Source organism: Sabethes cyaneus, chromosome 3 (assembly GCF_943734655.1).
Source record: "Sabethes cyaneus chromosome 3, idSabCyanKW18_F2, whole genome shotgun sequence".
Lineage (NCBI taxonomy): Eukaryota > Metazoa > Arthropoda > Insecta > Diptera > Culicidae > Sabethes > Sabethes cyaneus.
This window is the reverse complement of record NC_071355.1, coordinates 57,894,269-58,038,447: the sequence shown is the minus strand read 5'-3', so window position 1 is coordinate 58,038,447 and position 144,179 is coordinate 57,894,269. Positions and strand designations below refer to the sequence as shown.

At 40.3% G+C, this 144,179-nt stretch overlaps 1 protein-coding gene across 1 annotated transcript; it reads right to left on the bottom strand.

The window, feature by feature from the left end:
- Positions 1 to 71,017: 71,017 nt before the first annotated feature.
- On the bottom strand, positions 71,018 to 129,803 carry LOC128739607 (homeobox protein PKNOX2-like). Its single transcript, XM_053835102.1, has 3 exons — positions 129,732 to 129,803; positions 72,221 to 72,270; positions 71,018 to 71,957 (listed from the first exon to the last, which is right to left on the bottom strand). The coding sequence occupies exons 1-3, from the start codon at positions 129,801 to 129,803 to the stop codon at positions 71,018 to 71,020; spliced, it is 1,062 nt and encodes a 353-aa protein (XP_053691077.1).
- Positions 129,804 to 144,179: the final 14,376 nt, after the last annotated feature.

The following is a 144,179-nucleotide window of genomic DNA, read 5'->3' as shown; positions in this document are numbered from 1 at the left end:
TTGATTTCACAGTCTCCATGGACCAACAGGAAAACAGTTTCAGTTTCAGTTTGATTTTCTTTGTTCAATCTGTCCTTTCATCTTTTAATTCATCTAACATCAAACGAATCACAAATTGCGATTACTTGCTTTTCCTGTACGGGCTGCAGAAGTTTATCTTCAGATAAATCTAGTTATGTTGGCTAGTTGATAAGGGTGCAGTCAGATAAAATCGACTTCCAAAAATTCATAATTATGGTATCAGATTCATTCAAAGCAATTATACTTTTAATCGATTTTCCCCCACCCGAATTTATTGGCGGTAGTGTAATTTGAGGAAACAGGCGGAACCATTTGGAACGGTATGTTTTACAAAGGCATGATTATATATTAACTCATCTGTGTTTTGAAACGCAAACGGAAGTAACATCGTAATGTATAATTAGTGAGAATATTTAGTTACATCTTAATTATCAATTCATGTAATTGTTATACCTCCAGGCACAAAGTGTCAAGCTTCCACAGAGCGTAATAATTTAATCCCCTAACGGGAAACTCACAGAAAAATGTTGAAATCAATAATTTCGTTCTAGATGTCCTTCTTCTTAAAAAGTAAAAAAAGAGAATAGGTATTCGCGCAATAATTTTTTTTCGGAATTTTTTTGAATTCTTGTTTTTGAATTATGATTACTCTTGATCGCATGGTCAGTATGTTGTTATATGTCAAGAAATCTGTTCTGAACGCATTTTTCATATTTTCAATTCAAAGTATGCACCTTTTATGCAATTTATCATTGTAAATATGCGCCTTTTATCATTGGCGTAACTAGGGGGGGGCTAGGGGAGGCTAAGCCCCCCCTAGGAGACATTTAGCCCCCCCTAGAAAAATTAAGCTGAATTTTTAAATTTAAGAAAAAACTATAGTTAGATAACTTTACATAATAAAAACTTGACAGTAATTTTTATATGCATCACAACTTAAAGTTCCCATGCATCAATGTACATTTAATTTTAATATGTCAAGGAAATAAAATGGTCGAAAAAATGCCGGGGGCTATAGCCCCCCCTAGAAATGGGCGCTAATTCCGCCAATGCCTTTTATGCAATTACACCATCTGTTGTACACGACCGTAAGTAGTGCAACAACGGCACACTCGAAAAAAATACAATTTGACTTTCATCCGTAATACTTCGATGCATATCCTTTAGCTCATTCGTTTTATAAGATCATTACCGGAGCGTAATGTTAACGGGAAATTAGCGGTCATGAACTTTTCGTCGGAGAGCACAATTTCGGAAGCAGTTTTTGGGCCCAAAAGCGGGGTTCAGTTTATGAAAATGTATTCACTGCATTCTTCTTGCCCATCTGAACACAGCGAATATATTTTCATGAACAGAATTTTTGTTTCAAACAAAAAAACTGCTCCCGAAATTGGCATTCCGGTGAGTTGCGAAGCCGAAACTCTTGACCCACAGAGCGTTGCCAACCGGTTTTTACGAAAATCTGGAAAACGAGAATAAAAATGTCTGGCACAAATCCGGCTGCCATTTGGTATAATGGAAGATAATGCTTGAATAACATCTTTTTTTGTCTGATTAGGCATCAAAACGTCTGGAAAATCCAGACAAATCTGGAAGGTTGGCAACGCGGCCACAGTGGGTGTCGTAAAATTATCGACATTCTTCTTCTTCTTCTTCAGCATAGAGCCGGGGTGGCTCGTGCTGTTTCAAGCACTCGTCTCCATTTAACTCGGTCTTAGGCCACTCGTCGCCAATTTCCTAGTCGTCTCAGAAGTCGCAAATCGCTATCGACCTGGTCGAGCTATCGTGCACGTTGGGCCATCCTATTCCTGGTGCTGGTGGGGTTGTTGAAGAGGACTATTTTCGTCTCACATTCGTCCGGCATCCTTACGACGTGTCCGGCCCACCGTAGCCTGCTAACTTTCGCTAGATGTACGATGGAAGTCTCCCCAACAGTGCCTGTAGCTCGTGATTCATACGCCTCCGCCACTCTCCGCTTTCAGTTTGTACTCCACCAAATATCGTCCGCAGTATTTTCCACTCGAACACGGCAAGGGCGCGTATGTCCTCCGTGAGCAGCGTCACGGCTTCAAGTTCATAAAGAACTACCGGTCTAATAAGGGTTTTGTACATCGTTAGCTTCGTGCGGCGGCGTACGGTATCTGATCGTAGCGTTTTACGAAGGGCAAAGTAGGCCCGATTTCCCGCTTGGATGCGCCGCTGGATCTCCTTACTAGTGTTGTTGTCCGCGGTCACCAGCGATTCCAAATACACGAACTCCTCTACCAATTCTAGTTCGTCGACGTCAACGGTTACCGTCCGTGAGAGCCGCGCGTTTGTTTCCTTTGAGCCTCTTCCTTTCATGTAATTGGTCTTCGACGCATTTATTTTTAACCCAATTCTCCTAGACTCCGCTTTCAGTCTAGCGTAGATTGCCTCCGCCGTCGCAAAGTTCCTGGCTATGGTATCGAAGTCATCTGCAAAGCCTAGAAGTTGGCTACCCTTGGTAAAAATCATGCCTCTCGTTTCGATGCCCGCTCGTCGTCACCCCCCCAAGAGCGATGTTGAACAGCATGCAGGATAAACCGTCACCTTGTCTCAACCCTCGCCGCGTCTCGAAGGGACTCGAAAGTGTCCCAGAGATGCGTACGAAACACATCACCCGATCCAATGTAGCTCTGATCAGTCGCGTCAGTTTGCCCGGAAAACCGTGCTCGTGCATTATCTGCTTTGAAATCAATCAAGATGTGATGCGTGGGAACGTTGTACTCCCCTGATGCGATGAAACCCGCCTGATAATTCCCTACGAAACCTTGTGCTATCGGTGATAACCGGCGTAACAGGATCTGGGAGACTACCTTGTAGGCGGCGTTTACCAGCGTAATACCGCGATAGTTGCAGCAGTCTAGCCGAACACCCTTTTTATAAATGGGACAAACCACTCCTTCCATCCATTCCTCCGGTAGCTTTTCCTCCTCCCAAATTCTCGGAATAACCCAGTGTAGAGGCTTTGCTGGTGTTTCTCCGCCATGTTTATAAAGCTCTGCTGGTAGGCGGTCCTTCCCAGCGGCTTTATTGATCTTCAACAGCCTGATTTCTCGTTTGACTTCTTGGAGATTAGGTGCTAGGACATTACTATTTTCCACGGGCGCTCCTAGGTTAATTTCCGTTCCGCCTCCTTCTGCGACTTCGCCATTGAGGTGTTCATCGAAGAACTGCTTCCACCTGTCGACCACCTCACGCTCGTTTGTGATTAGATTCCCTCCCTCGTTCCTACACATATCAGGTTTCGGTGTCTAGTCCTTCAGAGTTTAGTTCAGCTTCTCATAAAACTTGCGCGTGTCATTAGCTCGGAATAGTTGTTCTAATTCTTCACGGTCTCTGTCCTCCTTTTGGCGCTTTTTCCTTCTCAGCATCGTGGTCAACTGGTTCCTAGCTTGTCGGTATTTGGCCAGGTTCTCTTTAGTGGCAATACTTAGACAATTCTTTCAAGCAGTTTTTTCCCCTTCACGGCTTGTTGGCATTCTCCATCAAACCAATCATTTTGTGTACTCCGTGGCTCAATACCTAGTGCCACGGTAGCGGCCTCTCCGATGGCCTAGCGTATTATGCCCTAACCGTCTTCGAGGTTTGCAGTACCTAACTCCTCGGAAGAATGCAGTGCCTCATTCAGTATTCGTGCGTAGTTCTCGGCAGCTTACGGGTAATCTAGCTGCCTGCTGTTCAGCCGAGGAGGGCGGCTTTGACGTGTCCGGTATACGGTAGACACCTTTGAGCGCACATGTACTGCTACTAGGTAATGGTCAGAATCAATATCCGTACCCCGCTGGGAGCGCACGTTTGTGATGTTAGAGAAAAACCAGCCCTCTATGAGAACATGGTCAATTTGGTTCATTGTACGTGGGTCAGGGGCTGGCAAAGGGTGAACATGTGCATTCCATAACATCTGTTCATTAACTTCTATTCCTACCTCCACGAGGTGCCGGCTGGGGTACGCAACTTCGGTTGTCGTATGCTAACAGGAAAGGGGGCACAGTGGCTCCCGCCCACATTAAGATGGCAGCCCCATCAGCGGGATAAGGACCTTAGGTTAACAGCCTACTGTACCAGAACACACAAAAAGTTAATGAAAATGAAAGAAGAAATCTCTCCGGATTATTGGCAACGACCTTTAGCATGAAAACACGGACACGAATCGGAACATGGAATATACTGACCCTTGCTCAGCAGGGCAAGCTGGCTCAACTTGCAAGGGAAGCTAGCCGCCTGAAGCTTGAAATCCTGGGGCTGAGCGAGGTCCGCTGGCCGGGTACTGGCGAACACAGGATCATCCGGGCAAGTCTTGCTCTACTCTGGCATACGAGGTGAAAATGCTACTCGAGAAAGAGGAGTTGGATTCCTACTGAGCCCAGGGGCACGTGCGGCCCTGATGAAGTGGGAACCAATAAATGAGCGAATAATCGTTGCCAGATTTAGAACACGGGTTAGGAACCTTACGGCAATCCAGTGCTATGCGCCAACAGATGCTGCCGACCTGCAGGAGAAAGAGAGCTTTTACAGCCAGCTGAACAGCGTGGTTGAGAAAATCCCGAAGGGGGACATCCAAATTCACATGGGCGACTTCAACGCGAAGATTGGCTCAAACAACGCGGACCTTGAACGCGTCATGGGACGCCATGGCCTAGGAGAGATGAGCGAAAACGGGGAGCTGTTTACAGAATTCTGTGGTAATAACGACATGGTCATTGGTGGATCGCTCTTCCCCCATAGACCAGTACATAAAGTCACGTAGGTTTCCCGCGACGGCCGAACAGAAAACCAAATCGACCACATCTGCATCAGCCGGAAATGGAGAAGGAGCCTTCTTGATGTACGCAACAAACGCAGCGCTGACATTGCATCCGACCATCATCTTGTTATCGCTGAGATACGTCTGCGCGTCGCACGTGTCCAACGACGGGAGGAGAAAGTTGGGTGCCGCTACGACGTCCGCCGATTGGAGAATCCTGAGGTGAAAAGGGCCTTTGTTGAACAACTTGAATCTCGAGCCTCGGAGTTGCCATCTGGTGGAACCGTCGAAGAGCAATGGACCGGCATCAAGAACGCCTTCATCACGACCAGTGATGAAACCCTCGGCAAAGCGCGTAGTGGGCGGAGGGAGTGGATTTCGGATAAAACTTGGAGGAAGATCGACGAGCGGAGAGAGGCGAAAGCCGGCATTGAGCGAGCGCGGACCAGATCGGCTAAGACAGCTGCCCGTCAACGATACGCCGAACTGGAGAGGGCTGTTAAACGTGCTTGTAGGCGGGACAAGAGAGCCTGGACTAACTCCCTAGCCGAACAAGGAGAAACCGCCGCCGCCAATGGTGATATCCGTTTGTTGTACGATATTTCTCGCCGCCTTAGTGGTGCCAGGATGAATACAAAGATGCCGCTAAAGGACAGAGCTGGTCAGCTATTGACTGACCGTACAGAACAGCTTAAGCGATGGACTGAACATTTTGAACAACTCTTCCGAGTTTCAAATGTCAGAGACCAACAAAACCAGCAGCGTACGACGCCTACAGTTCGTCGAATAAATCGCGTGAACTCGGAGGCGCCATCGCTGGATGAAATTGTAGCAGCCATCAAGAGTATGAAATCCAATAGAGCGCCAGGGATAGATCGTATTTCAGCCGAAATGCTCAAAGCTGACCCATCTTTATCAGCCCAGATGATGCATCAGCTTTTCAGCAATATTTGGGAAACCGCAACTTTTCCGGTGGACTGGATGCAGGGCATATTGGTCAAAGTCCCTAAGAAAGGAGACCTAACGGAATGCGGTGACTGGCGTGGCATCACGTTGCTCTGTATTACTCTCAAAGTACTCTGTAAGGTAATCCTCAACCGGATCCAGGAGAAGATCGACGCTACTCTCCGGTGGCAGCAAGCTGGATTCCGTGCTGGCCGATCATGTGTAGACCATATCACAACGCTCCGCATTATATTGGAGCAGATCAACGAATTCCAGGACTCTCTTCTGCTGGTGTTCGTTGACTTCGAAAAGGCGTTCGACCGACTCAATCACGAAAACATCTGGGGCGCACTTAGGCGTAGAGGAGTTCCAGATAAGCTAGTCCATCTCATCGAGGCTCAGTACGAGGCGTTCTCGTGCAAGGTTTTGCACGACGGCGTCTTGTCCGATCCCATAAGGGTTACTGCTGGCGTGAGATAGGGCTGCATTTTATCACCGCTTCTGTTTCTCATCGTTATGGATGAGATATTAGTTGGAGCAATTGACAGTAGACCAAATCGAGGATTGCCTTGGAATCCTCTAACAATGGAGTAGCTAAATGACCTCGACCTAGCCGACGACATTGTCTTGCTCGCACAACACCGAAACGATATGCAGAGCAAGTTAGACGACCTCTCCGAGAGCTCCCAGGCAGCAGGTCTCACAGTCAATGTAGCGAAAACTAAGTCTATGGTAGTGAACACTGACAATTCCACCAACTTTACAGTAGCGGGACAACAAGTTGAGCAGGTAGCCGTCTTTCAATATCTTGGTAGCCAAACAACGCCCGATGGTGGTACCAAGACTGATATAGCCACACGGATCAGGAAGGCCAGGGGTGCCTTTGCAGGTCTGCGAAACATTTGGCGCTCAAACCAGATCACTCTACGTATGAAAACCCGAATCTTTAATTCAAACGTTAAATCCGTACTGCTGTATGCCTGCGAAACGTGGTGCGTCTCAGCGGAGACAACGCAAAAACTGCAGGTATTCATTAACCGGTGCCTGCGATATATTATTCGTGCCTGGTGGCCTGATAATTGGATATCCAATGAAGAACTCCATCGTCGGTGTCATCAACGGCCGATAACCACAGAAATTCGTGAGCGTAGGTGGAAGTGGATCAGACACACCTTGAGGGAAGGAGCGAACGAGGTTTGCAGAGCAGCACTCGACTGGAATCCACAAGGACAGCGTAGAAGAGGCAGACCCAGAGGCTCATGGAGACGGAGCTTAGCCAACGACATCCGGGCTGTAGACGAGAACCTGTCCTGACGACAGGTAAAAGCCATGGCGGGTAACCGTCAGCAATGGAGATCTCTGATTTCATCCCTTTGTTCTGCCGGACCGGCGGACATGGACACATAAGTAAGTAAGTAAGTACGTGGGTCAGGTGATCTCCAGGTGGCTTTGTGGATATCCTTGCGCGGGAAAAAGGTGCTTCGGATCACCAGGCCCCGGGAAGCTGCAAAGTTTATACATAGTTGGCCGTTATCGTACGTGTCGGTGTGCAGGCTATGGGGTCCTGCCACCGGTCTATACATTTCTTTCCTACCGACCTGGGCGTTCATATCCCCGATGACGATCTTGATGTCCCGTGACGAGCAGCTGTCGTACGTTGCCTCCAGCCTCGCGTAGAACGCTTCTTTCTCATCGTCGGGTCTACCTTCGTGCGGGCAGTGCACGTTAATGATGCTATAATTGAAGAAACGGCCCTTTATCCTCAATACACGCATTCTCTCGTTGATCGCCTTCTAATCTATCACGCGATCCTGCATTCCACCCAACACTACAAAGCCCGTTCCCAGCTCGTTGGTAGTGCCACCGCTCTGGTACCTTCTCTCTTTTGCGACAGATTTCCTGCAGAGCAACGATGCCGAGTTTGCGGGGTTCAAGCTATTGAATCAGCACCCGCTCGCAATCTGTGAAATTTAGCGATCTGCAGTTCCAAGTACCGAGGCTCCATTTGTCGTTCTTGTTCCGTCGCCTAGGTCGATGCCGAATATTCTGCTCTGAATTTGCTTGAATTTTGTAAGTGTGATTTAATTTAGGTGTGTAGCCGTACTGGGGCAACACTACCGAGTTTCGCGATGGGGCTGCCATCTTATAGTGCCGAGACTTACTATACCTCCTTCCCGGTTAGTATATGATCTTAGTTTCTACCGGGGTTGGTAACCCGATCTCTGCTAAGGTTGCCCTTATTCCGCCTGGTACCACGAGGAGGTCGGGATGGGAATTGCTGGATAGGAGGCTAACGTCCGCTGTAGGGTCCATATTCCGCATTATCCAACCATTTACCAAAATTATCGACATTCGATTATTTATTAACACTGTTAATTTGAACTATACTCAGGGATTTGCGTTGTTAAACAATAGTAAAGAATATCAATAGCTACAAGGGTTTTTCGGAAAGTTCCAAAGGCAAAAACTTATAAATCATGCCAAATATTTGTAGTTTATTGTGATTTTTTCAACGTCTTCGGTGCAAGTTAGCCCAAGATTGACCCAATCAGTCCCCCGAGACCACCGACTATGGTGCCAGCGGCGGAACCGGCGGTCGCTACCGTCGTACCGACGATCGTGGCCAATGTTCCGGTTACATTCTGTACCGCTCCATTGAGTGCGGTGGTCAAATTCTGTACGCTGGTCACGAAGGTACTGTTGGCAGCGGAACTATTGTTAGCGGCACAAGACAAAGTTGCATTTAGTTGCAGGATAAGCGCCTGTAGGTTTCCGACAGCAATCTGTAGTTGAGTTTGCAACGCTGCAGAAATGTTGGTCAGAGCGGTATTCGCTAGTTTATTCAACGTAGCCGAAGCTAAAATTAGCGCATTGTTGGCATTCTGCAGCGTGTTGTTAAGAACAGTTCCGGCATTTCTACTGAGATTAGCAATGATGCCAGCTAATGTACCGATTGTGCTGTTGACTTGCGTTTGTACATTACCGAGGAGAGTGGTGAAGGTTGAAATAAACGTGTTGATGACATTACCGAACAGCGAAAGAAGTCCTGGCAGTAGCTGAGGTTGTGGTGCTGCTAGTGACAGCTGTTGGAAAATTTGGCGTTAATTATCGCATATGGCATATCTACTCGTTAGAAAGTACTTACAGCCACGAAACCAAAACAAAGTCCAAAGAATAGTGCGAATTTCATTTTTACTTCAATGCTTTCCTGTTTCTCGCCTCGAACTGATAATTTTTGGTTCAATTGAACCGCCTTTATATATCATCGAAAATTGTTAAGCGGATCCCAAAATTTCGTAACAATAATCTGTTCTGTTTAATCTGCTCTGGATGTGAAACCAATGAGCAGTGTCCGTGTTGACTCAAGTGTTTTTTTCTTGGACGTAAATTCATAACATGCGTAAGCGAGTGCTTATGATATGTAAAGAATTATTGTCTGATCGCTGTCCGTACTGTTGTTTATAGGCAATATGAACAAAATTTCAGCTTTCACGTAATGTTATCCAGGTTTTGCCGAAAATTCGATACGTATTATGAGAGCACACAGTAAGTCTTTGTACATTTGGAGCAGGATGTGATTATACAGTAAAGTCATCGTTTCAATGGATTACACTTCTATCGAAATGTCCAAACGTTCAAAGAATTGAAACAACTAAGCAAACTCTAAGGATAGTGAAAAACGCTTGTAGCTTTAGTATCAGATTTCTTTTAGTCCTTTCATCTTTTAATTCATCTGACATCAAACGAATCGTAAATTGTGTTTACTTGCTTTTCCTGTACGGGCTGCAGAAGTATATCTACAGATAAATCTAGTTATGTTGGTTAGTTGATAAATTTTTCAATCTGATAAAATCGACTTGTAATGATTTATAATAGTGGTATCAGATCCTTTCAAGTAACATCGAATTATTCTTTTGTTCAATTAACGTCCACATACATATACATATTTGCGAAAGAGTAATTTGAGGAAACCGGTCTAACAATTTCCGCCGGTATCTTTTACAAATGCTTGATCAAATATTAATCTGGGGTTTGAAAGGCAAAAGGAAGTAGACTCGTGGTATATAATTAGTGAGAATATTTAATTACATCTTCATTAGCAATTCACTCTATCTTGATAAACATAGTAGGTACGTATGCCAAGCTTCCACAGCGTGTAATAATTTAATAGCGTGTCGCAATTGGGTAAACTCAGGGCCGGTTGAGTTTGCCTTATTATTTTCCGCTAAAGCATTAAAAAAGGAATTAGAATGCTAAAGCATATTGCTTTTGTATCAGATCTCTCATAGAGTTTACTATAACAGAATGGCTGTATCAATAAATTCCTCGAAAAAAGTATTACCGAGATTCAAAAGTGCTTCGATTTTGTTCAAAACTCATGTGCTTGTTCGTTTACTGAAAATTTCAGACTCATGAATTTTTATTTGATGATTAAGAAACACCGTTGTAAGCTAGGGTGGTTCTAAACATCACAATTTTCCTATTCTTTTTATAAAATTCATAACTTTTGAATCACTAAACCGATTTCAATGACTTTGATGTCAAATGGAATGTATTTTAATTAACTTTTCACGAAAAAAATTGGATTTCAGCTTAATCTTTTAGAAACTGGCAAAATATCAAAATAATATATTTTTTTTTAAAGTTTCACGGCTTGAGGACCACAGTTCTGGCTCCATTATACCTCAATATTCACTCTTTTTCCCGGAAAGTTAAGGTATTTTTACATAATATATCAAAAATTTAGAAATGCATCACTTTTTTCTTGATATGCAATAAAAAAACCAGATTTAATCCACCTAGTGGTGAAAGGAACCTTCGTTATACGGTCTTACTTGGTATTTGAGATAGAAATCGACACGTTTTCGGAACATAATTCATCTATTGGTTAACGTTGCGTAATGCGTTGGCTTACATAAAAATTTTGAAAATTGAATAAGTTTACAAATTTTGAACAAAATAGGAGCACTTTTAAATTTTGATAGATCCTTTTTTCATGAAATTGCTGAGTAAGGATAAATAAGTTGTTATTAATTTGAGTAAGTGCCAATAAAAGTAAGTTGTAAGAGGAAATCTTATTGTTTAACATATACATTGCCTAGTAAAGGTCTAGTTTATAGGTTTTTGAACTATGCATAATTTCCTGTAACGCCATTCTATTTGATTCACATCAATAGAGTTTTCTTGAATAATTTTCATCAATTTTTATTAACCTTCGGTTACTCACGCTGTTGTATTTTGTACAACACGTGTAGGTTTTTCAATGCCATATTGTTATAAGGTTACAAATCGTTGTTTAACTAACGAATATTCTTCAATAAACTTATTCTGAGCAAAATGTCATAATTATTCAATGCATTAATAAATTAAATTGTTGGGAAAATAGATCAGCATAAACCACCATCACAGAAACGAAACAATCAGCATGCGAGGTGTACCGCAATTGACCCCAAGTGGAATTTTCTCTCGTTTCTTCATATGGAAAAATGGTGTCTGTATGCAGCAAAACTAGCCAATGTAAAATGTTTAAAATGTATCCGTCTGCTGGTAGTCGAGTAATTCGTAGTCAAAATTAAGGTATTTTTTATAATCAAAGTTCTACAGTTCCTAAACAAGCAAACATAGAGGTATACTATAGTCAGCAAAGTTGTGTATTTTTATCATTTGTACAACTTTGTAATACAAGCAAAAGTCATACAACAATTACAAAAAGAGCAAAAATATAAAAACTGAGTTTACAAATTCATATACAATAAATAAGATTTTATTATCTTAGCTGCAGAGATGGAAGGTTACTGTCTCTAGCAAAATTTCTTGTAATGATATGCTCTATAACTTTGCAGAACACATCAATGTGTTATATTGACACTGAAGAAAAATATTTTTTTTTATTTCACTTTTAGGGGGATTAATCATAATTTAGATTCCACCAGACGATAGAGCTTTTAATTTCAAGAAACTATTCTAAAGTTTCGATAAACCTAAAACCAAGTTTTCCCAGTCAAACCTCTAGTGCGCACGTTTTGTTTGGTTTGGGGTTATAGTGCGTGCGAGTAACTGTGTTACAAAAGTTGGCGCGAGTGTTCGAGGGTTAATATCTTTTGACCGGTACAACCAATTCTTATGAAATTTTGCATATATATTCGTAGTGTCAAAACCTCTCGTTTGATATTAAAATAATTGAAATTAGGTAAATTATCTTGGTTAAAATCATTATAAATTATTGTTAATTTTGGTGTGGTGTATACGGTTGCTCATAACTTTCAAATTAAACGTCCAATCAAAAAACCATTCAATAGTGATTTATTAGCATATATTATCTTTCAAATGAGACTAATAGCGCATAAATCGGTTTGGCCATCTCTAAGAAACAGGCGATAATTATTACCTTGTCAAAACAGGTTTTTTAAGCATAACTTTTAAACTACTTGTTTGTTTTCAATTAAAAATTTCTGAATAATTTAGCTTTAATAAGGGCTTTCATTTGATACTAAGATCGTTGAAATCGGTCATGTAGTTCTAGAGAAACCCGTGTCACGTATTTTTCACATTTTTGCTTATAACTTTTAAACGAAACGTCGTGTCACGAAGCAACTCAATAGTGATCTACTAGACAATTTTACCTTTCAAACAAGAGTAATAGCGAACGATTCGGTTCAGCCATCTCTGAGAAACAGGCGATAGAAAAAATCATTACATACATACACACACACACAGACATTGCTCAAATCGTCGAACCCTATCGATTGGTATATGTGACTTGGCCCTCCGGGCCTCGGATCAATTTCGTGTTTTTCGACCAATTTTTAAACCTTTGTTATAGTATAACAAAGGTAAAAAGTATCAATGGTGTAATGGAGACGCGTGGTGTTATGTTTTCACCAATAAAATGGGTAGTTACGGTAAAAAGGAACTTTGGCCCTTTGCCAGAAATACCCATTTCATTGAAGGCATATATCGTATACATATATCATTGCTTATAGAGAACATTTCAAGTCGGTAAAGATCCTTGACTACGAGTTCGTAAAAATATGATTGGGAATTGCATTTGATGCTAATAAAGTTTCTTTTTTGAGCATCTTCAAAACTTTTTCCGATTTCAACATTTATTTTATCCTGACAGATACGCATTTCGCCTGCAACCTTCTTCTCTAGAAGCTTAGAGCTGCGTTGGATCGTGAAGGATTACCGGTTTGATAAGCGTTTTGTTATATCGTTAGCTCTATGTGGCGGCGAATACTTCTTGATCGAAACATTGCTGAGAAAAAAGTAGGCCCGACTTCCAGCTTGGATGCGTCGTTGAATTTTCTTATTCGTATTATTGTCGGCATGTTCCAAATATAGAAATCATCATACACTTCCAGTTCATTGCCGTCAATAATCTCTGCCCATGGGAGGCGAATGTTGCTTTCTTTGGAGCCCCTTCCTAACATATTTTTGGTTTTCATTGCATTCGTTTACAGCAAAATCCCCCTGCTCTCCATTTTTACTCTGACGTAGATGACCTCCGCGATCCCAAAGCAACTTTTAGTGGTGTTAAGGCCTTCTGTGAATGCTAGAAGTTGTGTACACATTTCGAAAAAATCCTGTATATTTACGGCTTTTGACATGTACATAAATCGAACATCGCAAATCATATAAAATTACGTGTTATTTAACAATATAAAATACCGTAGCGTGTGTTGCATACATTTAGGCTTATTTATTACAGACTAATCTCATATTTTTAGTCTTGACTTTGAAATGCAGTCATACATATAATTAATATTTTTTTGAACGCCCCCCCTCCTCACCTTTCCGCTCTTTCCCCTACCGTCCCCTCATCAATTGTAGAACCACCGTACAATTTGTGGTTCATACGCCTACGTCACTCTCCGCAATCCGTTAGTCTATCAGTCTTCAGTTGCCCGATTTCTCACTGGATCTCTTCGTGATTGGGAGCCGGGACGCTATTATCGTTTGTGGCACTCTCAGGTTAACTTTCGTTTCGCCTTATTGACGGTAAAGTGCGTTCTGTCTCGTCCGTCTTAGAGGACCAAAGCAACTAACTTCACAAAGGAAGGTAGAGACTTATCCAGCAAGCGCGCGTAATTTTCGGAAACTTGAAGGTTGTCTAATTGCCGAATGCTTAGCTGATGACTAGTTCTCTAGACAACTAACAATCCTTTGATTGGTACGGACTATTGTCAGGCTTAGGATCAAGTAAGAGCAGTCCACGTCTTTCGTAACACTCTACCTCATAAATGTCCGCCGCAAATAAAATCCGCTAATATGTGTTACTTTAGATGGCTCCCAAGATATTGTAGAAGAGATTATGTCAAGCTTTCGCATCCCACCTCCCATAAAGCAGTAGAGCCCACGTTTAAGCACAGAGAACAGACTAACAGGTTCAAAGAAAGTAATCGATTTTTTGTGTGTAAAGTGTGCCAGTCGCGCTCTCCAGAATACCTCTAGATAACCCGCAAGCTGCCGATAACTACACGCGAATACTGCATGAGGCACTGCATTTTTCCGAGGAGTTAGGTGCTGCAAACCTCGAAGACGATTGGGGCAGAACACCCTCGGCCATCGGAGAGGCCGCTAGGTATTGAACCTCGAAGTACACAAAATGATTGGTTTGATGGGGAACGCCAACAACCGGTGGAGGGGAAAAAACTGCTTGGAAAAATTATCTAAGTATTGCCACTAGAGAGAACCTCCAAATACCAACGAGCTAGGAACCAGTTGACCACGATCCTGAGGAGGAAAAAGCACCAAAAGGAGGATAGAGATCGTGAAGAATTAGAACTACTATTCAGAGCTAATGACACGCGCAAGTTTTATGAGAAAGTGAACTAAACTCGGAAGGGCTACACACCGAAACCTGACATGTGTAGGGACGAGGGAGGAAATCTAATCACAAACGAGCGTGAGGTGGTCGACAGATGGCAGCAGTTCTTCGATGAACACCTCAATAGCGAAGTCGCAGAAGAAGGCGGAACGGAAATTAACTTAGGAGCGCTCATGGAAGATAGTAATGTCCTTCCACCTGAATTCCAAGAAGTCAAACGAGAAATCGGGCTGCTGAAAACCAATAAAGCCGCTGGGAAGGACCACCTACCGGCAGAGCTTTATAAACATGGCGGAGAAACGCTAGCAAAGGCTCTACACTGGGTTATTTCGTAGATTTGGGAGGAGGAAAAGCTACCGGAGGAATGGATGGAAGAAGTGGTTTGTCCCATCTACAAAAAGGGTGATCGGCTAGACTGCTACAACTATCGCTGTATAACGCTGGTAAACGCCGCCTACAAGGCAATCTTTCAGATCCTGTTACGCCGGTTGTCACCGATGGCACAAGGTTTCATAGGGAATTATCAGTTGGGTTTCATTAGGGCTCGCGCAATTACGGACCAAATTTTTACTATTCGACAGATCTTGCAGAAATGTCGGGAGTATAACGTGCCCACGCATCACATCTTTATTGATTTCAAAGCAGCATACGATACAGTCGATCGAGACAAGCTATGGCAGATAATGCACGAACACGGTTTTCCGGACAAACTGACGCGACTAATCAGAGCTATATTGGATCGAGTGATGTGTTTCGCAAGCATTTCTGGGACGCTCTCGAGTCCCTTCGAGACGCGGCGAGGGTTGAGACAAGGTGACGGTCTATCCTGCATGCTGTTCAACATCGCTCTTGAGGGGGTGATCCGACGAGCGGGCATCGAAACGAGAGGCACGATTTTTACCAAGGGTAGCCAACTTCTAGGCTTTGCAGATGACTTCGATATCATAGCCAGCAATATTGCGACGGCGGAGGCAATCTACACCAGACTGAAAGCGGAGTCTAGGAGAATTGGGGTAAAAATAAATGCGTCGAAGACCAAATACATGAAAGGAAGAGGCTCAAAGGAAACAAACGTCTTCCACGGACGGTAACCGTTGACGGCGACGAACTAGAAGTGGTAGAGGAGTTCGTGTATTTGGGATCGCTGGTGACCACGAACAACAACACTAGTAAGGAGATCCAGCGGCGCACCCAAGCGGGAAATCGGGCCTACTTTGCCCTTCGTAAGACGCTACGATCAGGAAGCATATGCCGCCGCACGAAGCTAACAATGTACAAAACCCTTATTAGATCGGTAGTTCTTTATGGACTTGAAGCCGTGACGCTGCTCACGGAGGACATAAGGGCCCTCGCCGTGTTCGAGCGGAAACTGCTGCGGACGATATTTGGCGGAGCATAAACTGAAAGCGGAGAGTGGCGGACGCGTATGAATCACGAGTTACAGGCACAGCTTGGGGAGACTCCCATCGTACAGCTAGCGAAAGTTAGCAGGCTACGGTGGGCCGGACACGTCGTAAGGATGCCGGACGACAGTGCGACGAAAATAGTCCTCTTCAACAAGCCCACCGGCACCAGGAACAGGGGGGCCCAACGTGCACGATGGCTCGATCAGGTCGAAAGCGATTTGCGACTTCTGAGACGACAAGGAAATTGGCCACGAGTGGCCCAAGACCGAGTTGAATGGAGACGAGTGCTTGAAACAGCACGAGTCACCCCGGTTCTATGCTGAAGAAGAAGAAGAAGAAGGCACACGTTTGAAAATTTAACACACAAATCAACAAGATTTGATTCATAAATGAGTAAACCCTGAATCACTTACAAAAAGTGGAACAGACCAAAAATCTGATTAAACGGGCAGCAGTTTAAACCGTACCGTAAATATAGTTATATTTCATCATAATTTGCGCAAGTAGGGTACGGGAGGGTATTTTCAGCAGGTTTCTACATTCAGCCTGCCTTTTCTTTCGCTAATAAATATACTCTGCCGACATACAATTTTAATATCTTATAACTATTTTCTCAAGACTGAAAGTAACCTACTATTTTTTATTCAAAGAACGTCAAAACCATCTGTTCTTCCACTAGAATTAGGCCATAGGCCGAAAAAATAGATGCCATCGCTTAATGGGCTGGAAATACCCTCCCGTACCCTGCTACTCGATTTTGGATGCAATGGCACGCCCTTTCGAGCAAAATCTTAATCACTAAAGAGCTTCACCGTTGAACTCATAACAGCAGTAAGTATAACTTAAAATTGCGTATATTTTTTTGTTTAATTATAGTCAGCCCAAGCCGTTAATTGGGTCATTTGTGACTTCAGCGGAGTTAGGATTTGAATCAGGGTCCTCGGCGTGAGAAGCGTGAATGCTAACCACTACATCGGGATTTACCCCTAAATAGCGTTTAGAAAATGGCACATATTTTGAGTTGTTCCACTTTTTGTGAAAGCGAGATAAATTTTCTGAACATATAATTATGGATTTTTGAAATAAATGATGCTCTAGCAAATTTGAAAATTTTCCTTGGGTCTTTCTGGACTCGAATTTACAAGTCCACAAATCATGTGCCTGTATGATATTTACTGAAATTCTAAGACTTTTCCGCCTAAACTGGCATAATATGCCTGGCATATATTTTAGTTTAAAAGTACTTGACCTATAACTGGAGAACGGTTATTAAATGAAACTTTGGTCATCATGCGTAAATCTTTGTGTACCGTTTTAAACTTCAAACGGAAGGTGAGGTACGTAACCCAGTATACCCCTTCCTAGGTACGTTACTGGTGCCTATGCTATGGAGCGTTAAAATGCGGATCGAAGATAAATCAGAATTTTTCCATCTGCGCACAGACAGTTTTCCCGATATGTCCTTGCAGATTGAATTCCAAATCAAGCACTGCTGCTTGGGAGAGAAAGTGGATTTTCGAAAATGCTGATTGATAGTGATGAAATGGAATATGACGTTAGCTTCGTTTGCCGATGTGAATATGAAAATCAACAAATGACGTCAATCTAAACACGCCCAAACAGATGACAGGCTCGGGATTTTACTGTGTTTTTGGTTAGTTTACTCAACAAATAAAAAAATCTTGCTTTTTTATAATTGAAGTAGCCTTGTTTAAAAGTAATAATTGAGCATTTTTATTGTATTATAGTAATATGTTACGGCCTGAATAATACCCTTCATCAAAAACTTACAGGGCATATCATAAGATTAAAAAATTATGAGTCTACCAACCTTTTTCAACATATATTTAAATAGATGTGTCTAGGTCTTCAAGAAAAAGAAAATCACCTTCACTTCAAAATTTATGGACCAAAGTTCATTATAAGAGCAGTCATTTTATTTATGCTCTAAAAATAGTCCAAAATCATAAACTCGTGGACCGGAAACACCCGCTTCTTACCCCAATTTGTAACTACCGTACTGTCACCAATCAAGTCAACATCCCTAGTAACAACCCCCATGCTGAGTGGTCTAGGAGTGTGAAAAGTGGCTGAATCTTAGCCGAAGTGCAAACATATAAATTGATAAAGTTTATCGGTCTGGCCAAACCGGATTAACCACCGACAGTGAAGCTGCTCTTCGTGCTTGTTGGACTGTGAAAACCACTGTGAGGCACGCTTGACTGAGAGGTTGCGAAGCAGGGAGCCGGGTCAAAGTGACGGCACCACCGCCGCCGCCCGCTGTTGTTCGGTTGTTTATGTACCACACAGTTTTCAGTTTGGCGACGGCAGCGATAGGAAGCTCGACGAAAGTGGTTCAATTCACAAAAATGACAGAATGTAATTAGGAAACTTTTACTACCCCCTTTACCGCTGCGTGATTGAAATATAAGCCCCGAAATGTCATCACCCGGCAGCTCGATACTGCCGGTGATCACAGTTAACAACGAGCGACGGCAGAAAGCACCGTAAGATCAAAAACTTTTATTGGCAATCTTTTGCGCTATTGATTGGTGTTGGGGTGAAGCTCTATTGAGCGAGGGTACGTACTATTGAAGCACATAAAACCGTTGTGTCAATTTGTCTTTTTGCATTGTCATTATTGAAAAGTAGACCGCTTATGTATAAAAACAGTGTTTTCGAGAAATACGAAATCATGAAGTAGCATTATTACGAAACGCCTGTTGGTAAGACTCATCTCGCAATAAACTTTTTTCAGAAATTAAAAAAAATTCTGAGCTTTGGCGATAATTTTCATGTTTGTACTTATATATTAAATATCAAATGCATGATTTTTATGGAAAGGTCAAAATTTAGAAATACTTAGATATTTATTTATTTCCAGGTTGTATTTAAAATGGATTATAAAAGGTAGTTAGTTTTGGAGTGACAACAGCTCCTGGTGCTGGTCGATATGGACGATTTAGTGTCCACTAGCGCTAGAAGTAAGTTGTTGTCATTTCAAAACAGCTATCTTCATTGATCTATTCACTGTTGTAAAAGGAATTGCGAGTTTCAGTTGATATTCTATGGTTTCGGATTTAGTAAATCTGTGCTGATGAATTACTTTTATTTTGTTTGGTGAAATGCTTAAGTAACATGTATTCATTATTTTACGAAACAGTCAGTACATTACTTTTACCAAAATATGTCCCGGTATTTATCCACAATAAATGACCACGTTTGCATAAAGCTTCCACGGGCGGCTAACGACCAGTACCGTTGGAGTAGGTGCCCGGCTTCCAGCGCCACCAATTAGTAACTGAGCTTTGAAACTCTGGTGCGGTGCATCGGCCCACACTCGGATGTAGCTTACCCGAGTCGCTGGCTGAAATCATAAAGCAGAAAATTAACAGCGTCAAAGTTGTTGACCTCAGCCCTTTTCCAGTGGACAGTGAAAATTGCGCGTACATTATCCGGCGTGAACACAAACAGCCTTGTGACGGGAACCCAAAACCGTACCGATAGCGGAACCGTATTAACTGAGTCCACGAAGCAGAGAACGTCCCGGTTTGCTCGTTGACCCCAAACAAATTCACTCGAAATCTGCTGACCGCTAACGAGCGACAATTGTGCCGGCTGATCGAGCAGCTGCACCAGAATGCCGCACGCAAAAATAATAGTCAAACGATGCAGAATGACTTGGTTCATTGAAATATGCAGCCGCCGCTGGATGGCGAAACTTAGCAAATGATGCAAATGGTTGATGGTCGTTCCGGGTGCGACCGAAAGCTGCACAGCAGCTGGATAATGCCACACAGGGTAGTGGGTCCTATATTTGGCGCCGGGTGGTGGGTTCAGTAGTGTTTTACCGGGCTTTAGAAATTTATTCTGCTCACAGAATGTTGCCCTGTTTTGGAGAAGTTGAAAGACATTTAATTTATTTTATCATGCTTGTACAGTTTGTTTTTGTAAATTATGATAGTATTGTACTTGCACTAATTCCAAAAAGCCAACCACGAAATTTTCATTTCCGTATTATTTTTCTAGACTTTAAGTTTAAAAAATATTTTTTTCTTTTTTCCCTTAGCTTTTGCAATAGTTGGTACAATTATTTGACCAATAAATTTATTAGCGTTGAAAAAGCGTAGTTTGCATGAATCTTTTGCAACTCATTTTTGTACGGGACAGATAATTATTTAGTAAATCATTTATTTTTTTCAACTTTTTCTGTCGCTGAAAGTATTTACCTCCTTTAAGAGATTAATTAATTTGTTTTAACAAACAACTTTTGAGTACTGATACAAATACTTTTAATACTTCACTTGCAGCTCTGTTGATCATTATCAAGTCAATTAAGAGTCAACAAGTTAACTAAAAATATCTTCTCGTACTCTACGCTTGGGTAAAAGTTCACGTTAATGTAGGAGAAAGATGTCGGGCAAGAATGTGGTCGGTATTAAGTGAAAGCATGTGGATTGATGTAAATCCGTTTCACACACTTTTCGTGCATACACATATAATCTCCGAAGTATTTTAAAGTGATAAACCGATTCACAGCGGTTGATAATCCACTTTTTCAATTGTGCTTTGCCCTCAGAATGTTCCAAAATACAAATGCGTTACATAGCAAATTTATTTAGGGGCCCTTTATTGCGAAATTATTTGTTTATTTTTTTATTCAATACTTGCAGAGCAACATACAATCTTACAATTTACTGCAATTGGATTAGATTCAGCCTAAATTTAATTAAGGGACATGAACGACTGAAAATTTTGAAAAAATCATAATTTATACAAGGGTGTCCCACATCAAATTGCACCACGGAAGAAATGCTATAGAACATTAGCTAGTTTGCCGATCCTTTCCAAACTTTCAGACAATAAAATATGACCCATTAGCAAACTTTTGGCATATTAATTTCAGTTAACTTCAATACCATAACCGCATGCTCGTACCTTACGCTCAACTCCACTCATAAGGTTCTGTACATCATTTGGCTGCAGTTTCTTCTGCACGGAAATCCACTTTTTCTTCAAGTCTTCCTCAGATTTTAACTCCTTAGGATACTTCCGTAGTGCTTGGTTCATAATAGCTCAGTATTTTTCGATGGGCCTTAGTTCGGTGCGTTTGGGGGCTTCATGTCCTTAGCTACGAAATCCATGGAATGGCATCCATGGAATAGTGGAACGAAGCTAGTTCCGGCCAAAAGACCGTAGGATCCTCGTGTTGCTTCAACAGAAAAAGCAGACGCTTCTGTAGACACTCCTTGATGTAGCTCTGCCCGTTTGCCGTCCCGGTAGTCATGAAAGGCGCACTCCGTTTGCCACATGAGCAGATCACTGCCAAATCATGTATTTCTCGGCAGCTTGACGTAATCATCCATGATGAGACAATGAGGCTTCGTCAGCATCTCGATGTACAGTTTCCGGACCCATTACATCGTATTTGGCCGTTCGTCACAATTTGGAGCCTTATGCACTTTGTACGTATGCAGTCCCGGTCCCGGTCTTTGGCGCTCTGAACGAAAGACTTGGACAGATTCAACTTTTTGGGCAAATCCCTAACCGAAGCATTGGGATTCCGCCTAAACGCTTCCATGCAACGCTTGCGATCTTGATCACTAATAGAACATCCATTCTGACCGCATTTCGCCTTCCGTTCGATGCTTAGAGTTTCTCAGTAACGTTTAATCACACGACTCACCGTTGACTGCACGATTCCGAGTTGTTTCCCGATGACCCGATGAGAGAGTTAAGGATTTTCCAGGTGCTTGCGCAAAATAAATTCGTGACGTTGCTTTTCGGATGACGCCATTTTTTCCAATTTTCGAAAAATTGACCGCAATAAAAGTACAGTGTAAACAATATATTCTAAGCTTCTACCCAAATTTTCAAGAGAAAATACCCAATGGGTAATTTTCTACAGCGTTTCTTCGGTGGTGCAATTTGATGCGAGACACCCTTTATTTCAGGTTTCGATTCTATAGAATTTTCCGCGAATTTTGATACAAATTTTGCGATAATCACACCACGGAAAGTGGATGAAAAACGATCATACACATCAGCACCGCGGAACAAACTCGATGTAAGAAAATGGCGGTCCTGTAAAAATACGATTTTCAAATTTTATGTACCTTTTTCTAGCAAACTAATCAACGTATTGCAACAAACTCTTTTTGCTTCGTTTGCAGGAGTTTGAAAAAGATGCTGCTCTCCGTTAAGAATAATTTTCAATAAATCGTTATCGCGAAAGTATGTTCCCAGCAAGTTGGCAAAAAAGTGTGATGTTTCTGGTCTTCAAAAAGGCCAATAAGCGGAATATTGCAAACTGCCGAAGTATAACTTCTCAGTGCGCTACCTTGAAATATTAATAGTGAACGTTATGTTACACGAAGCAAAATTCTATACCTATATCCACCGATCAACATAGCTTGTTCCCAGATAGATCGAAAACTACTAATTTGGCTCAGTTTACCTCAAACCGTATGGAAAACGACGCTCAAGTAAATACCATCTTTACAGATATTGAGGCTGCATTTAACCAAAACGATTATTCCATTCTAGTGGCGAAGTTTGCTCATGCCTGTCTAAGCGTCCTCTCACTGTGAATATCGGAAATAATGAATCATATAACTTCGTCAGCACATCAGGTACTTCCTCAAGGAAGCAATCTCGGACCGCTGCTATTCTCTACATTTTTAAGCGATCATCCCGCTAGGATGCAGTCTACTATAGGCGGATGACCTCAAACTATTTGTTGTAATGCAATCCATAGCAGACTGTGTTGAACTCCAAAAATATCTCGATGATTGTGTGAATGGTACTCCTATAACCAGCTCTACCCCAGTATAGCTAAATGCTACGTAATCTTGCAAATAAACGTGAATTTTATGGGATAACACTATTTCTGGTCACTCACTTGCAGGAGTGTCAACTTTTACGGTTACGGTTGGACTCTTGGATGTCCTTCACCGATTACTTACTTATCCTGGTGCGACGTCCTTTAGGTTTTCACCAGCATGATAATGTTCCGCCAACAAATTCGGTCCGTGGCTGTCAGTCTCCAATTTCTTGAATATACTACACTTTCCAGGTCTTGCTCCACTTGATCTAATCAGTGACGTTACATTGCACACCTCTGCGTCTGGTACCATCCGGATTCGAGACGAACACCAGTTTTACGGGGTTGTTGTCCGCCATTCTCACAACATGTCTCGTCTATTGTCCCCTTTAGCTTTAGGAACTAGGTGCGTTGCCAATGTGTCCATGCCCAGCAGCTTACACCTATGTTTGTATAGAGGAAGTTTGACTGCATCCGTCCTGGGCAGATCCCGAACGCGTACCTGATGAACCTTTTTTGTTTTGATTTGATCCGTGCAGTCCAAAGGACAGTACAAGGGCTCCAAACAACAGTTGCCGTTTCCAGTGACAAGCATACAAGTGCATAATACAAAGCTCTCAGGCAGTATGGATGACGTAACTTTTTGCAATTCTCCTTCTGAATCTCAAATTCTTGTTTACTTTGAAAATGATGTTGCTGTAGTGGTCCTGGAATATAAGTTCGGTATCCAATAGAACACCAAGATCCTTGACGACCATTACGCGTTGAATATGGCTCTTTATGAAATAATTGTATTGGTTTGGAGCCTTCTTTCGGCTATAACTGATTGCGGAGCACTTGACAACGCTGATGCTGAGTCGGTTTCATACACACCAAACATCAAACATGTCGATCAGCTTTTGTAATTCGATAGAATCAGCAACTGAGCCATCTGCAAGGTAGCTTTTTATCAGCGTACACGATTCTGTATCTTAGAGGATGTATCATGCAAACATCGTTGTAACACAGCAAAAATAGCACGGGTCCGAAGTTGCTGCCCCGAGGAACGCCTGAGGTACTCCGGATTCAGTGTTCCCAAGGTTCACAGAAAGACAGTGGCTTCCAAGAAAGGATTTCAAGCAATGTGTAGTTAGCAGTATGAAGTAGTTAACGCGATCGAACGCAGCATTGATGTCGGATTACACCGTGTCGACTTGTGCTTCACCTTTCATATGTTGTAGACAAAATGAGCTGAACTCCACCAGATTTGTGCTAATCGATTGACCAGGAAAAAAATCATGCAGATCAGTTGAGATGGATTGCGCAACACCTCTGTACAACACGGCCACCGGTAAGGATCTCTAATAATTTCGAGCCAGCACCATCGTTTTGGTTTTCTTTTTTGGGCACAGGACAAATACAGGATCTTTCCCAGCATACGAAAAATGTTAATATAGATAGGTTAATAATAAACTGTAGAGGTTTGAAAAGAGTATATACGCAATTCTTCAGTATAAACTTCAACTTCATTTGGCGTGAAACTGCCTAGGTAACCGTGGGTGTTCTTCAATAAGCATCACTATTGCCTCGCTCGCATACACCTTTTCCCACCTATACATGTAATGTACACTCAGTCAACTTTTGTCTGGAGGGGTGCGCTGTTGCTTCTGTGGATTACCTACGAATGGCCGAAACACAAGGCCGAATCACGAACGGCCGAATCACAAACGGCCGTATTACGAATGGCCAAATCACAAAAGGCTGAAACACGAATAGCCGAACGTCATACTCGGCCGAAAATAATCACACAATGTTGGGTATATGCTGTCGTTACTCGCTGCGCTCGTTCGGACTTAACTGAGGGATAATTTCTACTAGTCAGTAAACCTAGGAAAATGCATGCACCTAAATAGTGTCTGCGGGGGGAGGGGGGCTGCGCTTTCGACGGCGGGTCACCGACGCACACTCGTGGCCTGCGGCCGTCTGGTCTTGCATCATCTAGGAAACATTTGCTACTGACACGATAAATAGGCCTCGCACCCTATAATAAACGTAAATCATTTTCGGTCGAATATGACGTTCGGCCATTTGTCTTTCAGCCTTTTGTGATTCAGCCATTCGTGATTCGGCCATTTGTGATTCGGCCGTTCTTGATTCGGCCATTAGATATATTATGCCATTTGTTGTTTCGGCCATTTGTGTTTCGGCCATTCGTAGGTAATCTGAAACAACTCTCAATCAACTATACTATATCTACCAAAATAAAAAATAAGACGCAGAGTATGTCTTGTTTTTCTGAAACTAAGGTACAGAATATTACGAAAAGCTTTTTTCCTTCACCTATTAATGACGCTGATCATCACCGAGCTGTGAGTGGAACAAAAGGCAATAGTGGGGAAAAATTTAATGGTTTATCAGGGTTCAAATTCGCGAAGAGAAATAGATGAAAAAAATTATTCAAAACGTGTACCGTCTCACAAAATTAGTAATAAAAAATTTGTTGATTTAGGCATTCCGGGAAAATTCGGCCTTTCGTGATTTGGCCATTCATGATTCGGCCTTTCGAGATTCGGCTTTTCGTGATTTGGCCTTCTGTGACTGTGGTTGGGATTCGGTCATTTATGTTAATTCGGTCATTCGGTACCAGCCCGCTTCTGTTAATTGTCATTTGCATAGGCGCGAGGAAGAGATGCCAGTTTTTTTGATGTTATGTTTTTGCTCTAACAAACTTTTGTTTGGTGATCGCACCCCGTATACCCCCCCCCCCTAAGAATAAAACCAACGAGCGGCATCGAGGAGTAAGGATATACCCAACATTTGTGCAGGCTGAAGGCCATGCTTATTTTCGGCCAAATATGACGTTCGGTCATTCGTGTTTCAGCCTTTTGTGATTCGGCCGTTAGATATATTATGCCATTTGTTATTTCGGCCATTCGTGATTCGGCCTTTCGCGATTCGGCCTTTCGTGATTTAGCCTTGTTGTTGTTGGACTGGATTTGTTGGATTTGTAACTGTTGTTTGGAATTCGGGCGTTTGGATTTCAGCCATTCGTGATTCGGCCATTACACAAATTCGGCTATTCGGTAGCAGCCCGAATAAATGGTTATATCTCTGTTATACTTCCCCAAATTAACGTTACAATTACGAGTATATGTTGGCATTTGAGCTGAAAACTAATTGCAATTGTTTATTTCATTTAGTATTGTGGAATAAATATGCGAGGAATCATTATTATTTAATAAAAGCACCTAAATGTTGTGTTTCTCGTTTGCGCGGGGCAAAATGCCCCACCTGCAGTATAATATGCCCAATGCGGTAATTTGAGTATTTCTACCAGTGATAGACCAACTCTATTTTGTAGAAAGTAAAACTATTTCCGTTGTTTTCAAACTATCGTATTATAATATAGAATAAACCTAGCTTCGGCCTTCTGGTGCACTTTTTTCCTGCGTGGGGCACATTATACTGCAGCTGTGGCATTTTGCACCGCGTAGTTGAATTACCTAAAATTTGGACGTTGGTAACAAATTATTACCCTAGAGTATACGAAATTAATGGTTTGATGAGGAATACCAATAAGCGATGGAAGAGAAAAAATGGCTATGAAAAATGATCGCAGCATTGTCACTAGGAAGAACTTGGCGGAATACCGACGAGCAGGGAACCATTTGGCCACGATCTTGAGGAGTAAAAAGCGCCAAAAGGAGGATAGAGATCGTGAAGAATTAAAATAGGTTTCACGAGAATGTTGAAGTAGGTCTTCGATGAACACCTCAAAGGCGAAGTTGCAGAAGGAGGTAGAACGGAAGTTAACTTAGGAGAGGAAGATAGTAATGTCCTAACACATGATCTCCAAGAACTCAAATGAGAAATCGGGTTGCTGAAGACCAAAAAGGCAGAGCTGTAAAACCATTCTATTAACCACTGGCAACGGTTCTACACTGGGTTATTTTCAAGATTTGGGAGGAGGAGAATCTACCGCAGGAATGGATGGAACGAGTGGTTTATCCAATCTACAAAAAGGCTGATTGGCTCGACTGCTGCAACTATCGCGACATGACTGGTAAACGCCGCCTACAAGGTACTCTCCCAGATCCTGTTATGCCGGCTGTCACCGATAGCACAGGCTGTCGTAAGAAATTACCAGGCGGGCTTCTTGGGGGCTCGCGAAATTACGGACCAGATTTTTACCACCCGTTAGATCTAGCAGAAATGTTAAGAGCACAACGTGCCCATGCATCACATCTTTATTGATTTCAAAGCAGCATACGATACAATCGAACGAGCCTAGCTGTAGGTTAGTCGGTAGGCTACGGTGGGCCGGACACGTCGTAAGGATGCCGGACGACAGTGCGATGAAAATAGTTCTCTTCAACAACCCCGTCGCTACCAAGAACAGAGGGGCCCAACGTGCGAGTTGGCTCGACCAGGTCGGAACGACTTGCGATTTCTAACAACAAATAATGATCACCTATTACGATAAACAATTATTGATGTTCGTTTTTTCGTTGGTAGGCATAGATAAGTGAGAAATATTTATTTAACTTCCACTAGAACAGCGCCGTCTCTTGGAAAGCGGCGGTTTGTTTGGTATCCTGTTCTTTTAAAATCGAAAGACAAAAATATTTTTTTTCAGATTATTGCTTGTTGTTTATTAGTACAAAGGTTAACAAACAAAAGAGAACATTGTTTTTGTGCATCCTAGTAGAATTCCCAATTCAATGAGGAAATCTGGTAAATCTAGTTTATACCAAATTTTCAAAATTCTCGCCAAGCTCGATAATTGTCAGTTAATTAGTTTTAATTTGACATTAAATAAAATTTAGCACAGCTGAAAAGGCTTCGAAAAAACATGTAAAGTAACCTCTATAGACTGGTTTTTTGAGCACTTACCTTATGTTTACGCGCTTATGTGGCACGCCAGGTTCAAATTTATGGCGCCAAGTTTGGCTTCTGTTTTTCCCGCTGCTGTGCGTTTTTTTATTCACCATAGCAGCAAGATTAATTTCGCCACATAACTCGTTCAATCTGCCGTGCAAATGAAAGCAATGAATTCCCGGGGTTACGCTCTCTTTGATTAATTTGATAACTTTTCCTAATGGAAATCGGATGCGACACCGCACCACAAGTGGTGGTGGGGTGGTGTGGGGCGGTGGTGGATCGGAAAGCTATTGCCACAACCCTAGCAGGGCTTGGCGCGGAAAAATAACGTCCTTATCAGGGGGTGTGTAAACAACAGACAGATTAGATCTATGCCTGCCAACAACGCAACGCAACGCAACGGTGTGAAATGTGACAAACAGTACTAATTGCCTTCTGTGTTTGAGAATCAGTGAACGACAAGCGAACAACCGCGAGTCGGTCGTTCTATTTGTCTATCAGCCAAACTTTCGCGGGATTATGGTAGAAATTAAAACAGCTAATTAAGCTGTTTTCCTGTTTCTACTTTTAACTCAATAGCGGTCCAAGTTTAAGATCAACCACTGCGAAAGACAGAGTCTTGCAAGTTAGAATCAGGAATGGTAGAATAATCAAAAGGGAGAACTCCGACATTTTGATAACCAAAGTTAGATTTTTCTGGAAACAGGACTAAAGGAAGCGATGTCGGTGTCCGCTCAATCTCTAGATGTCTTATCGGGGTTTTTCAAGTTTATTTTTTTGATAAGCTTATATCGAAAATATTTTTCTTTTTACCGGATATATTTTCAAATTGTTTCAAATTGTATGTGTCAGGCCAAATAAAACTTAATACAGTAGTTCAATACTGAAATCAACTTAAAATAATGTTTCTATACATAATCATTTCGAGTCAATGTTTACGATTTTTAAATTTTATGGCATTCAATCCGACACACGCTGCATGGGACGGAATAAGTTGAACGATATAGGAACAGTAAAATAAAAAATCATTTGCCATTATGTCACTGGCACAAAACCCCAATGGGGAAACGATACATCGAGAGTCCTGTCTTATCCCATGAGACAAAAGCCAGCGCTACAACAGCGATGGAAGCATCCGAGCTGTGTGACTGGCGACTGGTTGTCGCCCCTTCCTCCTCGAACTGTTGTGGCTAGTTTAAGTAGTCTTTGAAACTGCAGTTTAATGGGGCTTGCACTTGGATTGCATAATCAAAAACTTGACGAATTGTTGCCGATAAACGTGATTCCGATGGATAGTAGTGTCCCGTAGGATGACAACAACGAAATACGAATGAGTCACCCAATCGGAAACACATGCATCTCTGGTACAGCTCAGTTTGACAAACAGGCAAGCAAAGAAGCAGAAAACTTTCTCGCGTCAGCTTGGCTATTTCGGACAACATAGCCTTTCCCGGGAGACATCCCTTGGGTCATACTTATCCCAATCACATCCTTATATATGTTAAATATACGAGGGGCACGCTGTGACGAGAACCACCAGAGGGCCGGGGGAGGAAGTGACTTTTGTCCATAAAATTGAATGGAAGAATTGACTTCCATCAATATGACCGACTCCGACTGTTTGGTTCCGACGGGCAGCATCGCAACAACAGACCGGCTGATGTCACGGTCGACGGGGGACTCGGAACATGTTATCATAAGAGAGGCAAGGACTATATATATGTATAGTCAGATGACCGGAAATGCGATGATAGCGTATAAATAAAACACGGAATGATTCAACCGAAGGCTACATTCGTTAAGGGTGAACCGAACGGGAACGACCAGGTAAAGTGTGACATGAATTGTTTGGACATGGATGTTGCTGCTGACTTTGCGTGCCTTCCGGGTTGAACACAGTCGTGGAGATTTTCACCGGAGAGCAAAAAAAAAACAAAGAACAGAAACATTGCCACTGATGTGGGAATTCTGGCGAGTGTTTGTGTGCGATGTGGTAGTTGCTGTTTGCTGCCATTTTGTAGCGATAGCAATAAGCCAGCACTCGGAAAGCTATCCGATGGACATAAAATAAAATAGACCGTCGAGGATAACGGAAAAAGTCCTAGCCTTAGATCGGATGTATGCAGTGAACCTCAATTCCTGCAAACTTGTTACGGGCAATACAATCTTGTTGGGAATAGAAAAGTTGAACAAACAGAAAGAATACATTTCTCAATGTAGTTTTGTCGTTGACGCTTGAGACATTTAATTATATTTTGTGCTCCGGTAAGGTATTACATTAGAAAAATAATTTAAAATAAAACAAATAAAACTTTTAATATCTGAGTGAAAATGGAAAACTGTTGCATCAAGTTACAGAACTTTCTTTTATTAAGAATTACGCTGAGTTATAGCCATCAACAATTCTGTTAAATTTTGGGATCCAAGCATTTTTGAAAATGATGAATTATATGAATTATAAAAACATTTAGCTTTACACATATCGCTACCAGGCGATACATATCTCAACATTCCGATCTATTAAATGAAAACAGCCTATTTTTTCATTGCTTTTCCCTATCCTTCACATGAGGGTTAAATAAAGTATGAGAAAATGTCAACAGAATCGTGGAATCATCCAATAACAACATTCTGTGCACTCACAACAGCTGAACAATCCTGAGAGAAAAACAAAATAAATCACATGCGCTTTGTAAAACCAACTCTAGATACGCCTTGAAGCTTTGCAGGAAAAACTAAATGTTAACATAGAGTCCGTTAACCGACTCTCTACGTATTGAAACGATATAGACGAAACCGTTTGGGACCCAACCAGCTAAGATGCAAGCCAAGTGCATGGCATGCCAGTCTGCTCCATTGCCTCGACTGGGCAATCCTCTTGTGATTATTTCACGTTGAACGATAGCTGTCATCCGATACAATTGATGGCAGTCATCATTCTTAGCCCCTATCCCGGGGACCGGAGCTGAAACAGCATTCAAACTGCTGAAGGGAACGAGTTGAAAACAGGCGATCCGGTTCGGTGAGTTGGAAACACTTCCGTGAGACTTCCGTGCAAATATTTCGAGTAATTAAATCTTCTAAAGCTTCCAGCACTAGTTTTCTGTTAGTTTAGTGAGTAATTGAGACATTTGACTTACCGTAGCGCCGGATATATTTACACTCGTGGCATAATATATGACCGAAAAAAGTGGAACATCACGTTCCAAAAATTTATTTTTTACAATCATAAACACGTTTCTGACGTAAACGCATTCCAAAACACTCATTTAAATTTTTTTCACCCAGATAATCAATTCCGACCTGTAGTAAGAACGGTTACAGAAGCCAATCGGTCCGGTTCAGACAAATTCAAAACTTAGTAGTTTTGTCGTTTCGTTTCTTCTGTTTTCAACTTCCTTTCAACACAAAAGCCGACATTAAACAGTAAAAAGGCTTCGAAACTTAGAGCTGAGCGACCGACGAAACCCCAAGCCAAGCACGTTCCCAGTGCGTTAGAGAGACTTTCAACAACTTTGTCGGTGCTATTTTTCTGTGCATTATGCAGTGAACCGAAAAAGTTCCGGTGGTGTATGCAGCTGGAATTTTTCTTGCGGTGTCTTAACAACTAAGACATCGGGTTCAAGTTTGATGAAACATGGATTGCTGACTTGTACGTGTTTTGCTTAGGGCGTAGGGAAGTCAACAGTTAGCGGAGTGTTCTACAGGTCTGCTAATGTCATGTTTATTCACCAACGCAAAAAATTTTCGTTAGATTGCGCTTCCAAAACACTAAACGAAAAATCAATTTTTATTTGTTTCAGATTTCCATTTCGTGACATGGATTTTCACAAGAGTATAAAAAACCTTTTCTTAGTTTTAAGTACCTACTAATGATATGTTATTTTGAATTGTTAAACTGTGCTGTGCATTACAACGCCGAAAAGCTTAATGTTAACGGGTGACAACTAAAATTTTGGATTTTTTTCGAGGCCCCTATACTCAACAACAAACCAGCTCAGAGAGAAATGAGACTATGTATGTGTTAGCTCTCTCTCTCTGTTCTTTTTAATATTTTTTGAAACGGAAATTTTATATCATTGTGCTTGTGAGATATCAGAGAAATGCTCTATAAAGTAATTGAACAATAAATTTTAGGTATTAAAGGAAAAATTCGCCAAATTTCTTTAATTTCTATCAAATTTGCGCATGCTTTGAGTCTCTTCAATACGCAATTCATTCGATAAGCGTATTATCAGTCAAAATGCCTGTTTTGTAAGAAGAATAAGTACATGCTGGATCTGGATTAGGTTTTCCTGTGATAATTTCCGGAGGGTCACCCATCGAAGGGATTCAATAATGGATCGAGAGAGAAGCATGCGCAGGAAAACGAAGGAAAGTGTTTAAGATCTCCTCTCTCTCTCTCTCTCTCTCACACACACACACACACACAGACACACACACATACACACACATACACATACACACACACACACACACACACACACACACACACACACACACACACACACACACACACACACACACACACACACACACACACACACACACACACTCACTCACTCACTCACTCACTCACTCACTCACTCACTCACTCACTCACTCACTCACTCACTCACTCACTCACTCACTCACTCACTCACTCACTCACTCACTCACTCACTCACTCACTCACTCACTCACTCACTCACTCACTCACTCACTCACTCACTCACTCACTCACTCACTCACTCACTCACTCATTCACTCACTCACTCACTCACTCACTCACTCACTCACTCACTCTCTTTCTCCACACACCTCTCTTTCTCCACACACCTCTCTTTCTCCACACACCTCTCTTTCTCCACACACCTCTCTTTCTCCACACACCTCTCTTTCTCCACACACCTCTCTTTCTCCACACACCTCTCTTTCTCCACACACCTCTCTTTCTCCACACACCTCTCTTTCTCCACACACCTCTCTTTCTCAACACACCTCTCTTTCTCAACACACCTCTCTTTCTCACCTCTCTCTCTAATACACACCTATCTTTCTCACCTCTCTCCCTCTCAACTCTCTCTCTATCTTACCTCTCTATCATACCATTCTTCAACTTCAGTTGTAAAAGCAATATCAGAAAAGTTGTGCTACACTACTAGGTAGATACGAACATAATTCCATAAAAAATTACTTCATAGAACTAGTTTTCACTCATTACCGCTTGTTTACTCTAATAAAAATGATTAACAATACTTTTGACCAACATTTCGGGTCAAATACTCCTATGTGCGACGGTGATGATGCTTTATTCGGCCAAAACACGTATTACCGTGGACCCCCGTTCGTTTGACCGTTTTTAATCTGAACACTTTTTAATTTGAACCCCGTTGGTTTGCACGACGTGCAAATTAAAAATGGTTCAAACGTCATATTCAATATGACATCATTTGCTTATGCAGACAATGCACATAAACACGATTTATTTGTGCTGATCTAGCGTGTTTAATCTGTTTCACATTGCGTTTTCCCAACGATTATGGTAGAAATCTGATCGGAGAATGAATATTCGCTGCTTGCAACTGCCAACTGAATCAAACCACCAAAACAATAACAAAGAGCAGGGCAGCCAGTTCACACAAGTTCTAACATATTTAGGGTTACCAGTTGTTCAAATTAAAAACTAACCCCGTTAGTTTGCATGAGGAATCGTTCAAACGAACGGGGGTCCACTGTATCCATCTGCAGGATGTTATTGTAGAAACGGGATCAAAATTTTCTTCAAATATTCGTCTGGTGCACATCTTAATTGATAGCCAAACCAGAGGGCTTGTTGTTGAAGGTAAAGAGAGAGAACGATGTCCTTCTGCGTCCATAATTTTAGCTGGTCATCAAAGTTGTAGCTTGCGAAAAGTTGTTTTTGGGGTCTTAGGATATGGTAAACAGTCGGAGCCGCAACATATTCGCTTTTTAAATGTTATACTGTATAGTTTTTGACGAGATTTCAGTGGCAGTGCGGAGAAGTGTACAACGCGCTACCGAAATGCTTCTTGCTTCGACGCCATTTTGTGCAAAACTTGGCAATCATAAACAGAACAAAAAATATTGACAAAAAGAGGAGAGAGAGCTAACACACACATACTCTCATTTCTCTCTGAGCTGGTTTGTTATTGAGTATGGGGGCCTCGAAAAATTTCCAAAATATTAGTTGACACCCGTTATTGCAACAAACTTTTTTCTTTGTTGGTAGAAGCTTTGCAAAGACTTTTATAACTTTGGAGCTTTGTGAAGTGAACGAAACGTAGCCAGAGAAAAAAGAAAAGGAAGACGAACTTTTATTTTTTCAGCCATTATTTCTTCTTCTTTTTGGAATTGAAATTGCCTGATAATCGGAGTTGAATTTGTACTTAAAATTTTAATTAAACTAAACTTGAAATGGACTAATTACTACTACTACTACTACTACTACTACTACTACTACTACTACTACTACTACTACTACTACTACTACTACTACTACTACTACTACTACTACTACTACTACTACTACTACTACTACTACTACTACTACTACTACTACTACTACTACTACTACTACTACTACTACTACTACTACTACTACTACTACTACTACTACTACTACTACTACTACTACTACTACTACTACTACTACTACTACTACTACTACTACTACTACTACTACTACTACTACTACTACTACTACTACTACTACTACTACTACTACTACTACTACTACTACTACTACTACTACTACTACTACTACTACTACTACTACTACTACTACTACTACTACTACTACTACTACTACTACTACTACTACTACTACTACTACTACTACTACTACTACTACTACTACTACTACTACTACTACTACTACTACTACTACTACTACTACTACTACTACTACTACTACTACTACTACTACTACTACTACTACTACTACTACTACTACTACTACTACTACTACTACTACTACTACTACTACTACTACTACTACTACTACTACTACTACTACTACTACTACTACTACTACTACTACTACTACTACTACTACTACTACTACTACTACTACTACTACTACTACTACTACTACTACTACTACTACTACTACTACTACTACTACTACTACTACTACTACTACTACTACTACTACTACTACTACTACTACTACTACTACTACTACTACTACTACTACTACTACTACTACTACTACTACTACTACTGCGAAGGCTAGGATTTGGCTACTGTTGCTGAAGGAGCGAGACGATCCTTCGATGCCCGTCTGCCGGTTCACACCTTCAATGGCGATATTGAATATTACATACAGAACAGTTCATCCCGTTGCCGCAACTCTGCGCGATTTGCGCTCGACTGTATCACCTGCCGCCCTGAAATGGAAAGCAGAAGCACGTTGTACTCTCGACATTACTGGAGGATTTGTCGAAGAGCGACAATTTGGTTCGTAGTAGCACCCCAAGCAGCACAAGTGCTAAGCTTCTATTTGCATCAACTTTTTTATTCCGAAAATTAGTCATATATCAGTTGCCACAACACATTTTTAACAACTGTGTTAGTAGGGACGGGCCCGCATAAAACCCCCCTGGTACTTACCTTATGAATTCGCTTGCCACTGGGGATAGACGACGTAATAAAATCTGGGAGAACATCTTGTAGTCATCGTTGACCAGAGTAATCCAGCGGTAATCAAGATTAAAAATCTTCCCAAATCGTTGAAATTAATAAATCATTGAGTTTATTACAGGCATTATGATCGACTCCAGTTTGACGCATTTCTTTGAACGTGCATTTAAAAACCTCATCTTTTATTTAATAGATTTGTGCGTGCAGAATGATAGCACTATTATTATTGTGACATTTCAGAATTAAGTCCAAGCAAGAAAAGCAATTAATCAAAATTTAGCTCGTGCAGCAACCATCGCCAAAGTAATAAGACTCAAACGGCATTGCAGTTTTTATTACACTCTTAAGATGATTTTTGTGAAAATTTATAATGAATACGATTGTAAGAGTACAAAACAAACAAAAATTATTACTTGAGAAGTGTTCAAGGAGGGGTCAATCACAGTGTAGTGGTTAGCATTCACGACTCTCACGCCGAGGACCCGGGTTCAATTCCCAAAAAGTGTTCGAGGAACGCTTGTCGATAGAAATAAGCTTAGATTACAAGAAAATCGATAGCCGGACCGCTGCGACAACAAGAGTTGGCAACGTTTTTGAGCAGAACCTCCATATCTAACGCGTTTCTGTTGCATGATGATTGACGACTTAACCAACGTCAAAGCAGACTTCAAACAGCTTGCTCGGCAATCGAAAGAGAAAGTGTGGCAGACATTTTCAAGCATATGAAAATGTCGAAGTTAGCTATGAGATTTGAGTATATCGCTTTCCACGAAAAGGATACATTCCGATTTCGCGTAAAGCAAATCCGCCGAAATTTCAGAAATCATATAAAAAGTTGTGTAATTTCCTAAATTTGCGTGAAAAACCACGTAAATTCAGAAATTTACGTAGAAATAGTTCCGTCAAAAACTGTGTTAATAGCGAGTTCAGTGTATCTGGTTTGAAAGGCTTTACCTGTGGTTTGAAAAGCGACATTTTCACAACATAGCTGGGCCCAACCAGGCTGGGTATCTGGAAAAACGTCTGTTTGAAAAAACACCGGTCACTCTTCTTTTGGTGGTTGAAGCATCCTGAATTCGGTTGTCTTCTGACCTTTGCTTTCTAGTAGCCGTCAGATGTTTCCCAGAAAACTTTTGTCATAAACGTTATTGTAATTTTCAGCGATTTTCTTAAGTCGACGTGGAAAAATAATATTAATTTTGACTGAATAGAATAGAAATGACAAAAACAAAATAGACGCAACATTTCACAGCTACAGCTATTTTACAGCTACAAAATAAGATTTTTAAATTCACGGAAAAATAAAAACCATGTTAATTATTTAAATCAATTTTTAACTGTTGCATCCTTTAATGTGTTAGCTTATCACTTAAGTTCTTTCTTTTTTCTTCAATTTTTTGATTCTAGAACCATTTTTAGCCAGAAAGACTACATCATAAACGGAACACCTGGTAAATGTCAACAAGCGAACATCTACGAAATCCCAGCTGCCATAAAAAGCAGTTTTAAGTGCACAGGAATCAACTTTAGGGAATGTTGAATGCTGATAGTGTACGGAAACGTGACACGCGTAGTGGTGTGCTTCCAGTCGAGTCCAACTGAGTTTCGGTCCTGTGGAAGGCCACTGGCTACAGTGCGCCGCTGCTGGTAGCCAGAGTGAGTGTATCCGCCGAAATCCGAAATCATTGATCAACAATGAAACTTAGTGTCAGTGCCTATCGAGCCCATGCATCAGCACACAAGAAAATTCTCTCCAGCAGCACCTACCAGACGCAATTCAACTACGGAAGCACAGCGGCCGCTTGCAGCTCAACACCAACCTCCTCGGGCCTGTTTTCAGTGAGTACTTGCTGTTAAAATAATTCACAAAAAGTTGCTCTTTTTCCCGCGCGTGCTTTGAAAAATATTCGATTGTGCTTTAGCGTTTGTCCTGCTGTGGAAAGTGTCCGTTTTTTGCCCCACCGATCTCAGTGTGATTTTTTGTCTTCATTTGTCGGCGTTTTGTTCCCTTCCGTAGTGTTATTATGCTTCAGCAAAAAATGATGTCAGGTTTAGTAATGGCGTTGGTTTTTGTAATCTGCAAATTTGAAGAATTGTATTTATGATTTATTGCGACCATGGTTTAGTAAGAAAAATGTGCACCTGCACCTGCATCGGTAATTTGTGACCTGCTATTTTGCTCTTCAAATATTTACCGTAAGATAAGTCACCAACCGAGACATGAAACAATTTAATAGTTACCAAAACCCTTAAACTGCGTACAATAGTTTGTAGTTATAGTTCCGATTTACCTCTACCCAAAGTGTGCCCTATTCATTAGAATTCTGTTGTATTATCATTCTAGTTGTTCACTTTCCTTACCAGTGTTGTTTTATTAATTGATTTCAAATGAGTCACAGCTTCAAATACATATCAACAACAAAACCTGTTTTCTATCTTTTGGCATGAAACCAATACAACCAATAGACGAAACGCTTGGTACAAATTTTCTAGCCTGTGACATTCTAATGTTCGCGTCTTCACTAGAGTGGAAATGTGAAATGATCGTTTTTGTTGACGATGGAATGAAACTCCAGTGTTTCGTCTGTTCGTCTGTGGCAATAGTACTTTACAACTTTTTCGTCATTGTGTAACGACGTAACAAATATATAGCTGCACTGATTAAATTACTTAAAACCATCAGGTTTTTCCTTAAAATGATCTTATCTTCTTATTTGAAAGCAGATAAAATATCAAGCGAGTAACTTTTACCATTGCTTGGCAATTGATTCCATTATTTTTATAACTTCAGGCGATTCTGCATCCCGATATGATTCCCAGTGATATTTGAAGGATTCTACCTTCATTTGAAACGTAATCCAATTTTTTAAATCCGTACGCTGGCGGGGATTTGTTTGAAACAACCGATATCTTTGCAAAACGAATTCAAGGGGTTACATTGCAAATCTATCGAATCAGAATTAAATTGCTTCTGGCGGACACTCTGGATGCTGCAAAAACACTGCAGAACGTGACAGCACTCCATTCCGGTCAGTGTGCTGCAATGAACGAGCTTCAATTGCTGTGAAACTCACCAACCAATCACCTACTTGGTTTCAACGGATCGGTAGCAAGTGGCCAGACGGTACCAACTGGCCGGTTGGCGCTGCTGTTGACTGTAAAATGTCTAGCTTCCACTTGGTCGGATCATTTCACATGCTTTGGAGTGCAGCAAAACAACAACTGCGGCAACTGCAACAGCAGCAGCAGCAACAAACAAAATAAAGTGAAAAGCAATTTTCCTCTTCATTGAGCTTCCGGAAAAAAGGCTAGATGCAGTTGCACGAACGAACGGTAGCACAGAGCTGTTGGTTGCAAACATAGCTGGAGCAACGGAGTTTCCTTGCCGTGGAACCTTTGAACGAAAAAGCCAAATAGAAATTAAGTGACATTTGTATTTTGAACGGTGAGTTTTACCAACCTGCACGAAAACATCTCAAGCTATTAAAGACTGTCTCAGTACATATGGATCCATTCAAAATGTTGTTGTTTGCTCTCTCTTATCCTGTACTGATTAAAAGCGGCATGCCAGTGATTTTCCGCTGGCACAGGTTGTGCACGATAAAATTCAGACACAAAAATAAATAGATACGTATTCCATCAGCAAATTTCTATAGATTCCCAAGGTATGTTTCGGATTACAATCCAGTATATCTACAACTTGTACCTTTAAAATTCTCATTTCTCAATTTCTGCGCTCTTCTTTGCTGTTTGGGTATAAAATTGCAAATCTCTTGCCATTATCGTTGTGTGTTTTGGGCTCCATTTGAAAAAAGTGAAATGTGAAAATTGTTATTTTTATTTATTTTAACTACATATCCACGTAACACAAGTAACCTTATAATGGTTTTCAAAGTTTGCGTGCAATGTGATTTCTGCTAATAATCAATCAGTTCTAATAATAATCAGTTTTCTGCTGAGAGGAATGTTTTACAACGTATTTTGAAGGCCCCGTAGCTTCTAGCACTTTTGCACACGCTCGGCAGACGGTTGTAGCGACAGATACTACGGGGACGAAAGGCTTTCCTGCCAACATCAGTTACACAACTGGTTAGAAAAAGATTGTTTGTTCTATTTGATTGGGAGAATGAGAAAAAGTTTGAAAAATAAGTTGGCCCATCAAACAATATTTTGTATGTTTGAGTGCATATTCGGAAGTTGAGAAAATTTTCAAATGTATACCCAACCAATGAGTTTTGAAAGCTTGAAATATGATCAAAACGGCGAATGTTATGGACGTAACGAGTGACGGAATTTAAAGCCAGCTTGTGTTTTTCGAAATTCTCGTTAGATACATTTGCAAACAGGAAATTTTAGTTTGTACACGTTAAGGGCATTTTGAGTAGTTTTAACCAAGTTTTAGGGTAGGTAGTCGTGGCGTTGATCCACAATTGATCCAATTTCTGATTGATTGAAACTAACCTGCAATCGTTTGTTTGAAAACATGACACGGCATTTCTTTCAGTGTTGCCGAAAATCATGTCTGGAAATGCAAATTACTGAGAATGCATTACTGGAACTGCAACGTATTTTATTAGAATGTTGAATTCCATACAAAAAATAAATGACAGCATCTTTCGTGTATCTGGATTTATTCGTGTTTACCCGTTGTTTTATATAATGGATATTGAATCGAATCAATTTATGGACAGATACACTTTACGGTGGGATATTTTGTTGTTTTCTGGTTTTATTTCTGGAGCTAGGTACTTCCTGTGATAAAGTTGTAGGTTATAAAATTTAATGAAATGATTATATTCAAATCAAAAACCTGTGTTTAGTTTATTTTCAGGCATCTATACATAGAAGACTGGCCTAATATTTATTATTATTAACATTGTCTTTCTTAATCGGATCTTATGTCTAAATAAAGATTAAAAACGCGAGAGGCCGGTTTAGGTTGACATTTTATCCGATTCTGAATTCGGCATAAAAACCATTTTCGTTTCAATGAACAGAAAGTAACATTTAAGCACAACTTAAACAAAAAAATGGAATCTATGTTGCCAAGACTAACATTTACGTCGAAGTTCTGGAGCATCGATCGCCCATTTCAAGAATTGGGTTACGAAGACGGTTCAGGCAGTATACTTTTCTCCTTTTGCCAAAAGTTACGACGTTTAGCAGTTCACAACGGTCGTCATTGGCCCCATTGGGTAATAGATTTTGATAGTCCGACCACAGGAGATGTCTTAACGCGTGTGATAAATCTCTTTTGCTCGTCTTCGATTCCTGTTGGCCATATATTTGTGGACGGAATTCACACCTCAAAGGCTGTCTCATAAATAGTGCGTACTAGTGAACTCTTTACTGTTCACTCACAGACAATAGGAGTTACGGAAATCTTTCTATACGCTTTTGAAATAATCTTTGAGTAATGATTGTTGTAGGTCAATTTAGTACCCAATTCGACTCCTACATTTTTAAAAACTCCAATCCATTCAAGATTCGTCGATTTCATGGTTATACCCGAAAGGTATATTGCTTCGTCTGGAAGTGATGATTGAACACTAAGGGTTAGACTGTTTGCACCATTTTATAATTGGGTAATAAGGTTTTGCAATAGCTTACAGTCCTCAAGAGGCTGTTCAAAGATCTGTTGCAGCCCGGTGGGATCATTTAACAAATAACAGTAAAATATATATTGAATAGTAATGGTCAAAGGGTACTTCCTTGTGAAACTCATATGGATCATTAAAAAAGTTCAAAAATCTCCCAGATGGCTCCAGTATAGATATGTTCTATCAAACATACTCGACTAACGTCTGTGAACGACTGTCAGACAGCATTTCAATCCGATTGGCCCACCCAAAAAGGCCGGTTTAGAGTAACCGTCAGCAACCTTCAACAACAACGAAACGGAAAGAAATTATGATGTGTAATCTGTATCATCCTTAAAGTTTACTCTAAATATGGCACGTGGCCCTTTAGTGTCCATCTAACGGTAAGCATGAGTATAAGCTACCTAAATTGATCCATTGAATTGCAAAACCTGTATGACTCAATAGAGCTTTATTTAACAGTGAGTTGTCGATTTATTAGATAAGTCTGAAGGTAACAAAGGAAACAAAAACGATATAATTAATTATCGAGGAATTACTTCCCTCTCCGCCGGATCGAAACTATTTGAAATTTTAGTTGGAAATGTCCTACTACGTGAGTCCAAGCCTTATATCTCCACGGATCAGCATGGTTTTTACCCTGGTAGATCAAACGACAAACTTACTTCAGTTTACACTCAAGTACTTTTTTTACACGGTTTGTTTTTTCGATTATCAAGAACGGGACAACTTAGGGACCATTCAATTATTTCTTAATATATTTGGGAGCGGCCCGACATTCGTTACGTAGTTTGTGAATGGTCCCTAAGTTGCACCGTTCTTGAGTAATCGAGAAAAACAAACCGTGTAAAAAAAGACTTGAGTGTACGTCAAACTGCATTCGAAATATGAGAAAAGGCGTGCAAGTGGACTATCTATACCGATCTAAAACCTGCGTTTGACCGCGTCGATCATTCTATCCTGTTAGCATCGAACGTCTCGGAGTCACAATACATTTTACTGAATGGCTTAAATCATACCTAGTTGGTCGTGCACTTTGTGTTAAATTAGGGAACATTAAGTCTAACAGCTTCCTTAGCTTGTCAGGTGTTTCTCAAGGAAGCAACCTGGGACTGCTACTATTTTCCGTATTTTTCAATGACGTCTGCTTCATTATCCCGCCAAACTGTAAACTCATCTATGCTGACGATCTGAAATTATTCTTCGTCATACGAACTGTAATGGACTACATTAAGCTGCAACGGCTCTTGGACTGTTTTTGTAACTGGTGCTTGTACAATACACTGACTCTTAGTATATCAAAATGTTCTGTAATTACTTTCACACGTAAGAAAAACCCATTATTATGGAACTACACAGCATCTGAAGAAATACTGGAAAGAGTAAAAGGAATTAAAGACTTGGGCGTATTACTAGACTCATAACTCTCCTTTAGGCATCACTATTCACACTATTCATATCATAGCAATCGCTAACAGAAACCTTGGCTTCATAATGAGGATTGCTAGAAAGTTCACTGATCCGTTTTGCTTACGGTCGTTGTACTTTTCACTAGTCCGTTCCGCTTTGGAGACATCAGCTGTAATTTGGAGTCCGTATACTGAAATTTGGACCAACCGCATTGAAACAGTACAAGCTAGGTTTCTACGTTACGCTCTAAGGTTTCTTCCGCGGCGTGATCCTAACCATCTGCCAACCAATGTTGACCGTTGTCGACTATTGGGAATTAACACACTTGAAAAAAGGCGAAATATCGCCAAAGCTGTTTTCGTAGGAAAACTTTTAGTTGGTGAAATAGATGCTCCACATATACTTTCACAAATCAATATGAATGTGCCTTCCAGAACACTAAAATTACGAAATTTTCTGCGCCTTGCGTTTCACCGAACCGGTTATGGCCAAAACGAACCCGTTAGGGCGATATGTAACGTCTTTAACAACGCGTTTGAACTATTTGACTTTAATTTATCCAGTGTTACTTTTAAGAATCGACTTAAGCGAACGTTGTAATGTGTTTTTGAGTTAAATATGTATTAATGGTAAACAGATTTTTTATATAAGCTACTATAAATGTATATAGCTTGTAAGACAGTTTTGTAATTGTAAAACTATTGTAACGGTGTCAAAAGATGGTGGGGTTTTTACGCGCACCTGACCTCAGGTGGGCTTTTCCCCACCCCCCAAATTTCATTGAGGCCTGTGAAGGCCAGATGAAATAACAATGAAGTAAATAAATAAAGTAAATAAATAAAGTAAAGGTAGCAGATAAAGGCAACAGAAAGTCTTAAACGGTTTAGTTTCTGAAGCAGAAGATGGTGGTAAATCGCGGCTTTAAGGTCTGTGTATATCATGTCTATTTGAGCTGCGTCTTCTATCTGCATTTTGCGATGGTAAAATGAACAGATCTGCAATAGGTTCATGTTAATTGACAGTTTGGGAAAAAGCCAATGGTAATCCTTCCAATAGACGGAGGAAATTGTCATCGTCCTCCGCAGCAGCAAAGAGCCGGGGTGACTCTTGCTATGTCAAGCAGTCGTCTCCAATCAACTCGATCTTGAGCCACTCGTCGTCAATTTTCCAGACTGTTCTTAGCAATGAGTACTAAAGCTCACTACTCAGCACTTTACTTTCGAGCCGACGGGGAGTGACGGTAGAGAGACTTAAGCTCTGCGGGACATAATTAACTGCCCATGAAATTCTCACACACGTTACCCAGGATTCTACTTGCGCTGGTAGCTTTCTTGACAATATTCTGTACGTTTATGGCTCTCGTTAATCGTAAACAGGCGACGTGCAAGCACGCATTAAGCACGGCGGATCAGAAAATTGCCTAGAAGCAAACTTGCTGTAGCTGGGAAAGTTACACTGAAATAGCAAGAAGTAGTCGTAGTGCGAACTTTAGGTTAATGTCAACCTCCAATTTTATGCAACGTAATAGGGGCATGGTACGGCTAGTGGTGCCGCACTAGTCGAGCCATCTTGCATGTTGAGTCCCTCTATTCCTGGCGCTGCACCGGTTGCATTGTTGAAGAGGACCGTTTTCGTCGCTCTAACGTCCGGAACCCTACCGACTTTCGCCGAATGTACGATGGGAATCTACCGTTTGTGAATGGCAAATAGGCCCGATTTACCGTTTAAGTGCGTCACTGGAGCTCCTTAGTAGCGTTGTAGTCCTCAGTCATCAGCGATCTCAAATACACGAACGCATCTGTCACTTTTAGTTTGTTGTCATCAACGAATAAAGTGCTTGGGAGGCGCGCGTTTGTCTCCTTTGAGTATCTTGAGCAAAGCAAAGCAAAGCCTAGGTGCTACATTCCGTTATCGAAACTTGACCTTCTGTTTTTATACGACAGACTTCGCAGCCAGCTGTTAGAGTGCAGGACAATTGCAGGACCAGTTACTACGATCCTATTGACTCTAACAGCCTCTCCCAGCCGAGATTCGAACATACGACGACTGGGAGGCAATATCTGTATCTTACTGTACTTTGAGTATCTTACTTTCATATATTTGGTTTTCGAGAGATTTATTTTTAGCCCAATCCTCTTTCAGTCTGGCATAGAATGCCTCCGCCGCCGCCGTTCCTGGCTATGATATCAAAGTCATATGCGAAATCTAAGAGTTGACCTCTCGTTTCGATGCTCGATCATTGAGTCACCTTCCTAAGAGCGATGCCGATGCTGATGCGGGTCTCGAAAGGACACGAAATTGTACTCGAGATGCGTACGAAACACATCACTCGTTCCAATGTAGTTCTGATCAGTCGCGTCAGTTTAGCTGGAAAACCGGGCTCGTGCCATAGCTGGTCTCGATCGACTGTATCGTATGCTGCTTTGAAGTCAGTAATTATGTAATGCGTGAGCACGTTGTACAGGGATACCTCGATATAAGACAATTTATAATTTTAAAAAGTTGTCTTATATTCAAATTGTCTTATATCGAAACACGATTTTTTCAAAAAAATTTACATTAACAGTCGCCTATTTTGCTCCGTGTTGGATGTTTACGTTTTATGAACTATTTATTATTGTTTGAATTATTAGTTTTTTTTTAATTTTTAGCATTATTTTGAAATAATGAACATCTTCATGACGCCGCTTTTGGAATGGAATCAAAGGAATTTGTCTTAAATCGAGGTAAAAAGTATCTTATCGAACTGTCTTATATCGAAGTTGCTTTCTAACGGGGTTGTCTTATATTGAGGTACTTCTGTACTACTGACTTTTCTACTTTCTGTCGGAAAAAATTGGTCCGCATTTGCCCAAGCCCTCATGAAACCCGCCTAATAGTTCTCTACGAAACCTATTTTGGGCCTACCCTGTGTTCTCCCCATCCTAGGGGGAAAATCATGACTAATTCCTATCAATATAGTACTATGCTTGCACATTCGTTTCGTGGAGATAAATTAGTTCTTCAGGATTCAGGTACAATAATTAGAAGCATGCCGAAAATATACTCCAATGCCCTATATTAATTTCTTCTCAAAAATCTGTTGCCATGAATCTTACGAAATTTGTTTTTTTAAACAATCTGCAATGAGCTTGCTGACAGGCTAGCGAGACAAGGTTTTGCTAAGCATTTCGTTGGTTCCGAACCATTTCTGGACACTTCCATTTCCGCTATCCGCTATCAAATGCGAATTATTGTTGTTGCAGTTGAAAACCGTAATAATCGATGTGCGACATTCGGTTTTATTCTTGTTCTGTGTGTCGCAACTACGTCGCACGTGGTGCGCTGTGTTCGCACATTGATGCGTTATACAGCGCACCACCTGCTACGTAGTTGCGACACACAGAACAAGAATAAAACCGAATGTCGCACGTCGATTATTTCGGGTTTCAACTGCAACAAGAATACTGACCTGGGAAAACCTAGAAATAGCATTCAGTTGGAATCAAGCGCAGGGCTGTACTGCCCATGGATGCATAGTCGACGTAACGACCAGCACCATGGTTGTTGAGAAAACGCATTTTTATCGTGAAAAACGTTTAAAGCCATATAATCTTTGCTAAAAACTTCCCAGCTAGCATTTTCATATGTATAAAAAAGGTAAAAATCAGCATTACGTACAGATATACATGCTAAATAAATCGTATTTCATGCGCAAAATTGGCATATCCGTACTATTTTGGAGGCGATATACGTGATTACGAATAATTTTGAGCGTTACGACTATATAAGCATTTTTATACGATAATATCCGATTAAGCGCGAGTCGCTCCGTACTATTCTATGATTTTGAGCTGAAAATCGTATGTATGTCAGTCATTATCATTATATACGACAGAAAATCAACTTGATCCCACTTTATCCAACTTTAGTTACGATTTCGAGTTTATTAGGAGATATTTACGATAGTTTTCGTACATTGATATACGAGTTGGTGCTAGCTGGGTTTTTCAATCGAACAATCTGTCAATTTAGTAGAGTTTATTATTCAAAACAGGACTGATGGGGTTTTATGATTCATTTATCATTTATTGTGTTTAAAAAAATGCGAACGCCAGTTTATGCGAATAAACAGACTGTTTTTTTGAACGATTATTCACATAACTTGGCGTAAAGCTACAAAAACAAATAGGTTGCTATGCTGATTGATTATGCAGGGAATTACGTCAACCATTCGCATTACGTGAAACCAATAGCAGAGTAGCTCAATTTTCCTAAATTTCTCGAATATTTTCGAACAAACATATGTTGTTTGAGTATTGGGCATATGAACAACATAGTTAAGAGTGCGTAGGACCGAAAAAGTACATTTTGGTCATTTTGGTTTTTACGTCAACTATGCATCCATGGGCAGTGTAGACAAACTAAACAGTTTATCTTCCAACACCCTGCAGTAGGTAAAAAACTACTTACCTTAACGCGTAGTGAACTGCGATTAATCACGGAACTCCTCACCGGACATTGCCGCTTTTTCAATTTTCCAGAAAGGTTTGCGCACTTGCTCTGCTCCTGTGGAGCTCTTGCGTCTTCCAGGTTCAGCTTCTTCGGAAGCTACCTATTAATTCCGTACTCTGTTTGGAAACTCCATCCCAAGAAGGTTATTGGTTTTATTAACCATGTAGTACATAATTGGGGCATAGTCTTAAAACCTAGCTCAACTTCTTCAATGGGTACGAGCGATTCGTAAATTGTGTACAGCAATCAGGGCCAGCTAGAAAAGATAGTCTTCGTGACTGTCTTAGTGGCATTTTTAAACCCAGTACCCTTCTGGCCTCCCAGTTGGCCTCGAGTAAGACGCTGGTCTAATAAGCCAGTCGTCGTATGTTCGAATCTCGCCTGGAAGAGGCTGTTAGAGTCAATAGGATCGCACCACTAACCCCGCACTGTCCTGTATTCTAACAGCTGGTTGCGAGGTCTGTCGTATAAAAACAGAAGGTCAAATTTGGATAACGGAATTAGCACCCAGGCTTTTACCCTTCTAGCATACAAAAAAAACAATCTGCAAGAAATTGGTACGAAACGTAGTATATGCAAATAGGGCTATCTTACTCTTTGGCTCCAATTATACTTTTGACTGTACTCCCCAAGCCAATATGTCATAGCCAAAATATGAAAAAGTTATGTATGGGACATTTGTAGAGCTAATTGTTATCTACAATATAGCTGAACTGAATTTTCCTCTATTTCTCTTTCTCTCTCTCTTTCTCTCTCTCTCGTAATATCCGTTTTTCACTTGTTTTGCAGTTTTGCACAAAAAACGAGTGGTGGTGCAGCAACATGCTTTAAGCGGAACTGTAGAAGGAGCAAACAGCTCTACAAAAGTCCCATACATTTTCAAACTTTGTTTGACTGAGGCGGTTCGGTTAAATAAGAAAAAATCTGCAAAACCGGACCACAACAAGTAGCGCAGCATACTTAACAGCTGCCTTTAATTCTGGCGATTACGAAATACATAGTATTGAAAAGTAAGAAGAAAAGTGGGATTTCTTCCGCTTTTATAAGAGAGAAGCGGTCTTACCTTACCGGTCATAGTTTATTCGTCATGATCGGTCTACGGTTTACGGTCCACAGTAACAAGTGGAAATGCTTCGTAATACAGTGAAGCTTCTTTAAGGAAGCAATTTAGGCATTTTGCCTTTCGCAATCTTGTTAAATAAGCTCTCTGTACTGCTACCATCCAGAGGTTTGAACAAGAATTTATTATTAAAATTGCTGTTAGGTTATGGTCCTCACTGTCATCGTTCGCTTGACTGGATTAGAGCAACCCGCTGGGTTCATCTTCATATGACGTCAATTGTTGGTACTCGAAACGCTCAGCAATAGACGTGAGAAACGAATAAAACATTCATCTATCACGAATTTCCAACGTGAAACGTCGTTTATTTTAGTTGTAAGGATCAAAAAATTTATCACTGGATATTATTCAGTTCTTGAAAAATATTCAAATAAACAGTTGAAAAGAGAAAAAATTAAATACATATACGTTATGATATTCGCGATAGATTGAAAAGCAGAAAAAAACAAAAGTTGATAAGATAATTGAAGATTTAGGCAGTCTTCGGATTTCATGTTTCAACTTTTATTGCTCATATCGTCAAAAGTATAGTAGTAGGTACCTCTTTCCTTTTAATAGGATGTTTGGATACATATACAAATAGATGAATAATACAGGAATCGAAAGTGCACTTCACGAAACTTTTCGTCATCACAGAGCAAATTCATCTAGTCAAACATGACCTTTTCTTGTAATTGCCTCCAGCGGATGAGTTGTTTACTATGATTTCGCATAGACACGGGATCACGACGGCTGGATGGTGGATGGGAAGGTTGTAGGTAAACAATTTATTCCCTATCTTTTCCATCAGCCGAATTTCGATTGACGTTTTTTTCTCCAACAGACAGCGATGCGACGAGTGACGAATTTGCTGTTACAGCTGCCGCCCACGAATCACGACGACCGACGACGTACGGCTAGAGACTAGAATCAATCAACTGTTGCGAAACGTTCGCAAAAATGTTGAAGGACCTTCCACTTCAGTCGCTTTCACGTGTCACCGAAAAGCGGAGCGAAAGCATTGCGAGAACAAATGTTGAAAACTTGATCGAACCAGACAGTGGGGGCGTCGCGTCTCAGCTGTTGTTTTTCACGTCCAATACATCAGATTCCGATTGCGATTTCATTCATGGCCGGTCACCGGAATCGCTGGATGCTGTGTGGAGTGTGATAGTTGCTAGACCGGTCCACGGTTGGCTGGGTGCCATGATTGATAAGGCAGTTACTTTCAAAGTGAATCTACCTGATTAATAATTCCCTATTCATGAATCTTTAAACAGCAATGTTCTAAGTAGACCGGCCGGCCGGTCGGCCGGATGATGGAGAGAAACTTCGTTACAGTGTCTCTTTTTTTCGTTTGGCCTACGACATTGCTCTTTTTGATGTGTCACCCTTGTGTGTGTACGCCGTATGGCTGTCATGAAGTAGCCATCTTCGTCAAATTAGCAGAAGCCGGTGTATTGTTGAGAAGACTCGCTTGGTTATTATGTGCCATATCACTCTCGGATGATGGTGGCATGTTTGATGTGACTTTTGGCCCGAGGAATTTGATGTTGAGCACGTTTTGACTTTTTTCTCTGTACCACCGCCGTTCCGTTATGTTGCGAGTTGAACAAATCGAAATCGTTCGCAAGAGTGGAATTGTTGGGAGTAGATTTCCAGTTGTGATTGGCTTTAACCCATTTAACTTTTCCCAACAGTCAAGAAGGAAAGTTGAAACATTTGGGTTTTTTCTTTGACATAGGACTACGTTTTACTTTAGTGTAGGTGTCTAGTTAAGGAATCGACTAAGTACACTCTAAAAAATGTACACGTTCCTTTCACGTGAAAAAGCTAGTAAACTTCTGTACAACAATTACCATGGAAAAGTTAATAACATTTACGCGGATCGCATGTAAATCAGTGTAAGTGGTAAGTGTAAGTTACCAATTCACGTAAGTAAGTGACGTTAATTTGGCTTGTCGACTTTTTTGAGTGTAGTAAATCATAAACGAGAGTCAGCTTTCAACTTATCTTTTCATATTTGTCCTGGAAGAGATGAAGAGGGAGTTTCATTCAACTCTTAATTTTTAAATAAACCAAGCTCATAACATTCTCAATAGTTGTGAAAAGACACTTTTTGCATTGATATTTGCAATGTTTGTATGGTGAAATGGTTGAATTTACCCTATTTAACCAATTTTCATTTTTTAGGAACAAGTAATCTTCGTCTATTTCAAGCTATGATATCAGCTAGGAGTGCAAACATCTTCTGTCCTTTAGCTAAACCTTATGAATTGGTCCAAAAATAAAAGCTTTCCTTTCAAAAATATCTGCCCACTTTAGTGTCTAAGGGAACAACATATTACCGCAGTGTTGCATTTGCCAGGCGGTAATACCTAAGTCGACATTCATGTAGTTTTGGTAAATGTATATTTCTAGCAACATACAGGTGGGTTTCCAAGGTGTTGCCGGTGTCTTTGTTAGTTGTAAAATAATTCAATATTCAACCATTTATTCAGTAATATTTTTCATCCTCTTATTTTGTTGGGCAAACAAATTAGAGGGAGCGCAAAGGTAGAAAAATTGCTTGAAGGAGAAAAAAACTGTATCTAAATGAACTACCGTACTAGGGAAAGGTAATCCCGAAGACAATTTTCTGGTATGAACTAAAATGATTAGCAGGTTATATAACGATGTTCGTTTTGATTCGTCCTTTTTCAAAGGCCCTCGGTCCTCGATTTCTTTGATTAGGGATTTTTCTCTATATCCCATGAGGCGAGTGGGCTTCCGTTTGCCATATTCTTTTATTCGGATCAAAATATTAATAGAACCGTATGTAAAGCGTGCGACCAGCTAGGTTATTTGCATCAAGTTGAACTTTGTTGGTGTGCCCTATGCTCACGGGTTATCTGTGCAGAGGGAGTATCGAGTTCAAATGAAGAAGAAAATAATTGAAACTGATTTGATTCGGAGTGATCGAATTTCCAAAATCTTATTTCTTGTACGAACAGATAAACGGTATTTACATCTGATAAAACGTTTGTTTATTATCTCTGAACTAATCCTCTGAATTAATTGAATACAGTACTGTTAGCATACGATAAAAAAAAAATTCCAATTTCATTGGCAACATCCTGGTAAGCAATTTTCTATGTTTTTTACCCACGAGCAGGCTCATTATTCGTAGCTTTCCCCGAAGGTTGCGTGTTTGCCGTGGGTTTCGCAAAGAACAGCTTCTTGTCCGCTTTAATGACTCTTTGCTGGTCTAAAAATAGTCCTTTCGCTCATTTGTTATCATGTTTCATGTCATCCAATGGAGGGCAAACCGAACACGTCCTTCCTCCGAGCGGTGCGGTTGGGTCTAGGGAACTGGGTCGGGTAGGTATGTGCAATCAAGATCTATTGGCGAAATCGCTACCGTATAACCTGTACAGCTTCATACAAATTAGGTTCATCAAGCAGTTTCCCGGTGCGCTTCGATGTTGGGTCCGTTGTCGACAATGACGCATAGATTCGATGGATGACGGTACACCGTTGCGGAAAATCATGATAGATAGATAGACGATGGTCTCTTAGTCACTGCTGCCATAATAATGGCCGGTCGTGAGGAAACGGTCTGAACTGAGCATTATTGCTGAAACTCGCCAGCGAGCAACAGAAGAAAATGCGCCCGCAGGAATCGTCAGCACCTCTCAGCTTGGGTTTCCTCACTGCGATTCTGTTTGCGGCAGGGTGGAATGTCACCACATGATGGAGTGTTATTCATGATGAGACAATATCACTTTGTTTTCGTTATCCAGTCAGCAGTGTGTGCCGGCGAACGTTTAAATGCTCCCCGAACGGTTGGTTGGTTCCGCAAGGGTGCCGTTTGGGTGGAGACACGCATGTGTTGTTGTTGTTGATGTTTCCTTGTGCTCCCAAGCAAAGCAAAGCGAAGGAAAAATAATGAAGGATCCCTGAGACTGCCTCGCCTACGTACGACTGCGAGTGGTTGTTAAACAAGCGCTCGTTTGTTGTTGGACGGATGGTTGGTTGGAACCATTTATGCATGTATGGTATCGTATATTTATTTAACGTTGACTTAAAGAGTCCTCGTGGGAAATTCGCAATGCTGTGCCTTGTCGTATTCAGCTGTGAACAGCTGTGCCGTCCGGATTGGCTTTAAGGATTATCGGTGTGAAAGATTGAATCAAATTATGTAGTCGGAAATATCGCCATTGCGGAAGCTGTGCTTCGTTAGGTTATGTCTAATTGCAAACAAGATGATTTTCATTTTGTGTCACACTCGCTACTGTGGGCAACCGTGGTGCTCGGGAGCAAAAAGGCCGGTTGTATTCCTTTTGCATCATTAATTTTTTGTTGATCGGAGTGTGTAAGGAACTGTAAGGCCGATATAGGATTACTCGATAAGATCCATTTGCTTGTATGTGGGAGTGTGAACAGACGAAGGCAATTATACTAATCATCGAGTTAATTATACTAGGTGTTCATGAATAAATACAGTCTATTGATGTGGGAGGAACCAAATAAAAAATTAATATTTTGTTCGCAGAATTATTTATCATTTCTTATTTACATTTTCATAACGCAGATAGATCGTCAGTTCAAGATCAATAGGGTGATTTATATATTTTGGACAGGCGTAACGCGTACTCTATTTTGGACTTTTACAGCAAAATCAAATGGAAAATGTCCAAAATAGAGTTGGCGTAACGTTTGTCCAAAATAGATAACTCGCTCTAATATGTTGTCACAACAAATTGAAATTATTTCTTAGGAACATCAGAGTGAGTCAAAAGCTGTCTCCAATAAAGTTTTCTCGTTTATAAAACAGTATCAAAGACTCGCTTGGTTGAAATTATTCAAACACTCAAATTAATGTGATTGCTCCTTGAGTAGATTGGTTGTACCTACCTACGGAAACAAATTACGTGCTTTTCAATTCCTCCTACCGGTTTTTGATTCAAAACTTTTCGGAACCTGAGAACATTTTGGGAATATTCGCAGTAGTTTCCAATTCACCTAACTTATATTTGCAAAAAATTGTTTTCGGTATTTTCATATTTTCATGTTAAAAGACCCTCCCCAGCTAGCATTTTCATAAGTATAAAAAAGGTAAAAATCAGCATTACGTACAGCTATACATGCTAAATAAATCGTATTTCATGCGCAAAATTGGCATATCCGTACTGTTTTGGAGGCAATATACGTGATTACGAATAATTTTGAGCGTTACGACTATATAAGCATTTATATACGATAATATCCGATTAAGCGCGAGTCGCTCCGTACTACGATTTTGTGTTGAAAATCGTATGTATGTCAGTCATTATCATTATATACGACAGAAAATCAACTTGATCCCACTTTATCCAGCTTTAGTTACGATTTCGAGTTTGTTAGGAGATATTTACGATAGTTTTCGTACATTGATATACGAGTTGGTGCTAGCTGGGATCTATTTACCTTTGTTATACTATAACAAAGGTTTAAAAATTGGTCGAAAAATACGAAATGGATCCGAAGTCACATATACCAATTGATAGGGTTCGACGATTTGAGCAATGTCTCTGTGTGTGTGTGTGTGTGTGTGTGTGTGTGTGTGTGTATGTGTGTATGTATGTATGTAATGATTTTTCTATCGCCTGTTTCTCAGAGATGGCTGAACCGAATCGTTCGCTATTACTTTTGTTTGAAAGGTATTATTGTCTAGTAGATCACTATTGAGTTGTTTCGTGACACGACGTTTCGTTTAAAAGTTATAGACAAAAATGTGAAAAATACGTGACACGGGTTTCTCCAGAACTACACGACCGATTACAACGATCTTAGCATCAAATGAAAGCCCTTATTAAAGCTAAATTATTCAGGATTTTTTAATTGAAAACAAACAAGTAGTTTAAAAGTTATGCTTAAAAAACCTGTTTTGACAAGGTAATAATTATCGCCTGTTTCTCAGAGATGGCCAAACCGATTTATGCGCTATTAGTCTCATTTGAAAGATAATATATCCTAATAGATCACTATTGAATGATTTTTTGATTGGACGTTTAATTTGAAAGTTATGAGCAACCGTATACATCACACCAAAATTAACAATAATTTATAATGATTTTAACCAAGATAATTTACCTAATTTCAATTATTTTAATATCAAACGAGAGGTTTTGACACTACGAATATATATGCAAAATTTCCATAAGAATTGGTTGTACCGGTCAAAAGATATTAACCCTCGAACACTCGCGCCAACTTTTGTAACACAGTTACTCGCGCGCACAATAGCCTCAAACCAAAGAAAACGTGCGTACTAGAGTTTTGACCGGGAAAACTTGGTTTTAGGTTTATCCAACCTTTAGAAGAGTTTCTTGAAATTAAAAGCTCTATCGTCTGGTGGAATCTAAATTTTGATTAATCCCCCTAAAAGTGAAATCAATAAATTTATTTTTCTTCACTGTCAATATAACACATTGATGTGTTCTGCAAAGTTAAAGAGCATATTATTACAAGAAATTTTACTAAAGACTGTAACCTTCTATCTCTGCAGCGAAGATAGAAAAATCTTATTTATTGTATATGAATATGTAAAATCAGTTTTTATATTTTTGCTCTTTTTGTAATTGTTGTATGACATTTTCATGTATTAAAAAGTTGTACAAATGATAAAAATAAAGAACTTTGCTGAATATTGTATACCTCTATGTTTGCTTGTTTAGGAACTGTAGATCTTTGATTATAAAAAATACCTTAATTTTGACTACGAATTACTCGACTACCAGCAGACGGATACATTTTAAACATTTTACATTGACTAGTTTTGCTGTATACAGACACCATTTTTCCGTATGAAGAAACGAGAGAAAATTCCAGTTGGGGTCAATTGCGGTACACCTTGCATGCTGATTCTGCTTCGATTCTGTGATGTCGGTTTATGCTGATCTATTTTCCCAACAATTTAAATTATTAATGCATTGAATAATTATGATATTTTGCTCAGAATAAGTTTATTGAACAATATACGTTAGTTAAACAACGATTTGTAATCTTATAGCAATATGCGTTGGAAAACCTACATGTGTTGTACAATTCCAGTTGGGGTCAATTGCGGTACACCTTGCATGCTGATTCTGCTTCGATTCTGTGATGTCGGTTTATGCTGATCTATTTTCCCAACAATTTAAATTATTAATGCATTGAATAATTATGATATTTTGCTCAGAATAAGTTTATTGAACAATATACGTTAGTTAAACAACGATTTGTAATCTTATAGCAATATGGCGTTGGAAAACCTACATGTGTTGTACAAAATGAAGAAACGAGAGAAAATTCCAGTTGGGGTCAATTGCGGTACACCTTGCATGCTGATTCTGCTTCGATTCTGTGATGTGTAACCAGCGTGAGTAACAGAAGGTTAATAAAAATTGACGAAAATTATTCAAGAAAACTCTATTGATGTGAATCAAATAGAATGGCATTACAGGAAATTATTTATAGTTCAAAAACCTATACACTAGACCTTTACAAGGCAATGTATATGTTAAAGAATAAGATTTCCTCTTACAACTTACTTTTATTTTCACTTCTCAGATTAATAACAACTTACTTATCCTTACTCAGCAATTTCATGAAAAAAGGATCTATCAAAATTTAAAAGTGTTCCTATTTTGTTCAAATTTTGGAAACGTATTCAATTTTCAAAAATTTTATGTAAACCAACGCATTACGCAACGTTAACCAATAGATGAATTATGTTCCGAAAACGTGTCGATTTCCATCTCAAATAGCAAGTAAGACCGTATAACAAAGGTTCCTTTCACCACTAGGTGGATTAAATCGGGTTTTTATTTATATTTTCTGGAAAGCTGAGATTTTTTACATAAACATAACAAATTTCAGAAATCAGTAGAGTGACTGATCCATATTTCGCCATATTAATCTCAAGCAACAATGTGAGTTTTATTGTACTCGTATGGAGGTCTACAAGACCAATTTTGGTCTTAAATGCCAGAATAAGAGTGTGATAAAACCCAAATTGTTACTTAGGATTTCACCTCAAAGTCAAAGTGATATGTACAATGAATTCTCCATGTTTTTATAAATCTAGTCGTTAAAAAGATTTTGCTTCATTTTAAAGTGATTTTTATCAAACGTTTCTGAAAACCAATAAAAATAATCACTCAATCACTTATGATGCGTAAACCACACCAACACTAAGGAAATATTTTTACAGTTTGATACTGGCTTTGTTTGTAGAAGGCTATATCGGGTGCGCGACGTTAGGCATACGGATGTAAGGCATAAGAGCGATAGGCATAAAGACGATAGGCATAATGGACGTTGGGTATAATTTACAAAATGTCCTACGAATACACACTTGTGTCAATTATCGCTGCGTCACAATACAATGAGAACCAAAGCTGGCCAATTAAACATATTCTTGGCATAACTGGTATAACACCAGTACATACCCAAAATTTGAGCTGGTCAAAGGCAACTAATATTTTTTATGACATTCGGTCATGTGTAATTTGTACAACACCATTTGTCATTTCGCCCAGTTGAGTTTCGGCCGTTCGTGATACGGCCATTTGTGTTTCGGCCATTCGTATGTAATCTGACTCATCCTATATGCAAATCATTTTTAAAGTGAGTCGATTATATCGCTTACAAGATAACGGCAGATTGCGTAACGTTCGTTATGGCTACCATACATTATGTCTTCCGCACGTAAATTCCCTATCGTCCATTATGCCTAACGGCTAACATGTATTATGCCAATTATCCATTATGCCTCACGGCCGTATGTCTAATGGGGTACATCGGCTATATCAATTAAGATTCACCCATACAGTAAGCTAATATTTTTAGTTCATTTTTTTGGTGAATAACGGGTGACAATTAATATTTTGGAATTTTCTTCTGAAGCTGTCAAAAAAGACAAAGATACATGAAGAAGATCTGATTTACCGCAATTAAAGATACATTATCCATTGTTGAAAAAAATTAGTGTACATTTGAAAACGGTCCGTAATCGGCTGTTCGGCGAAGCTTCCGTTTGATGTCCGAACAGGAGCGTTGTACGGCCATCATGTCAACTTTACGAATGCATCTCTTGATTCTACCAATCAACTGTTAGCAATTTGTGGCTCTCCATTTATTTTTGTACACCAAGGAACTTAAAATCCCGAAGTAATCTTCGATTGGGCGCACTGAGACAGATTTTTCGGGTCGTGGTTTTTGGGTAAAAATGGGATCGAATGGGTATTCGGGAACGAATGTGTTTTTTTGGCGTCATGCGATGATGCTCTATCCGGCCAAAACAAGTGTAGTCCATCTGCATGATGTTTTTGTAGAAACGGGATTCAAAATATTGACGAAAAGAGGAGAGAGAGCTAACACATACATACCTCATTTCTCTCTGAGCTCGTATAGGGGCCTCAAAAAAATTCCAAAATTTTAGTTGTCACTCGTTATTTACGAAGGAATGAAATGGGCAGAGTTACTTGAACGAAGCGTCATATATAGCGTCAAATATAGCTCAAATAAGCCCCTACCTAGCGCCACCTCGACGATGTCCACTGCAGCTACATGTCAGAACCGAGAAAGGCATGGAAAGACTAGAGCTGCGAAAACCACCGCCTAAAGAAACACGAGTACGAGGAGTACGTGCTCGCCAGCGCAGAGAAGAGATTCGCCAGCAACGACATACGGAGTTTCTACAAAACGGTTAGGTGCAGGAATTTTGCCATGGCTGTGATGTGCAATGATAGTGTTGGCAACCTGCTGTGGCAGGAGTACTGCCAGACGTTGACGAATGGAAAGGTAAACACGGAGATCTGCAGGAACAGGATAGGAATTATGAGCGATGGCCAAGCTGTGGAGCCACCAGACAATTAGTGAGCAGAAAAACGGTAAGGCTACTGGAAACGGCGATAGCCCAGCTAAACTTCTAAAAGCGGGGAGTGAGCGGCTGTACGAAGCAATCCTCCGAATCATTGTCAATCAATCTACGAGGTATTGAGAAAAATTTCCCCACCTACCCTATTTCCCTAGGCGAATTCTTCAATCACTTTCTCTTATTCTGCCGACCAGCAAATTACACTCCTCCCATAAGTTCCTCATCTGTTCTTTTTCCCGCGCAAGTTTATTCGCAAACTCAGGCGCAAGCGGAGTTTTAGTGCCCATTGCGGATAGCTCTCGAACCCGCCGTGGTACTTTTCCTGCCAGCCATGCGGAAATGTTCGTATGTTTAATGTTCGTTCTTCGAGCCATAAGCCATGCAAAAAAGCAGTTTAATTGAGCTAATTTTTAATTTCGCTTTACCACTGGTGGCTGTTCTACTTTCTGACCAGCGCGGTTTATTTCACTTTGCATGGATTGATCGGGATTTACTCTTCCGTGTCCAAGATAGAGCCAAAAATTCGTAACGTAGAAGGTAGGGTCGCTACACCCGCATTTCGGTTACAATTTGTTACAACAGTATAGCAAGTTTATGTACTGCCGTGAGTCAGTGGAATTTCTCCAGTGCCGTACTTCTTTATTTATTTCTAAGTGTTCTTGACTACTCAATGAATCGATCATTGGGGTTGTTTGAAAAATTCCCTGATTTTGTTAAAAAAATCCCTGATTATTCCAGGTTTTTCCAGGTAATTTCAAATTCCCTGACAATTCCAGGTTTTCCAGGTTTTTCCAGGTAGTTGCCACCCTGTTCTACTTTGCCAAGCAACAATACTATAGTTAAAGTTTGAAAATAAAGACATTTACTGTAAATCGTCAACATTTCTACTGATTCCAAATAATCTGCCAATACCGATATTTTATACGCCTATACCGAAATACCGGTTTTCACCAAAAGTGGCCAATGCCGGTAGCCCTAGTCCCTTGTAATCAACCTTTTTGGATTAGAACCAATTTTTCCAGATTGTTCGTGTTAGGTCAGCAAGTAAAAGCTCTAAGTTTGGTGCTAGTTAGTTTAATTATTGTCATACTCAACTAACTCTATCTGTACCGGAAGTACTGTTTGTGGACATTGTGCTGCTATCTTTATCTTAATATATGAGAACATTGGCTTTTTCCAAGAAGCAATGGAGCATTAAATTGGTCGTTAGCGGGTGTCCACGATAAAATCGCAACACACTCAAATTGCTCTAACTTGTGAACCGTTGGGTAAAATTAATTGAAATTTTGCTTGAAGAAAGCTCAAACTGCAATGTTTAAACTGTGTGAGTTGTTTTATCAGGTGTGCAAGGATCTGAAAAATGGAGTCGAAAGAACAGCTTCACGCAGTCGAGTTGCAACAACTTTTTTTAAAGGTTTTAACAGCAAGAAAAGCTTTCGGAAATGATGCAATAAATTCCATCAAAAGCTATACGAAAGCAAATTTATTTTTGTTTGCGTTTTACAGCCAATGATGACTGTCAAACTTGCTCAAATTTGCAAAGTTTCTCGTTTGTTTTGCTTTTTGATATATGTTAGTTTAGGATAAAACAAACGGGGCGTAAAGGGTGTCCCACATCAAATTGCACCACGGAAGAAACACTGTAGAAAAGTACCTAATTAACCGATCCTTTTCAAACTTTCAAACAATAAAATATAACCCATTAGTAAGCTTTTGGCATATTTGTTTCATTCAACTTCAATATCATAACCGTATGCTCGCACCCTACGCTTAACTCTATTAAAAAAGTTTTGTACAACCTAACTGCAGTTTCATCTGTACGGAATTCCACTTTTCATTCATGTCTTCCTCAGACTTGACCTCCTTGGGATGCTTTTGTAGTGCCTGCTTCATAACAGGCCAGCAGTGTTGCCACATGTACAGATTTATTTGGAAAAGTACAGATTTTTTCGAATATTTTGGTACAGATTCTGTACGGTACAGATTACAGATTTTTGCCAAAAAGTACAGATAGGTACCGATTTTTGAGTGTTAAAAACTCATACTTGTTTCTCAGTGCTGTTTCTTGAAATCAATAGAGAAGCAATTCTTAGTATGAATTAAAACAAAACAAAGTGTATTTATGTCTAAGTTTAGCAGAGATATGTTCATATGTACAGATTTTTGGAAGAAAAAGGTCAGGTAAAAAAGATTTTTGCCCCTTCCAGTACAGATGAATATGTGGCAACACTGCAGGCCAGTATTTTTCAATGGTCCTTAGTTCCGGTGCGTTGAAGGCGTTCATGTCCTTGGGTACGAAAGTGACTCCGTTGGCTTCGTACCACTCCAATACACCCTTTGAATATTGGGACGAAGGTAGATCCAGCCAGAAGATCGTAGGGCCCTCGTGTTGCTTCGACAGAGGAAGCAGATGCTTCTGTAAACACTCCTTGAGCTAGACCTGCCCGTTTAAAGTCCCGGTAGTCACGAACGGCGCACTCCGTTTGCCACATGATGTATTTCTTGACCAAATCATGTATTTCTTAGCAAACTAAGAAAGTTTCTGCATCCTCACTTCCTCCGGAACATCAAACTTGTGCTGGGCGGTGAAGTACAGTAGCCCCGGAAGCTGCCGGAAGTCCGCCTTGATGTAAGTGTCATCATTCATGATGAGAGAGTTGAGGATTTTCCAGGTGCTTGCGCAAAATAAATTCGCGACGTTACTTTTCGGGTGATGCCATTTTTTCAATTTTCGAAAAACTGATCGCAATAAAAATAGAGTGTAAACAATACACTCTAAACTACTTCTACTCAAATTTTCAAGAGAAAATACCCAATGGGTAATTTTCTACAACGTTTCTTCCGTGGTGCAATTTTATGTGGGACATCCTTTATTACACTGCTAGTTTTTTAATTGATTAAAGAGACACTGCCCCTTTATGCTGAAGCGAGAGTGCAAAGAAACCAAGGAGAAAATGAAGGTTGACATGCTTCGTAGGTCGTAGGAGTAGCCTATTCGCTTCCAATATGTCGAAAATTTTATCAAATTAGCTCCAATGAATGGCCTAATACACTTTTTAAAAAAATTTAATACATGTTTAAACTGCTTTGCAAATATGATAGTAAATACATTTTGTGTTTTTCGGTTAGTATAGAGTAGTAGGATATTTAAATTTTCTAATCAATCAAAGCGATGTCAGATTACTCTACGTGATTTGTAATAACTCATCTTGCGCAGATAAAAGATAGCCTGAAGTTAAGCAAATTTACTAACCAGATGAAAGAGAACAAAAATGCAAAATCAAGCGATATCTTTAAAAAAAACTGAAGACTACATTAATTGCTGATACTAAATGATGCTATTGGCTAAGAGTTTGTGCGTGTATGTGCGTTTTTATTTTTTTTTGTTGAGTCTTTTTTTGGGTGGTATCATATATCAGCAATATAACATGAATAATTTATGAGAAAATTTCAGTGACTGCCAGAATAATTAGGTCACAACAGTGCGGATTGAGACTCGGTAAGAGGGTTCATAAAAATAAACGAGCGCAAAAACGTTCGATATAGATATATCTTTGTTTTAAAAACTGATATCATATATAAATTAATATTAAAGTCAATAAAAAATGTTGATTATAAATATAAAACCTCTTTATAGACTTTATAAATATTAAGCCTGCCGGCTTATTTTAAAGATATCGTTTACGTATGATACGCGAAGTGATAGTAAATAATAATTGAGGTTTTAATTGTGCAGTTGAGAATAAGTTGTGTCTCTGTGCATTTAAAGCACCAAACGCCGCGCCTCTATTGTTCTCTACAACATAGTTATTTGATTTCTTGTATAAGCAATATTAACAGGTCACTGTAGCCGTGACTTAAAAATCAATCACGAATTTATGTATAAAACTAGTAAATTAGTACACTAAAATTGCATAATTCATGTTGCAGCACAATACCATGCAGTGAACTTATAATAGCTTCAAGGAGGTTTTGCTGTTAGAATCTATTTTCGGAACATCCACTTTAAAGAAACTTCACGATTCCTAGCGTATACAATAAACATGAAGGTTATGTGACACGATGCTACATGACTAGAAACTAGGTCAAGTACAACTTCCTTACGGTTAATAATGTCAAGTGCCTGTTTGTAAGTCCACACTTATACCTCATCAAACTAATGATCCTATTACGGTTTACCTTATATTTAATCATAAACTGTGTATGTTTTCAAGTGCTTCTACCATGCTACGTGTAGCCAAGTTAAGCACTAGCAACAAGTTCGTTCTTATCCCCTCTGGCACCAGTAACTTTTTTATTTCGACTTGTCATATCGTGCATCATTTTTAATTTTTTGTCTTGCTTTTTCATTCCTTATTTTATTGGAAAAAATACACACCAAAGTAAATAATCTTATTCAATTTAGTCCTTACATAAAGATTAATCATGCACGTCTTGAATGCCAACATTTCTTACCAATTTCCCCTCTTTTTTCTTTTCAACCCTATCAGGATTATATCGACTCTTGTGTTTGCTTGTGCGTTCGTACAACCGTTTGTGCGCTGTACATAACACTCTACTCTATCTCATTTATTCTTTTCTACTCGTAGGTGAATGCTCGCATCCTCGTACTACTGCTTCTAGTACCACACTACTACTACTATCATCGCTACTGCCCAACCGCTACTACCACTTCTTCTAACGCCCATATCTAGTACGCTTCTGTTTCTCCTCTAATTCTTCGCGTTGCAAAAATTTCCGGCAGTGACCCCTGAAGGGTGCACTTTTGGAAAGATTCCTAATCTAATCAAGGCGAAAGTTTCCGCACGACTTTTGTCCCCTGGTCACAAGGGGATAAGAGCGACAGGCGAACGACGAACGAATACGGTTCGGGATCGAGACACCAGGAGAAAACGGGCGCCGTGCAATGGAAGTTGGTCGCAAGATAAAGTTTCTCCTTCCGTCGCCCAACCGTGATGGCGCCGGAGGCGGCATTGGTGGAAACGAAGGCTACGACGGCAAGGTACTATTTCCACCACACCCTGCCATCCTCTTTGTGTGTCTGTAGTTTTCGGCTAATTCTAATCGTTATTCCTGTAAGACTCCACGTACGTCTGTCCTAGTTAAGGTACCACTACCGTCAGTTTCCTTTTCCTTCCACCGAAACCGAACCGAACCGCACTGCACCGTACCCATACCTTCCGGTGTGTATCGTCTATAGTAGCGTGATGGGTCCCGTGAAGTGGCCCTTGTAATAGTTCTGTTGCCGGTATAAACGTTACCGTTACACATGTAACCCCACTTGCTGTTCACATTCCCGTAGCGAAACAATCCTGAACTGTGTCTTATTTCGAATTAGAACTTTCTCTGTGAAAGTTTCGCTGTGAGTCGTTTCGTTTTTAAATGAATTACTACCTACATAGCTAGAAGTAACGTGTGATGTGTATGATGATGGTGATGATGATGTTGATAACGACCACTTAGCATTCGTGCTGGAAACCAACGCAGGTGTCGTTCATTCTCGTATTGTGCCAGTTAATAATGGCAGGTCATTAAAAACCAAGTGGCTGCCACTGGCACCCAACCGGAAAACCATTCAAGGAAAATATAAAAATACACCTATAACTTACCACTATTTATTGACTGCAGCTTAACAATCTTACCAGGTTTTCCGCTTCGGACGTGGTTCTGCACTTGAATGGTCTACCTATATAAATACATAGTTACACTTATTATATTGTTTTACATCTGACCTTCTTTCAACACCTAAATGTAAGTTACAGTGCAAGGCGGCAGCACGTGATACGAATTGTTTATCCGATGGAGGCGTTACGGTAGGTTAATATTTTCTTCGGACAGATGTTGGATGGAAATTAGAATACATTAATCATCAGTTTAACCTTTTGGACACTGCTATTAGACAATTTCAATCCGGGTATGTATAAATTATCCGAAAACGAGTGCGGTTAATATTTTGTCATTTAAATTTTGAAATACAGCGAGAAGAGAAGGAAGACAAAAGAAGAAAATTTGGGTAAAGAGCTAAACTGCTTGAAAACCTAAAACGTGCTAATCGCATATATTTTGCTACTGATCAGTAAAAGTTCTTGCTGCTTGTTTATGATTAGAGCATCATAGACTAATAGCTATCACAAAGCTATCTGGCAATCTTGCGAAAAAGATCCATTCAGTGGTAAAGTGGTGGTTATTACATAGGATCACTTCAAAGTACCCAGAAAAATAAGAGAAGTAGAAATATCATCCTTTTCAATAGAATTGGATTGCATAATTTCTACTGTAAGTAAATCAACAATTAATGGCTAGAAGTCTTACTATTTATGTATGTATGTATGGGGGTAGCCACCATCACCTCAAGGGTTTCCCATTGTATGCAAGTAGAATTACTGCAGAATCGAATTTATCTACCTAGCAACTTTCATGTCATGGCTGTTTGTGAAGGACCAAAAGGGGTTGGGTGGATCTATAAGCAATGTCGCTTATATGACCATGCAAACTGATCTTGCGTGATGATTTGTGTGCTAGAAGGGCGCGTTAAAATCCTCTCCGACCCTATATGTCTTGGGCTGGTTACCACATTCCTCATCCAGTCTTCGATTCATTCGATACCCTGATGATCCTTCCCCTAAACGATAATGGTGGTATATGGCAATGTAATAAAATATGTGTTATATGAATATACATTATATGAAGATATATGGACAAAAATAGAACAATCTCACCAGCAGTCCTTCGAATGGAATAGAGTTGAATCATTTGAGTTTACATGAGTGCTTCCATTATTAATTTAATTTTTTCTTCTGGTATCCATGAGCATTATTTAAACTTTCTTCGGCCCAAGTTTTCATTGTACAATAAGAAGTGCTTGCTTCATGAGCTAAAACGAAACAAATAATTAAAACAACTTATGTTAAGCTTACCGATTAACAAACTCGTATGGGCTCAGCCGTCATCCGAATCCGCAGTTTTGAGATCAGGCAGCCGGGAACCGCCCATCATCGCACCTCCTAGCTTGGCTACTCAATAGAGCATTACCGGGTAAGGCCACGTGGAGGCGCTAGGCAGGGGCTGGAGCTATGTTGGACGCTTCCTCATTTGCCTTCCCCATTTCATACCTAGAAGTCTTACTGTTTATGCTCCGAAACTTTTACGATTTATACTAATACAGCTACTGATATTGAATTATGGAAGAATCAATTTGTCTGTTGCGCAATAATATTTCGGACCTTATCAGTTTAATATATCGAAAAAAAAAAATCCAAATATCTAAGAGCCTACAACCTATTTCGGAGCCGTGGCAGACTCCTCGGGATGGAACGAAATGACTTCCTAGCCTTGTTGCGGCATAAGCAAACATGTCTTCACAAGACCGAACAGGAATGGTACCGCTCAAGCTAGAAGCCGTTGGAAAAGAGTGTTCTGTTCAGGCACTTGCGGATAACAATTTAACTCTTCATTCTTATCCTTAAAAGGCGGGTTTGGTCCGCAAGTCCGTCGACAGCAAGCACTCAACCAGTGCACTATGGGCAAAAACGAGAGAAAAAACGGACGCAATTAGGATACGGCCTGCAGGCTTATAAAATATAGGTGATCTTATGTAAAATTTTCCGGAGAATCGCGTGGTGCCGACCCCTTTCCTGTTTATCATCGGTAAGTACCCGATTTTGCTCATTTTCCCCTTTTTTAATATTTTTCACCCTTATTGGACTGTTCCACGCAAGGCTTTGAGAAAACAAAAGTCAAAAACCTAATAATTTTGTATACAAAAGTCCTCAGAATCGAATAGGGTCTAGCTCATTTAGTTTAGAGAACATTATTTTTTTTTGATTGAGCCCCCGTTATCAAACCGATCATACCAAAGGGGAATTCAACCAAAAAAATTAATGTGCTCTAAAATAAATGAGCGAAGCCCTGTTCGATTCTGCGGACTTTTTTACACAAAATTAGTAGATTTTTGTGGTTTGTTTTCTCAAAACCTTGCTTGAATAATCAAATAAGGGTGAAAAATGTTAAAAATAGGGGAAGATGTGCAAAATGGGGCACTTCCCGATAACAAACAGGAAAGGGGTGGGCACCACGCGATTCTCCGGAAAATTTTACATAAGATAACCAATATTTTATAAGCCTGCAGGCCGTATCTTAATTGCGTCCGTTTTTCCTCTCGTTTTTACCCATAGTGCAGTGGGGGCTGCATATGTGTTCTGCTTGGGCACTGGCGGCTAACAGTGAGAAAAAACCTTCCTGTCCTAAAAAGGACGATTTGGTCCGCGAGCACGTTGCAGTAACACTCAGCCAGTGGAGTGGACTGTATACGCATCTGCTACTTCCCAGGACGTCTTCAGAGGATGTGAAGGAAGCACTAGCTCAACTAAAAACTACTCCATTTATTTGCTCTTCAAACTTAAGTTAACACGTGGAAAAACACTGAAACACTGAATGATCGCGCAATGCGCGCACTTCTTATATAGCATGAAATCTTCTTCTTCGTTGCTGCCGCTACTGCTCGTCTCGCACAGAATACGTAGAATGGAAGACGGTGAAAAAAAGATGTGGCCCATTTAGCAGCGGTGGTTCGATGTCTTGGTGCTATTATTGTTGCTTGTAACAACAACATGCAAGAAGAATATTTATGTTTCCAGCCATGTATTGTGTGGCCCGAAACTTCTTGATAGGGGAAGTTCCGAAGTGCTTGAAGGGTTATCCTATTATGATTTGAACACAATATTCGTTCCGGGAGATTTAGTAAATTCATACGATCTTCATAAATTCGCGTATTTCGGTTACGACTTGTAACCTTCATTAGCATGGCAAGTTTATAATTATCCTGTAGATTTGTTCATTAACAGTCCCTGAAGTGATGAACGGCTGACTTATTTTGCCACAGCTGTTGTTCACTTACAAGAGAAGGAATTTTCTGCGATTTTCGACAGTTTCGTTTTCCGTACACTCTCGGAAACTGTAAACTTATAGTTATTCCTGTCTGTCTAGTATTGGCCTTGATGTAGGATCATTATCTATCGCAATGCAAACCTGTTTTGTGAGCTGCTTCATGTATAGCTTCTTTGCGAGAGTTTTGGCCCAAATATTTGGTTTGTCATACCGATCTTGTGCCTTACGAATTTGTGCAGAATCCATGCTTTCACTTTTTTTCCACAACTTTGGACAAGGTTAGGAAAGCAGCGAAAGAGCTGAAAACGACAAAGCAGCTGGAAAGGACGGCATCCCCGCCGAACTTTTTGAAAGTCGGTAGCGAACGGCTGTATTGTGCAAGCCATCAGGTTATACTAAAAGTATGGACTGAGGATGAATTATCTACGGACTGGTTGAAAGGTCTCATATGCCCTATTTACAAAAAGGGCCATCGATTTTCGCATTTTCGCAAGTGCTATGGTTCAAAGTAAGTTTATGTATTTACAGGATTTACTATCTACTATTTACTATACTATTTACATCTATGTTTCATGATTTCCGCGACATATGCAATAATTCATACTATCACCTATCTTATCTTAAATAAATATGTATCTTAAATCTGCTCCTGAATAGTGTAATAAAATTCTTTTCAATTGTGTTTCTTCGTTTATAGAAAAAGAACCTAAAACGTGCTAATCGCATATATTTTGCTACTGATCAGTAAAAGTTCTTGCTGCTTGTTTATGATTAGAGCATCATAGACTAATAGCTATCACAAAGCTATCTGGCAATCTTGCGAAAAAGATCCATTCAGTGGTAAAGTGGTGGTTATTACATAGGATCACTTCAAAGTACCCAGAAAAATAAGAGAAGTAGAAATATCATCCTTTTCAATAGAATTGGATTGCATAATTTCTACTGTAAGTAAATCAACAATTAATGGCTAGAAGTCTTACTATTTATGTATGTATGTATGGGGGTAGCCACCATCACCTCAAGGGTTTCCCATTGTATGCAAGTAGAATTACTGCAGAATCGAATTTATCTACCTAGCAACTTTCATGTCATGGCTGTTTGTGAAGGACCAAAAGGGGTTGGGTGGATCTATAAGCAATGTCGCTTATATGACCATGCAAACTGATCTTGCGTGATGATTTGTGTGCTAGAAGGGCGCGTTAAAATCCTCTCCGACCCTATATGTCTTGGGCTGGTTACCACATTCCTCATCCAGTCTTCGATTCATTCGATACCCTGATGATCCTTCCCCTAAACGATAATGGTGGTATATGGCAATGTAATAAAATATGTGTTATATGAATATACATTATATGAAGATATATGGACAAAAATAGAACAATCTCACCAGCAGTCCTTCGAATGGAATAGAGTTGAATCATTTGAGTTTACATGAGTGCTTCCATTATTAATTTAATTTTTTCTTCTGGTATCCATGAGCATTATTTAAACTTTCTTCGGCCCAAGTTTTCATTGTACAATAAGAAGTGCTTGCTTCATGAGCTAAAACGAAACAAATAATTAAAACAACTTATGTTAAGCTTACCGATTAACAAACTCGTATGGGCTCAGCCGTCATCCGAATCCGCAGTTTTGAGATCAGGCAGCCGGGAACCGCCCATCATCGCACCTCCTAGCTTGGCTACTCAATAGAGCATTACCGGGTAAGGCCACGTGGAGGCGCTAGGCAGGGGCTGGAGCTATGTTGGACGCTTCCTCATTTGCCTTCCCCATTTCATACCTAGAAGTCTTACTGTTTATGCTCCGAAACTTTTACGATTTATACTAATACAGCTACTGATATTGAATTATGGAAGAATCAATTTGTCTGTTGCGCAATAATATTTCGGACCTTATCAGTTTAATATATCGAAAAAAAAAAATCCAAATATCTAAGAGCCTACAACCTATTTCGGAGCCGTGGCAGACTCCTCGGGATGGAACGAAATGACTTCCTAGCCTTGTTGCGGCATAAGCAAACATGTCTTCACAAGACCGAACAGGAATGGTACCGCTCAAGCTAGAAGCCGTTGGAAAAGAGTGTTCTGTTCAGGCACTTGCGGATAACAATTTAACTCTTCATTCTTATCCTTAAAAGGCGGGTTTGGTCCGCAAGTCCGTCGACAGCAAGCACTCAACCAGTGCACTATGGGCAAAAACGAGAGAAAAAACGGACGCAATTAGGATACGGCCTGCAGGCTTATAAAATATAGGTGATCTTATGTAAAATTTTCCGGAGAATCGCGTGGTGCCGACCCCTTTCCTGTTTATCATCGGTAAGTACCCGATTTTGCTCATTTTCCCCTTTTTTAATATTTTTCACCCTTATTGGACTGTTCCACGCAAGGCTTTGAGAAAACAAAAGTCAAAAACCTAATAATTTTGTATACAAAAGTCCTCAGAATCGAATAGGGTCTAGCTCATTTAGTTTAGAGAACATTATTTTTTTTTGATTGAGCCCCCGTTATCAAACCGATCATACCAAAGGGGAATTCAACCAAAAAAATTAATGTGCTCTAAAATAAATGAGCGAAGCCCTGTTCGATTCTGCGGACTTTTTTACACAAAATTAGTAGATTTTTGTGGTTTGTTTTCTCAAAACCTTGCTTGAATAATCAAATAAGGGTGAAAAATGTTAAAAATAGGGGAAGATGTGCAAAATGGGGCACTTCCCGATAACAAACAGGAAAGGGGTGGGCACCACGCGATTCTCCGGAAAATTTTACATAAGATAACCAATATTTTATAAGCCTGCAGGCCGTATCTTAATTGCGTCCGTTTTTCCTCTCGTTTTTACCCATAGTGCAGTGGGGGCTGCATATGTGTTCTGCTTGGGCACTGGCGGCTAACAGTGAGAAAAAACCTTCCTGTCCTAAAAAGGACGATTTGGTCCGCGAGCACGTTGCAGTAACACTCAGCCAGTGGAGTGGACTGTATACGCATCTGCTACTTCCCAGGACGTCTTCAGAGGATGTGAAGGAAGCACTAGCTCAACTAAAAACTACTCCATTTATTTGCTCTTCAAACTTAAGTTAACACGTGGAAAAACACTGAAACACTGAATGATCGCGCAATGCGCGCACTTCTTATATAGCATGAAATCTTCTTCTTCGTTGCTGCCGCTACTGCTCGTCTCGCACAGAATACGTAGAATGGAAGACGGTGAAAAAAAGATGTGGCCCATTTAGCAGCGGTGGTTCGATGTCTTGGTGCTATTATTGTTGCTTGTAACAACAACATGCAAGAAGAATATTTATGTTTCCAGCCATGTATTGTGTGGCCCGAAACTTCTTGATAGGGGAAGTTCCGAAGTGCTTGAAGGGTTATCCTATTATGATTTGAACACAATATTCGTTCCGGGAGATTTAGTAAATTCATACGATCTTCATAAATTCGCGTATTTCGGTTACGACTTGTAACCTTCATTAGCATGGCAAGTTTATAATTATCCTGTAGATTTGTTCATTAACAGTCCCTGAAGTGATGAACGGCTGACTTATTTTGCCACAGCTGTTGTTCACTTACAAGAGAAGGAATTTTCTGCGATTTTCGACAGTTTCGTTTTCCGTACACTCTCGGAAACTGTAAACTTATAGTTATTCCTGTCTGTCTAGTATTGGCCTTGATGTAGGATCATTATCTATCGCAATGCAAACCTGTTTTGTGAGCTGCTTCATGTATAGCTTCTTTGCGAGAGTTTTGGCCCAAATATTTGGTTTGTCATACCGATCTTGTGCCTTACGAATTTGTGCAGAATCCATGCTTTCACTTTTTTTCCACAACTTTGGACAAGGTTAGGAAAGCAGCGAAAGAGCTGAAAACGACAAAGCAGCTGGAAAGGACGGCATCCCCGCCGAACTTTTTGAAAGTCGGTAGCGAACGGCTGTATTGTGCAAGCCATCAGGTTATACTAAAAGTATGGACTGAGGATGAATTATCTACGGACTGGTTGAAAGGTCTCATATGCCCTATTTACAAAAAGGGCCATCGATTTTCGCATTTTCGCAAGTGCTATGGTTCAAAGTAAGTTTATGTATTTACAGGATTTACTATCTACTATTTACTATACTATTTACATCTATGTTTCATGATTTCCGCGACATATGCAATAATTCATACTATCACCTATCTTATCTTAAATAAATATGTATCTTAAATCTGCTCCTGAATAGTGTAATAAAATTCTTTTCAATTGTGTTTCTTCGTTTATAGAAAAAGTAACGAATTTTCCACATGTTTTTGCTTCAACGACATCCTGTTGTGCGTGTTTTGTTGCCAGACAAAGGTGGCCCCATAGTTGCCTGCCGTCCTAATTGCCTTGTACGCGCTCATCGTCCTGTTCCATTTCTCGTTGGCGCACAGCAACGGCCGTTTCCATCAGCAAGTAGAGGTTTTGAAACTGGTCTTCCGTTTGTTCGGTTTGAAATTCCTCTTCCTCAGGATATTCATATTCGATATTGCTTTCGTCCGACCGATAAATAATATGGTCTTCGAAAGCTACATCTTCCTCCACTTTGACCAGTCCGCTAGGTGTTCGCACATACTGCTGGCCCACGTTGGAAATAATTACACCTTCCTCAATGACTTCTTCTTCCTCGATGATTTCCTCGGTAGCACCCACAATAATTTCAGACGCAAGACTCATCGACACTGTGTTGGGATCTTGCATGGTGACTAGTTGACTATTTAACTTTTTATCCCGCCGTGAAATAGTGTACTGTAAAGGATCGTGACCCTCGCGCCTTATCATTTCCGGCAAGATCCTGCGTCTGGCGTTAATAAACCAATTGCAAACCTGAAGTACGGTCAGATTCGCATCCTGGGAAAGCGTTACCTTTTCCGCATCGCTAGGATACGCGTTGTACCTATGTTCGTACAACCAGCGTTTCAAAATCTCCACAGAACGTTTAGGCAAGTTGTGCCCTCGTCTGCGGATAGCCGAAAGTTCATTCGGACTAATGCCGTCCATTTGAACCAAATCGAAAGTATGCTCCTGGTCTGAACCTTCCGTATCATATGTGCTCGATGCCGGTTGGAAATTGAGCTCTTGAGCATAATTTTCCTGTTGAAGCAACTTTGCTTGATAATCGTCTTCTCGACCCAAATCGCAGATGCTGGAGCGTTTGACAGCTGGTGTTGTTTCTTTTGGAACAGAAGTAATTTCATATTCTTCATGCTGCAGCATTTCAACCGAAGAGAAGATGACCTCCTCGGTCTCCACGATTTGCTGTATTTCCTCAATTTTGATGCTTTTGTAGTAATTGTGGCAGAAAACAAAGGTAAAAACGCACCACCTTGGTGAAGTAAGTTTTTCTTTTTGCCTAGTGCCGAACGAAAATTCAACCTAGGCCTGCTGAGTTCTCTTTTTCATTGCACACGCATTATTCCTGAGTTTTCACCATTTCGAGCCTCGCTGCTCCTGCAGAAAGTAGTTATTTCAACGACAGCCACCTAGAGGGTTTACCGAAAACCAAACGCAGGAAGAAACGAGTGGACCAGAACTTTTTTTTACGAGTAGGGAAATCTGCTGAGCACCTTAGAAGATACGGTACTATCAGACACCTGAGAAGACAACTCAGGGAGTGGGGTTTGGTATCCTGACCCCCCTAATGAGGCGTGAGAATCCGGACCCACTGAAACCCTACTCGAGTCTCCAGCCTCAATCCCCCCTGGCACCACCATATTGATTATACTTTAGGGAGGGGCTATTGTGCTTAACGCACTCTCTTAGATAACTACTGGACTATGATAGTTAGGCTGTTTATTCGCCATTGATTGGCTTTCCAGCGATTTTGTAGCTCAAGTACGATTTGGGTAGCAGCCGCATTGACCGCTCCCCAGACGTCCGAGCTAGAACACATCCTTTGGACTAAGTTATCCGGAGTAGTGTCCTGACGGCTCACTGCTATCATGTTGCCTCTCGCGCCCGCGAAACGAGGGCATATGAAGAAAGCATGTTCTGCAGTTTCCTCAACATCCACGCATTCGGGACATGCGGGGGACTCCGCATGCCCAAACTTGTACAAGTACTGTCTAAAACAACCATGCCCTGACAGAATCTGTGTCAGGTGGAAGTTGACTTCGGCGTGGCGCCTGTTGACCCACCCGGATAGTTCCGGGAGAAGTCGATGTGTCCACCGGCCTTTTGTGTAATTAGATCATGCCCGCTGCCATGTGGTCATCGAGGCCGATCTTGTGGTACTCCATATGCCTCTAGTTCCACGTTGGTTGAAGCACTCTATGTCCTCGCTGATGATCATACCCGCTAAGACGCAGATTGCGTTATGTGAAACTGTGCAATTACGCTTTTGCCACTCTCAAGCACATGAGGACGATAGGTGCTTTCCAGCTTGGCTAGATAGCTTTTGGTAACGCCGAAGACCACACCGGCCCTCCGTACCTGAGTATACCTGAGTATGGACTGGACCACGTTGGCTAATAGCCTTCGCTTGCTGCCATATACCGCAGAGCTATTAGCCTCTGCACTATTTCGTTAACGCGGTCCTTCAAACTCCTGGGAGTCACGGTCGACGACAAGCTCAAGTTCGGGAGCCACGTCGACTATGCCTGCAAGAAGGCGTCAACAGCTATTTCGGCATTGTCTCGTATGATATCAATGCCGAAATAGTTGTGGAAGCTTTCTTGCATGCATAGTCGACGTGGCTCCCGAACTTGAGCTTGTCGTCGACCATGGCTCCCAGGAGTTTTAAGGACCGCGTTGACGAAATAGTGCAGTCTCCGACGCTGATATTTGCTTGCTGCACCGACTTGCGGTTGTTCACCACGATGACCTCTGTTTTATGATGCGCCAGGTCTAGTTTCCTGGATCGCATCCAATCTTCAACAATGCTTAGAGAGTGGGCAGCCGTCAACCCAACCTCTCTGATAGATTTACTGCAGACTTCTAAGGTAATGTCGTCTGCAAAGCCGACAATCAGCATTCTTGCCGGGAACTTTATCCTCAAATCCTCGACATACATGTCGTTCCACAACACCGGGCCCAGTATAGAACCTTGCAGAACCCCTGCGGTGATTGGAACGCACTTTTGACCCTCCTCCGGGTTATAGCATAGCACACGATTCCGGAAATAATTTTCCAGAATCCTGTACAGCGACACCGGCACTTGGACGTTTCGAAGCGAGTTGACTATGGAGTCCCAACTAGCACTATTAAACGCATTTCTGATGTCGAGCGTGACAACTGCGCAATAGCGGATACCTGTCCTCTTGCGCTGGATCGCCACCTCGGCTGTCTTTGTGACGGAGGTTTTCCCGGCTTCGGCAAAAGGACCAGGTTCTGTCTCTTCCATCTGTCCGGGAAGTGGCCATTTTCCAGGCATCTACTCATTACTGCCGAATAATTCGGGAGTCTCTAGAATAACCGCTTTAATGGCCATATTCGGGATTCCATCTGGCCCCGGTGCCTTGGTCACCTTTAGGGATTTAGCGATCTCAATGAGTTCCTCGTTCGTAACTGTCGCTTTCTCCCCGACCTCTAAACCGTCGTCGCCCGAATATGGTTGGCGTGGAGGCCGACCATCCCAAGCAGAATGTGAGTTTTATTGTACTCTTATGCTGGTCTTCAAGACCAAATTTGGTATTAAATGCCATCATAAAAGTGCAATATAACCCAAATTGTTACTTGGGATTCTGCGCTATAGTCTGAGATACTGGAACGTCGGCAGTGGGGCGACTTAGCGGCCTGAGGTCAGGGCCTTGGTTGTTGGCGCGGAAAGAGGCCCTCGATGATCCGCTCCAGCATCTCTGGCGATCGCTCTGCGGGTCTTGGTACGCACGCCCTTGGTCTTTGCCATTACGATCCTGTGCTACTCGACATTCTGCCCTGCTCTCGCCCGAACGAGCTCTTTACATGATTCTTCTTGCACGAAAGCAGGCTCCGTGGAGTTCCGCAATTTCTTCTGTCCACCAGTAAGCCGGTGGCCTACCTTACCTAGCTCGGCTTTTCCTCGGCGTCACACGTTCGCGACAGTACCTCAACCAAATGATCAGCGTTCGGATCGAGCATACCACGATCACCGCACTCTCTTCGGATCACTTCCACATACTTCGGGATCGAAGTATGATGTCTCTCATCCACGGGTGGTTGGAGTCTCGGCTCTACTTGCCCGCCGCCTGCAGCCTCGTTATCTGACCGATACCATAGCGAACCGCCTGACGGTCACTGTGAGTGTAGCCATTGTCTACCCTCCAGTCTCCTTTCAGACCAGGACTGCCGAATGTCACGTCAATGATAGACTCCGCACCATTCCTACTGAAGGTACTTGTGGTGCCGACGTTGGCCAGATCTACGTTGAGTTTTGCCAGAGCTTCAAGCAGAATCCGACCCCTATGGTTCGTGCGACGACTTCCCCATTCTACCGCCCAAGCGTTAAAGTCGCCCGCCGCAACCAACGGCCTTAGACCAGTCAGCACAACTGATACTAGGTCTACCATCCGCGTAAACTGCTCGATAGACCAACTCGGCGGAGCATAACAGCTGCAGTAGAACACTCCACCCACTTTGGCAACCGCAAATCCCTCGTCTGCAGTTGACACAACCTCTTGAACCTGCTGGGAACCTGCTTGTCGTCCATATAGCCGTCGTCTCGGGCCTATCCGACAACTAGTTACCGTTTCCAGCAGGGATGCGGTATGGGTCCGAGATGATTGCAGTGTCCGTCAACGACTCAGTAACTGCTTGGTACAACAGTTACTGAGCCGCGTAGCAGTGATTCAAGTTCAGTTGCGCTACGCCCGTGTTTTAGTCGCCGGCACGTCTACCGGGCACTTCGGGCTTCCTGTTGTATGCTTAGCGTACCGTTGGCCGGTACATATCAGGCACTTGGGTGGCGCAGTACAGTCTCTCGCTATATGGCCCGTACCGCCACATCCCCTGCAAAAGTGGCTTCGGTCTGGCCCCTTACAGCTCCAGGACCTGTGCCCTCTCTCAAAGCACCGGAAGCAGGCCTCCGGCTGCTGGAACACACTCAGTGGGCATACAGACCATCCCACCTTCAGCTTAACCACTTTCAGGGCTGCATTTCCGTCTACCTTCAACAACCCCACCGGCACCAGGAGGGGGGCCCAACGTGCATGATGGCTCGACCAGGTCGAAAGCGATTTGCGATTTCTGAGACGACTAGGAAATTGGCGACGAGTGGCCCAAGACCGAGTTGAAAGGAGACGAGTGCTTGAAACAGCACGAGCCACCCCGGCTCTATGCTGCTGAAGAAGAAGAAGATTTCCGTCTACCAGTGGAAGTCTTGTTGTAGCTACCTGGGTTTCCGCCGGTCACTTGCGCAGACGAACTGCTTCTGTAGTCACCACCACGTTACATTGCTCCTTGAGAGCTCGTGCCAGTTCGACCGCTTCAGTGATCTCGTCCAGGTGTTTAAGCTGGAGAGTCATCTCAGGCGTTAGTGCGCGGATCTGTCCGCTATCACCAAGGACCTTTCCTGCCAGCACTTTGTAGGCAGAACCCTTCGTGCGGGAGCGGCGGATATTCCGCACATCTGCGTCAAGACCCTTTAGCTGATTGTCTCCTCTCATGGCCTTCAAAACTTCTGAATATCTCAGCCCCTCAGTATTGAGGATAAGGGCATCACCTTTGCTCCTCTTTTTTCTGACCACTTTCGGTGGAGTTCGATCCTCCTCTTTCTTCCTGGCCTTCTTCTTTTTCACTAATTCCTACTGATTGTCGGATGCGTGTTGTTACCATCGGTGGGTTCTTCAGTTGGCTTGCGACCCTCAGCGATCAAGTGCTTCTTTGGGCCCGTGGGGGCTTCTTCCGCTGGGGACTGCCTTGCACGTTTGGAGGATACCTTGTTGTCATTGGACTGCTCCGTAGTCACAAGGGCCACGGTGTGGTCAGTCGTTGACAGGTAGGCATCCGTTTGTACAGACCTAGATTCAAACGCCTTCTCGGTCTCTTTGTCTGCCACTTTTACTCGCGCTTCGAGTTCACTGTGTTCCTTCGTCGCAGTACGCATGGTGCTCCGAAGCATGAGCAGACTTGGTTTCAGGTCCTTCGCCAGGGTGCTGCGACCTGCCACGAAGTCGATAATGGCATCGAGCTGATGAGACGCTGCTACCCCTCTTGGTAGCATGTCTCTTTTTCCGTCCACTGCTTTTATTAGCGACGGGCCGTTCATTGCTGCGACCGGCGTAGAGGCAGTTGGAGCGACAGGTGTGCCGCTTCCCTTTTCGCCTACGCTGGCGCTTCTACTCGTATTCATCAGCAGAGACCTCTGGATACCACCTCTTGCGAACGGATTATCTAATCCGTCCGCGCTCACTAAAGTTAAGTTATTTTGGTTTTGATTGTTTATATAGAATCCCACGGGATGAGGGGAAAGTAGAATCCGCCGCATCAGAGCCCCTCATGATGCTGTAAGGGCTGATTACTGTGGAGGGCGCTCTGGTACTCCACAGGCTCCGTTTGAGGCTGAGTATTTATAGAACCTCCCCCACCATTCATGCCTCGGCACGGGTCGCATGACATCTTGGATTAGGGGTTTATCCATTCACGTTTTTACTTTTAGCCATGGATAACAGCTATTAAAACCTTCCTCCTTTGGGAGCTTTGGACCCTCTACTCAGGTTCTCAGTATTTTCAGGTTCATCGAACATGCTTCTACCGAGATCCATCATTTGCAGACGGAGAGTTTACACTCAGCCTTCGCATGAGTGAGAGTAGGGGAGAGAAGGGGCTTCTCTGTCCGCATACGACCCTAGTTTCCACCGGTTGTCCGATTTTCACTATGGAACGTATCCCGGCTGGTACCACGAGGAGGTAGAGATAGGAGTTGCTGAATAAGAGGCTATGTGGAACTTTGTGGTAGTTCTGGAGGGCATTATTCAACCATTTACCATCCAGTGGACCAGAACTAGGTACGTCGTAGAGCAGTTTACCTCTCAACATCAAATGTTACCCATTATGTTTAAAATACAGAAGTTTTTGGAGCGTCTTAGTAGAATACGAAACATGGTATTAAATAAAAAATCAGAGGGGTTGTGTACAAGACACGACCGCATATATAGGTGACGCAGGACTACGTAAGTCTCTTTGTAGTGATAGTAGCATGTATTCATGTTTGTAATCATTCGATTATTCTTGTATACATGCTACATGCCTTGTATGTAACATTTATCAAAGTAGTAACATTGCATACGTTCAATTCTCAAAAGGTTGTGCATTTGAAAACAATTTAACAAAATCAAGAACACAAACTATTGCTTTCCTGCTACCTTACAGAAATTAAAGATTGTTTTTATTACCCATGGTTCCCCACGTTGAAGGGATTTTACCAATTCAATCCTATTTTATCAACAGCACATCTTTTCACTACACTTCTAATGAAACGGCAAGCATGCGTATTATAACCGACCACTACATCTGCAGCACATTTTTCCAACACAGATATCAAATTCGCCGAGGTTTAACGGTCTCGCAGTAAAGAATTTGCGATCTGTTGGGACAACGAACTTGTGTCATTTTTTTCTGGCACACTTCCCTAACACAGACATCAAATTGGAATAGGTTTAATCGCGTTCGTATGAAATCTGTTGGCACGAGGGGGCTTTGTTACTCTCTCTGGCGTACTTCCCAAGCAAGGACATCAAAATGGTGTAGGTAGAACCGCGGTGTTCAGAAATCTTGTTGAAATGAGGAAACTTTGTCACTTGTTTTGGCTTACTTCCCAAGCACAGATATCAAATTGGTATAGGTTTAGATCATTGCAAAGAATCTTCCAACCAAACACGAAGCAAGAATTCTGGTAAAACATAGGTCCATTATTTTCAATTTTTCAATAGTTCAACATTAAGAATCCATACTTTTCTTCATTTGGGTCAATTCTTAGAAGATTTTCCGATCGATTGGTGTAAGAATATTAAAAATCGATCGGAAAACCGCTGAGCTATTAACGCTCAAAACCTTTCATTTTTCGTGACGCTCGCATTTTTCGATTTTTTGGAATGACACCCTATCTCAAAACTTGCCGTAAGACGTAGTCCTACGTCAAAATCTTTCTGTGTTCGAAAACAGACACTGAGGAAGCCTGGAAGTCGTAGGCGAAATACGTATCTGTCAAGAATAAATATACACAGTAGAATTAAATTCGATAAGTTTTCTTTTTATTTAATTCCAGGTTCAAGATACCTACTGCTAAAAAATTGAGCATAAGCATTGGAACTGTACTCGGAGAAAACCTCACGGTCCTTGACGCACGTACCAGGGATAAATGTTTCTGATGGTGTACGGTACATCAGAGATCAGAACAAACAAGTTTAAAAAGAAAGTCTTGGTATGGCAAGCAATCTGCTCGAGCGGATTGATAACTTATTCAATTTAAGCTTCCGCTTGTTAGATAGAATTTATTGGTTTCCGTTTAAGAGTTATAGTGTTGTTGCGAGAGCTACGTACGCTAACTGCATGAAGCTCTCTTCCTCTGTGGAGCTAGGTGCTTCGACCCTCGAAGACGAATTGACCAGCGTACAGTCGGCCGTCAATCAGACCGTAACCACAGGGTTAGGTGGAGAAACCTCGAGTTCACAAAATGACTGGTTTGGGGCGCATGCCAACAAGTTTTCTTCTTCTTCTGCATAGAGCCTGGGTGCATCGTGCTGTTTCAAGCACTCGTCTCCATTCAACTCGGTCTTGGGCCACTCGTCGCCAATTTCCTAGTCGTCTTAGAAGTCGCAAATCGCTTTCGACCTGGTCGAGCCATCGTGCACGTTGGGCCCCCCTGTTCCTGGTGCCGGTGGGGTTATTGACGAGGACTATTTTCGTCGCACTGTCGTCCGGTATCCTTATGACGTGTCCGGCCCACCGTAGCCTGCTAACTTTCGCTAGATGTACGATGGTAGTCTCGCCAAGCAATGTCTGTAGCTCATGATTCATACGTCTCTGCCACTCTCTGCTTACAGTTTGTACTCCGCCAAATATCGTCCGCAGCACTTTCCGCTCGAACACGGCAAGGGCGCGTATGTACTCCGTGAGCAGCGTCACGGCTTCAAGTCCATAAAGAACTACCGGCCTAATAAAAGTTTTGTACATTGTTAGTTTCGTGCGGCGGCGTACGCTTCATGATCGTAGCGTTTTACGAAGGGCAAAGTAGGCCCGATTTCCTGGTTGGATGCGCCGCTGGATCTCCTTACTAGTGTTGTTGTCCGCGGTCACCAGCGATCCCAAATACACGAACTCCTCTACCACTTCTAGTCGCCGTCAACGGTTACCGTCTGTGGGAGACGCGCGTTTGTTTCCTTTGAGCCTCTTCCTTTCAAGTATTTGGTCTTCGACGCATTTGTTTTTAGCCCAATTCTCATAGACTCCGCTTTCAGTCTGGCGTAGATTGCCTCCGTCGTCGCCATGTTCCTGGCAATGATATCGAAGTAATCTGCAAAGCCTAGAAGTTGGCTACCCTTGGTAAAAATCGTGTCTCACGTTTCGATGCCCGCTCATCGGACCACCCCCTCAAGAGCGATGTTGAACAGCACGAAACACATCACTCGATTCAATGTAGCTCTGCCAGTCGCGCAGTTTGTCCGGAAAACCGTGTTCGTGCATTATCTGCCATAGCTTGTCCGGATCGACTGTATCACATGCTGCTTTGAAATCAATAAAGATGTGATGCGTGGGCACGTTGTACTCCCGACATTTCTGCAAGATCTTTCGGATAGTAAAAATTTGGTCCATAGCTGCGCGAGCCCCCATGAAACCCGCCTGATAATTTCCTACGAAACCTTGTGCTATCGGTGACAACCGGCGTAACAGGATCTGGGAGAGTACCTTGTAGACGGTGTTTACCGGTACATCAGTCGAGCAGACCATCCTTTGGAACAAACCACTCCTTCTATACATTCCTCCGGTAGCTTGTCTTCCTCCCAAATCCTCGAAATAACCCAGTGTAGAGCCTTTGCTAGCGTTTCTCCACCATGTTTATAAAGCTCTGGCGGTAGGGGGTCCTTCCCAGCGTCTTTATTAGCTTTCATCAGCCCGATTTCTCATTTGACTTCTTGGAGATCAGGTGCTAGGACATTACTATCTTCCATGGGCGCTCCTAGGTTAATTTCCGCTTCGCCTCCTTCTGCGACTTCGCCATTGAGGTGTTCATCGAAGAACTGCTTCCATCTGTCGACCACCTCGCGCTCGTTTGTGATCAGACTCCCTCCCTCGTCCCTACAAATGTCAGGTTTCGGTGTGTAGCGCTTCCGAGTTTGGTTCACCTTCTCATAAAACTTGTCCTTAGCTCGGTATAGTTGCTCTAATTCTTCACGATCTCTGTCCTCCTTTTGGCGCTTTTTTCTCCTCAATATCGTGGTCAATTGGTTCCTAACTCGTCGGTATTTGGCCAGGTTCTAGAGAGACAATACTTAGATAATTTTTCCAAGCAGTTTTTTCCTGTCCACCGCTTGTTGGCATTCCCCATCAAACCAATCATTTTGTATACTCCGAGGCTTAATACCTAGTGCGGTAGCGGCCTCTCCGATGGCCGAGCGTATTCTGCCCCAACCGTCGTCGAGGTTTGAAGCACCTAACTCCTCGGAAGAAGGCAGTGCCTCATTCAGTACTCGCGCGTAGTTCTCGGCACCTTGCGGGTTATCTAGCTGCCTGATGTTCAGCCGAGGAGGGCGGCTTTGACGTGTCCGGTATACGGTGGGCTATCTCGTTGATAGCCTTCCAATCTATTACGCGATCTTGCATTCCGCCCAACACTACGAAGTCCGTTCCCAGTTCATTGGTAGCGCCGCCGATCTGGTAAAACTGGGCCTTACCGCCACGGATCTTCCATACCTTCTCACCTTTGAAACAGATTTTCTGCAGAGCTACGATGCCGAGTTTGTGGCGTTCAAGCTGTTCAACCAGCACCCGCTCGCCTGCGAAATTTAGCAATCTGCAGTTCCAAGTACCGAGTCTCCATTCGTCGTCCTTGTTCCGTCGCCTAGGTCGATGCTGAATATTCCCCTCCGAATTTGCTTGAATTTTGTAAGTGTTGTAAATTAATTTAAGTGTGTAGCCGTGGCAACACTACCGAGTCTCGCGATGGGGCTACGCGATGGGTCTTATAGTGCCGAGACTCACTATACCTCCTTCCCGGTTAGTATACGACCTTAGTTTCCACAGGGGTTGGTTACCCAATCTCCGCTAAGGTTGCTCGTATTCCGCCTGGTACCACGAGGAGGTCGGGATCGGAGTTGCTGGATAAGAGGCTAAGGACCACTATGGGGTCTATATTCCGCATTATCCAGCCATTTACCAGGCAACAACAACAAGTATTCAGCATAATTGGCCTAACGTTTTATGACAAGGCATGCGTAACATAATTTCTCCATCTATTTTGGTCCCTGACAGCTGGTCTCCAGTTCTGCGGGCATCCAGTGTTCGCCATATTTTACTCCACCTAATCGTATCACCTCGCTCGCTGTACCCCTCTTCGTCTTGTACGATGGTTCTTAGCACCCACCGTTCGAAAACTCCGAGTGCTCGTAGGTCCTCTTCTAGCAGTGTCCACGTTTCGTGCCCGTAGAGGACAATCGGAAAGCGTTTTTTTTGTTAGGGGGGACTCAGACTACTTTGTCCATTGAATTGAACTTTTGTAGCGTTTTGTATAGTACACTCAAGTACTTTTTTTACACGGTTTAGTTTTTTGAGTATTAAGAACGGGGTAACTTAGAGACCATTCATTTATTTCTCAATACATTTGGGAGTAGCTCGACATTCCTCACGTACAGTGCTGTTAATATTCATCAGCATAACGTTCAAACTTCTGGATTATCAGTCTGCCTTGCATTGAAAATCTGCTTGCTTTGATCAAACTTACATAATAACTATATACAGCAAGCATGAACTTCATGCACGAGAATATAGAATATCAGCGCCCTGTGATATTGTAACAAACTGATATTCACGTTTGAGCAGTGAAAATCAACAAAAAAAAATTATGTTGTTATTTAGCATCTATTGCGTTCAGATGTTGGCCATAAGATTTTTCTTTTCATTTACTGCATTTAAAATTGTTTTTTTCCTGAAGTGAATATCACCTTCTGGGTTTGAAAATCACTTTCTCCTGTTCTATTTTCACGATATATTGAACTTGTATACTATGATGAAAATCACTGTGCAGTTGTACATACGAAACTCAGAGGCATAAAAAACAATGTATGCTAAGAAAAAAGATTTTCTGTTTTGTTTGAAATTCGGTGATAATTAAAGGCCCGTGAGTCACGTAGATTGTAAATAGTTCCTTAGCTGCACCGTTTTCGAGTAATCGAAAAAAACAAACCGTGTAAAAAAAGACTTGAGTGTTTGCCCTTTATATGGGTCTCAGATTGTTCGACCGCAAGTATTTGTGGAGTGTTAGTGACCGATAATATGTGTGCCGACCGCGCGATATGTTAGTGACCGATAATACGTGTGCCTATGAAAAACGAATTTCTGCATCTTCCAATTTTTGGTGCCCCATTTGCTGTCATGATCAAAACTGAATACTGCTTTGAATATAAACAAAAACAAATCACCTGCCGAAATAGTACTACACCCACGCTTATGGCCGTTGTGAAAATATGGTAACGTGCCGATAAAGATCGCCGTTTGCATCGATATACAACTACATCAACCGTAAAATTTGTCTACATCCGGTGGCTGCCTTCGGGGAGACTAACGGTTTGGTCGTGCGATGACGATGATGCTGATGATATCCTATCGTTCTTGCCAATGCGCCAAGCATCACATATTATCACGTTGCAGCAGGTTGTTGGCTCGGTGGCCAACGCAATCCTGCATTGCTAAAAGGTTTTGACGGAGCAAACCCGGTTTCGAGTGTCGAAAGGGCAAAATCAAAACCGAAACGAGCGTAGGAAATTTAATTACTGTACTAATTGGAAAATTGGACGCTGTTTAAAAGCCCCAAACCTCGGATGGAAAACATCAACCGTCGATCCAGGCAGGCAGTTTAAACGTTTCTTGTTTTCCGTTCGGATAAAGTCATTAACTGCGGAAAATTTTCCATTTGTGTGCCGCTCATTCGCCAACCTCCGCGCAAACGGCAACGGAAAGCGCCGACAGAAACACGAAGGCTTTTCCAACCAGTTTTAATTTGTTTACAGTTTTCCGCTAATCAAATGATTAATATACAGCGGCTCGTGCACGTTAATAGGAACCTTTATTGCATTACACGAGATTTATGCTCAATCTAATTACAAAGAACTTCCGATGGCAATATTGTTAAACTGAATGGTATTTTTAGTGCTTAATGGTTTGAAAGGGCAAAACTTTAATCCCAACAAACCGCAGCTGTGCAGTGTGCAGCGTCCTCGTCAGATTTCCCAGACACACACAAGTAGAACTTTTCATTTAACCTTAATCCCCACGGTGCTGCACAAGCAAACGTGATTTTAATCTCTTACCCGGTGGGTGGCTCCGGAGCACAAGTGTTGACTGTAATGACTAACAAATGACAACCGCCGTCCGTGTTGGTGTCCGTCTGGAGGGTACAACTTTTCCGCTTCAGCTGAGCTACGGCATGAAAGGAGCTCCTTCTTGCTTTCGACAGAAAAATGTGCAATAAATTACATACTGTGCTGTGGCAAGGTGGCAAGGTGGCTGCACGTGCGTCGTGTTGTGGCGGAACATAGCAGAAAACTAGAACGACATCGCCACGACGACACGATGGTGTTACAGTAGAGAGGACACCAAAAGTATACACACAAACACTCCTGCGCTGAAAGGTTGAGTATGCACGCCGAGTACACAAGGATGAACTTCAAAAGCTATATCCGAGCAACTCTCGGCCCGAGGAAAGCAGGACTATGGAGTTGAATTGCTGGATTAATTTGAGGTGTTGCAAAATGCTCAAGGCTCCGCTTGTTCGGTTCCGTAAAGAATCCACCCGTTTCCGTTCCCTAGCCGGCTAAGCTAACTGGTAAAGTAGAATATATGGCCATAATCGTAAATGTTCTCTATTGTTGCGGTTTAATAACGTAAAAAATAAGGAAGTCAGCTCCGGGTTCGGTAATACCTTGCGACGACAACGATGGCGACGACGGCAACGACGACGACAACGAGGACGTGCAAGATTGTGCGTTGTAATGTAGGTCAATTTATGGGAAAATAGCGAACGTTCAGCTTACGCTTGTGCACTTACACATACGGTGCATTGCAGCTTGGTAATGCACTATTGTAAACTAGTTGAGCTGGTTTTAGTTGGCTGTGGTAGTTTATTTTTAAAGCTAGCTGAAAGGTACCGTTCAGCGGGACGGAAAACATATCCTGTGTCTATTGTGTATTGTTACGACGAACATTTAACGCAATCATTTCATGCTTTTAGCTGATCATTGATTTTTTTAACGAGTACAATTTGACAAAATGGTTTGGTCACACCTTTATTGACTCGTATTTCACATGCTGCCAAAAAATTTCCCAGTTTAAACGCAGTCGAGTTCGAAAACAGTGTTCATTAATTTCAATAAAAACCTATACAATATGGCCTTTTTTAGAATAGTAATGATTGTCAGAGGTCAAAATTCAACATGGAACGTCTTTTTAAACTCCAAGATGGCGAACTGTTACTTGTAATTATGTATGAAAGCCCCTACTATATAACTTTTTCGAAACGAGAGTGGCTTTAGGAAGTCAAAAATCTTTGTCTGACTGCTTCTGTGTGACTTCGGTGACAGCACTCCAATCGAGTTGTCTAAAAACGAGCGAACGTAACCACTGTAATTTTTCAAGCATGAATACAATTAAATCCTGAGATTTGCTGTTATTTAGAACACGTATGACAAAAATTGACCTCCCAGTTGGCTTCGAGGTATGACGCTGGCCTAATAAGCCAGTCGTCGTATGTTCGAATCTCGGCTGGGAGAGGCTGTTAAAGTCAATAGGATCGTAGCAACTGGCCCTGCAATTGTCCTGTACTATAACAGCTGACTGTGAAGTCTGTCGTATGAAAACAGAAGGTCAAGTTTCGATAACGGAATGTAGCACCTAGGCTTTGCATTGCTTTGCTTTTTATGACAAAAATTATTGAAATTTTATTGTATTTTTATAGGTTAATTTCTCTGTTTTTGAAATTAGAGGTTATTGAAGCAACGCTTAATTATGCATGCGTACCGTTTCTCTTTACTCAGGTTCATGGTAAAGGGGTCTCCTCCCAAGCCCTATGGATCACAGATATTGGTAAACCTTTTGAACCACGGCGGACTGGATTGGGATTCGCGGAAGTAAAGGTTCAAACGCTCAGCCAAATTGATTACAAATTAATGCTCCTCTTAATTCCAGTGAAGCCAACCGCAACACATCGGGAACTAGCAATAAAGCAATTTTTTTACTTCATCGATAAATGCAATAGCCACATAAACCACTGATGACATTATTGGATGGTCATTCATTTTTTACACCACCACTCCTGTCACTGATCTAAATCACCGCAAATTAAAACGCGCTTACACGATTTCCACGAAAACTTGTTCCTATTTTGTTCCCCGTATCGTCCATTATTTGAACGGATTTTTTGTATGGTTTACCTATCCCTGCCACAAATGATTCTTCCGGGTTCCGGTTTGTGCTACGCCCAGGATACCCTAATAAAACATGAATGAAAAAAATCATTGCATTACCCGGATAAATTCCCATTGATGTGTGCAGTGATATAATGCTGTAAGGAGCAAAACTCTTTTCCTTTACTGCATTTAGTTTCCAATCGTGTTGGCCTGATTCCAAAAACCCGGTGGTTATCAAACGATACAAAAAGAATCCGAAACTGCGTGGATCCAGCAGGGGTGCTGCTGCTGCTGCTGCGATCCTCCCCAAGTAGAGGATTCAATTTGGTTTCGGCCCACTGCTGGGACGACGATGCTCCATAAAGTGCACACGGGTTGATTGTTTGCCGAACCCTTCCGTCCGATTCGAAGTAGGCGGGCCGGCACAGGAAATTTAACGTTTATGGCTTTCGGCCAGCTCTCGCAGGATTTTAACTGTCTATATCCAGCGAAGGCGAAATGGAGCTGACTCGTTCATGGACAGTGGGTTACTTCCGAATAAGTTCTGTCGTTGAAAAATTATCGGGGTGTTCATATGCTGTTTCATTTTGTGTCCAAATGTATATCCATGGACCTCACTGTTCGGTGATTTAAAGTCGATTGCCGTATAAAATTGCAGATATAATTTTCGTCTATTCGATTCCAATCTTCTTTGAACAATTTGTACTGATGCATGGTAACACATGAATGAGATTGACAATATACTTTGCTCAAGTATATATTGAAATGATGGTTTCTACATGCTGCGGAAGTACCTATTATTTACATGTGATTGAACTAAGATGTTCTGTAATTTGATCACCAATAACTTTTTCAGTGTAGCGACCGCTGGATGAAAAACTGATTGAGTTTTGTTGCTCGTGAATGTCGTCTTCAAAGTGTTTGCTATAACGATTCACTCTATTTAGCTTCTAAGACAGTCAGCTTGAAAATAGTGCTTCTACCACAACTTTTCCCGTTCCAGACTGGAGAAAAATGATTATAATTAACTGTTCACCAAACTCCAACCCTTTCACAACAATCACAACAAAACAAACACTGTCTGTCCAGAACGCACTGGAATGGTAGAATGGCCCATGCTATCAATTGTTTAAAAACGCGGAAACTATTTTGTATATCTTTGCTGCCTCGAAGCTTTCCATGCACCCCAACAAGGTATGACATCAACAACCCTTATGCAAGAATAACTAAAAGAGAACGGTTACAAGAGAAAAATCACTCGCTAGCAAGTAAACAAGCAATGCGGTTAGTGTCATACCTTGTTGGGATGCATGGATAGCTCGGAGGTAGCAAAGATATATATTTTTGGATAGAACTAAGTGTAAACTCTATTATCTGAACAATTTTTGGTGAAATTAAAGCAAAATTGTAATTGTGCGGTACATACATATTGTACCGGGATATTGAATCTAAACATACTGTCGATAATTGTAAGCGGTAGGCACCATACAATTGTCTTAGAGCTATCGAAACATCAGTATTAAGTCTAGATTTGAACCCTTTTGAACATCTTTTTGGATAATTTCATTTCTAAATGAGAAATCATTCGATTTCTTATCACAATGACTTAAACCGAGCTCTTGTAAAAAAATGGTCAGCAATTCACAGAGGGATATTTGAAAAATTGTTAATTTTATCCCAAACAGATTAAAACAGGTCATCAAGAATGTAAATGGTCCTACAAGGTAGTAGTTGAGCGAGAAAGGACATTTGTTTCAACTAATAGTTAACTGTCCGAATACTTTTTTGGCTGCATTTTTGAGCAATTCAAACTATATGTACCCTATCTTCAAAACGGAAAGCTTTTCCCCGAATTTTTGTTGTGCATCTAAATATGCTTTAGTTAAACATTGTTTTAAAAAATATGTGTTACCATTCTTTGCAAAAATACTGTGCAAAATTACTAAAAGAAAATTTTATGCGCTGCTGTCCGAATACTTTTTTGGTTGACTGTAAATACAGTCTATCTAATTGCTATACTATCATACTCGATGATTCATCATAAAAACCCCATTAACTAGGCATGTTTTTCACATAAATTGCAAGAAACCTCAAAATATAAAACAGGGGTAGAATGCACCACAGCGGGATCGACCAGTTATAAAATAGTTTTAATTGGCAGTACATCTTTTGTTTCAGATTATTTATTAAAAATGTAGCAACATTGTGTGTTGTATAGGACTTAGAATTTGCCTTAAACCTAATTGTACATTGTTTAACTTACAATATTTCATCACACATCAGTTGGAGAAAAATAAATGAATAAATTTTATTGTCAATTATGTTAAGATATTAACCCATTATTGCATCCATTCCATCCCAGCAAACGAACGCTATAACAAACGCTTCCACCATTTTTGAAGCCTAGTTTTAGGAGTTTCTACAACACGTGATTATATGTAAATTTGCTGGTTGCGTTTAACGCCTGGCTGGGCAAACTTGGTGCGCCCATGGGTTTTGGCGTATTGCCCCACTTAATGGTTTTGACTCTTGCTAAAAATCGTCAAAAATAAAAAAAATACCGGCTTTTGTTAAGAAATTTCACCAGGAGCAAGTGTCTAGAAGTTGAAAAACGTGGAAAAAACACAGTGTTGCTCTGCAAAATGATGTTTTGCTTAAGCGGTGCGTTCTGCACCACTTTACCCTACTGTCATACTCGATGATTCATCACAAAAACGGCATTAGCTAGGTATGTTAATGCCTATAAATTAATTTGCAAAAAACTTCAAAATACAAAACAGGGGTAGAATGCACCAGAGAGGGATCGAACAGTTATAAAATATTTTTAATTTGCAGTACATATTTTGTTTCAGATTGTTTATTAAAAATGTAATAGTGGTGAATGACCATTTGGGTTAAAACCACTCAAAAAAAATTTAAGCAATATTATGTATTGTATAGGACTTAGAATTCATTTTAAACCTAATTGTACTTTGTTTAACTTACAATATTTTATCACACATCAGTTGGAGAAAAATAAATGAATAAATTTTATTGCCAATTATGTTGATATATGAACCCATTATATTCCAGCAAACAAACGTATGGACAAACGCTTCCGCCATTTTGGAAGCCTAGTTTTAGGAGTTTATACAACACGTGATTATATGTAAATTTGCTGGTTGCATTCAACGCCTGGCTGGGCAAACTTAATGCGTTTTGCCCACGGGTTTTGGCATTTTGCCCCACGTAATGAAAAAAAAACAAACTGGATTTTTTAATCGAGCAAAAAAAAACTTGGGTTTAAGCATTTTTATTTAAAGTTTAAACGTGAAAATCGAATATTCTTCTTCTTCAGCAGCAAAGAGCCGGGGTGGCTCGTGCTGTTTCAAGCACTCGTCTCCATTCAACTCGGTCTTGGGCCACTCGTCGCCAGTTTCCTAGTCGTCTCAGAAGTCGCAAATCGCTTTCGACCTGATCGAGCCATCGTGCACGTTGGGCGCCGCTGTTCCTGGTGCCGGTGGGGTTGCTGAAGAGGACTATTTTCGTCGCACTGTCGTCCGGCATCCTTACGACGTGTCCGGCCCACCGTAGCCTGCTAACTTTCGCTAGATGTACGATGGGAGTCTCCCCAAGCAGTGCCTGTAACTCGTGATTCATACGCCTCCGCCACTCTCCGCTTTCAGTTTGTACTCCGCCAAATATCGTCCGCAGCACTTTCCGCTCAAACATGGAAAGGGCGCGTATGTCCTCCGTAAGCAGCGTCACGGCTTCAAGTCCATAAAAAACTACCGCTCTAATAATGGTTTTGTACATCGTTAGCTTCGTGCGGCGGCGTATACTTCCTGATCGTTGCATTTTACGAAGGGCAAAGTAGGCCCGATTTCCCGCTTGGATGCGCCGCTGGATCTCCTTACTAGTGTTGTTGTCCGCGATCACCAGCGATCCCAAATACACGAACTCCTCAACCACTTCTAGTTCGTCGCCGTCAACGGTTACCGTCCGTGGGAGGCGCGCATTTGTTTCCTTTGAGCCTCTTCCTTTCATGTATTTGGTCTTCGACGCATTTATTTTTAGCCCAATTCTCCTAGACTCCGCTTTCAGTCTGGCGTAGATTGCCTCCGCCGTCGCAAAGTTCCTAGTAATGATATCGAAGTCATCTGCAAAGCCTAGAAGTTGGCTACCCTTGGTAAAAATCGTGCCTCTCGTTTCGATGCCCGCTCGTCGGATCACCCCCTCAAGAGCGATGTTGAACAGCATGCAGGATAGACCGTCACCTTGTCTCAACCCTCGTCACGTCTCGAAGGGACTCGAGAGTGCCCCAGAGATGCGTACGAAACACATCACTCGATCCAATGTAGCTCTGATCAGTCGCGTCAGTTTGTCCGGAAAACCGTATTCGTGCATTATCTGCCATAGCTTGTCTCGATCGACTGTATCGTATGCTGCTTTGAAATCAATAAAGATGTGATGCGTGGGCACGTTGTACTCCCGACATTTCTGCAAGATCTGTCAGATAGTAAAAATTTGGTCCGTACTTGCGCGAGCCCCCATAAAACCCGCCTGATAATTCCCTACGAAACCTTGTGCTATCGGTGCAGCCGGCGTAACAGGATCTGGGAGAGTACCTTGTAGGCGGCGTTTACCAGCGTAATACCGCGATAGTTGCAGCAGTTGTAGATGGGACAAACCACTCCTTCCATCCATTCCTCCGGTAGCTTTTTCTGCTCCCAAATCCTCGAAATAACCCAGTGTAGAGCCTTTGCTAGCGTTTCTCCGCTATGTTTATGAAGCTCTGCCGGTAGGCGGTCCTTCCCAGCGGCTTTATTGGTCTTCAGCAGCCTGATTTCTCGTTTGACTTCTTGGAGACCAGGTGCTAGGACATCATTATCTTCCATGGGCGCTCCTAGGTTAATTTCCGTTCCGCCTCCTTCTGCGACTTCGCCATTGAGGTGTTCATCGAAGAAGTGCTTCCACCTGTCGACCACCTCGCGCTCGTTTGTAATTAGATTCCCTCCCTCGTCCCTACACATGTCAGATTTCGGTGTGTAGCCCTTGCGAGTTTGGTCTACCTTCTCATAAAGTTGCGCGTGTCATTAGCTCGGAATAGTTGCTCTAATTCTTCACGATCTCTGTCCTCCTTTTGGCGCTTTTTTCTCCTCAGGATCGTGGTCAACTTGTTCCTAGCTCGTCGGTACTTGGCCAGGTTTTCTCTAGTGGCAATACTTAGATAATTTTTCCAAGCATTTTTTTCTCTTCCACCGCTTGTTGGCAATCCCCATCAAACCAATCATTTTGTGTGCTCCGAGACTTAATACCTAGTGCCGCGGTAGCGGCCTCTCCGATGGCCGAGCGTATTCTGCCCCAACCGTCTCCGAGGTTTGAAGCACCTAACTCCTCGGAAGAAGGCAATGCCTCATTCAGTACTCGCGCGTAGTTCTCGGTAGCTTGTGGGTTATCTAGCTGCCTGATGTTCAGCCGAGGAGGGCGGCTTTGACGTGTCCGGTATACGGTGGACAGCTTTGAGCGCACATGTACTGCTACTAGGTAATGATCAGAATCAATATCCGCACCCCGACGGGAGCGTACGTTCGTGATGTTAGAGAAGAACCGGCCCTCTATGAGAACGTGGTCAATTTGGTTCATTGTACGTTGGTCAGGTGATCTCCAGGTGGCTTTGTGGATATCCTTGCGCGGGAAAAAGGTGCTTCGGATCACCAGGCCTCGGGAAGCTGCGAAGTTTATACATCGTTGGCCGTTATCGTTTGTGTCGGTGTGCAGGCTATGGGGTCCTACCACCGGTCTATACATTTCTTTCCTACCGACCTGGGCGTTCATATCCCCGATGACGATCTTGATGTCCCGTGACGAGCAGCTGTCGTACGTTGCCTCCAGCCTCGCGTAGAACGCTTCTTTCTCATCGTCGGGTCTACCTTCGTGCTTGCAGTGCACGTTAATGATGCTATAATTGAAGAAACGGCCCTTTATCCTCAATATACACATTCTCTCGTTGATAGCCTTGCAATCAATCACGCGATCCTGCATTCCGCCCAGCACTACAAAGCCCGTCCCCAGTTCGTTGGTAGCGCCACCACTCTGGTAAAACTGGGCCTTTCCGCCACGGATCTTTCATACCTTCTCTCCTTTGCGACAGATTTCCTGCAGAGCTACGATGCCGAGTTTGCGGGGTTCTAGCTGTTCAATCAGCACCCGCTCGCAACTTGCGAAATTTAGCGATCTGCAGTTCCGAGTCCCGAGTTTCCATTCGTCGTCCTTGTTCCGTCGCCCAGGTCGATGCCGAATATTCCGCTCCGAATATGCTTGAATGTTGTTAGTTTTTGAATTTAGGTGTGTAGCCGTACTGGGGCAACACTACCGAGTCTCGTGATGGGGCTGTCATCTTGTAGTGCCGAGACTCACTATGCCTCCTTCCCGGTTAGTATACGACCTTAGTTTCCACCGGGGTTGGTTACCGATCTCCGCTAAGGTTGCTCGTATTCCGGCTGGTACCACGAGGAGGTCGGGATCGGAGTTGCTGGATAAGAGGCTAACGACCACTATGGGGTCTATATTCCGCATTATCCACCCGTTTACCAACAAAACCGAATCTATTCTTGCTTATAATATATACGTTATTATTTTCTATGCAAAAATCTACGAAAAAAAAACAAAACCGAAGGGAAATTTTTTTGGATGATTTTCGGAAATTCCATTGTTCGAATTTCCATTTTTGTTTCGTGCTAGAAGCGTTAAGTCAACTTGTACACTCATTTTTCGAGTTTTTCAGACTGTAGAGCCCACAGACAATTGATTTTATAAAAAAAATTGACTCATATCCTTCAAATTATTTTTCTCCCTCCCGATTTTTCAAGCCAATTTCTAAGGGGGGTGACAAAAACTTCGAAAATGATTTGAAATAGCCTAATTAAAAAAAATCCACCAGAAAGTTTTGGAATATATTAAAATAAGCAACTTTGCTGAACATATAAACCATCTATATCTTACTGGTTGCAAAATATAATGATGTGTTTAAAATAAGCGCTTAAAAATGAATTATACTCAATAACTTTGCACACAATTTTTTATTGCTTTCAAATGTTCCACAAAGTTATTCAGTATGCTAAAATACACATTTTCCGTGAAGACTATTTTTCGCTAAGATGCATATTTAATGAGACTTAATCTTCAAGAACCCCACCGGCACCAGAAATAGAGGGGCCAACGTGCCAGATGAATCGACCAGGTTGCAGCCGACTTGCGCGTGGGGAACCCTGAAATTTTATATGTTAAATTTTTTAGACATTAAACATTCTAGTTTGGTTATCCTACCATTTTTAGTTAAACCCAAGTTAAAAGCAATCGAGATCTTAAAAAAATAGCTGATATTATAAAATGATACATTTTTAAAACAGAACATTTTTGGAAAGTTTCAGCTATATTGAACATGACAGATTGAAATCGATTTGCGAAACTCAGTGGAATCCCTCTATGTTATTCGGGAGATGAGATTTTCATAATCGGCGAACAAATGATTGCGTATAATTTTAATATACGCACTGACACTAGTCCTTGATTCGGCAGTTGTAAAATTATAATGCACCTCAGTATGCACTATGTAAGTGTCAGCAAACCACTTTCAGCCGAAAATTAACTGTGCATTGTCGTTTATAACGGTTTCACTGTGAGTGCAATTCTCGATAAAACTATGTAGGTACCCGAGCAGGAGCGAAGAGCAAAATAATATCAAAATGTGTTATTGGAAATCGAATAACTCATATCAAAATTTGGTCTTGTTTTGGCTGACATAGACACAATAACAAAAAATAATATCAAAATTTTACTCCTTTAAGGCCATGTGTTATTTGAATAACAAAGCAATAATATGACTGTATTCAGTGTTTAGAATAACATATTTGAGTATTATTAAGGTATTGAATAACAAATGCAGTAGTATATGAGATATTAAAAAATCATTTTATAAATTATTTATAATCTAAAATGTCTTTGATCAATAAAAAATCACAGGGGTTGTGTACAGGACACGACCGCATATATAAGTGACGCAGGACTACGTAAGTCTCTTTGTAGTGATAGTAGCATGTATTCATGCTTGTAATCATTCGATTCTTCATGTATACATGCTATATGCAACATATATAGGGGATTGTCCCCTGTTGTGAAACGGTTCCGGTTGTGAAACACCCGTAATTTTTAACATTTTTATTGTCCTAGTGCTGTCAAGTTGCTACCAACGTCTAGTCTCATAGTAATATAACTTTTGAGCAAACAACGGTCAAACTTCAACATTTACAATGCTTTGTAGGAAAAGTGTTTGAAAAAACACCCAAAAAAGTCTTTTCGCATGTTTTGCAATTGATTATTTTGTGTACCAAATGGAAGAAAAAAGCTCAGGCAAAGGCATATAAGCTAAGTTTTGGACCTCTATTTCATCACACAGACAAATTTTAGGTGAAATAATTGGCTCAAAAATTGTTATATAATTTTTTTGCAATATGGCCGCCGCCCGGTTATGAAACAGTCCAGTTCCCCGGTTGTGAAACATCAAGAAAATCAATTATTTTATACTTCAATGATCGTACATTACTTCAATTGGGGCATTATGAGTTTTTATGACAGCAGGATTTATTTAGGTTTAGCAAAAACTCAAATCCTTGTAACACATGTAACAGGCCAGTGCATTTGAAATGCGTCAATACGATTGCTTGCTTTTTTACATGCATTCATTGCGATTCAGATTTAGATGATTAATCGAAGAAATTGATTAATGATTTTGTATTTTTAGTATTTTTCATGAATAAATGATTTTAATTTGTGGTTTTCCTTTGATATTTCTATATTTTCTTGTCTTTTCTAAAGATTTCCCTAGGTGTTTCACAACCGGGGACACTTTTCTTTTAGCCACAAAAAACCATGTTTTAAAATTTTGCAATAACTATTGTGTTTTAAACAAAAACCATATACTTCTTTCGGCAAAAAGATAGGTATACGTTTTAACTTTCCAATGCTTTTAAAAAATTTAAAATTGGAAGATCCGATCAAAAGCTATGGCCAAAAAACAAAAACCTGTTTCATAATCGGGGACATTCCCCTACATGCTACATACGTTGTATGTAACATTTATTAAAGTAGTAACATTGCATACGTTCAATTCTCAAAAGGTTGTGCATTTGAGATCAATTTAACAAAATCAAGAAATTAAAGATTGTTTTTATTATCCATGGTTTCCCACATTGAAGGGATTTTACCAATTTAAGGCGGAACCGAAAGTGGCTAACGTTATTGTGTTAGTGCGACAAACACTGTACTGTACAGCTCATGTGTTCGTTAAAAACCTAAACGTTTATTTGAATATTGCATTAGTATTGGTAATATATGTCAATTAGCGGAGCTTGCAAACATAAACAGCTGATCCGCAGCCAACCGCACTGACTACAAACATCCCGAAAAAGGGTTTGTTTGCTTTATCAAGGCATTCCGATTCAATCAAAATTAACAGCAGCAACTGAATAATGCGTAGGATCACTAGGATGTTTAATTAATCCGCTTGCATCGGATTGCGTTTTTGATTCCTGCGTTTGCGTTTTGTTTGTTTATTTCACTCTAAGCTCATCGATGCGGCGAAAGTTGAAAGCTCTTTAAAAGCTCATTGATGTGACGAAAGTTTGATACTGTGTTGCTGCTTTTTCCGAAATCGCTAGTTCAACGAAATATGTGCGTAACCAAATATCTATTAACTAATTCCAAATTATACATTGGTCGCTTTTATGAACACGTAATGATCGATATGTTCAGTTAAATTTATTTTCCATTAGCAATTATGTTTTGCTGAGCGTTTATTGATACACAGCAGATCGATAAATTGAATTACAAGTTTTAGGACATTATAACAGCGCTGGAAGCACTGATTACGTGGCGAAAGCGTGCTCTGCCAATACAGATGCATTTTTAAGGCGCAAAACAATACATGCTTCGAATGGTAGCTATTTATCCAGCCATCTTTGAGCCACTTTCGGTTTCCCCTTAATCCTATTATCAACAGCACATCTTTTCACTACACTTCTAATGAAACGGCAAGCATGCGTATTCATACAGAGTCATATTATAACCGAACACTACAGCTGTAGCACATTTTTCCAACACAGATATCAAATTCGCCTAGGTTTAATCGTCTCGCAGTAAAGAATTTGCGATTTGTTGGGACAACGAACTTGTGTCATTTTTTCTGGAACACTTCCCTAACACAGACATCAAGTTGGATTAGGTTTAATCGCGTTCGTAAGAAATCTGTTGGCACGAGGGGGCTTTGTCACTCTTTCTGGCGTACTTCCCAAGCAAGGACATCAAAATGGTCTAAGTTTAACCGCGGTGTTAAGAAATCTTGTTGAAATGAGGAAGCTTTATCACTTGTTTTGGCTTACTTCCCAAGCACAGATATCAAATTGGTATAGGTTTAGATCATCGCAAAGAATCTTCCAACCAATCACAAAGCGAGAATTCTGGTAAAACATAGGTTCATTATTTTCAATTTTTCAATAGTTCAACATCAAGAATCCATACTTTTCTTCTTTTGGGTCCATTCTTAGAAGATTTTCCGATCGATTGGTGTAAGAATATTGAAAATCGATCGGAAAACCGCTGAGCTATTAGCGCTCAAAACCTTTCATTTTTCGTGACGCTCGCATTTTTCGATTTTTTGGAATGACACCCTATCTCAAAACTTGCCGTAAGACGTAGTCCTACGTCAAAAATTTTTTATTAAATATATCGAATGTCATTTTAAGACCAAAATAAGATATGATAACAAAATCAGTTATTAAACTCATCTTACAACCATTGTTTTAAATACCTACTTAATAACAAAACGTGTTATCAATGTAACTCCATATCTATTCAATAACAAAATATACCATTATAACACAGTTTGATATTGTTTTTATATTATTTTGCTCTTCGCTCCTGCTCGGGTATATTGCTTGTTGGCATAATATATCTCAATAAAATTAAATAAATTTGAAAATAAATTAAAATATCCTCTCGACAGCATTGTTCGCTTTCATTGAGCTCTGTCAACCAAACGGAACGAAGTTACGTGCCAACGACGACAGAGCTATCCGTCAATCCAAGCTTTCTCCGATTCTACAGCGGACGCCGGATCATGATGCATAAAGCTAATTAAGCGTGTGCACGAGGCCGTCAGCTAACAACGAACAACGGTGACAAAACACTGACAGAAATTGAAACCAGATAACTTCCGACTCATTGGGGAATTGGGAGGAGCCTCGTTTCTGCCATTGGTATTCAGTGAAATGCTTTCGGAGTTGATGCACGTTTGTGCAGTGGGATACAATCGGTCATGTTTGTGCAGTGTGGAGATTTGCGAAAGTTAATTCAATTGCTATGTCTTCCGGTGCCGGCTTCCGGTTCTAGTGTTCCTATGTTAGTTAGCGACAGACTGGCGGGGTCAGGCAATGTGAATAAACCGTCTATCAAATAGCCGGTTCGTGCACAGAAAACTTGTCGAGTAGTGTGATCCTCGTGGTATTTTATGTATTCAATACAACTATTTCAATATATTTTACATATACTATTTGGTTGTACCGTGAGGGTAAGCCATACAGGGTTTCAATTTTAATTGTACAGGATGTGTACAGGATATTAAATATATTAATACTCTTTTAATTGGGATACTGGGACAATCACTTTGTTCTGGTGAAGGTTTTTATCAGTGCTGATTCCATTTCTATCGTAATTCTAGTCTAAAATGTAATGTAAAAATACATATCCAATATTTTAGATATTAATTCAACTGTGTAATCAAATACTATTTTCCATTGCATCTTCCTCGCCGCCGCAATCTCCGCAGGAGATTCAAATAAACACAGATTCATAAAACCAATGAAGCACATTGCAGATTTCACCTGTTGCAGATGCCACCGTATAATGTGGCTACTGCACCAGCAACAGCGGGGGCATAAGTGCATCGGTTGGATTAATCCTATGCACAAGGTTGTGAACGGATTGAAGCTCAATCTCACGATGTAGAACGAGGTGGGCTAGCTTGCTTGGCTCCGGGATCACCGGCAATGCTTCGTCAATTTTCAATGAAACTTGCTGTCGTTTGGAAAGTTTAATGCATTTACATTGAATCCATTTCAACTGTTATGGAGCATCGGGAACTTTCAACGTTAGGAGAATTCGCAGGCTACCAGCATAACTAGCGGTGCATTTGTTCCATAGCGCGTATATTCCGATTAGAGAGCAAAACAATAAGGACAATCATGTTTATTAACCACAAACTGCATTTATGGTAGCTCTTTGCCTTAATTCGGTTCGGTACGGGTAAACAGATTATGTTTTGATTAGATGTTTATGCATATATATCCGCCGCAAAATAATTGCAATTGCAATCATGCTGCTAACTATTTATTGAACAAACTATCCTATGAATTAAGTAGTGGTCGAATAGGTAGTTCATATATAAGTATATTTAAAGAGGCATTCTCGTGATACAGAGCGGTTATGAGCAATATTTAAATTTTAAGTCTTACATTGTTCTACATCCTACGGAGAGTTATGAACATCTAAATTAGAAAATTAATTAGGTAATGCACTTTTATTATATTGAACGTACGTCACAATTATAATGTTGGAAAGTTAATGTGTATTTTATAGTAGACTAGCACCGAACAACAGTTTTTTCAAAAAATCATGCAATCATCCTCGGTGACGCTGCTGCTTTGTCGATATCACAACGTAACGTAACGAGATGCTCTAGTACTGTTGTAACAGCTGACGATAGATCTAAATACGTCAGTATTTCGTTCACTTTCGTTCAGTAAGTTTCGTCCTGGTGAAGCTGCGAAATAAAAACCCACTCACGTTGCATTCTGTCAAGCAAGGATACCGAACGGAATAATGCTTATGCGACGAAAACAGATGAAAACTTACATCCAAACTTACTGATTGCATTCGAGAGCGATTTCTGATTGACATGAAATTGAAATTGAAATTGTTTACCTAATCAAGCATCCTAGAAATGGGTTTCAATCTGGGACCGAAATGAAAAACATTTGAGATTGGCGGGATATGTGACGTATGAGTATGATCGTGAGTATGATTTAAATTTCTTTTACTATTTCGATTACGTTATATTGTACAAAGAAACAAAATTCAATGTATACATCAACATTAAGGTGTATTCGAAAACCACGACGAAAAACTTTTACGACAGGATTTTAACAACTGCTGGATTCCAAAACAGAATAGATAGTATTGTTTCCGTAGATATTTAGTAGTAAAAGCACTTTAGATCAGCTTTCGGTGTGTCGTAAAAATCTTATTGTCTCACTGCTTTTCATTTTGATGGCAATCGTTAGTTACGCGCTGATGAAACTGTCAGCTATTTTACTACACCACAATAATTCACATTTATGTCTCGCTCATCCCGTTCACCCGGCAGTGGACTATCACTGGTGGATTTTGCGTTTCCTGCTGGGGCAGCCAGCAGCTAGATAATGTTCTAGTAAAAATCCGCTCTAAAATACGATACTTGTTTGAATGGTACTAAGTGCGATTTACTTATCTCCGGAGCAGCAAGTGCTTTTTTTTCTCTGGTCGCCAGACGAACGAACGAAACCGGATAACTTTCGTCGCCGTGTTTGCCCCTGTTTTTGCCGTGGCAGAAACAGATATAGTAGCACGGTAGTATGGGTGATTGTAAATTATCCCGTCTCCTGTTTGCAACTATTTTCGGACCGGAATCGTAGTGTCCCCCTTCATGATTAACAACGAACTGGGATGTGCCAACCCGGTGATGGATTTTATTGACCGTTTTATTCCGCCGGTCGGTTGCGTGACCCACTTTGTTTGTCGGATTTGGTCGGTTGTGATTGAGAGAAAATGAATTCAAAAGCGTAGCATATCATTTGGTAGTACCACGGTCAATGCTGTGCATGCCGGATGTAGGACAATTCTGCAACTAACAGCGGAGTGATTGTCTAAAATAGCAGATTATGTCGATTGATTATTGACTGTTCCTAAAGAGTTTGTAAACATCATCAATTCTTGTTATTATAATGGCTTTATTGGTTACTAAATTCTAATAATGGATTCAGGTTTCTCAACGAGTGGTACTGCTTAGATCGACATAGTGTGCATTGACCATAAAACTGCTTTCGATCATATTGATCACCAAATTCTGCTACGGCAACTTTATAGACTAGGAACTTCCGACAAAGTAGTCTACTGACTTCAAACATACTTGACAAACTTAGTTAGGCTTAGTTCAACCGAGTCCTGTAAGTTCTGCAATAAATTTGGTAGTCCACAGGGAAGTAATTTGGGACCATTACATTTCTTTACATACTTTGTTATTCCAACGGGATACAAACGGTTATATGCGGATCTAAAAATAAATATGTCCAGTCATATGATCCTTAGAGGACTGCAAGCAGCCAAAAAACTCTGTTAACCGATTCGCTAATTGCTGTCTTACGAACAACCTCTCTACAAGTGTTTCTAACTGTTTAGGTAGTCGTCAAGTTTACTAACAGCTAAATTTTGACCGTGTACGAAATATGAATATAGAGACGAAGGGTCTCTTCTGCAACGAGTTGTTAGTGTTAAAGACTTTGGAGTTGTATTGGGTTCCTGAGTCAAATTCCAAAATCATTATTCTATTCATATCGAAAGCGTATGGAAGCCTGCGATTTATTTTTGGCTTAGCTAAGGACTTTGGTAATCCGTACTGTTTACGCGCTTACTTTTTCTCATTAGTTAGTACGCTCCATTTTTCATATGGGCTCTGTGGTTTGGAGCCTATATGCATAACCTGGGGATATCTAGAATCAAGATCGTACAAAGGAAATTCAACAAACATATATTGAGCTTACTTCCAGGCTCCAGGGTCGAGTTTCACAAACCTTCAACCGTATGAAGGCAGGTGTAAATTAATATACATTGATAATCTAAATAAAGGAAGAGATGCTTCGCAAGCCACATTTGCCTATGCTGGAAATTTTGTCTATGCTAAACGTGAATATCTCAAGCCACGAGATTTTTACCGTCAAAATTTTATCAGAAAATTATGGGCGATACAAACGATGTGCTGTAGTTTTAGAATACAGTAACAGAAGAATGCGTAACAGAAACATCTTAGTTTAAGTTTGAAGCCAATCCAGCACCGAAATTTAAATAACCGCTATTGTTTTTCGCAAGAAAAAGAACTATTACTACGGTGGTGTCCTGTTACTCCCACGTTCAAGATTACTAGCCGCACAAACGGCGTCTAACAGCTATTAACTGCTCGCAATCTTTTTGTAAAATAAGTTGCAACCCGGTAAGAGGGGGGAGATGTAGCGCCCCGACCCCGCAGTTCCTCATTTAAGATGGCCTGAACTCGCATTTTTGCCAAAAGAGCTTAACGATAACCGGCAGAAGTTTTTGGAGCGTCTTAGTAGAATACGAAACCTAAAAATAAAAAATAATAAAACTTATCCAATTTAATTCTACTATGTGTATTTTATTCACGACAGATACGTATTTCGCCTACGTGTCTGTTTTCGAACTAGAGGAAGCCTGCAAGTCGTAGGCGAAATACGTATCTGTCGTGAATAAAATACACATAGTAGAATTAAATTGGATTAGTTTTCTTATTTTTTATTTTTAGATAACCGGCAGCCTTTCACGAATCGTAAATCGATACTGTTTAGCATTCTTTACCTGGCAGCAAAAGTTCCTAACTTAGGCAATCACTTGCATTTTGCGGATTACGATTGAATTATGTTTACAACAGCCGAAAGATGTGCAGCAAGTAATTTTTGTTTATAGTAGCGAACCACTGTATGCTTTCTAGAGTAGAGTGATAAAGTGTAGATCCTTGACGTACAGCAAATTTGACTAAAATATATCAGGTTTAAGAACTAAATTCGACTCATTTCATTTCTCTGGTAACTTATCACATACAATATAGGGTATGTTGCTGCTTCGTCGTAATTGTCTATTCCAATCCTATCAAACACAAATTATTAAAAATATCAGCGATTTTTATGACACACAATGCAAAATTAGTTATTCCCTAATATTTTAGCTAGTTACCTCTCATTAGGGATGGGAAAACTATCATTAACTACTGATAGTTATCAGTAAGCAATAATATCACTAAGTATCAGTAAGGTTTCGCTATTATTGATATTTACTGATATAGTTGCCTCCCAGTTGGCGAGGTATGACGCTGGCCTAATAAGCTAGTCGTCGTATGTTCGAATTTTGGCTGGGAGAGGCTGTAAGAGTCAATAGGATCGTTGCAGGGCCAATTGTCCTGTACTCTAACAGCTGGCTGCGAAGTCTGTCGTTTAAAAACAGAAGGTCAAGTTTCGATTCCATTTAACTCGAACTTTGGCCACATGTCGCCAATTTTCCAGTCGTTTCAAAAGTCACAAATCACTTTCGACGTGATCGTGCCATCTTGCACGTTGAGCCCCCTGTTCCTGGTGCTAGTGAGATTGTTGAAGATAACTGTTTCCGTCACACTATCATCCAGCATTCTTACGACGTGTCTGGCCCACCGTAGCCTACTGACTTTCGTCAAATGTACGATGGGATTCGCTCCAAACAATGCCTGTAGCTCGTGATACATACGCCTCCACCACTCTTCACTTTCAGTTTGTACTCCGCCAAATATCCACAGTACCCTTCGTTCGGACACGGCAAAGGCGCGAACATCCTCCGTGAGCGACCTTACGAGTCCATAAAGAACTACTGCCCTAATAAAAGATTTGTGCATTATCAGCATCGTACGGTAGCGTATGCTTCTTGATCGTAGCGTATAGCGAAGGGCAAAGCAGGCTTGATTTCTCGTTTGAATGCGCCGCTGGATTTCCTTACTAATGTTGTCCGCGGTCACCAGCAATCCAAAATACACGGATTCATCTACCACTTCTAGTTCGTTGCCGTCAAGGGTTACCATCCGTGAGAAGCACGCGTTTAGTCCCTTGGGGCCTCTTCCTTTCATGTATGTGATCTTTGACGTATTTATTATTAATCTGATCTTCCTAAACTACTGCTTTCAACCTGACGTAGGTTGCCTCCACCATCGCAAGGTTCCTAGCTATGATATCAGTCATCTTGTCACCTTGTCAACCCTCGCCGCGTCTCGAAGGGTGTGTCCTCGAGATGCGCACGAAACACACCACCCGATCCAATAGCTCTGATCAGCAGCGACAGTTTATCTGGGAAACCGTGTTCTTCCAATAAGTGCAATTGGTGGTCTTGATCGACTGGTTCGTGTGTAGGCACGATGTGCTCCCAACATATCTGCTGGGTGGTAAAAATCTGGTCCGTAGCTGCGCGAGCCTCCATAAAGGCCGCTTGGTAAATTACAAACTAAACTTACAATGAAGAACGCAGTTATAATATTACAATTTCCTATTTTTTGCTTCAATGTCCTGATGAGTAAAATTACTGATATTAACTGATAGTTATCAGTAACGTACTGAAATTACTGATAGTTATCAGTTACGATTTTTAATGATAGTTCCCATCCCTACCTCTCATACACAATGAATCAAAGTGAGCTGAGATCTATTTAAATGCTTTTTTCATTAAAGAATTCCTAGCAGCCAAATTTCTAACATTTTTTCGTGCGACGAAGAAGAAAATGTCGACTAATCGTTTCAATTTACGTCATTCATAAATGGAAATAACTCACGCAACGCATTGTTGTTATTCTGCAACCGGGAAAACTTGCATAACCTACAGAAATTTTGCAGAATAACATTTGTCATGCTGTCCTACACAAATACATGCGCGCTAGCTTCGTAAACATTATTGTGATTTTTAGTTCGGACGATGAAACATTTTGATGGACGGATTTTAAAACGGTACGACGAATTTAAGATATAAAGTCAGATGCGTAATTTCAATCAAATGCTTTATTAATCGCTTTTTAGTGAATTCAAAGGGCACGGATCGGAAGGTAAGTGTGTTTGAGTCAAATCAGTAGCAGAGCTTTTGGAGTATTCATTAAATCCACCTAAGAAATGATGAAAATTAGCGTGGCTTTCCTTACTACGACGCGAATTAGAAATCATCTTGCACGTTGAGCCCTCCCAGCAGCATCCTTACGATGTGTCCGGCCTACCGTCGCCTACCGACTATCGCCAGATGTACCGTGAATTCGGGTGAAATTGATCACTTTTTCGAGTATGTTTCAAATATCATTGAATAGAAACATATTTAGGAAAATGAATCAATTTTAAGATAAGTACTGTAGTGCTGGCTACATGACAGTTTTATGTACATATTATATAAATAGTTTTATTTTAGATACAACTTAATGTAATCGTGAAATTGCAAAACCGCAAAGCACGGGTGAAATTGTTCACGTAGAAATCAAGACGATATTGCTATCAAACCACATGGTCTAACAGCAATAAACTAGCGTGCAGTATAAAATCTAGTGTAAACGAGATAGGAAACATAACATCCTGCATGTAGGCAACAATGTCGTGTATGGCAACTTATAGAAAAATGCGGCAGTCAGCCCTACATTAGCATGTTTGATACGTCTGCTAAATAACCATGAACGATCCAAAGGATATTAGGCAAATTTAACCCTCTAACGGGTAAGACCGTCTGTAGACGGCCTTCGCTTTTGGAGTTGCTGAGCCGCATACGAAATTTGTTTTTAATTGCCAATACGCAAAATGTGTTCAGAACAGATTTCTTGACATTTTGATACTAATTTCATAACATTCTGACCATGCATTCAAAAGTTATAATCTTTCAAAAACAAAAATTCCGAAAATAATTAATGCGCGAATATTCCCTTTTTTACTTTTGAAGGAAAAGGACATCTAGAACAAAATGATTGAGCTAAAATATGTTTCTATCAGTAAATTTCATGCATTATTTTAATTTTGTAATATATCTGAATTGAAAAAATATCTGGGCAGAGCGTTAGACATGAAAAAAGAAATAGGGAAATTGGACTTTTTCTTACCTGGTGCTCCTCCAGATAATTATTTTTGCATGAAAATCCGAACTTAAGGTTTTTTGGTGTGTACTTTCATGATAAAATAGTCATTAGCTTGATCGCATCGTTTTTACGGTGTTGCCCGTTAGAGGGTTAAGCATTGTAATCGCATTGTTTTCTTTAAACATATCTGTATACGATTTTCGTAAACAATCTTCACCTATCTAGAGAAACTGATAATTTAATTCTCCTCATATATGAGAGCTTGACTGTCTCTTTGAAAGTGTATAGTTGCATTTCGCTATATAAGCACAAACCAATCTCTTGCTCTCTCGTACTACTACCATATGGAGCGTTTGTAAAATTTTTGCGAAGTATTGTCTATCTTTTGCACTCTTTTATAAATCTTAATCCTGCTTCACAAATAGAACAAACTTTCGCAGGTGGCAACTACATTCCGCACCCATAGCGATCTAGAAATCAATGTTGTCTCAGTTCATGATGCTATCAATCTCTTTATTTTGTAAAAAGTCATATTAAACAAATTCTATCTATTCTATTTTATATTATTTTATTCATGGAAACTATCAAAGCACAGCCACATAATTAGAGAACCGAATTAGTTCTATTAAAACTTCCTTCTGCAACGAAATTTGTGTTAACGGAAAGGAGTTTTATCGGGTATGTTGAAAATTGCGATTCGATCAAAATAGGAAATATTAAAAAATCGAGCCATTTACAAGATCAATCTTGTTGAGATCCCAGCGACTTTTTTTTTTTTTTTTTTTTTATTAACGACCCTTTAAATAGATTTATTCATTCAGGTCCGGCAAAAACAAATACAATAATACCTTAACAGCTAGATTACAATAATATTAGTAATACAAATTTCACGACACTGTTTTATAATTCAGATTTTGTTGATCAGGCCAGTAACTTTAATAAATTTAATAATTTTCTCTTCGGCTTCATCGTTATACCCCAATACTTCTCCAATTGTAGTTCCTAACTCACAATCTTGTCTGGCTTGTTCGTATTCTCTGCACTCTAACAATAGATGTTTTACAGTTAGCGAATCTCCACATGTTTGGCATGTTGAACTACTTTTATCCATTAAATAGTGATGAGTCAACCAAGTGTGTCCTATTTTCAATCTATGCAGTGCGACCTCCTCACGCCTCACCTTAGTGTTATATATCCATTTCCTAGTCGTACCACGGATTTCACGTAATTTATTTTCCGTTATTTCAGTCCACTCTCTATCCCAAAGCACTGAGCATATACGCTTGATTTCGTTGTTTACATCTTTAAATGGTACAGCCATCGAGATTGGATCTTTATCCAATCCTGCCTTAGCCAAAGCATCTGCCTTTTTGTTTCCTTCAATCCCTCTATGACCCGGTACCCAACACAGTCTTAGTAGCTGATTTTTTCTCAAAATGGTGATAATCTGTTGCACCCACGGATGCCGTGAATATTCTGAATCGACATCTAGCAGTACGCTAGCGGAATCAGTAAAAATGACCACGGGTGTTGTGGTATTTTCGTAGTCACGCAACACATATAGAACTGCAAATGCCTCTGCCGAAAATATACTAATAAATCCCGGAAGTGTTACAGTTATTGAGCGATTATCTTCTTGGTAAAAAATTCCAACAGCCACTGATTGATCTTTTTTTGAACCATCTGTAAATACATATTTATGTCTGTAAAAGTTTTCTTTTGCGAAAGATTGGAATACTATGCGGACAACATAGTCCGGGTCATTCTTTTTAATGGAGGTAAGCAGATCCAAACTAACAGGTAGCTTAGAGTACTTCCAGTCCACGGAATATGGCATAACGGACTCAATATCAGGTAGATTCCACGAAATTTCGCACTGAACAGAGTTTTTAATTGCTTCAAAACGAGGGGTTTGAATAACACGCACTAGATCTGAGTTGTCCGTCATTGACAACCTAGCTAAGAGTTTACTGCTGTGGGTCAAAAACAAATACTTAAAAGTAGGGACTCCAGCTTCAGCCATAATACTGACTATAGGACTAGTACGAAACGCGCCTATTGATGTACGAATGCATTTATTGTACATAACTTCGAGCTTTCTGAGGTCACTTTGTTTTGCATGGATGAGGGCTGGCATTCCAAAAAATAAATAACTTAAGATAAGACTTTGAGAAATATTGAGAAGCACTTTAGTTTCACCCCCAGAATTGATGTTGGAAATAGCTCTAAGAAGGTTAAACCGTTTTTCACAACGTTTAGAAGTTTCACGGATGAAAGGAGAGAAACTTAGTTTGGACGTAAGACTGATTCCAAGCCATTTAACTTCGTTTCTATCCTGCAACGTTACATTATTCAATAACAATGGTTTAGGAGGTAGAGGAGTTCTACTATTGCAGAAACGAACAACTATACTCTTTCTCGGAGACAGAGAAAATCCAGTAGCTGCAGACCATTTTTCGACTCTTTTAAGTACTTTCTGGAGAATTTTTCTGGTACGCTTTCCACTTTTTGCTGAAGTGTAAATTAATATATCATCAGCAAATACTAGGATCTTAACATTCGGAGAAATATACGGGAAAATAGAATTCATAGCAATTAGGAACAAATACACGCTGAGAACAGATCCTTGCGGAACTCCGTTTTCTAGGGGTTTTGATGACGATAGGGCACCATGGACAATCACCTTGAAAGTTCGGTTTTTGAGAAAATTGAAGATGAAAACCAACATATTTCCTCTTATATGCCAGTCATAAAGTTGTTTGATAATCATATATCTCCAAGCTGTGTCGAAAGCTTTGGCTACGTCTAGAAATACTGCATCAACAATATGTTTTTTCCTGAAAGCCTCCTGTACATCGCCTATAAAAGTACAGATATGTTCATCCATGGATTTTCCTTTCCTAAAAGCAATCTGCCGAGCATCCAATAGTTGTTTTTCTTCTAGAGTTGTTATTAGTCTGCTGCATATCATTCTCTCCATGGTTTTCGATAAACACGAGTTTAGTGAAATTGGTCTATTATTCTCAGGAAGCGTAAATGGTTTACCAGGCTTAGGTATGGGAACAATGAGTGATTCTCTCCAGTTTTCTGGGAAATCTCCAGAAGCCCAGATCCTATTAAACTCTTTTAGGAGTGTCTGTTTCACGTGATATGGGAGATGCCTAATCATGTCATAGTTGATATTATCAAGACCACAGCTTTTCCCTTTGCCTTTATCTATAGCGTAAAGCAGTTCATTAATTTTGAAAGGAGCGTTATAATCTTCTGTTGAACTGGGTAGTATCTCTAATGCGTGTTGCTCTTGACGTAATTTTCTTTTTAGAAATTCGGGGTCGTATGAAGAATCGGCCGATACTTTTGAAAAATGATCTGCTAAAACTTCAGCAACAGTGATGGGATCACTAGAACTACCATTAGGAGTTTGAACGATTCTCGTTTTTGTATTGCTGTTTATTCCTTTCAAGGAGCGCACCTTATCCCACAACACATTTATGGGAGCGTCTGTATTGAACGAAGATGTGAAATCAGACCACGATTGCTTTTGAGCTTTAATTATGGTTTTTCTTGATTCACTGCGGGCTGTTTTAAATTCGTCGAGGAACCTACTATACCGAGGATCGTTCTTGCTTATTCGCCTAAGAGCACGGAGGGCTTTTCGTCTTTTCTTTACGGCATTATGAACATCTTGAGACCACCACGGTACATTTCTTTTGTTAACAATTTCACTGGTTTGCGGAATAGACTCACTAGCGGCTTTAATGATAGCGTCATTAATTTCTGGTATAATGGCCATTGAACCCGGGGGAAGCTCCATATCAATCAACATTTCATACTGTTCCCAATCTGCCCTACGAGTACGCCATCCTTTCCGTCGTCTGAGTGTGACAGCACTATCTTCTCCTAATGTAATTTTGATTGGAAAATGGTCGCTACTATAAAGATCCGGTAATACGTCCCAATGATAATCTAAAACTGCAGATCCTTTAGCTAACGATAAATCAATGGCTGTAATATTTCCTGAGGTGCTGCAAAAATGTGTTCCTGAGTCATCATTGAGAATTACCAAGTCATTTTCTGTTATTACTTCGTAAACAACCCTTCCAGGGGTGTTCGATTCTTGACTGCCCCAAGCTGGATGGGAGGCATTAAAATCACCTAAGATCAAAAATGGTGTTGGTAGACTTTCTATAAGCTGAGTTAATTCAGTCTTGTTCCAGTGACCAGATCTAAGATACAATGAAACAATGCATATTTTAAACGGATGAGTTACCTGTATAGCAACTGCCTGTAAGGTGGTTGATAAGCGTATCGAGCTATGAGGATAATCATTTGTTATTGCAATTGCTACACCTCCCCAAGAGGAAGAATAGCCTGGACCTGATTTATCATACAGCGTATAACCTTTTAGTTGAATTGGAGTCTTATGATGCGTTTCTTGTAAAGCAATGAGATGAGGGTTGTTGCTGTGGCATAAATATTTTAACTCATTTCGTTGTGGGTTTACTCCATTGATATTCCATTGAAGGATGGTGAATGCGAAAAAAGGAGGGGAGAGGGGTACCCTTATTTTTAGATTGCGATTATATCGCATCAATATCTATATTGACATCAGTTTCATGAAAAGCTTCTGAGGAACATGATGACATGTGATCTGGGGATTTAGACTGCGTTCGAAGTTTTTTTGAAGGCTGTTTAGGAGAACCGTCTTTTTGAGAGGATGATATTAATTTTTGTTTGCGCGTCTGAATTTTAGGTTGAACTGGATCTGATTTCTTTTTGTTTTTATTTTTTGTAACTTTGCTATCAGATTTAGTATTAATGTCATTATTAGATAAAAATTCATTATCTTTACCAATGCCTGAACCAGAGTAGGCTTCGAACTGATTTTCACGGGGTTTTAAATTAGTATTGTTATTGCTTGGAAAAGCAATCTTTGTATTGTATTCAATAGAGGCAGAACTATCTGGTTTAGTTTGGGAGGAATCTAGAGTAGTAGTTTGGCAGAGACATTTGCAACCACAGCTACGACGTGGAAAAGAACTGATGCTGGTACTTGGGGCAGAACTAGAGCTAGGCTGAGATTTAGATGCTTCGGCATAGGACTTGTTTCCAAATTCCTCTTGGAACATCCTTCGAGCAACAGGGTAAGGTACATCGTGGTCGACTTTCAATTTGACAATCTGCATTTCTGCTCTAAAAATAGGGCATTCGGATGATGTAGATGGATGAGGTTGTGAGCAATTGACGCATTTTGCTGGACGAGTACAGACTTCATCTCCATGAAAATTTTCGCTACAGTTCTTGCATTTTTGTTGTCCATTACACTTTGCTCCAATGTGTCTAAACTTCTGACACTTGAAACAGCGCATGGGACGTGGATAATAAGTTCTTGCAATCTTCTTTGAAAATCCGAAGGCTATTGTTGACGGAGCAGTGCTACTTCGAATCGTGAGAATAAAATTACCTGTGTTTTTTATCATTTCAACTTTCGTAACCTTTTGATCTTTTAACTCATCGCAAAGTTCCTTTTCAGGCATACCGATGAGCTCCGGTGCGTAAACGACTACTTTCGAGTAATTGAGCGTTGGGTGCTCAGTGATTTTTACCTTTGTTCCATCGAAAAGTGTAGTGATGTTCAGTAGCTTCTCAAATTTTCGAGAGCCTCTCACTTTGAGAATGATTCTTGCCCCACTTTGTTCTGTTCGCGAATCTTCAACGTCACCGATTACACTAATAATGGAGCGATGTATGACGAAGGGTGAAACACCGGTCAGGGACGGGTTCTCACCATCGCGTTCCACAAGAGCGAACTTGATCTCATCACCACTTCTAGGGGGAGAGCCTAACACTGGGAAGTTCTCTCCCCTACGAAACCCACCGGTCGCCATAGCGACGGGGGAATGTCGCTTGTTAAAACCTCAACACTACAAACACTTTGATAACTAGTCGTAGGAAGACCAAAGAAAATGTCACTCAGAGTTTCTATACTTTCTCTCCCTGTACCACTCAGCACAGTATTGTTCAACACTATTGTTTAAAATGGACGACCTTGACCAGTCTTAAGCACCGTCAAAACCTATTCCGTGGTATGCCAAGATTGGCCCACGCGAAAAACACCACTTTGCGCGACGAGCTATATGAACCAGCGCCGTAAGCACAAAATATACAACAACTCTCCAATATGCGTCCCGGGGAAGAGGGTATCCGTGAAAGTAGATAGTCAAACGAATCGAATAATCGCCAATTGCACAAAACGATGTGAACTCGCTGATAGCCGAACAAAGACTGACCCAGCGACTTTGATCTTTAACTTAATCTTGATATGATTCAACTTTATGAATCAGTATAAATGTAGAATAATGAGTTTTTTTGTTCATTAGTCCCCGGTGATCAATTTCACCCGACTGATCAATATCGCCCGAATCGGTACGGTACGATGGGAACCTCTCCAAGCAGTACATGTAGCTCGTGCTTCATACGCCTCCGCCACTCTCCGCTTTCAGTTTGTACTCCACCAAAATCGTCCGCAGTACCTTTCGTTCGAACATGGAAAGGACGCGTATGCCCACCGTGAGCAGCGTCACGGCTTCGAGTCCATAAAGAACTACTGGTCTACTAAGGGGTTTGTACATTGCATTGTCAGCTTCAAACAGCGTTGTAGGCTTTCCCGTTTTCCCGATTTCCCATTTGAATGCGTCGCTGGATCACTTTACTAGTATTGCTGTCCGAGGTTACTAGCGATCCTAAATACATGAATTCATCTTCCACTTCTAGTTCGTCGCCGTGAACTACTACCGTCCGTGGGAGGCACGCGTTTGTTTCCTTTGAGCCTCGTTCTTTCATGTATTTGGTCTTAGAGGCATTTTTTAGCCCAATGCTCTTAGATTCCGTTTTCGTGGATAGCGTGGATTACCTCCGCCGTTGCAAAGTTCCTGGCTATGCTATCAAAGTCATTTTCAAAGTCTAGAAGTCGGCTACCCTCGGTGAAAATCATGCCTCTCGTTCCGATGGCCGCTCGTCGGATCGCCCCCTCAAGAGCGACGTTACAGCATGCAGGATAAGCCGTAACCTTGTCTCGATCGACTGTATCGTATACTGCTTTGAAATGAATAAAGATGTGATGCATGGGCACGTTGCACATCCGACATTTATGCATGGTGTGTCAGATGGTAAAAATTTGGCCCATAGTTACGCGAGCTCCCATAAAATCCGTCTGGTAATTCCTTATCCTGTGCTATCGGTGACAGCCGGCTTGGTAGGATCTGACATAGTACCTTGCAGGCGGCGTTTACCAGCGTTATGCCGCGATAGTTGCAGCAGTCGAGCCGATCACCCTTCTTGTTGATGAAGGCGGATCTTCCAAACCTTCTCTCCTTTACGATAGATTTTCTGCAGAATTACGATACCGAGTTTGCGGGGTTCATGCGGGGTGTCGCTACTCACGAAATTCAGCGATTTGGGACTCCAAGTACCAAGTTTCCATTCGTCGCCTAGGTCGATGCCAAATAATCCGATCCGTATTTGCTTGAAAGTTCGCAGTAATCATTGTTTAGGTATAGGTTGCCCTACCAGGGCCACGCTACCGTGTGGCGTAATGGGGCTGCCTACTTAGCTTCAAGGATAAGATATCTGTTTCTTAATTCAGCCCCGGCCCCGAATTACACGCCGTCGTGAGCCGCCCCTAATCTAGAGTACAGGTGCTCACCAGATTGAGGAATGTAAAGCCGTCAAAAGCCGCTCCTGGCTGCCGTGGCTACTTCTCCGGCTGACACTCTGCATTAGTATGAGATATGAGTGCCTTATTGGCTATCTGTATACGATCTTAGTTTCCACCGGAGTTGTTTGTCCATTTATTGTCCAGTAGCGTAAAAATGTTTTCTCCGCTTCGTCACTGTTATAATAGTGATAAGTTATTTTTCACTTCTTCTTGATAAGTTCTTCATTTCTAAACAATTTGTTAAAAATGCAGAGACGAAAGAGAGACAAAAACTAGAAGAGGGCATACCAACAAGTTTTTTTGTAAGTGAGTTACGTGGTCATACCGGGTTAGCCCATGAACAAAGTTTAAGAGAAGCAATTGAGTTCTACTCGAAGAAGATCGAAGCAGGTTGTAGACAACCGGTGATCAGACAGAAGCGATCGTGAAAAGTTACTCAGAATAGAAAATATGACAGGAATACGAATTTAACCAATTTGAGCTTGGTTTCAACCGACGCAGAAGACATGCACGAATATAATATCCCAAACCAGCGCATATCTTTCCGCACTATTGTGATATTAAGCCATCCCCGTGAAGATTGCTTTGGTAAACTGAAACAAATACATAGTTCTTATGCTCGCATTGGGTTTATTTAACTGAATAAAAACATTATCTCCACTGTGCTGATTCTATAGGTGGGCAAAATGGCAGCACGTTGATACCGCGACGAGCAGTGGAATCGCGCAGGCGAGTTGCGCGAGTTGTTGAGTCGAGCAGTCGAGTCGAGCAGTCGAGTCGAACAGTAGAGTCGAGCAGTCTAGTCGAGCAGTTGTATAAAGCTGTTCAGTCAAACATTCCAGTCGAGCAGTTAAGTCGAGCTGTCAAGTCGAACAGTTAAATCGAGTAGTCTGGTCAAGCAGTTGAATCGAGCAGTCTGGTCGAGTAGTAAGTCGAGCAACCGATTCGACAAGTCAAAACGAGCAGTTCAGTCAGGTAGTTGAATCAAGCAGTCCAGTCGATTAGTTGAATCGAGCAGTTGACTCGAGTAGTCTAGTCGAGCAGTTGAATCGAGCAGTCCAGTCGAGTAGTTGAATCGAGCAGTCCAGTCGAGTAGTTGAATCGAGCAGTTGAGTCGAGCAGTCGGGTCGAGCGGTTAAGTCGAGCAGGGAAATCGAGCAGTCTAGCCTAGCAGTTGAATCAAGCTGTCCAGTCAAGCAGCTGGGTCGAGCAGTTAAATCGAGTAGCCTAGTCAAGCAGTTGAGTCGAGCAGCCGATTCGCATAGTCGAATCGAGCAGTTGAGTTGAGCAGTCGAGTGAAGCAGTTGAATCGAGCAGTCCAGTCGATCAATCATGTCGAGCAATCATGTCGAGCAGTCTAGTCGATCAATTCTGTCGAGCAATCTAGTCGACCAATTTAGTAATCGAACAGCACGGCAGTCGAACAATGAGGTGGCTGAGAATAGAGCCCATTGCTAGAAAAGCATGACGTCCGGGGCTTGTTTTTAGTTACCGATAAGCCTTCTATGGTATCCTGTCAGAGACCTGATTTGGGCTACAGACAAGCCTCTTATATAAATAGAAGAAAAAGATAGAAGATTGTTGCATTTATTTATTTGTAATAAAAATTGAAGAAAACTTCAAAGGTCGCTCTTATGCCAAACTTTACTTTACGAATTAGATTCTATCTAGGGAAAGAAAGAAATTTGAAATTGGCCCATTGGTGCTGTGAATCTTTCTCGACTTCCGATTATTATTGTTCGTTACTAGCGTTAGCCACCAATACTTTCAGATTATCCTTAGTCGTCATCTGTTTACGTTTAAATTCATCTCAAAATGTATTTCACTTTTATTAAATCGTAATACGGTCAATAATGTTCGCAGTAAACTTACCGCCAACCCGGCATTCATGGCTGGATCGTCACACCAACGCACCGTGTAGTCTAAATTTATCGCTACCGGTTTCTAAATATAACATGAGCCGACCGACCGAGTCTGCACAAGGCTTCCGGTTGTGTGAACATGAAAATCACATTGCTGCAGAAGCCCGACCGGTTTGTTTCGAATACGAGGTGCAAACAGCGGACTAAATCCAACGTAAAACCAATTGCTAATACAGAAAGCATGTTATGGATTCAGCTTTCGGTGACACTTGCTTGACCCGCATCTGTACGGTTGTGTCAGTGCGTATTGCTGATCCTATCAGTCAGTATTATAAATCTTGGCAATTTAAGCTGGATTCAATATATTTCAGTCGAATTCTGTTTTATGGCTGTACGCATGAAATTACCATTTACAGGATGGCAGTTTAGCAATAGAATTTAATATCAATCAAAAATCTGATTCATAAGGTAAATATTTTTGTTTGTTTTTCAGTTGTAAAGTTAAATCCTATAGTATCTTCACTCACATTTCTATGGTCGACTTTTAAGGTGATCGATAAAATTTAATCTTTTAAGTATGCCCTTTCAGCATAGTTTCCAGAAAGCCAAAACTTCACCATAAAAGTCTAATAAAACGCACCGTTCAATTTCATTAGTGTCCTTCGCAGTTTACGCATTTCAAATCGGAATACCACCGTCACCACCTTCAGCCGACCCGACCGGTCACCGGATTCGGTGAGCGAAGTCGTAAATCAGCCATCATTTTCCATATCGACCGATTTTATCGTTTGATCGTCGAAACCGGAGGCAGCAGGGAGTGAAATAAATTCGTTAACCCGACCATTTGGTTGCTCCTCATCGGAGTGAATTTTGGGAGTAAAATATCCACGTGGCCAGGTTGTTAAATTTGCACGTATCCAATCCAAATGAAGGGTTGTTTTTTTGCCACCACCCGCCACACTTCTGGCCTCGGTTTTCCACCAAGTTTGGTCACATTTCAGAGGTAGAATTTTTAGCAACACACTGTGGTTGACCGTCCACCTTCCGCCTCCGGCGGTCTGTGAGTTAACAAATGAGTTCTGATTTATGATGGTAATTTGGGACAGGCGCGGCAGCGTATTGATTATGTTAATAAAAGACTATATTGATATATTGCGGCACTGTTATCCGCAATCGGAGATTTTATTTGCTAAAGGACTAATTACCGGCAGGCGAAAGGTAGAAGTAACAGCAAAGCTTAATTGGTTCACCAGATGATGTGATGGGACCATTTTCACTAATGTTTTTTAAATGCTTAACCGCATGAGTAATGATAGATTGCTAAGAAAACAACCATATTCATTATAGCACTCTAAGAATAGTACAAATAGCGAAAATAAAAGACCCCCAAAATTAGAAGTGCAAGGGTATCACTGGGACTGGCATGAATTTGTTAGTACGATTTGAAGATTACATTTAAGTCCATTTCCATGACATGTTTTCAGCTCAATTTCAATTGAATGTCCCATTCTAAACTCATACTTGTAAGTCTAACTTAGTTCCAATTTTACCTCCGCTTTCCGGTCAAATTTATAATGACATTTAATGTCCGATTTTAAAATCAATTTCTGAGCTAGTTGCAAGATTATATTTAAAGTCCAGTTGTGGTCCAATTTCGTTATCCCATTTTTAATCCAATTTTAAATTTGATTTTATTCCAATTTCACCTCCGATCTCCAGTCAATGTAATGTCCTATTTTAGGTTCAATTTAAAGTTTAATTTAGTTCCAATTTCATTACTGGTTTCAGGTCCATTGTCAAGTGTAAGTTAATGTCGGATTTTAAGTCCAATTTCATCTCCGGGGTCAAATGCAGGTCAAATTTCAAATGATGTCCGATTTTAAGGTTTATTTCAGGTTTAGTTTCAAGATCATTTTTGAAGTCCAGCTCAAGACCAATTTATCCCATTTTAAAGCCAATTTCAAGTTCGATTTAATTCTAATTTGGCATCAGATCTCAAATAAATTCAATGTCCGATTTAAGATCCAATTTCAAGTGCAATTTAATTCCGATTTCATTTCTGCTTTCAGGTCATATTTCAAGTGCTATTTACGTCCGATTTTAAGATCAAAGTCAGGTCTAGTTTCAAGATCATATTTGAAGTTCAGTTAAGGTCTGATTTCTCCCATTTTAATGTCAATTTGAAGATCATATCTGAAGTCCAGTAGGGGTCCAATTTCGATGTCTCATTTTAAAGCAATTTCAAGTTCGATTTTATTCCAGTTTCACCTCCGATCTCAAGGGAATTCAATGTCCCATTTTAGATCCAATTTCAAGTCTAATTTTGTTCCAATCTTATTTTCGATTTCTGAGCCAACGTCAAGTGTAATTCAATGTCAGATTTCAAGGTTCAAGGTTTTAAGTCCATAAATGCATAAATAGAAAAATGAAATGATATGAAATCCAGTTTCAAATCCATTTCAAAACCAATTTATTTTCATTTTAAAGTTCAATTTTAAGTTAAGTAATAGTGGAAGACACCAAAGAAAATCCGCAAAATTCTAATTCAAAACTTCCCAAACAAACCCAACAACGTAGAACAAAACAGTTTCTTAAAAAAATGTTAGTAAATTTGCTTAGCATATTCACAGATGGTTTACCGATGGATGTAAAAGAAAACCCATCTGCTGCTCTCCAGAAAAAGAAGCAAAAAGAAGATATGAGACGGAAGGAGAAAAAACTAAGAAGAGGACGAATGAAAGCGTGATAAAAACTGACTAAGCGGGTTAGAAAAAAGGAAAAATGCGAGAGAGAGAAAATAAAAACAGGCATAATAGAAGAAAACCGAAGAAGAAAACCTGACAGACGGGACATAAAAAGAAAAAAAGTGGAAAAGATAAAAAACCGGAGGCAAATGGAGACAAAAAAAGAAATATTAAAGAAAAAAAAGAAAACGAAAGAAAAGTAAAAATAGCATAAACTAAACAAAACAGAGAAAAATGAGACAAAATACGAAAAGGGAAAAATACGGGAGCAGGAAAATGGAGAAACGAGAACAAAAAAAGAAGAAACTCGGGACAGAATATAAAATAAAACGGGGATCAAAAAATGAAAACGGAAGTTAAAAGGTATAAAACGGAAAAGATACATAAAACATTGCAGAAAAGCAGGAAAAGGGGGGCATTATAAGAGAAAGAGCGGAACAGGAAAAACGAACAACAAAGGAAGGAAAATCGGGATAAAAAAAGAAACGTTGAAATGAGTTAAAAAATGTCAAAGAACGAACCACCAAAAAGGTGAAAACGGAAGAGCAGAAACTAACAGGGAACAAAGAAAAGCGTGACAAAAACTGGACAAATGGATTTGAAAAAAAGGAAAAACGCCAGAGAGGAAATTAAAACTGGTTCAAAAAAGAAAACCAAAAAACAAACAAGTGGAAAATAATAAAACGGAGAGAAAAAGGTGGAGAACGAAACAAAACCCCGAAGAAACTGGATGGTGAAAAACGTAAGAGAGAAGAGGAAAAATAAAGGAAAAGAAGGAAAAACCTTAAAAAAATAGAAACAAACTGAACAAAAACGAAAAAATGAGACAAAAAAGAAAAACGGAATAGAAAAGGAAGAAAAGAAAAGGAAAAAATACGGCAGCAGGAAAATGGAGAAACGAGAACAAAGAAAGAAGAAAAATGGGACAGAAAAGAAAACAAAATGGGGAGAAAAAATGGAAGTCAATAGCCATAAATCTTAAAAAACAAGCAGAACGTGACAGAAACGGAGGAAAAGCGAGTCATAATAAAAGAAAGAACGAAACAGACGAATGAAAATAAAAAAGAAAAACTAAGGGTGACAAACGGGCCTGAAAAAAGAGAAAAATCAAAACGGAATAGAAAATTACAAAGAAGGATACCGTAAAAGTGAAACGACCCTGAAAGCGGGAAATAATTAAAGACAATAGACGAACAACGGAACTGAAGATATTCAGGATTAAGAAAAGGGTGAAAACATAAGAAAAAAGAGGAAAATGAGAAAAGGAAAGGAATATGGAACACAAAAAAGAGAAATAAAGGGAAATAATAACGAGAGAAAAAGAAAACCGATAAAAGAACTGAGAAAAACGGGAAAAAGAAATATAAAAGTAAAAATATTAGACAAAAAAAAAGAGAAAATGGAGCAGAAAAAGAAGAAAAACGGCTTAAAACGGACTAAACAAAAAGGTAAACGGAAGGCAAAAAACGAGAAAGCGGAAGATAAAAAACAGAAGAAATGGAAAAAATGGGAGCCAACAGCAAAAGAAAAAGATAGAAAAAACAGAAAAACGGAGTATCAAAAAGAGGAAAACGGCAATGACGAATATGAAAAACGAGGGAGAAAGAGTATAAAAAGAGCTACCTAATATACGAAATAAAAATGACAAAAGGGGAAAAATAGAAGAGAAACGAAAATAGGCAAGAAAATAATAAAACGAGTGAAAAGTATGGAGGAAAATAGGATTGAAAATAAGAAAAAATGGAACAGGAATCGAAGCAAAATGGTACAACGAAAAAGGAAACACGGCACAGACGAGAATGAAAACCGACATGGAAAGAAGATAAAAATTTGAAAATTGGTTTGAAATATTCGAAACCTGAAAACAATATAGTATAACAAAGGTAAAAAACAGAGAAAAACTGAACACGGAAAAGAAAATAACAAAAACGTGTAAAGAGCATGGAGCACCTTAGGAACAAGATTGAAAATAATAAAACATGGAACAGGATTAGAAGAAAAATGGAGCAACTTAACTTAAACGAGGGAAAAAAAGCAAAAGTGCGAAAAAAAATTCGATGTTTTCGACTTTCCAGAATAACCCCAAGTAGCAATTTGAATTTTATTACACTCTTATGATAGTAATTACGACCAATTTTTGGTCATAAAAACCATCGTAAGAGTGAATTAAAACCTTCGATGACACTTGGGAAGTCCTTCCTTAATTCCAATTTATGTTCGACTCAAAGCTCTATTACAAGTCTAATTAACTTCCAACTTAGGTTCAGTTTGAAGTCAAATTTTTAGTTTAACTTTCAATAAAACGTCAAGTCCAAGTTCAGTTCCGAATTCAAATTCAAATGCTAATCTAACGTCTAATTTAATGTTTATTTTAAGTTTAATTTCAAATTCACTGTAAGTTTCACTGGTGGACCTAGACTGAAACCCACATCCTGTCTTTCCTATAAAATTTAATGTAGAAAAGTTTCAACTGTGGCACTCCAAACCTTGGAATTTTTCACTTAAGCAGCCGAAATTTTTGCGATACATTAATTAATTGCGTAAAAAAGATCCGCCATCCTATACGATTACTTGGTATTTTCCGTCTAAAAGTATGCTTTTGAAAGTTCGGTGCCCCACCTTCTGTTAAGATGTGGCCAGGCCAGTGAACCTTGGGCCAGTGATCACTAGACTTGTATTTGGTAGTTGGATACTTTTAATAGGCATAATAAATAGTTTATTAAACGAAAACAACATTTAAGTCATTACTAAATAGCAATACATCATGGCGACCGCGGCGGGTATGCGCCTCGGCACGCGTTTCAGGTCTGAAAATTGTTTTGATTGCTTGTTGTTTTTCCTTCTCGTATTACTTTAACGATATTTGCAGTATGTCAACAAAGAACAACATTGGCACATTTATCTTCTACTGTCAGATAGAAGTAAATGATACTTTTTATGGTGAACTCGAACTCGGGTGCGCTATTAGATTGTTTTTATCCCCTAAAGGCAAGCTGCGTCAGCCTTTTTACAAACTTTTTACGTTGTTTTGTTTAGGGTCGTGGTTTGACATCGCTGCCGTTTTGTGGAGTGTTCATGCGATAATTCATTCCTGGAAAATCCTGCGGCGTTTTCATGCACTTAACCAAAGTAAATAGGTTGCGATGTTGAACGCTGTTTAGTACTTACATTATGATCTCCACTCACACTGAGAATATTGAACAACAAAGAAAACCCTTTATCTTGTCTTTTATTTTGACATATTTTTACTTTCCTTTTTAATCATCTGAACAGCCTGAGGATAAAAATATTAACCTTTGCTGGTCCAACGCGTAACAGTTCAGAAACAATCAAAGAAGAAATTATTCATAGGAATGACATTTTTTTCAAACTGCCATTACAGTGAAGTGGCCTTTATCTCCATTAAGCCCACAGTGGAAGCTGCTGACAGTGACATTCTCATTTAGCTATGAATTATGAATAGATTTTTCACTGCGACCACAAGGACACCAAGAATAGGGATTATCTTTCCCACGCCACGCGAGAGAGAGAGTTTGTGCGAGGGGAATAAGTGCTTTCTTACATGCAAGCATTCTTTTTCTTTTTTCTGCTGAATGTGCCATATCTTTCGAATCGAATTGTTGCCATCACAATCCGGGGAATGGCATTTCCGCTGCTGTGCAGTCTTTGATGCGTTCCCAATACCTGCGGGAACTGTGCGTACATACGGTAATGGGACTCGATCGGCTGCGATGATTAGTGCTATCCATTAGCTGGAAGCATAAGCATGCTTCCCGAGCTGTAAAAGCTTTTGCCGCCTGTCTCAAGGTAGATTTTTTCCGCAGCTTTGCCTGCACGCCATTATTGTAAAAGCAAATTGAAAGGAAATAGCATTAGAGTAATTTCCTAGGAGAATAGTTTTGTCGTCGGTTGCAGCGGAACTGAAGGTACAACGTCGAATGCCGCAATAACTGTCCTTTTACTATGTATGGTGTTGGATTGTAGAACATTCAAAGTTAAACTCAACTTAAATTGTAGTTAAAGTTTGCTTTTAATAAAACTTTTAATTCAAGCACTGCCGTTAGTTCAGCTTAAACATTTTAATTTTTTCAACTAAAAGTCTTACAATAGATCTACTAACCTCGTGAACACACCTGCAACCCACTAACGCAATCCTTCATTTCCCGCTGCAAAACTTTTCTCCACAGGTTTGACATTGAGTTATTATTACTAGTGCGGTTTCCCACCGACGACCAACACCAGGCTCTGGTTTTGGCCAGCAGCCTTAGCAACAACAGCAACAACAGCAGCAGCAGCAGCAACAACAACAGCAATAGCAGTGGCACCATGTTCTACTGAGAAACGACCACCGTGACGGTATGTGTGACGGCTTGTCCACCCGGGCTGATTCGGCCTGTGGCAAATTATTTTGTGGTTCATGCTGTTTTTTTCGCTCGTCCGCTGCGCTGCCGCCACACCGCCATGGCTTCCTACTATGTTCGTCCTGCTGTGTAGTGTTGTTTTGCTTTATTTTGCTGTTGTGGCTACTAGAGAGCGGTCAACTTGACTAACCAAAGGCAAATTTTGCAACATGCGCTTTCAGATTTACCTTTCAGATGGTTACACTGGCTTCGCTAATTCTTTCATTACAATAATTTCGTGCAAATTTTAGGAAGCTGGCTGATGCTGTTTGTTCAAAATGTGTTATTACCGAAAGTTCTACATTGGTCTTTTATGCAGCTTTTCACGCTTCATTGTTATTTTAAACGCATTACATTTCGATTCAGAAGTTTACTAGCAACTCTAGATTCTCATTTTGAATAATTTTGTCCTTTGTTAAATGTTTTATTTGAATTTCATTCAAAATATTACGTAAATTTCCGATTTCAAGTTATATACGACACACTCACCTTGATTCTGAATTATGATCAAATTTATTTCAATCACAATATCCATTCTTAATACTGATAAAATTGTCTGCTCTAATTCATATTGATCCGGATTTAAAATAGAAATCCTGATCAGAATGCGTTAGATTAAGAATGCAGAATCGAGGTGATTATTATTACTAGATATATAACTTTCACAAATTTAATCTGCATGTTTCAATATTTTTAGATTGTTTTATAAGCAAACGAGCTTTATTGTTCCATAGATAATGAGTAAAGCGAACGATATAAATAAAAAGATGTTTTATTTATTATGCATGGAGTAAAAAATCAAAACATTACGTGTGGAGAAAAACATCTACTTCAACTAGAATTCAATAACAACATTCAAAATTCAAAAAAATTCCGAGAAAAATTATTGCCCGTATATTTCATTTTTTACTTTTGAAGCAAAATTACACGTAAAATAAAATGATTTACTTAGAACTTATTCTATCAGTAATTTTCAAGCTTTATTACAATTGAGTGGATATATCTGGATTAAAAGAATATTTGGGTAGAACGTTAATGCGAAAAACAAAAAAGGGAAATTGGACTATCACTTACCTGGCGCTCATCCAGATAATAATTTCTGCATGAAAATCAAAACTTGAGCTTCTTTTGAGTGTCTTTTCATGAAAAAAAAAGTCATTGGATTGATAGTATTGATTTTACGATATTGCTCGTTAGTGGGTTAAAACTTGGCTATCAGCACTTTTGGCTCGAGCGGCACGTTCCTCACAAACTTGGCTAACTTTTAATCTGGACGCATTGAACAACCTATAATTCGGGACTGGAGTGTCGTAAAAAATGATAGGATTGCAGTATTTTTATTCAACTTTAAGTTTTACAGTACGTACTATTCGTTCTATTTTTTTGGTTTTGATGAAATATCGAACTTTTTTCTCAATAGAACTCATCATATCCAGCACAGTTGAAGAAGCGACTGAGATTTTTCGGCTACTTTTATCATTTCTTCAGCACCGTAGACTATTCCTCCGCTTCGTTGAAGTCGAATACACTAGAATTCCTATAATGGATCCACTCATTATTCGAAGGGTCCATAAAATTTATAAAATAAAATTTGCAACATAAATCGATATTTTTTTAAATTTAATAAAAAATTACTAATATTGTACAGCGTGTGCAGTAAGACGCTTGCATACATTTTAATTTTGACAAATTACAAATGAGAATAACATACCGATATGCATCTAACAAAATCGTATTCGATGCGCAAAACCTGCTTGTACGTACCATTCTGGAGGCGATATACGTACTGAGGAATAACTTTAAACAATATTTATATACATAGATATTTCTATACGATAAGATTCGATTAAGCGCGACCACCTTCAGTTTTTGAATGTGAATTTTATTTTTATTTCTTTATTTTTTCCATGAAGCAAGGAAAATCTCGCTGGATTTTTAAATTTGAATTTGAATTTGTTTTATTTCTTTACTTTTTGACGTAGGACTACGTCTTACGGCAAGTTTTGAGATAGGGTGTCATTCCAAAAAATCGGAAAATGCGAGCGTCACGAAAAATGAAAGGTTTTGAGCGCAAATAGCTCAGCGGTTTTCCAATCGATTTTCAATATTCTTACACCAATCGATCGGAAAATCTTCTAAGAATTGACCCAAATGAAGAAAAGTATGGATTCTTGATGTTGAACTATTGAAAAATTGAAAATAATGAACCTATGTTTTACCAGAATTCTCGCTTCGTGATTGGTTGGAAGATTCTTTGGGATGATCTAAACCTATACCAATTTGATATCTGTGCTTGGGAAGTAAGCCAAAACAAGTGACCAAGTTTCCTCATTTCAACAAGATTTCTTAACACCGCGGTTCAACCTAGACCATTTTGATGTCCTTGCTTGGGAAGTACGCCAGAGAGAGTGACAAAGTCCCCTCGTGTCAACAGATTTCTTACGAACGCGATTAAACCTAGTCCAATTTGATGTCTGTGTTAGGGAAGTGTGCCAGAAAAATGACACAAGTTCGTCGTCCCAACAGATCTCAAATTCTTTACTGCGAGACGATTAAACCTCGGCGAATTTGATATCTGTGTTGGAAAAATGTGCTACAGCTGTAGTGTTCGGTTATAATACGACTCTGTATGAATACGCATGCTTGCCGTTTCATTAGAAGTGTAGTGAAAAGATGTGCTGTTGATAAAATAGGATTGAATTGGTAAAATCCCTTCAACGTGGAAAACCATGGATAATAAAAACAATCTTTAATTTCAGTAAGGTAGCAGGAAAGCAATGTTCTTGATTTTGTTAAATTGTTTTCAAATGCACAATCTTTTGAGAATTGAACGTATGCAATTTTACTACTTTGATAAATATTATATACAACGCATGTAGCATGTATATATGTTGCATATAGCATGTATACATGAAGAATCGAATGATTACAAGCATGAATACATGCTACTATCACTGCAAAGAGACTTACGTAGTCCTGCGTCACCTATATATGCGGTCGTGTCTTGTACACAACCCCCCCTGATTTTTTTCCATGGAGTATGGAAAACCCGTTGGAGCAAACCCCTTTCAGCACCTTCTATACAACTATACATGCTATACAACTTTCTGCTGAAAATCGTATGTTTGTCTGCTACTATCATTATAAACGATGGCATATCAACTTGTACACTCTTTATCAGGCTTTATTTACAATTCCGAATTTGTTAGGAGATATTTACGATAATTTTCGTACATTGATATACGAGTTGGTGCTGGTTGGGAAGTATATTTCGTCACGAAATTTTCGTGTAAAGTATATCCCTAACATTTGTCTTAAGTAAATCCTATTCAAATCTTTCTCCTTTTGATTTAATTGCCAATCGCAATCCTTTAATGCTCTCTAGAATGTAATCCCATGAAGAAGTCCAGAGGATTTAAATCAAACGAAAGGGCAGGTGACGCTTTCAAAGAAATAAAATCTGAAAAATTGCTCTCACACCTAGCCTGTATAGCTTTCGCCTGATGAGACGGTGCAGAATCTTACTGGAAGCAGTGTGGTGCATTCTTGTAGTTCTTTTTAACGACGGGAAGCTTTGGAAGTTTTTTGGAAGCGCAATCGAATGATGATGATGGTAGAATAAAATAATGAAGCAAACGCGTTTATAGTATCCAAGCAGTGTGGGGCAAGACGTGAAGGGAAAGAGCGGAAAGATAGGGAAGTGAGTGTCATTGAAGCAACGCTTCAATTCGCAACGCTGGGAGATTCGCTGATCGAATCCGATAAAAATTGGCCTCCATTATAGCTTGGTTCAATCAGTGGATCCCCTTCACGTCTTGTCGCACTCTGTTTTGATACCATAAACAGCATTAATTCATTACTTTCTTCTACCATCCCCTCCGTCGATTGTAAAAAACTGCCGCTATAAAAAATTAAAATTTTGCTCCTGAATTATTGATGTAAAACTCGGTTTTCTTGAATATTTACCTTATTTCAAAATTCATATCTCATGAACCAAACGCTGTAGAACAAACACTGTCTTATGAAAATGTTAGCAAATTTATTTAACATATTTACAGATGAATTACCAATGGATCTAGAAGTAATTCAACTCTTCTGAAAAACAAAGCAAAACAGAAAATGTTAGACAGAAGAAGTAAAAAGCGGAAAAGAACACGAAGGAAAACGTAACAAATACCGGACAAACGTCAAAAAAATATAGTAACTGACATGACAAAAAAGCGAAAGGAAAAAACATGACTGAATGGGAGGGAAACGTTATGACACGAGGAAAAAAATGGAAGAGACGAAAAGGGGAGAGAAAAAGAGGGAATACACGGAAACTGTAAAGAAAAGATGACGTACGGAAGAAAAAAGAGGACAAATAAGAGAACAGAAGAAAAAACCATGAAAAAACGAGAAGGAATAAGCGTAAGCATAGGATATACTGCTCTTGTGCTGCTACAATAATTACAAAATGATGGCATTACAAACGGTCCCTCCAATAAATAAATACACAGGAAGAAAACGAGAAGGAAAATGAAAAAAAACTAGACAGAAAAAGAGAAAAAACAGGATAACGGGGATAAAAAGGAAATGTAGAACAGAACATGACAGAAAAAGAGCAAAGCCAGGATAAATGAAAAACAAGAAGAAGAAAGAAAGAGACGAAAACTAAAAATGGGGTACAAAAAGAGCGCAAAAAGACGAAAACCGGGACCGAAACAAAGCCGAAAAAAGCCTGAAAGTGAGTGAAAATGGAAGAACAAGAAAAGAAAACGGAACATAGAAAAATCAGGACTCAAGAAAAGGACCAAAAACATGACAGGAAAAAATAAAAACGAGATAAAAAAGAGGGAAGAATGGAATACGGAATAGAAAACAAGAGGGAACAAAAGAAAAGCGACAAATTAAAAAAACCGATGGAAGAAACGTGGAGGGGAAAAAGAGAAAATGGGAAAAGAGGTTAAATAGGATATAAAAGGAGAAAGATGGGGCAAACGAGAGAAAATGGGACAATAAAAGAACAAAAGGAAAACTAGTAAAACAAACTAAGGAAAAGGGTAAAACGCATGAGAAAAAGATGAAAAGTGAGACATATAAAACAAAAAGGTGGAAGTGAGACATATAAAACAAAAAGGAGCCGAAAGCAGAATAAACGTGACAAGAAATATTTTATTAAAGTGGAGGAGTGTTTGGTGAGAAGAATGGTAGACTGGTTGAAACTGAGAAATTTCGATATGATGCCAAAAATATATTGCGTAGTTCAATTGGCAAACAATGTTGCGAATCGAGCAAGAAGTCAACCATGCCTTCTCACACGCGAAAGAGTATGAGAAACATAGCATTCAACGCTTACGTCGCACACGCAGGCCTGCAAGAAACAGCCGTCAGAGCTGTGTGCAGACATTCTGCTACCCACAGACACACGCGCACGCACATCCTCACATCGTCTTCCTGCATAGCTTATTTCCGAGTCAAAAAATTCGTGGGGAAACAGCAGACCGTGAGGCTGGCGGCGCACTGGATACAAATTTTGCATTACTTTTTCTAATTCTTTTTCTTTATCTTCGCCCTCGATTCTACTCACGGGTGGGAGTACGAGCCGTCGTGAGTAATCGGTATCAGCAGATCGGGCTGCAAAGAAGAACGACGAGCGACGACTGTTAGCTGTTAGCTAAACACACAGTCATAAAAACTCGTTGCAGTGCATGAAGAAATAAGAGCGGAAGTTTTAAAGGGATGCTTATGTCAGCGTGTTCGTTAGAATGAGTACACGTGTGTGAGAAAATTAGACCACACGAGTGTGGGTTTCGCAACACTGATTAGCAAGTGGGACTCTAACCCACTCGAACTCTCTCGGTTGGCGTCCGAGTGTTTTGACACTCGAACTATCACCACACGACACGCTATATTAGATAGTCTCACATCCAGTCTAATCATTCATACGCACACACATACGCTCCACCCGCCGACGGTCAGGGATGGTCTGATCACTTTGACTCAATTTTGAGTCATTTGCCAGTACCGTCTCAGCCGAGCAAAATTTGACAAAGGCATGTCAGCTAGGTATGCCCACGAAGAATACAATCGTAAAATCGAAAATAAAGGCAAGCCTTGTCCCAAACACTTCTTTAATTACGTAAATACAAAATTGACTAGTAGCAACTTTTCATCTAGATAACCCTCGTATTTTTGTGTTGACTTATTAATGAAATCAGGTATTTGAATAATTTTTTATACATTCCGTCTGCAATGCATTTCGAAAGACCTATTTGCGTTTCCGTTACTAGTCTTATAAACGGCTTGAAGAAAGCCAGCGAACTGGTTGCTGATTTGCTTGGAATCTTTCTCTTTGAAGCTTTCATATTGCATTTAAGAAGATGGAAAATTGCTGGACGAAATAAAAGAATCAAAAATACCGGCGGGTGTAGTAAGTAAAAAGCTTTATTTTATATCAGACAGCGCGGGGGAATTTAGAAAATGTTTTTACTGAGCTCACAAGCAATTGAAGTTAAAACGTTACATTATATTTTTAAACAATATATACTTTTACAATTCAAGACTACATGCGTAAACTTGAAATTTAAAATTCATGTTAACAATTATAGCCACGGACAACGATATTTTCCGTTGAGCATATGCTCAAACACTTAATAAGGACTGCTCCAGCTAATGACAACAATGCTCATTATAGTTCACCTCTTGATTCTTACTTGCACCAACCCCAACACAAACAAGAGTATCTGTGCTGTGTGTGTCCTTGTGGCCTGTAGGGTAACCGAAGTAAGTGGATAATTAACTTGAGTCTATACGTGACTGTGCATAGTTTGAAGAACTATTGCTAACGCTTAGCCGACTTTCCAACCAGCATATATGATAGAGACTAGCACTGTCGACTTGAAGTAGCGGAAATCGCAAAGGCAATGTGCATATTTTCTCGCTACTTTTCCGACAGCATTGCTATCTGGGCCGACAAAAACTTGCACGTGTATATATGATATGTAATTATTAGTCAACATTCAAGCACCTACTCCAATTATGATAACGGTACGTGGGTGAACTAAATAGCGCTCTACCTACACGCTTATAAATATGCTGAAACAAATGTAACATGGTTAGAAACCACTCTGACTCGCCTTGAAGTGGCAAAAATCCTGTTTTTTTGCCACTACAATTTAATTCAATGTAATTTTGTAATATTACTTCTATTAACTTGTTAAAAAAATAGGAGAACTAACATATAAACTTACACCGTGGGTGTTAGATATTCACCGTCTACTAACATGCTACCAAATCAGAACAGTGATCTGTCATCATCCTTAACCGAAATAAAACAGTCTTTTTCCGCAATCAATAACGAGCTTTCGAATCGCAGCTTACGGCGGACAGACTTACCGTTTACTGCCGACCAGCAATCGAATAAAAACGGCTTGTAATCTGCCAGCAAATCTGACAGTGGAAAAAAGGTTGTATCCTTTCGCCCGTAATGTGAGGATTACGATTCGTAGCCCAGGCTCAGTTGTACACAAAAGAGTACTAGGGTGGAACATTAGTGTATGGAAAAGGATATTTTAGCCGCAACAAGCGATACAAAATCTAAATAGTTCCGTTCAAGTTCCATTTTCCCATGTCAATTATTATACAAGTGTCAAGCACAATACGAAAATCCGGATTACAGCTAAAGCATTTCGATAATCAACGAAAAAATAATTCGGAACCCAGGTGAAACAAAAACCCAAATTTTGTTCCGAAATAACGATTATATTGAGCCATCCTAGCTAGTACCGCGGCACCGAAAAGCAGTGCCGAGGGTTAACTGGATCCATCGTAATTCTTCCTTACCGGACAAATCTTCTCGTTTATCATTGAGTAGAACGTTCGATTCAGGATTACCGCTACTGATTTCATGTCCATGTTGGTTTTGTCTGGTTTTGTTTCCTTTTTTCAGATACTGATGTTATCCACTCTTCTAGATCCAACTCAATCGTGCTACGGTTGGTTCGTCTCAGATTTAGCACCACAGTCATGTACCTCCATGGTTTAATTACAGTTTGAATTTCCTTACACTGCTACTGACACTGAAAACGATTAGTTTGAGGTTAAATGTGAAAGCGATTGGAGCTTTATTCTTTGGTATAGTTAGAAGTTCTTAACAAAAGGATTGTAGTCTATTTATGGTTTTCATTCTATTGTAAAGTGAAAAGATTTTTTCTGATTAAATGCGGAAAATATTAAATGGCATATTTGCTAAAGTGGTTCTGTGGTACATAACAAATTTATTTAAAGGCAATTGAATACAAAATTAGAAAAAAATCAGTTGAATGTACTTGATTCAACTATTCAACTCTCTTTGCAAATAGAGAACTTATGGAAAAACTGTTTCAAATTTCCGGGACGTTTGGTCATCCGGAATAGGTCTTTCAAATCCGAGATTGTCCCGCAAAATCCGGGACGTCTGGTCAGCTGATTCTGATGTGACTAATTTGCGGTAATTAATCATCAGTTGCTGAATGAAAATAATAATAATTAATATACAAAAATAAAGATTTCTAAAATGTGTCCATAATTTCTTGAAACTTGATATTTTGGTTGCATTGTGAAAGATTGCCTCATCTTCACTTTACTCCAACCAATTATAACAGATGTTACGTGTGTATGTCATGCACGTCCTAGGTATAAGACAGAAAATTTTACCATCATCATATCGGTTGGCCCGAACATTAAACGGCCATTTTCGTTGTCGCATAGATGAGGTTCCTCAACCGAGAAGTCCCTTCTCGGTGGTTAAAGAGATGTTTCACTGTCAGTTTGGTGCTATTTGTCATTGTACAAAATGTCCCGACAAGCGAATCTATTTGGTGTTGAAGACTGAAGACACACCTATCTACGCATTTATCACACCGCGTAAACGCTGCATGCTCTCAGTTCATTAATCACGGTACAAATGGCGTCAATTACTGGATGCGTTATATGGTAGTCAATGATGTACTATTACGATGATTGCCTCTGCCGGAAAGCGGGAAATAAAAATTAAATTGCACTTTATTAAGATAAATGCGTTGAAATCAGGAAGAGCCAAGCGATTGGTTGGTAGCGTAAATTATATGCGTGTCGTTTTAAACAACAGATATTACACATCAAAATTATTTTTCATTCTGCTGTGGTTTTCGCGGAAAATGTCTGGCACAGCCATGAATGAACGGCCCATATTGAGTTCATGTTTTTCACACTTCAAGTGTGAACATCAATTTTTCGATCCACCATTAAAGCAGTCCTTTTGTATTGAATTGGGCAAACAATAAAGTCCCGCACAAATTTTCATTCTTCATAAAAATGAAATGATGAAAAATGGTGGCAATGAAAAAACTCTAACCCAGAACGAACAATGCCTAAATTGTGAAAAATATAGTGATTCTGTATGTGTGATTTAGTGACATTAATAAGCTGGATATGAAGTGGGGAAAGTTACCTCGAAGGAGTGTCAAATACAGTTCTCTCAAGTCTCTACCTAGCTTTGCTAACTCACTTACGTATCCATGTCCGCCGGTCGGACAGAACAAAGGGTTGAAATCAGAGACCTCCACTGTCGACGGGTACCCGCCATGGCTTTTACCTGTCGCCAGGACAAGTTCTCGTCAACAACCCGGATGTCATTCGCTAAGCTGCGTTGCCATGAACCTCTGGGTCTGCTTCTTCTACGCTGTCCTTGCGGATACCAGGCGAGTGCTTCTCTGCAGTTCTCGGTTATTGGCTGTTGATGACATCGATGATGGAGTTTCTCCTTGGACAAGCCTCTAGGCACGAATGATATATCGTTGGTAGCGATTATTAAATTCTTGCAGTTTATGCGTTGCCTCCACTGCAACGCATTACGTTTCGCAGGTGTATAGCTATATGGGTTGAAAGTTAGAGTTGAAAATTCGAGTTTTCGAATGTAGAGTGATCAGGCTTCAGTGCCAGAGTGTTTCGCAGATCTGCAAAGGCACCCCTGGCCTCCCTGATCCGTGTGATATCAATCTTGATACCCCCATCGGGTGTAGTCTGGCTATCATGATTTTTGAAAGGATTTTACCTGCTCAAACTGTTGTCCCGCTGCTATGAAGTTGGTATGATAGTCAGTGTTCTCTTCCATAGACTTTGTCTTTGCTACATTGACTGTGAGACCTGCTGCCCAGGCGCTCTAATAGAGGTCATCTAACTGCTCCCTACCAAGCGCCTCATCGAAGATCTAAGTTAAACGATGACGATCGTTGGCTATACCTGAAAATGGTTCATGTATATATTGGAGTAGCTAAGCTAGGAGGCGCGTATATAAGCCCCTGTTCCCCAGGTGAGGGGCGGCTCAAACAACGTCTGTTCCGAAGCGAATGGCTGAATATGAAATGCTGTATCCCGCAAGTTATACCTAAAATGGCAAACCTATCACCGGGATGTATAGGTATTGCGACCCCGCAGGGTCTGGTAAGGTAAGGTAATACTCTCATTCTTGGTAAAAAACAACGAAAATGGCAATACGGAATGGATGAATCGGTTTAGGACACGACAAGAAACAAGGAAACAATTAATATGTAACGATTGGCAACTTAGCTCCTGGGATGTCCGAACTCTCCAAGAACAGGTCAGAGCTGGCTTGCTTACACGAGAGCTACATCGACTCGGAGTGTAGATCGCTGCTATTCAAGAAGCTCGGTGGTCAAATTCTGGGGAAAGGGAGTTCCGTGTAGTATTGTAGGCACTTCTGTCAAGTACCACATCTACTACAGCGGCGGTAGATAGACGCAACGTGGAGTGGGTTTCGTAGTGTTGGGAAAGCAAAAGCATCCAGTTATCCGGTGCAGGCCCATAGGTGACTATATATTTGTGTTGATAAATAAGAGTAAATTCAATGGCGGCCTAATCAACGTATACACCCCGACAAATCCGATCCCCGTAAATCCGATGATGCTAAGGACGAATTATACGACAGGATTTAGAGGACCTATGGAGAGTGCCCAAAACATGGCACAAAAATCATCACCGGAGACGCAAAATGCACAGATCGGGAGGAAAGAATTTTTACCGTTCTGTCAATGGAAGATATAGCCTTCATCCATCGACCAACGATAAGGGCCTGAGGCTCATAAATTCCACCACGGCAAGGGAATAGCCATCTGTAACACCTACTTCCCACGTCCCAAGCATTAAGAAGCACATCTGGAGGCATCCAAATGGAATGGAGATTCTAGCTCTCAGATCGATCATGTCCTGTTTGACGGTCATTACTTTTTGGATGTCATCGATGTACGGTCTCTTCGAGGACTAAATATCAACTCTGACCACTATCTCGTCGTCTGTAAGACATTACGTTTCAATATCTGTAAATTCCCTCTTCCCTCTTCTGTTGGGTGCTCTTACCACTGCGTCCAGTATTTGGAACTATAGTGGTATGCCCCGTTTATTTCTTTTACTGTGCGCTTCAAGCTTACCTATCACTTATTGAGAAAGTGATAGGCTGGTAGCTGGAGCGAGACAGGTGCCAGTCAGAGTTGACTTGGTTTATGAACCTTGTTATTCTGGTCGGCGACGCAAACCATATCTCCCTTTTTTGAGATACTGCTGTCTGCGTGCTATTTATGCTCCACGATTGCAGAGCAAGTGTTCCGAGGTTAAATATCATCTTGAACGAAACCGAGATTCCGAAGATGATATTTACTCGGACAATATCCTGTCACAAGACCTGCAAGTGCTCTGTGATCTCTCTGATTGAGTCACAGCAACTTTTGAGTAACCTTTATACTTGACGTTATAGAGTTTTTTAGATTGAGCGATTGTACGACCACCCTATTAACCATAACTCTTCGGCTCTCCCGTTTGTCGACCCACTAGTATTCGGCGTGTTGAGTATAGACGAGGAACAGGACTGAAATACTACTAGCACATCACTCAGGTCCTCCTTAGGTGTTCCTTCCCTATTCTCCTCTCCACCTCCTTCGTTTCTTTGTTTTTCGGCAAAGAGAGGATGCTCAGTAAGAAATGGTCCACTGCATCAGTAACCGGCTTAATGCAGCAAGAGCAAATTACTGTAGAGGGCGCCCTGGTGCTCTACAGGCTCTGTTGCGGCAGAGTAAGTCCCTGAGGAAGCCTCAGTGTCGGCAAGCTTAACCTGTGTTTTGCGGAAATGCCTGAATAGCCGATGGAAACTCATAGAATAACTGTTCACAAATTTAGTCTCGCTTTCTCTTTTGGCCTTCCTACCACCCGCTTTCTTATTCTATCTAACCTGTTCTTTTCTTCTGCGGGGCCCCTTTTTTCCCAATCAATGCACCACCTTTTCCGGTTTCCACCAATCGCTGTTACACGGGATCGCCGCTTTCGACCTGGTTGCACGTAGATACTGTCCATCAGCAGCCCTTGCCGCTTAGTGCACGGTCTTTACCGATCCGCCAAAGAATTTAAACGAACACTGCGAGGTTCTGGGGAATTCGAAATATATGGAAGGCGTTAGTTTACTGGCGAGGGCGTCAAATTAACCCATTAATGGATGGGATTTGATTCTTCTGATGTTTTGACAACATATGGAAGCTATTTGAGTTTGTTTCATGGGCAGCAAATAAGTTTATATACTGTTTGGTTGGCTTTTAACATGATTTTTGGGGAATATAGGGCAAAATGGACCATTTTCCGAAGTTTGCGCAGGATGAAATTATCACCAATCGATTTCCTGCATTTATTTACATAAGAATAGGTATCTTTTAAGATTCCAAACCAGCGGCTTCTAATTGTTGGGATTACGAGCTCGTTTTTGCCCATTGTGCAACGCCTACACATCTAACTCAAGTAACCAAAAGTTCCGATAAAAGTAGATTTTTTGGCTTAATCAGCTTAATCAGCAAACGATCATGAATAGAATTCTATTCAGCTTAATTTTTAAGCAACTAACCGTACTATCAAGTTTCAAGAAGGAATGCTAAACAATTTCCAAACAGAACTAGAAAGTTCTCAAAAAGTCTGCTTAGGTCGCTGTATAGAACGCTGTTCAGCTCGAAAAAAACTTCAATAATATCAAAATTAAAAATATTGGACAATTTTCCTCTTTCCCCTGTTTTTTCCTAACTAAACCATTTGTTTTGGTTATTCATGATAAGCTTAGGTGGACAACTTAGACCAGAAGAATAATGATTGTTTATTAATATTAATTTATTTTCATAATTTACCTCTGGTTTCGAACTCGAGTACTCCTTTTGGTAACCTAGATACATACCACTGCTCTATTGCTGAAATATGAGATCAGCATAGATTTCACTCGATGTACTGATTTCTTATTTACTGAAACATCAAGAACAGCCCCTGGTTTCTTTTTGAACTTGAAAGTCATGATCTGAACTTGAAATTCATGAAAGTTTTGAAATAGTACACGCGAAACTTTATCCGAACGCGACAGTTCACAAAAAGTACGCGCGAAACGTTTTTCGGATTGTATGGTTCAAAAAAAGTACGCGCGAAACTTTATATGAACTTTGACAGTTCACCAGTTTGTTTTAAATTTTTCAGCAGCAGCAAGCGGTAATTTTTCTGCAGCAACATTTTTTTGCAAAATCCAGGTTAGTAATCATATGTAATGCAAACAATATTCAATGACACAAAGTTAAATACAGCTTCTTTGATTACAGATATGCCGTTCGCCGCAGTCGAGACGCTGCAAGGGGCCACAATGAGCTTTTGGCGGTGCCAGAAAAATGGGTCCGAAGTTCCAAATCCTGAAACATTATGCTGTAGCCCAAATTACAGCAAGAAGCAAACGTTTCATGATGCCTAGATCAATCAATTGCACTTTTATAAATAGTGCACAAATAGCACAAATATAAAAAAATTCTATAAATAAAAGTACAATTCTATAAATAAACATTTCTATAGTTACAAGCTACAACGCTGAATAACAGTCGAATAGAATATTTTGTCGTAAACCTTCACGGTTTCGGTGTTTTCGTTGAACTTTGTCAAACAGAGTTCGAAATAAGTTTCTTAAGTCCTTAATGTGAACGTAAAAGTTGAATTTAAGGGAATTAAAAAATTGTTTTGAACTTTTTAGTTTCTAACAAATATTTAGCGGTACCTAAGTTCGGTTTACACGTATAGTTCTATATTAGGCAGCTATAAAGTGAACCAAATGTGAACTTCTGAGTTCGTTTTACCTTTGTTATACTATAACAAAGGTTTAAAAATTGGTCGAAAAACACGAAATTGATCCGAGGCCCGGAGGGCCAAGTCACATATACCAATCGATAGGGTTCGTCGATTTGAGCAATGTCTGTGTGTGTGTGTGTGTGTATGTATGTAATGATTTTTTCTATCGCCTGTTTCTCAGAGATGGCTGAACCGAATCGTTCGCTATTACTTTTGTTTCAAAGGTATTATTGTCTAGTAGATCACTATTGAGTTGCTTCGTGACACGACGTTTCGTTTAAAAGTTATAAGCAAAGATGTGAAAAATACGTGACACGGGTTTCTCTAGAATTACATGACCGATTTCAGCGTTCTTAGTATCAAATAAAAGCTCTTATTAAAGCTAAATTATTCAGCAATTTTTAATTGAAAACAAACAAGTAGTTTAAAAGTTATGCTTAAAAAACCTGTTTTGACAAGGTAATAATTATCGCCTGTTTCTTAGAGATGGCCAAACCGATTTATGCGCTATTAGTCTCATTTGAAAGATAATATATCCTAATAGATCACTATTGAATGATTTTTTGATTGGACGTTTAATTTGAAAGTTATGAGCAATCGTATACACCACACCAAAATTATCAAAAGTTTATAATGATTTTAACCAAGATAATTAACCTAATTTCAATTATTTTAATATCAAACGAGAGGTTTTGACACTACGAATATATATGCAAAATTTCATAAGAATTGGTTGTAGCGGTCAAAAGATATTAACCCTCGAACACTCGCGCCAACTTTTGTAACGCACGCACCCAATAGCCTCAAACCAAAGAAAACGTGCGCACTAGAGTTTTGACTGGGAAAACTTGGTTTTAGGTTTATCGAATCTTTAGAATAGTTTCTTGAAATTAAAAGCTTTATCGTCTGATGGAATCTAAATTTTGATTAATCCCCCTAAAAGTGAATAAAAAAAATTATTTTTCTTCAGTATCAATATAACACATTGATGTGTTCTGCAAAGTTATAGAGCATATTATTACAAGAAATTTTGCTAAAGACAGTAACCTTCCATCTCTGCAGCTAAGATAGAAAAATCTTATTTATTGTATATGAATTTGTAAAATTAGGTTTTACAGTTTTGCTCTTTTTGTAATTGTAGTATGACTTTTTCATGTATTACAAAGTTGTACAAATGAAAAAAATACACAATTTTGCTGAATATAGTATACCTCTATATTTGCTTGTTTAGGAACTGTAGAACTTTGATTATAAAAAATACCCTAATTTTGACTACGAATTACTCGACTACCAGCAGACGGATACATTTTAAACATTTTACATTGGGTAGTTTTGCTGCATACAGACACCATTTTTCCATATGGAGAAACGAGAGAAAATTCCACTTGGGGTCAATTGCGGTACACCTCGCTTGCTGATTGCTTCGTTTCTGTGATGGCGGCTTATGCTGATCTATTTTCCCAACAATTTAAATTATTAATGTATTGAACAATTATGACATTTTGCTCAGAATAAGTTTATTGATGAATATACGTTAGTTAAACAGCGGATTGTAACTTTATAACAATATGGCGTTGAAAAACCTACACGTGTTGTACAAAATACAACAGCGTGAGTAACCGAAGGTTAATAAAAATTGATGAAAATTATTCTAGAAAACTCTATTGAGGTGAATCAAATAGAATGGCATTACAGGAAATTATGCATAGTACAAAAACCTATTAACTAGACCTTTACTAGGCAATGTATATGTTAAAGAATAAGATTTCCTCTTACAACTTACTTTTATTTGCACTTACTCATATTAATAACAACTTACTTATCCTTACTCATCAATTTCATGAAAAAAGGATCTATCAAAATTTAAAAGTGTTCCGATTTTGTTCAAAATTTGTAAACTTATTCAATTTTCAAAAATTTTATGTAAACCAACGCATTACGCAACGTTGATTAATAGATGAATTATGTTCCGAAAACGTGTCGATTTCTATCTCAAATAGCAAGTAAGACCGTATAACAAAGGTTCCTTTCGCCACTAGGTGGATTTAATCGGGTTTTTTAAGGTAAATTCGAACTTTTGGTTGCTTGGGAATGGTTTACGACAGATGGCGTGGCTGCGGAATACGCCAAAAAGCTTGATCAACGAATCGAAGAATAACAGTAAGGAAGGGAAAAAGATGTAAGTGAGCTGTGAAGGAACCTCCATGGGCCATTGAAACAACTGTGGTGGTGGTGGTGGTGGTGGTGGTGGTGGTAGGCACGACGCGTGGAAGATAGCGTAACAGCAGATCCGATGCCGAATGCCAGAGCACCAGAGATTATGAAGAGCACGTGCTTACCGGTGCAGAGGAGAGATCCGCCAACGACGACTCACGAAGTTTTTTCAAACGGTGAGCTGCAGGAATGTTGCCGTGCCTGTGATGTGCAACGATAGTGCAGGCTACCTGCTTACTGACTAAACGGCGGTAGCAATCAGGCAGAAAGTACACTTCTAGACGCTGTTGAATGAAGATGTAAACAAGCTAATCAGCAGGTACAGGATAAGAATTGTGAGCGTTGGCCAAGCTGTGGAGTTACCAATACAGGAGGAGGTTAAGAAGGCAATCAGTGGGTTGAAAATCGGTAATGCTGCTGGGAAGGACGATATCCCGGTCAAACTTCTAAAAGCGGAGAGCGTGCAACTGTACGAAACAATCCACCCGATCATTGTCAGGATCTGGAAGGAAGATCAAATGCCGGACTAATGGTTGGATGGGTTCATTTGCCCAATTTTCATAAAAGGACATCGACTCGGGTGTAAAAACTATAGAGGCATTACATTGCTCAATACTATAAAGTGCTATCCCGTATTCTGTTTTGTAAGCTGAGACCGTTAGCGGAGTCCTTCGTCGGCGTGTACCAAGCTGTTTTTCGTGAGGGTCGCTCCTCGCTGGATCAGATGTTTACTCTGTGTCAGTTACTAGACAAGCTCCGGGAGTACAACTCGTAGACTCATCATCTGTTTGTGGACTTTAAGGCGGCGTATGTTTCAGTCAAACGAAATGAGCTGTGGCAGATAATGTCATCCATTTTATCGGAATTAACCATAGAGTAGTGGAAGTGTCCTGTAGACCTTTTACACGGGAAGCAGCGAGATTGGAACTTACCATCACACCAGTGACACCACCAAAACAAAATACATGGTTGCTGACAGAGAACGTGGGAGTCCAAATGGTGTTGATGCCGAAGTGGAGCTGTATTGGAAACGATATGAAGTATTGGAGGAACGCATATATCTTGGTAAGCTCGTGACATGAGACCACGATGTAAGCCGCGAAGTAAAACGACGAATCGCAACCGCGAATCAGGCTTTCTATGGGTTACATTGCTAGTTTTGGTCCCGTAGTTTGCAAATTTACACACGCACTGGCGCTCTACAGAACACTAATCCTCCGCTGGCCCAGTACGGACATGAATCATGGAAACCCAATGAAGCAGATCGTCGAGTAGTTGGGTTTTTGAGCGTAAAATTCTGTGATCTATACTTGATGGCAAACTGGAAAATTGAGTGTGACGCAGACGCATGAACCACGAGCTGTATCGAGTATACACATATGCTGATATAGTGAAGACACAGTGTTCACCTCTGAGCTAATTAAAAAAAAATCGTTCGACGAATTTTTGATTTACGCCCTTTTGAAGTTTTAAAGGGCAGATTGCACATATAAAGTAAATAAAAAACTACAATGTCACTTCCAAAATGAACGTAAATCACAGCCGGTATTGATTTTTTTTACTAAGTAACATATACCAATTGACGACCATTTTCGGAGTTTTACGCTGTATTGGGACCAACCGGAAAAGTTCAGGATCAAGTTATCGCTGTGGGAAATGGCCAGTATCGAACATAAACAAAAACTTATCATGTGACACCTCAAATTACGCCAAAATTTAAAAACTAGATCAAACTGTTTTCAGTACTTTAGGATGTTTCAGAAGATTGTGCTACATAATAGCCCGGTTTTTCTTGATTGCCCGCAGCTCCGGTGTATTTAGGGATTAAGATCTTTCGGCACGAAATTGACGTTGTTTGTCTTATGCCACTCCAGCACGTCCTTTGCCTAATAGCATGAAGTCAAATCCGGTCAAAAGATCGTAGGACAGTTGTGAGACTGAGGATGAAATCGCTTTTGGAGATACTCTTTCAAATACACCTGTTCATTCATGGTATCGGTGGTCACGAACGGTGTACTTCGCTTTCCACATGAACTTTCCAAAGAATTTCTTAGCAAACTTCAACATTTTCTGTTCCCGGAGGTTCCCTGGAACATCAAACTTATTCTTTGCAGTGAAATACTGGTTCCCGTAGGGTTCTCTACTTTTTACCGATAGCACAATGTAATTTGAACTATCTGCAAGCAAAATTTGAATTAATTTTACCCAACAGTTCAAAAGTTAGAACAATTTGAGTGTGTTGCAATTTTACCGTGGATACCCTTTAGTTACTCATTCAGTTCAAGCAGACGTGCTTTTCTTGCTTTCTCAAGGTATCAAGCTGTTATGCTATGTACCTACGTGCCAGACTGACGTTTTTATTAACATTTTTTTCGGGAAATGCCTAACTGATTTGCCTATGCTAGCTCTATGTAGATAATTCAAAAACTATATTATCACTTCTATTCATATGTCATTTTCTTACATGCTTCCTGAACTGTTTTGATCAAAGTCATCAATCATTACGTGTTTCACTTTTTTATGAACTCTACGTTTGCGAGAAAACGCCAAAAAATAAACTTAGAGCGTAGAAATAGGTCAGCTCTTCCATTTTGGTTTCGAAGTTAACCCTCAATTGATCAACCGCGGGTACTGCTGTACTCTTTTCATACTTTATGCTCCAATTTTAGCATGTATCATCGAAACATAAAGAATCTAGATTATTTATGAATGAATGAACATTAGATGGCATGTCAGAATGAAAAATTGGCCCTATAGTACATTATAAATTTATTTACAGATGATTTAGTATAAAATTACATATATTGTTCAGTTGCATACTTGCTTCAACAATTCTTCGTAAATAGAGAAGTTCTTAAAAACCGCTTTCCACAAAACATATGTCTTACCTGCAACGTTTCGAAATATATTTTAAACACGTAGTAACAAGAGAGCGGAAATAATTTATGTAGATAGAGACCATATATTTTAAAATTGCTATTTCACAAACGTTTTCATTTAACAAGCAATAAATTCAATTCGTTGTTCTCTGCCATTCGTTGCGCAACCCCAAAAGCAGTTAAAGATCATTATCAAAATAACTACGGGTTGAGCTACGGACATTCCTTGAAATTCTTTCCATGGTTTTGCTCTCCACTGCATGCAACGTTTATCCAGCTGCAACCATCGACTGGTGCTAAATTCCACTCTGGCGGATGGATGGTGTGGGCACGCGCAAATATTTGGTGGGTTTCCTATCGCCATTGGATGACGCATTGAACGGGAAAAATGCAGGGACATTTTTATTCAAACCTGGTTAAATTTTCCTCTGCGTTAAAAAGGGTGCAGCCCGTACGGGGCTTACGGTTATCTTAGGCATTCTAAAATAAGGCTGAATATTCATAAATCTCGTTAATTAAAAAATGTATTAATAATAATATTTCTATGCAAATGTTTATAAATTAATATTTCTTTTTAAGTAATTCACTGTTACAACACAAAAGTTCTTTAACCTTTTCGAATGTTTCTGCTTTGCTCCCCAGATGGACCCGGCCAACCCGAACTCGGCCATAATATCAACATGTTCGACGATTTCCACCAGCAGCCATGCTCCGTGCAGTACGACCATCGCCAGCATCAGCGGTACCACCGCGGGAGCGGTCACCGAGAATCCTTCCACACTGCTCAGCCCAACGCTGCTTTCGCCAGGGACCAACACCGCGACCGCTTCGATCGCCACTTCCCGCGATGACGAGGACGACTCGAGCAATCAAGTGTCTTCCGCTGGCAGCAAAAGCTCCGGTCAACGGTAAGTGCGAGCGGCTTTCACATCCCTCCTAACCCAAGCCACGGTCCAAGCCGCAACCCCTTCATCAATCGAAACCCCGCCTCCCCCCCTGACCACACCAGTTCAAAGACCTTCGCGATATGAGACAGCCGGTGGTATTTTAATCTCACTAGCCATCTAGCCTTTCCTGCGGTCTCATCCTTTCGTAATTTCGTTTAGCGCCTTTTCGGAGGACAACTAATTAATATTAACAACAACCATAATTTGACAGAGACTTAGCGGTGTCACTAAGTTCAGCCGACAGCGGGCAAAAAAAGAGCTGAAAGTCACTGCCACGAATAAGTGAGATGAAAAATAACCCCAAAATTTATTCATCTGACGAAGGTTGGCAGTGAAATTGTGCATAGATAGACTGGAGGAATGATGGATGCTTCCCATTACACAACACGCCAACGCGACGTGAAGGATGGGACTACGGTGACAGCTAAAATGTAGACAAAAAAACCACTAACTCAAGGGATAGACAGAATTAATTCAAAAAAATGAACCAACGGAAGCAAGCGTCCGGATTATGACTTTTTGATAGATACCTCACGCACGTACATCGAAATGGTACTCAGTTGTGGGGGGATCATCCACTTTCGGTTAAAGGGCCATCGTAGCCAAACTTTATGACCAGTGTGACCTTTGTCACTTGTGATACTTTGCCGCATTTGTTTATCGGGTTGCCGAATTCGAAAGGGGATGAAAGTCAGTTCGTGCCCGAAATGATGTGGGTCGCAATGCATACATTACGGACATTTCACATTTCCGTATTTTAAAGTTTGTACCGTAAAGTAGGGTGTTTCTGGGTTAGGTGATAAAAATATAATTAATGTAATTTTATTTTTATAAGCCTGATTGAATTTATTATAATAGAATTGCTATAACTAACTTAAAAGTGCAAAAACTTCATTTCAATAAAGCATGTCAGATGTCGCGACAGTTTTGCTCATGCTTGAAGAGTAATCAATCGAATTAAAAGTTTATTTCCGTGTGAACGCTTTTTTAATAATTACGCTTCTAACGGTTTAGACTGTCTCTAAATCATTATCGATTTAGGAATTTAAAGATACATATGAACTTGTTTGCCAACGATATGGAAAATGGGTTCAGACCAGCTTGCTGGACATTTTGGAACCAATATAACATTAGTATCATCGTGCAAAAGTTCTTATTACTTTAACATTATAACTTATGTGGTATTTTTCGACTGATGTATATGTATCGGATAATTGGGATTTTGGCCGTTCAGTCATTAAAGTAGACGCTATGCGTATTTTCCTTTTTATGCCAACGTTTCGATCCGGACTTGGATCTTCATCAGGGCTTCTATAACATGTATTTGAACCATTCCACGTCAAGTACAAAAAAGTACAAATTTGTACTTTTCGAGAAAAAGTACAAATTTGTAATCGACCTTCTCTGATTTGAACCAAATTTTACCAGATTGTTCGTTTCAAGTCAGCAAGAAAAAATCCTAAGTACAGTGCCGATTGGACGACCCCTTGATTAATTGGATTACCTCCATTTTTAATGAAAAGGCGCGTTTTCTACAAATTTTCTTATTTTCTTTTGCTTGTAACTCTGGAAATACAGTGGTTTACCGATTATATCTACCTCTCCGAAAAATTATGGTAGATATGTTTGGAAAATAGACAAATTTGGGAAAAAAATAAATTGCTCTAAAATAATTTAAATGAACAAGAAATATTCTTGATTTTGATCATTTTCTTCAATTATATATTATTTCAGTGTAATTTTACGCATAGGACTTATTTTATTCCAATCAGCCATTAGCCATAATCATATCAATTCAGTAATTTTATTGAAGAAGGCATATCGAAATTTAAAATTGCCCCGATTTGATTTAAATTTTGTGTAGTTGTTCCTTTGCAGTAAATTTAAGACTCGTATTTTCACTTGGCACTTGGGGTTCTTCTTTCTAAGTCAGGATGGTCCCAAAAATTACCATTTTTGTCCATCTTTCTTTCTGTACAAATTCATAACTTTTGAACCACTAAACCGATTTAAATGATTTTAATACTAAATGGAAAGTATTTTAATGAGCTTTTCAGGGAAAAAAATTGGTCTGAAGCACAACATTT

Bases quoted from the DNA above. Each gene is read 5' to 3' on its own strand.
- LOC128739607 (XM_053835102.1), bottom strand. From the start codon at position 129,803: ATGGACATGAAATCAGTAGCGGTAATCCTGAATCGAACGTTCTACTCA. The intron at 72,271-129,731 runs GTAAGGAAGAAT...TTGTCTTCTCAG, and splicing joins TAAACGAGAAGATTTGTCCG to GTGTCTGATAGTACCGTATC. The intron at 71,958-72,220 runs GTAAAAAAAAGT...TTACTACAAAAG, and splicing joins CTCAGCAGATTTCCCTACTC to CATCAAAATTGAGGAAATAC.